Source organism: Neoarius graeffei, chromosome 14 (genome assembly GCF_027579695.1).
Source record: "Neoarius graeffei isolate fNeoGra1 chromosome 14, fNeoGra1.pri, whole genome shotgun sequence".
In the NCBI taxonomy this organism is placed as follows: domain Eukaryota; kingdom Metazoa; phylum Chordata; class Actinopteri; order Siluriformes; family Ariidae; genus Neoarius; species Neoarius graeffei.
The window spans coordinates 51419040-51540935 of record NC_083582.1 but is presented as its reverse complement, the minus strand read 5'-3'; the positions used below and the strand labels follow the sequence as shown (position 1 = coordinate 51540935).

At 41.8% G+C, this 121896-nt stretch overlaps 5 protein-coding genes across 11 annotated transcripts in view; 3 read left to right on the top strand and 2 right to left on the bottom strand.

Moving 5' to 3' along the window:
* Positions 1 to 2008: 2008 nt before the first annotated feature.
* Positions 2009 to 24407, top strand: LOC132898384 (pleckstrin homology domain-containing family S member 1-like). 6 transcript variants are annotated; one of them, XM_060939937.1, is made up of 14 exons: positions 2106 to 2167; positions 3134 to 3180; positions 5439 to 5542; positions 5647 to 5765; positions 6832 to 6966; positions 8115 to 8190; positions 8310 to 8387; positions 10711 to 10821; positions 10926 to 11029; positions 16395 to 16448; positions 21681 to 21773; positions 22295 to 22390; positions 22527 to 22659; positions 22752 to 24407. In XM_060939937.1, exons 2-14 carry the CDS (start codon positions 3156 to 3158, stop codon positions 22809 to 22811), a joined length of 1188 nt encoding a protein of 395 aa, XP_060795920.1. In that variant the 5' UTR covers positions 2106 to 2167; positions 3134 to 3155; the 3' UTR covers positions 22812 to 24407. The 6 variants fall into 6 exon arrangements, with proteins under 6 accessions (XP_060795915.1, XP_060795918.1, XP_060795917.1 ...); XM_060939936.1 differs by lacking the exon at positions 21681 to 21773 and having other exon boundaries at positions 10908 to 11029; positions 22298 to 22390; XM_060939934.1 differs by lacking the exons at positions 21681 to 21773; positions 22295 to 22390; positions 22527 to 22659; positions 22752 to 24407 and adding exons at positions 2793 to 2846; positions 19288 to 20146 and having other exon boundaries at positions 2089 to 2167; positions 10908 to 11029.
* Positions 24408 to 26143: 1736 nt separating this feature from the next.
* On the bottom strand, positions 26144 to 48744 carry dclre1a (DNA cross-link repair 1A (PSO2 homolog, S. cerevisiae)). The gene is made up of 9 exons (XM_060939001.1): positions 48116 to 48744; positions 41695 to 43131; positions 37495 to 37628; positions 37082 to 37200; positions 36783 to 36926; positions 32616 to 32761; positions 32056 to 32210; positions 29758 to 29896; positions 26144 to 26742 (listed from the first exon to the last, which is right to left on the bottom strand). Exons 1-9 carry the CDS (start codon positions 48525 to 48527, stop codon positions 26543 to 26545), a joined length of 2886 nt encoding a protein of 961 aa, XP_060794984.1. The 5' UTR covers positions 48528 to 48744; the 3' UTR covers positions 26144 to 26542.
* Positions 48745 to 48942: 198 nt separating this feature from the next.
* nhlrc2 (NHL repeat containing 2) lies at positions 48943 to 85619 on the top strand. Of its 2 annotated transcripts, none has more exons than XM_060939930.1 (11): positions 48943 to 49112; positions 54846 to 54998; positions 59133 to 59588; positions 59718 to 59839; positions 59939 to 60068; positions 71022 to 71115; positions 71891 to 72122; positions 78418 to 78540; positions 78672 to 78881; positions 78999 to 79212; positions 83997 to 85619. In XM_060939930.1, the coding sequence occupies exons 1-11, from the start codon at positions 48950 to 48952 to the stop codon at positions 84251 to 84253; spliced, it is 2154 nt and encodes a 717-aa protein (XP_060795913.1). In that variant the 5' UTR covers positions 48943 to 48949; the 3' UTR covers positions 84254 to 85619. The 2 variants fall into 2 exon arrangements, with proteins under 2 accessions (XP_060795913.1, XP_060795914.1); XM_060939931.1 differs by having other exon boundaries at positions 49032 to 49118.
* Positions 85620 to 98583: 12964 nt separating this feature from the next.
* adrb1 (adrenoceptor beta 1) lies at positions 98584 to 101456 on the top strand. The gene has a single exon (XM_060939000.1). The coding sequence runs from the start codon at positions 98734 to 98736 to the stop codon at positions 99889 to 99891; it is 1158 nt and encodes a 385-aa protein (XP_060794983.1). The 5' UTR covers positions 98584 to 98733; the 3' UTR covers positions 99892 to 101456.
* Positions 101457 to 114374: 12918 nt separating this feature from the next.
* The window catches only part of ccdc186 (coiled-coil domain-containing protein 186), a 58822-nt gene continuing 51300 nt past the window's right edge, over positions 114375 to 121896 (bottom strand). The window contains exons 15-16 of the mRNA XM_060939929.1: positions 118610 to 118829; positions 114375 to 115011 (exon numbers count right to left, since the gene is read on the bottom strand). Coding sequence (XP_060795912.1) covers positions 114928 to 115011; positions 118610 to 118829 — 304 coding nt within the window. The 3' untranslated portion in view covers positions 114375 to 114927. The remainder of the gene's footprint in view (positions 115012 to 118609; positions 118830 to 121896) is intronic.

Below are 121896 nucleotides of genomic sequence, written 5' to 3'. Positions count from 1 at the left end.
AAAAGAAAAGGCAAAAATACCAAAGCTCAGATCCAAAAACACAGTCACTACTAGGTCCAAAAGAAAAGCAAAGTGCAAAACAAAGAACACGGTACAGAGGAAACTGGAGATAAACATAACAGCACAAAGACTCCGTGACAAGAGGACTGAACTCAGGGTTATAAATACACAAACTAAATTGAACACAGGTGAAAATAATCAGGACTAAACGGGCAATCAACACAAACACAAAACACAGGAACAGTGGCGGCCTCTAGAGGCCAAAACAAACATGACATGAAAAGGAAATAACAGCGGCCTCTAGAGGCCAAAACAGTCCCAGTCCTAACAATACAGCACACCTAATATTTGGGTAAAATGTCTCTTTGCAAGATTCACCTTGACCAAACATTTTTGTTTACCATGAATAAGCTTCTGGAAGAATTCTGGTTGGATATTTCATAACTCTTCATAGTAGAACTGGTAGAGTTCAATTAATTTTTTTTTCTTGGCATGGACTTGACTTATAAGCATGGTCCATATATTTTCAATCGGGTTGAAGTCAGGACTTGTTTTAAGCTAATGTTAGCCTGCTTTATCCTCCACAACCAGCTCTGATGCGTGTTTTGGTTCATTGTCCTGTTGTAACTCCCAAGTCCCAAGTCATGTTCAAGTTTCTGATGGTTTATGCTGAAGAATTCTGAGGTAGTCCTCCTTCTTCATTATTCCATCCACTTTGTGCAATGAACCAGTTCCACTGGCAGCAAAACAGCCCCAGAGCATGATGATCCTACCACCAGCTGGTACAGTGTCCCTCTGTACATGGTCGTCATTGTGGCCAAACAACTCAATCTTTGTCTCATCTGACCATACAGCTATCCTCCAGAAGGCTTTTTCTTTGTCTGTGTGGTCAGCTTCAAACTTTAGTTCAGCTTGAAGGTGTCAATTTTGGAGCAGGGGGTTATTTCTTGAATAGCAGCCTCTTAGTCCATGGTGATCTGAACTGTAGACAGTGATCCATCAGTTTCCAGTTCATGGCAGGGCTGTACCATGGTGGTTTTCAGGTTGTTCCTGACCATCCAAACCAATTTCCTTTCAGCTGAGGGTTACAATTTGGGTTTTCTTGAAGCAAAGTGACTACACCTCACAATAACTTGGATACAATTGTTTGAACTGATCTTGGAATTTGCAGTTGTTTAGAAATGGCTCTAAGAGACATTCGAGTTGTGTATATCTGCGATCCTCTTTCTCAGATCTGCACTGATCTACTTGGACTTTCTCATTTTACTCTGTGTTGGTCAATCCAATGAGTGCTGTAAACAAACCCTTTTTATGAAGGCACAGAGAAGCTACCAGCTGTAGTCAATCATGAGCACTAGCAGGAAGTTAAGAGACCTCGGCCTTGGCAAGAGAAGAGGCATTTTGGAAGTTTCAGCAACTCTGAATTAATAATCTAAGTGAGTGTATGTTAATTTTTGACGCTGTATGTATAATTTTGACCCTATGTTGATTTCAGAAAACCCAAAGAAAATTAAAACTTGTGCACCAAATTCTAGTGTTTTTTTAATTAAAGATGTATGCTGTACAATCATTCTGCCACAGAAAAAGAACAGTTCAAAGAAATTACTGAAAGCCCAAATATTGCCGTGACATTCATATCCAAGATGACATTCATGTTGTTGTATGTAAACTTCTGACCACAACTGTATATATAAAGTAATTTACAATACAATATTTTTTAAAATGCTAAAATTCCCCCAGGAATCCCCAAATTCCAAGGTGTATTTGGGCTGCTTATTGCATGCCTCTCATCTTTAAAGTTTAATTCTCGGAAGAGGAAGTAATCTTTTAGTAATTAACTTCCTCCTGCCATTATTTAAGAGTTTAGAAAAGAGCCCGTTTATACATGCACACATACCCAATCAAATAACAGCCAAGTATAAAAGAAAACTAAATGGAGAAATACATATAGACATATACATATTTGGAGCTGAAAACCAAAATATGTTACACACATCTAGAGGGAATAGAATCATCTGCTTTTTACCTGGATGGACTGCTTACAAAGAACTGAAGTCCCACCCTTTGATGATGTCACTATGAAGTTATGAACAAATGCCTCAAGCATGTTCTCATTGTTCTTGGATGAATGCAGACTGCAGAAGACCAACGGCAATTTTTGATTCAGGTAAAACATGCAATGCTATAAAAGAATTACTGTGTGTAACATTATGATAGATTACTGAGGAAATGCAATCCGGCACTGATTGATTGCCAAGTGTACATGAAAAAAAAACTTTAGATTATTTAAATAGGTTATTTCATTTAATTGGATTACAATTGGATTATGTTCTGTCTTACTTGGTTATTTGGATTTAGTACAAACGTGTATAATCTTGTAATATAATGTTACACTCTGAGGATTCCAGAAAAAAATATATAAGCCGTAAATATAACATGTATGACACTGTATAAGTTTTCAGCTAACACTACCAAAGAGTTGTGATGTTTTGTTTATCCACCTGCTGCATTTCTTTATTCTTTTCATTTTTTATTATTATTATTATTATTATTATTATTATTATTATTATTATATAGTGATGGCTCTTACTCATGCTTAATAAATGATAATCAATTTACAATTACAGGATTATGTATATTTTCAAAAGCCTTCACTGATTAGAAAACTGTATTATAAGCCTTCAAAATCACAAACACTGCAACTAAAAATATGCTGTACATGTACTACTTATATATTATTCTGAATTATGTGAATAGCATTTGAATGTTACCAGATTATTATTTTTCACCAGGTTTTAGAATTGTGTGGTGTTTTCTTCAGAGGAAGTGACTGCACACATAACAAGGCAATGCTAATCATTAAGCTCTGTATTAAGTAATGCAGTTGTTAAATTACCCAGGCCTTGGTCACTATTGTTTCTTGTATTTTCCACTGACATGAGAATATATGAACAGATAATGAAATAATAATTTAATAGATAAATAGGTGATTCATCATTTCTCTGTATAGGTGTCTAATAACTTTGTTTCTCTTTGCTTCTTCTCTGTATTAGTAAATAATAATCAAAAAAAATAATAATCAAGCATTTGAATGTTGTGCATCACCAAATAACAGGAGTGATTTTTGTTTCAGCAAAGATTACTACAGTGCACAAATGTTCAGCAAGCTCAAGAAGTCAGGTATGTCTCTCTCACAGCTACAGTGGTGCTTGAAAGTTTGTGAACCCTTTAGAATTTTCTATATTTCTGCATAAATATGACCTAAGACATCATCAAATTTTCACACAAGTCCTAAAAGTAGATAAAGAGAACCCAGTTAAACAAATGAGACAAAAATATTATACTTGGTCATTTATTTATTGAGGGAAATGATCCAATATTACATATCTGTGAGTGGCAAAAGTATGTGAACCTCTAGGATTAGCAATTAATTTGAAGGTGAAATTAGAGTCAGGTGTTTTCAATCAATGGGATGACAGTCAGGTGTGAGTGGGCACCCTGTTTTATTTCAAGAACAGGGATCTATCAAAGTCTGATCTTCACAACACATGTTTGTGGAAGTGTATCATGGCATGAACAAAGGAGATTTCTGAGGACCTCAGAAAAAGCATTGTTGATGCTCATCAGGCTGGAAAAGGTTACAAAACCATCTTTAAAGAGTTTGGACTCCACCAATCCACAGTCAGACAGATTGTGTACAAATGGAGGAAATTCAAGACCATTGTTACCCTCCCCAGGAGTGGTTGACCAACAAATATCACTCCAAGAGCAAGGCATGTAATAGTCGGTGAGGTCACAAAGGACCCCAGGGTAACTTCTAAGCAACTGAAGGCCTCTCTTACATTGGCTAATGTTAATGTTCATGAGTCCACCATCAGAAGAACACTGAACAACAATGGTGTGCCTGGCAGGGTTGCAAGGAGAAAGAACTGCTCTCCAAAAAGAACATTGCTGCTCGTCTGCAGTTTGCTAAAGATCATGTGGACAAGCCAGAAGGCTATTGGAAAAATGTTCTGTGGACGGATGAGACCAAAATAGAACTTTTTGGTTTAAATGAGAAGCGTTATGTTTGGAGAAAGGAAAACACTGCATTCCAGCATAAAAACCTTATCCCATCTGTGAAACATGGTGGTGGTAGTATCATGGTTTGGGCCTGTTTCGCTGCATCTGGGCCAGGACAGCTTGTCATCATTGATGGAACAATTAATTCTGAATTATACCAGCGAATTCTAAAGGAAAATGTCAGGACATCTGTCCACGAACTGAATCTCAAGAGAAGGTGGGTCATGCAGCAAGACAATGACCCTAAGCGCACAAGGCATTCTGCCAAAGAATGGTTAAAGAAGAATAAAGTTAATGTTTTGGAATGGCCAAGTCAAAGTCCTGACCTTAATCCAATCAAAATGCTGTGGAAGGACCTGAAGCGAGCAGTTCATGTGAGGAAACCTACCACCATCCCAGAGTTGAAGGTGTTCTGTACAGAGGAATGGGCTAAAATTCCTCCAAGCCGGTGTGCAGGACTGATCAACAGTTACCAGAAACGTTTAGGTGCAGTTATTGCTGCACAAGGGGGTCACACCAGATACTGAAAGCAAAGGTTCACATACTTTTGCCACTCACAGATAAGTAATATTGGATCATTTTCCTCAATAAATAAATGACCAAGTATAATATTTTTGTCTCATTTGTTTAACTGGGTTCTCTTTATCTACTTTTAGGACTTGTGTGAAAATCTGATGATGTTTTAGGTAATATTTATGCAGAAGTATAGAAAATTCTAAAGGGTTCACAAACTTTCAAGCACCACTGTAATTGTTAATCTGGCCAAAAAAAAAAATTGAGCATGATTTTATATAAGTCTTAGGCACCCTATTTTTTTTCATACAAACTTTGTTATAACTTTCTACTTTATGACTTCTACATTATCGAGTCAGTACAAAAACATTTTAGAGTCCAAATGTTCGTTTTCCGGCACAAAATTAAATATTACAGAAAAAAAATGTTTGTATCAGAGCAGCATATTTCATAAGAGAGAACTTTTCAGATTAAAAAAGAAAGCATAATGAAGGCTGCTGGGTTTTGCTGCAAAATGAAGAAGCGAGTGTGACAGTCAAAGTGTCCAGAAGAATTGTGGCTGGTTCTGTAAGATGCTCAGTAAAACCTACAGCTCATTTCCTTATAAAACTGCATTAACTGTACCTGAGACTACTTTTTTTTTTAAGCAAAGGGTTGTCTCACACCAAATACTGACTTTGTTTAATTTATTATGGCTTACTGGTGTTTGTAGTAATTTTTTAATGTTGAAACATTTCATTTCAATGTCATTTTTGGTTTACAGCATTTCTTTACATGTGCCTAAGACTTTTGCACAGTACTGTGTGAGTGTGTTTTATATATGTGTGTGTGTGTGTGTATATATATATATATATCCCATCTAGCTAATCCAGCGTCCAGGTTTTATGAAGTCCCTGCAAACACAGAGGTGGTGCGCTGTGGCTACATGTACAAGTCACCCTCTCAGAATCTACTTAGCAGATCCTTGGTATGTTATATATCAGCCTTGATATGAATAGGAATCAATGTTTTAACACAACTTTTCTGTTACAAATTTTCTGTGTGACTTCTTGCTTTTGTGAACTTCTGCAGAAGTCATGGAAACGGCGGTTCTTTGTGCTCAGCAAGATGCCTATAAATCATTATGAGCTGAAATTCTTCAAGGACGAAAGCAGAAGAGAGAAACCTCTAGGACAAATCCAGCTTTATCAGTATGTACAAAATCACATAATCAATAAAACATTATTAACAAAATATAACTGTTAACAGCTGCGTATTTCAGTTGATCTACCTGCTGTATTGGTTACTTCTGAACTGTGGGACTTTCTGTACTGCATGATTATCAGATCTGGTCATGACCTTGGAATTGAGTGATTTTAGACCTTGAGCACTAATGTTTTGACCGTCATTTTTAATGACAGATTGTTCATATTAGTATTTTCATATTTTCACATCTCTTTTTCCTGCATTGTTCTTTAATGGTGGTTTAAGAGGTAAAGATTTGTAACAAGCCTTTTTTGCACATAGGGCCTCCTAATTTTAAAATGAGGTATTTAATATTTAATCAAAAAACCTGAAGAGATAAATTATTATTATTTTGTAATCATCACAGTAACATAATGAATAGAATAAAACAAATTAATTAAAATACATTTTATGCTGTTTGATATTAATGACAACCAGTTACTATTATTAATTTTTACTAATTAGTTGGCAGTAGACGAGAAGTAGAGGGATTACATGGATAGTAGATTAGGGATAAAATTAGTTTATGTTTAAAGTCATTCATATTCTGTAAAGCTGCTTTGAGACAACGTCTACTGTTAAAAGCGCTATAGAAATAAACTTGACAGTAATTCTTTAACAGAGCTTAATATGACTAGTATGCAGACTGATCCACAGTCATTATCTAATATTTCCAATTCATTTTCTAATACATTCGAACAGACCTTAATCTGAATTGTGTGGGTGTGAGTGTGAGAGAGAGAAATAATTAACTAATTATCATCAAATAAGAAAAATAAACTAACGTTTTTTTAAATTACCATGCACATAAACATGCTTACATTCCATAAACCATGCAAACAGTTTTATGTAATTTGGTTAAGGATGAGGCATTTTAAAATTCAGCATATTTAAAAAAAAAAAAAAACTTTATAAACACAATTCAAACTTGCCCCATACAAAGGAGACCCTGGATTAGAGGAGCAGATGAACTGTGGTTGGATGATGATGTCCATTAGCATTACAAAATCTTGGTGTGTTTTTTGCATTCAGGGTTTCACTGTTTTTCCGGCATGCAGACTCACACCCTATCTGGCCATGGATACAAAGGAACTTTCGATGTTCTGCATCCTGTGTTCTGTACATGAGGGTGCAAGAGCGAGAATATTTCCTCATTGGAGAAAACAGGTTAGTCATGATTCATGGCAGTAATCCGTAGACCATCTTATGTTACATTAAGCTTGGGAATGATGTAAAAACAAATGTAAAACTGTTAGGCATAAACATGTTTAGCATTAAAAAAAGAGCATATTGTTTTGGGTAGTCAAAAAATGTAAGAGATGCAACTGCAAGAGCTCAGGTATGAATACTCAAACAATATATAGAGGCTACATGGTGGTGCAAAGATATATAGTTTATCTTTGAGTAGTTAACATATTTCATGAGTGAGTGAAGCAAATGAAATAAATATTTTTCAAACACGAGAAGATAAACTTCATATCTTCATGCCACCGTGTAATGTTCTTTATATTATATGGACACATCCACACAAAAAAATACACAAGTTAATCAATCCATCCATTCATTATCTGTAACCGCTCATCCTGTGCAGGGTCGCGGGCAAGCTGGAGCCTATCCCAGCTGACTATAGGCGCAGGGTTGGCACATGGAGACAAACAATCATTCAGACTTAGTCAATTTAGAGCCACCAGTTAGCCTAACCTGCATGTCTTTGGACTGTGGGGGAAACCGGAGCACCCGGAGGAAACCCACGCGGACATGGGGAGAACATGCAAATTCCACACATAAAGGCCCCCGTCGGCCACTGGGCTTGAACCTGGAACCTCCTTGCTGTGAGGCAACAGTGCTAACCACTACACCACCGTGCCACCCCAAAGTTAATCAAAAGGATTTTAATTTTGAACCAGTTTGCCATTTTGACAACATGCATCTATTCAGTAGGAAAATACTGGGAGTGACGTCATTGGAATGAAATATTGGGAAATATGTCACTCAGATCCACGATGTATTTTGTATGAAAATACAAGTTTTTCAACACAGGAAGGTAAACTTCATATCTTCAAGCTGACATGCAATTTTCTATTTATTATATAGACACATTTAAAAACAAAAAGTACCCAAATTTATCAAAACGATTCATTGATTTCCTCACGAGTGAAGCTTTTGAAAAATATGTAGCTCAGTGTCCCAGATGTAGTTCGTATGAAAAATACAAGTGGCATATTTCCCAGTAAAACACTCATGTCTATATAACAAAAAAACAAACAAACAGTGCCTTCAGTAACAAAGTTCACTTTTTTAAATACTGTCCACAGTTGTGAGATGGACAGCTGGTTTGATGCCATATTTAAGGCTTTGAACACACCTTGCGCCTCACAGCCTGACTCAGAGGTACTGTCCACAGAATCAGGCATGAAGTCTACTTTTCTATGAAGAAAAATAATTTAACTGAAAATATACAGTGTACAGACTTGCTGATTTGAAGTTTTTTTGTTTTTTGTTTTAAATAGGACATCAGAAATAGGTCGATGTCTGAGCCTTTAAATGTGTTGCACCATGATCAAAAAGAACCTGGAGACCAAGAACAGGTGAGACACTGAACACCACTAACAGGCGATTACTAATGCCTGAGAATTTGTTTCCATCGTAGACAAAGAAAAACATTAGATGTCCCATTTGCCTTGATGCTTACTCTTGTGATACCTTAGTGTGTCTGCCATATTGCAAAGGGTCAGGAATAGGTTTTGATTTGTCTGTACTGAAGAAAGTTGAATTGACAAAGTACGAGTGATCTAGACATATAGGTCCTCTGCCGCCTAGAAGATTCTGCCTCACAGATCCGGGAGCGACAGTCACTGACTCAGACACAGCTGTTCAGAGAGGTTTCTCAGTTTACTGAAAGATAAACATGATAAAGTAGATATCCACATTCAAGAATGTGGTGAAGGTGTATGATTGATAGATGTGATCACAGGAAGCCGTGTTGTCAGAGTGTGAGAGGGTAGCTTCACTGGGTGATGGAAAATTACTGATCAGTGTAGGGTTATGAAAAACAGAGAGCGGCTGTCAGAGCAAAGATACAGTTCAAGGATTTAACTCAAACTAGCCAAAACAAGTTGCAAGCATGCTAAACAAATACCTCTATTAGTCAGCTTAAACTGTAACCTACTGCCTGTCTATTAAGAGATGCTGGTCCCAAAAGGTAAAGTTGTTTGTAATCCGTTTTATATTCAATACCATTAAAAAAAAACCTCTTTTTAACAACCATCAAAAATCGTTGCATAGGTAAACGGTGTTTTGTAGGTGAATAACCCAAGCTTTCTGAGTGTGTTTAAATGGATAGTGTGAGTGGCACATCCAATTTCTCATCTCATCTCATTATCTCTAGCCGCTTTATCCTTCTACAGGGTCGCAGGCAAGCTGGAGCCTATCCCAGCTGACTACGGGCGAAAGGCGGGGTACACCCTGGACAAGTCGCCAGGTCATCACGGGGCTGACACATAGACACAGACAACCATTCACACTCACACCTACGGTCAATTTAGAGTCACCAGTTAACCTAACCTGCATGTCTTTGGACTGTGGGGGAAACCGGAGCACCCGGAGGAAACCCACACGGACACGGGGAGAACATGCAAACTCCACACAGAAAGGCCCTCGTCGGCCCCGGGGCTCGAACCCAGGACCTTCTTGCTGTGAGGCGACAGCGCTAACCACTACACCACCGTGCCGCCTACATCCAATTTCTGTCAAATTAATTTTCAAGACACAAATAATCAATTTAACAATTTTATAACAAAGAAAATATGAATACATGTGAATAAAAACATAGTTACGCAACAGTGACATGGAATCTTGAATGTGAAAAGAATGCAAGCTGAAAAGGATATTGGCTCTGATAAGTACACACAACGGCTTTTGTTTACAAAGATGGGTCTTGAAATGGTGCCACTAAGAAAAATAACAGAGCTTTTGCTCTGAACCATATGCAGCTTGTTTGTGAAGGGCATTGTGAGGAGTATAATTTGGGACTGGGTGGATATTTTACATTACATTACAGGCATTTAGCAGACGCTCTTATTCAGACCAACGTAGCACACTCAAGGGCACTTCAGCCATTCCTGCTGGTCCAAGGAATTGAATCAGCAACCTTTTGGTCCCAAAGCTGCTTCTCTAACCATTAGGCCATGGCTTCCCCCCCCAGTTATGAAACATTTCAATTAAAATGTTTTTAGGGTCGACTTGTCTAGGGTGTACCCCGCCTCTCGCCCATAGTCAGCTGGGATAGGCTCCAGCTTGCCTGCGACCCTATAGGACAGGATAAGTGGCTACAGATAATGGATGGATGGATGTTTTTAGGTTTTTTTTCAGCCTCAGAATTTGCTCTTAGTGAAATTTGATGTGCTACCTCACACTATTCTTTTAATGTTATTCACACATCTGAATCTGCGACACTATTTAAAATCGGTCTAAGCCTAATTATAATATTTTCGATTAGATCCCAGGACAGTTCTATTTTAAATCACTTAATAAAGATCAGCTATAACAAGACTGTAAGTAAGAATTACATAAATCCACAAAGTAAGCTTTATGTACAGTTATGAACAAATACCATTACAACATATTTACGATGAATGGATCAAGTAACCTACTATAGACATGACTCCAAGTTGATCATCACTTGAAAGAAAACAATTTGAAAAGTCATCTGTTTCTGTCATTTGTTAATCTGTTCCTGGTATATGGGGGGTTTCTCAATTCAGCTTGGTGATGTATAACTGAAAATAACTGCACAGGAATGTTGGCAACGTGGCTATGGAGTGGGCAGACTTTAGTAGACGGACTTCAGATTATATAATTACTGGGAATTTCATTTGCATTTTCTGATGGGTATATTGCTTTTTTTAACAGAATGAAACTGATCCAAAGCCATCATCCTTTTCAAGACAGTCTGCCCCCACATTCATCAACATGCAGCGCTCCCACTATGATTATCCAAAGAATTACATGATGACATCACAAGTAGGTTCTACTTCACCTACACACACACACACACACACACACACACACACACACACACACACATATAATATTTACATATAACAAAGTCATTAACATCTTCTCAGTCTCTGGAAAGTGAAGACACTGATGACGATGAGGAAGATGAAACGATAAACAAAGACAGTGAAGCTGAAGAAGACAACAGCTACTACATGGACATGGAAAGTGTGTAAGTTCCTCCCTTTCCTTTTCTGAAAAAAAAGCAAAAAGCAAATGTTACATAAGAAATAAAACACAGTGGGGCATACTGTTATAGGAAAGAATCAATGATGGATTGGCATAATGCAAAGTTTATTTCCAATAATAACATCCTCATATGTTTTATTTCTCTTATACCACAGCCAGGGCCGGATTATGGGGGGTCTGGGCCCCGGGGCCAGGAGTTCGCAAAGCCCTCCCCACACACACACACACACACACACACATACAAAGGCTACTGAGGTTGCAAACTAGCAGAGGGCAACATGTGAATGAAGTAAATAAAGTGACATGTGAACATACTGTATGTTTAGAACATTAAGGCATACAATGTTAGTGATTAAAGATATATGTATTGTGTCAAGAAGTTAACAAGGAAACTGATTAGGATGTGTCAATAATTAAGCCATACCTAAGGAATAATTCATTCTAGGCTATATAAGTCCTTTGTAAGGATGTTTGTAATCAGAGGGCTCTCTTCAGGGGCGTCGAAGTAGGGGGGAAAGTGGAACTCAGTCACCAGGGCCCTACGTATCGGGGGGCCCCATAGGGAGTCAGTTTTTTTTTTTGTAGGGGGGTCCATTTGAGCTAGGTCCATAGGGCCCAGAATTTGGTGCTACTCTTAACAGCACGCTTTCCTGTTAGGGCTCTCTCTAGGGCCCCCAGATTGCCAGAAGTCACAACCCTTAGCAGGGGCTTTCATAATCATAGGATCCTCTGAAAGCATTCCCCCTACTTCCTTGAACCCCTAGTTGGCAGATGTTACGGCCTCAGGAGTTTTCACGAGAGGCACTACAGCAGGGCCAGGGGCCCTCTGATTGCCGTCCCCCGCCGCCCACCAACCCACCCCTTCCCTCTGTTTTCTTCAGATATGCCCTATAACAGTGTAAGTAGTCATAAGATCCTAGAGAATAGAGGCCCTCTGATGTCACAATTGGCATCGGCATCGCTATGGGCCCCCCCGGGCCCCTGGACCCCTTGGGCCCCTGGGCGCCAGCCCCACTGGCCCAGTCCGTAATCCGGCCCTGACCACAGCACTTCAATAACTATTACAAATTTTATTTTTGAAAGAGCAACAGGTCATACTGTTTCTCCATTTCTTCTGTGAAACGAGTTAGATGCTGTTATCACTTACATTATAACAACTATAAATATTTATTCCCTCACTGTTAGTAAAATGAAAAATAAATAAATAAGTAGTTTGTCATGTTACAGAGAAGAAGTCATCTGCCCTGAAGATTTTCCTGTCTGAAGTCCTGAAGGGACAGTGTTACCCCAACTGTTTACCCCGAAACAGTGTTGACACTAGAGACGCCTTCAAAAAAAAACGCTAAAAGACCTTCCTTACAGAAAACCTCACCATATCAGCAATTACACAAATTTTTAAGTGAAACTTCTGTCAAGTCCCTGCGCAAGATGTTACTATAGAAATCATAACATGTTGGAATGAGAGTATTAATATAAACCTTGTATATACAAAATTAAGCAACACCTAACCGTTTGAACATTAAACAGTGCTGTGGTATAATAATAATAATAATGATAATAATAATAACCACCTTTATTTATGTAGCACTTTTCAAGCCAGGCGGCACAAACTGCTTTACTTCATGAGAAAAATAAAATAAATTAATTAATTTAAATTACATTAAATTAAAGCAAAGGCATTCCAGAAAAAAATAAATAAAAAGAATGATGTGCAAAATAGAATAAAAAAAAACATTAAAATAAATCATGAATTAAAAAAAACATTTAAGAATCAAAATAACCAATAAAACCTGCTTCACATGAGCTGTATCCTGTTGTGGGCCAATTACTAAAATCTCTGTTTTGTCATTCTTAGGCTGAAGAAAGTTAGAGGACATCCAGTTTCTCAGATCATTAATACAGGCTAAAAGAATTGATATGTTAGCCACATTTCTGGGATCCAGAAACAGGTAGAGCTGTAAATCATCAGCATAACAGTGGAAGTTAATATGCCACATCACTGGATGACACGTCCAAGAGGGAGCGCATATAGAGAAAATAAAATTGGACCTAAAATTGAGCCTTGAGGTACCCCGCATGTAAGGGTGTAGGAGGAAACCTCCTTATCAACAGCAAAAGTTCTGTTAAATAAGTATGAGGAAACTCAGGCCAGTGCCATCCCAGATATTCCCATCCACTGTTTTAATCTACTGATCATTAGGTCATGACTGATGATGTCAAACACAGTAATTAAATCAAGGAGAATTAATAGAGAAGTATTCTAAGCATCTTCATTCATTAAAGCCTCACCTCACTCACAACCTGCTGTATGGGCTGCTACGGGCGGTCTATGGTAAAAAATTTGGCAAAACCGTGCTTGAGACTTGTGTGTGTTCATCACCGTAGAAGGTCACAGACTGCCCGTAGAGACTTTTGGTCCTGCACATGCAAATTCTACGGGCCTTGCGACAAATCAAGAACGCATACACTACGTACGGGACCCGTACTCCTTTTGTACGCCTGAACCAAGTCAGCAGCACAGATAGTAGGGGCTTTTTGTGATGACAGTAAGACTCATGAGTGACGCATGGTCATTGTATGAGTGACGTGCCTCAGAAATACTACACAAGTATTCCACACTTGTTATTTGTACAGCCCACAAGACAGAAGTGCATCTCACTTTCTACCCCTATGTGTGGTGTACATGCAGCGCACGTGACCTGCACGCGACACGAGGGGCAAGACTCTGGGTATATATATTGGGGAGGAACCAAGGAACCAATCGTGTAGCATTGTAGAAGGGAAGAAGACCATCTCATTTGCTGTTTTTACTTGAGTATATGTTAATTTACCATACAAACGTCAAATAATAAAACATGAGTATAAGGGAATAACGCATTTTATTACACTGTAAAAAAAATCCCAACTAAATAGCCCAACAGTTTGAGCACTGAAACACACTTTGATTCCGAGCTGCTGTCCTGCTCCTGCTGAGTGGTGGGACAGGGTGCTGGGATGTCCTTGTCCTCATCATTGAGCATAGCACAATGGCCTGACAGCGATGATGGGGTTGCACTGTCCTCACTTCTGGGTGTTGTTAGCTGAAACATACATGAAAATCAGCATATATAATATTAATTACATAAGCATATAGATACTGAAATGAATGTTTAGAGCATGTGTGAAAATACCTGTGAAAATACCTCTGGCAGGGTGCTGGGCCTTCTGCCGGCTTGAAGGCACAGCATACTTCTCCCTGTCTGTGCAGGGCTCGCCAGTGCTGCTACCGTCATCATCAAATTCTTCCTCCTCCTCCCCCTCTGCTCAGGCTGGGTTAATTCACTTTTGCTTGCTTCTTCTTGGGTCCCATTTTCTAAACTTTAAACTGAAATTTTTTTCCCACAAAATATCCAATGTTCTTCAGCCAAAAGGCAGATGCAGAATGCTGCAGACATGCTGGTTTTATATCCATTCCTGGCTTGCATCACTCGCAAGTTATGAGTGATTGTCACGTGCTAATCACACGCATCACGCATGCTTCACAAGTGCAGCCCGTACTCGTAGTGCAGGAAACTGGTAAAATGCAAGTCACACACTCCACACTCATTGAACACACACTGATCACACGCGTCAGATATACGCTTTCCATGGGCTAATGGCGCAATTTTTCCTACGCCTCGAGGAAGTCAGGTGTGCAACCTGTACTTGACAAGTACTTTGCCCATACTTCTCCCCCAAACTTTCCCCCGGGTTCACCGCGACCCTGTGGCACGGCTGCGAGCTACCAAACCCTGCGACCCGTGCGTGTCCAAAACACTTACGGCAGGTTGTGAGTGAGGCTTAAAATGTCATTTGTAACCCTAAGGAGCATCATTTGTGTACATTTCTGAAACCAGACTGAAATTTCTCAAAAATATTATTGTCCTTGAAAACCTCCAGTACCTGCATTGCAATGACTAACACGTTAGATAGAAATGGGAGTTTGGAAACGGGCCTATAATTATTTGGGTCTGACTGGTCAAGGTTAGGGTTCTTGAGCAAGGGCTGTACCACAACAGTTTTAAAACAGTCAGGAACCACACCAGTAGCCAAGGAACTATTCAGAATAGATAAAGTCGGGGCTGCTAGGTCACTCACTTCTTTGAGCAGCCGAGCAGGTATGACGTCTACAGAATTAGATGTTGATTTAAGTAGATGCAATAGTTCAATGAGCTCATACTCAGAAATAGGTCTAAATGAACTCAGTAAGACCCTTTCTACACATTGTACCTCATTGTAAGACTGAGGATGCACAGTAGAACTTAATTTTGTCCACTTTACCACTAAAAAAAAGTTAAGAAATCTTAACACTCGAAGCCGCTGTTTGTCGAAAAAGATTAACAAGCTCATTAATAGTTTGAAACGAATACCTAGGGTTGTACCTATTGGCATGAATAAGTTGAGAGAGATACACTACCCTGGCAGTTTTAACAGCTGCATTGTAAGATGCATGTTGCTTTCAGGGCTCTTTCAGCCCTCCTATGTTTTCACAAATCCAAGGGGATCTCATATGTTCTGTCCCTGACTTAGTTCGCAAAGGGGCAACAGAGTCTAAAATTGAAACACATCGAATTCATCCACCAGCTGTGAAGCATCAGTTGAATCCACAGCCATCAGGCTAGAGCATATAAGGTTCCTCTTTTTACACACACACACACACACACACACATATATATATATATATATATATATATATATATATATATATATATATATATATATATATATATAAGTAACCTCCTGGGAACCAAGAAAAAAATGTCTCTCAATTTCTCTTTTGTTGTGATTTCCTTACTAGGAATCTCTCAGCAAACCTCCTAGTCACATGATATATCATTGGAAAGCTCAGCATGTACTCTTTACAAGACACCAGGATTCAAGTGAATAGCTTGAAAGAGGGTGTGCACGTAAAGCAAATGTCAACTACAGATGACACAAGTCTATGGGTTGTTTCTCAGGAGGAGATATGTGTGTGTGTTAAAAAGAGGAATCTTTTACACTGTAAAACATTTCAAATTGATGTACATACATTTTATATACATACATGTATGTATGTATGTATGTATGTATGTATGTATGTATATACAGTGTGTGTATATGTATGTATATATATATATATATATATATATATATATATATATATATATATATATATACACACACATACACACACACATACATACACACACACACATACATACACACACACGCATATTATATATATGTATACGTGTGTGTGTGTATAAAAAGTGCTGTATTTTATACAAATCTGAATTGACATTTTTTTGGAATTATCAAAATTTTTCACAAGTTTTCATGACCACACACAGGAGAGAGGTGATAAAGCAGACTCAGCAAGAAGACGTCTTGTTTCCGCAAACAAAGTAAGTACAATGTGGTGCCCTTTTGTATTGAGGTGATTATTTAATTATTTGTTCATTTCAGGATTCATTTGAATGTTAAAGACAATGTTTTGTCATCATTAAATCAGCACTGTAGTCAATCCAATGCATTCTAACTACTGTAATTCTTAACGAGGTCTTACTGGTTCCATGAACACTTCTTTGCTTAGTAACTGATAAACTTATGCTTGTTTATCAGACAACATATTAACTAAAACATTTCTGTTTGTGTTTAAAGAGGGGGTAATTAGCAGAACCTGTCCAACGAGTCAGAGAGCGGTATTCAATGACGGGAACTTGACACTGAACTTGCATCCTCATACCGATGACATGACATTGTTTGCTTAATCAGTGTATCCATTTGTTTGTTTAAGATGTTTCAAAGATTTTACTCAAAAAGGCAAGGCAAAAATCCTTTAACCCATTAGAGGATTGGTCTCTAGGAAAAAAATAATGTAAAAATGAATTTTGTTTATGATCACTGGTTTAGCTCAGTGAAGTCAATGGTTTGGAATGTTTGGATTACATATTATGCAGTACATTGGTGCTTGAAAGTTTGTGAACCCTTTAGAATTTTCTATATTTCTGCATAAATATGACCTAAAACATCATCAGATTTTCACACAAGTCCTAAAAGTAGATAAAGAGAGCCCAGTTAAACAAATGAGACAAAAATATTATACTTGGTCATTTATTTATTGAGGAAAATGATCCAATATTACATATATGTGAGTGGCAAAAGTATGTGAACCTCTAGGATTGGCAGTTAATTTGAAGGTGAAATTAGATTCAGGTGTTTTCAATCAATGGGATGACAATCAGGTGTGAGTGGGCACCCTGTTTTATTTAAAGAACAGGGATCTATCAAAGTCTGATCTTTACAATGCATGTTTGTGGAAGTGTATCATGGCACGAACAAAGGAGATTTCTGAGGACCTCAAAAAAAGCGTTGATGATGCTCATCAGGCTGGAAAAGGCTACAAAACCATCTCTAAAAAGAGTTTGGACTCCACCAATCCACAGTCAGACAGATTGTGCACAAATGGAAGAAATTCAAGACCATTGTTACCCTCCCCAGGAGTGGTCAACCAACAAAGATCACTCCAAGAGCAAGGCGTGTAATAGTCGGCGAGGTCACAAAGGACCCCAGGGTAACTTCTAAGCAACTGAAGGCCTCTCTCGCATTGGCTAATGTTACTGTTCATGAGTCCACCATCAGGAGAACACTGAACAACAATGGTGTGCATGGCAGGGTTGCAAGGAGAAAGCCACTGCTCTCCAAAAAGAACATTGCTGCTCGTCTGCAGTTTGCTAAAGATCACATGGACAAGCCAGAAGGCTATTGGAAAAATGTTCTGTGGACGGATGAGACCAAAATAGAACTTTTTGGTTTAAATGAGAAGCGTTATATTTGGAGAAAGGAACGCACTGCATTCCAGGATCAGAACCTTATCCTAGCTGTGAAACATGGTGGTGGTAGTATCATGGTTTGGGCCTGTTTTGCAGCATCTGGGCCAGGACGGCTTGCCATCGTTGATGGAACAGTGAATTCTGAATTATGCCAGCGAATTCTAAAGGAAAATGTCAGGACATCTGTCCATGAACTGAATCACAAGAAAAGGTGGGTCATGCAGCAAGACAACGACCCTAAGCACACAAGTCATTGTACCAAAGAATGGTTAAAGAAGAATAAAGTTAATGTTTTGGAATGGCCAAGTCAAAGTCCTGACCTTAATCCAATCAAAATGTTGTGGAAGGACCTGAAGCGAGCAGTTCATGTGAGGAAACCCACCAACATCCCAGAGTTGAAGTTGTTCTGTACAGAGAAACGGGCTAAAATTCCTCCAAGCCGGTGTGCAGGACTGATCAACAGTTCCCAGAAATGTTTAGTTGCAGTTATTGCTGCACAAGGGGGTCACACCAGATACTGAAAGCAAAGGTTCACATACTTTTGCCCCTCACAGATATGTAATATTGGATCATTTTCCTCAATAAATAAATGACCAAGTATAATATTTTTGTCTCATTTGTTTAACTAGGTTCTCTTTATCTACTTTTAGGACGTGTGAAAATCTGATGTTGTTTCAGGTCGTATTTATGCAGAAATATAGAAAATTCTAAAGGGTTCACAAACTTTCAAGCACCACTGTATATAAGAATTATTAAACCTTGTACACTGGCAAGGACAATTGGGTCAGATCAGCTCAAACAGCAGGTGTTGTGGGATGTTCCTGGTATGCAGTGGTTAGTACCTACAAAAAGTGGTCCAAGAAAGACAACTGGTGAGCCAGTGACAGGGTCATGGGTGCCCAGGGCTCACTAATGTACATGGGGAGCAAAGGCTAGCCTCAAACAGAAGAGCTACAATAGCACAAATTGCTGAAAAAGTTAATGCTGGCTATGATAGAAAGGTGTCAGAACACACAGCGCATCACAGCTTAATGTGTATGGGGCTGTGTAGCCACAGAGTTCCCATGCTCACCCCTGTCCACCAGCAAAAGTATCTACAATGGGCACGGGAGCATCAGAAATGGACCATGGAGCAATGGAAGAAAGTGGCCTGGTTCTCTGAATTGCATTTTCTTTTACATCATGTGGATGGCCAGGTGTGTGTGTGTGTTGCTTACCTGGGGAAGAGACAGCACCAGGATGCACTATGGGAAAAAGGCAAGCTGGCATGTGATGCTCTCGGCAATGTTCTGCTGGGAAAAACTGGGTCCTAACATTCATGTGGATGTTACTTTGACACGTACCACCTACCTAAACATTGTTGTAGACCAAGTACACTCCAGTATTCCCTAATGACAGTAGCCTCTTTCAGCAGGATAATGCACCCTGCAAAACTTGTTCAGGAATGGTCTGAAGGACATGACAAAGAGTTCAAGGCGTTGACTTGGAGTTCCAAATTCCTCGGCTCTCAACCCCATCGAGCATCTTTGGATTGTGCTGGACAAACAAGTCCGATCCATGGAGGCCCCACCACACAACTTACAGGACTTAATGGATCTGTTACTAACGTCTTGGTGCCAGATACCACAGAACACCTTCAGAGGTCTTGTGGAGTCAACAGGTCAGAACTGTTTTGGCAGCACAAGGGGGACCTACACAATATTAAGCAGCTGGTTTTAATGTTATGGCTGATTGACATATACTTACAAACAGTACTGTAACCACATTGTTGCCATCCATGAAAGAAGCAAGATTCCCTGACCTCCTGAATCCCATTTAACCTCTGAAGATGTTTCATAGTAGTCTGGACTGAAATGCCTGAGATGCATAGCTTCTTGTACAGAACTTTGATCATTTTATCACGTCTGCATGCATTGGCATTCAGGGTATGCAGCACGCGCCTCAGGCTGTAACTTGCGCACAGCACTGCACTCAAGCTCATTATGACTAATTGCCATGCACCTACTATTGATCAGAACACAGTGTTTGCATATAAGGACTCTCAGAACACAGACTTTGCGACATATATGCTCTGTACCCTGTGTCTGACGTTACCAAGCCATGACTGCTGTTTTGTTACTCTGGTTTTCAACTTTGTTTTCCCGACCACACATTGCCTAACCTCTGCTATTCTGTCTGTGCCTCGCATGAACATTGCCTGTTTCTTGACTCTGCTTTTGCCTGACATTTTGGCTGTCTGCCAGAGTGTTTCTAATAAAACTCTTTCAGCACACCTGTCTACCATCCATCACATGACATAATTACCTCCGCCAAGGAGGTTATGTTTTCGGTAGCGTTGGTTTGTTTGTTTGTTTGTCTGTTAGCAACATTTACGGAAAAAGTAATGAACGGATTGCTCTGAAATTTTTTCCAGAGGTGTGACTGGGCACAGGTAACAATCCATTAAATTTTGGCGGTGATCCGGATCACCTTCTGGATCCCAGATTTTTTTTAAAGGATTAATTTTTTCCCCATTAAAATGAATGGGTGCGCGACGCAAAAAACAGATTTTTCCTTCTGTAGGCCAAACCGTAAGGTGTAAAGTCATGAAACTTAGTACACTGATAGAGGAGTGGACCCTGATTGATTTCATCAAGTTTCATGTTGGTACGTCTCACGATCTAGCGCCACCAACTGATCACAGTCTTACATGCGTTCATGCACGTAACGTTTGATCCGTATGTCCGATTTTCATAAGTCTGGTGCCATTGGAATCCTTGGAGCTAGACGATTCCAACGCACCTTATTACGTCATTCTCTGCCTAATTAGATTTTCCGCCATTTTGAATTTTGTCCAAAGTGAAGGTAGAGTGACCCTGGCCGCATGTTTTGTCCGATCATCATGAAACTTAGCACGCAATCTCCAGCCCATGCCTAATGAATGATATTCGTTTCGCTCTCATATGTCAAAGCGTTCGCCCATGGCAGCCAATCAAAATCGATGGCGAAGCCACCAAACAGGAAGTGAGCTCATATCACGGAAATGCTTTGACATATCAAGACCATATTTAGTAGCATGACTTTGGACACCATCCAAACTACCCTCATCAAATATGGTGTCATTTGGCCTCTAGGGGGCGTCACAATTAGCAAAAACATATTTTGGCTCATATCTCAGAAAATCTTTGACGTATCAAGACCATATTTGTTGAGATGACCTTCGGCGCCAGTTCATGTAACCTCATCAAATTTGGTGTCATTTGGCCACTAGGGGGCGCCACAATGAGCAAAAACATGTTTTGGGTCGCATCTCTTTACGGATTTTTTCCAATATTTCACTTCGATGACGTCACTCCCAGTATTTTTCCACTGACTAGACACACATTGTCAAAATGGCGAACCTGTCCAAACTTAAATTTTTTTTTCTGCATTTTGTTACCTTGCCCAGGATGGAGTCCACCAGGGGGCGAGGTATTGTTTTCAGTTGGGTTTCTTTGTTACCGCCGCCAAGGAGGTTATGTTTTCAGTAGCGTTGGTTTGTTTGTTGGTTTGTCTGTTAGCAACATTACGGAAAAAGTAATGAACGGATTGCTCTGAAATTTTTTCCAGAGGTGTGACTGGGCACAAGTAACAATCCGTTAAGTTTTGGCGGTGATCCGGATCACCTTCTGGATCCCAGATTTTTTTAAAGGATTCTTGGTGGAGGTCTGCGCTCTCCAAGTGCTTTTCTAGTTTGGAATTATGTTACTAGTTTTGAGTTCTTTCCTCTTAGCATTCACTTACATCAGTCTAAGGAGTAATGACAGAAAATATTTTGTTCTGTAGTCTGGAAGGAAATAATGTTTCGGAGAACTCATTTCTCTACACTGGCAATGAAGATAGCAGCTCCACTGCTCTGAACTGGCAAATTTCACCAGGGAGATGAGCAAAATGCAGATGACTCCAGATAGTCTCATCTCATCTCATTATCTCTAGCCGCTTTATCCTGTTCTACAGGGTCGCAGGCAAGCTGGAGCCTATCCCAGCTGACTACGGGCAAAAGGCGGGGTACACCCTGGACAAGTTGCCAGGTCATCACAGGGCTGACACATAGACACAGACAACCATTCACACTCGCATTCACACCTATGGTCAATTTAGAGTCACCAGTTAACCTAACCTGCATGTCTTTGGACTGTGGGGGAAACCGGAGCACCCGGAGGAAACCCACACGGACACGGGGAGAACATGCAAACTCCGCACAGAAAGGCCCTCGCCGGCTGCTGGGCTCGAACCCGGACCTTCTTGCTGTGAGGCGACAGCGCTAACCACTACACCACCATGCCGCCACTCCAGATAGTGAAACAAGGAAATATATTTCTGACTTTACAAGAATTATGTAAAATGCCTTCAGATATTCAGAATGAAAAGCTGTCTTAATGATAAATATGTGCATTCCTCAGTGAAACGTTCGTTCCTGTGGAGAAGGAAATTTGTGTTAGTCAAGACGAGCTGAAAAACAGTGTGATCTTCTCAGAGGAAACAGGCAAACTATGGTACACAACTTGCTAAAATCTTCACACAGAGTTTAGATAATACTGATGGATCATTTATTCATCTTGACTATGATGCATAAACTCAAGTTACTCCAAATCCTCAGGTGCTAAAGCTATGTCGTATGTTCTTTGGCAGCGTGTCCAGATGGAGGTATACGCAATCCTCTGCTCCTTTCCATGTGGGTGATCAAATCCTAGCTATTAATGACTTGCTTACTGACAGTCTGGTGGAGTTGCAAAGTTATCTGAAGAGGCTAAGTAAAGATCAGGTATGAGTGCATATCAGATTAGGGAAGTGGGTTAAACCTTTTATATCTCTTGTTACTGGAAGTGTGCTTAACTTCTGTGGTCTCTCTTGCAGGTGAAACTGACTATCCTGAGACAGCCAGGGTCCCAACCCTTAAGTGCATGTTACACATAGTGTGACCTCTGCTCTGATTCTGTGCACCTTCCTGCACTGTTCATTTGAAATACAGACGTGCTGGACATGTGCTCAATCAGGCATCCTAACTGAGCAAGTAGCAGCATAATGCCTGGGAAAGTTGTACAGTGCTGTTCAAGAGACTATATTCAAAACAACCCAAAATAGTTTGTTGATTTATCTTCTGTAATACACCTACTAAATATGGTCTAGGACAACTGCTGGGTTGATATCATTGCTCCGATACAGAAATTACCAGACTCTAGCTATCTGGGACTGCAGTTACTCTTCCTGTACTTGATCGTATTTCCAACTTACAAAATACACAAAATTATCACCTTCATAGATGTACTGGAGAAACAAGATGTAATATTTTGATATGCTGTTTACATTCTAGAAGAATTATACCTGCATTTAAACAAATTAAAACCATATAGCACACAACTGTGTATGATGACTTGTGTTCAGAAATTGTGTGTGTCCACAAGGGGGTGGCACAGGGTTCTATATTAGGTCCCCTCCTATTCATTATGTATATAAATGACGTGAGTCAAAATGTGTCTGATGCAAATATGCATTTATATTCCGATGAGACAATCATTTATTGCTGTGGGTCATCCCCTACTAATGCTGTTGAATCCCTGCAGAAGGCCTTTGATGTGATCCAGCACACATTTCTGCAGCTAAAATTAGTACTTACCGCGGACAAGACTAAACAAATGTTGTTTTCAAAGCCAAGGAAGGGACTGTTAAACATCCCCACAGTATTCATTCTTGAAGGAAATGAAATAGAGGTGGTCCACTCGTATAAATATCTTGGTATCCTGCTTGATGACACTCTGACATTCAAAGCCCACATTGAAAATCTTGTTAAGAAACTTAAACTGAAGCTGGGTTTTTTATTTAGAAATAAATTTTGTTTTTCTTTTGATGTTAAGAAGCAACTTGTCACTACAACCTGTTTATCTATTTTAGACTATGGAGACTTGTTGTACATGAACACTTCAGCTCAATGCCTGAGTAAGATTGACTCTGTGTATTATGCTGCCCTGAGGTTCATCACTAATTGTAGGGCCTTGACCAATCACTGCGAACTATATTCCCAAGTCGGATGGCCGTCACTGTCTACCAGGAGGCTGACTCACTGGTATACCTTTATATACAAGACAATACTTGGACTACTGCCACCCTACATCAGTAACCTAATCACACTGAGGAACCTTGACTCTTATGGCCTGCGCTCCAATGATCATTTGCTGCTCTCTGTCCCATCTGTCCGCACAGAGCAGGGAAAAAGAGCTTTTGTTTTCTCTGCCCCCACCACCTGGAACAAGCTGCAAAAGGACCTAAAAATAAAAGAACTTATTCCATTGAGTGATTTTAACTACAGACTGAGAGCACTTGAGACGGCGTCCCTGATTTGTAACTGTTTTAAATGATTTTTTTTTCTTTTAAATCAGACTCCTGTAAATTGTAATTTTAATTTTGTAACCTGTGTTGCCTCTTGGCCAGGACGCCCTTGTAAAAGAGATTATTAATCTCAATGGGTCTTCTCTCCTGGTAAAATAAAAGTTAAAAAAATAACTGCTGCTTAAACAGCCTCAAATCTTGGTGTTTGCCTCAAATCCATAAGATCTTGGACAAATTATTTTGAGATTCTGGTCCATGTTGAAATAACTGCATCCTGCAATGCTTGCAGATTTTTCAGGGTCACTTTCATGTTAGAAATATCCTGTTCTGCCACATCCCAAAGGCTTTCTATTGACTTCAGATCTGGGGACTGGGAAGTCCACTGAACTCGTGGTCATGTTCATGAAACCAGTTTGAGACAACTTCTGTTTTGGGACATTGTGCATCATCATGCTGGAAGTAGCCTTTAGAAGATGGTAAATTGTGGCCATGAAGAGATGCACATAGTCAGCAACAGGCTTAAATAGGCTGTGGCATTCAAGCAATGACTGATATTAACAGGCCCAAAGTATGACAAGAAAACATTCCCCATACCACAAGCCTGGATTGTTGACACAAGGCAGGTTAGGTCCATGGATTCATGCAGCTGGCATCAAATTCTGACCCCACCATCTGTGTGACTCAGCAGAAACTGAGATTCATCAGTCTAGGCTTCATTTCTGCAAGTGTCCATTTTTGATGAGCCTGTGCCCACTGCAGCTCAGCTTTCTGTTTTTGGCTGACGGAAGTGGAACTCAATGTAGTCTTTTGCTGTTATAGCCCATTCATCTCAGTGTTTGACGTGTTTTGCATTTTGAGATACTTTTCTGGGGCGGCAGGGTGGTGTAGTGGTTAGCGCTGTCGCCTCACAGCAAGAAGGTCCTGGGTTCGAGCCCAGCGGCTGGTGATGGCCTTTCTGTGTGGAGTTTGCATGCTCTAGCCGTGTCTGTGTGGGTTTCCTCCGGGTGCTCCGGTTTCCCCCACAGTCCAAAGACATGCAGGTTAGGCTAATTGGTGGCTCTAAGTTGACTGTAGGTGTGAATGGTTGTTTGTCTCTGTGTCAGCCCTGCGATAATCTGGCGACTTGTCCAGGATGTACCCCATCTCTCGCCCATAGTCAGCTGGGATAGGCTCCAGCTTTCGTGCAACCCTGTAGAACAGGATAAGCGGCTACAGATAACGAATGGATGGATACTTTTCTGCTCACCACAACTGTACAGAGTGGTGATCAGAGTTATAACTTTGTCAACTTGAACCAGTCTGGCCATTCTCCATTGACCTCGCTCATCAACAAGGCATTTGTTTGCATAACTGCTGCTCAGTGGATGTCTTCTGTTTATTGTACCATTCTGAGTAAACTTTAGAGGCTGATTTTTAGTCAAAATCCCAGGATAATTAACAGATATAGAAATACTCAAACCAACCCATCTGGCACTAACAGTCATGCCATGGTCAAAATCACATTCGCTCTCCACCCCCTCAATTCTGATGATTAATGAACATTACCTGAAACTTCTGGCCCACACCAGCATGATTTTACACACTGCAGTCTTGCCACAGAATTGGCTGATTAGATAATTGCATTAATAAGTAGGTGTACAGGCGTTCCTAATAAAGTGTTTGGTGAGTGTATCGCACACCAAGACAGGTGTAAAGACCATTATTTTATAGACACTATAATGGACTGTTTACACTGTAGCATGTGTGCCATTTGAGCACATCAGCACCATCTTTATGTTGATTCTCATTCCTATACTCTGGCTGCATTAATAATTGTTTTCATTTTAATTACAAATATCAAGTTTCTATAAAAGTCTCAAACAGCTGAGCACAAAATTCTTAACATCAAAGCATGGGCATTATTTAAAAGATTTATTTGCACATATTTCTATATTAAAATTTTTTTTTAATTAAAATATTCATAAATATTAGTCAAACAAGCCAACAATGGGGCATTACATCACAGGAAATGTACCGGAACAGATATTGGTCCACTTGTGAATGAACCTCAGATTCAGCACATTCATTCCTAATTACTGTACTTTGGTAACTAAGACAAGGACATTCATTTCTGCATTAGAATGAGGAAATGGCATCACCATAAAACACTGTGTGTGGGGGGTGGGAAGAAATACCACCAGGCCCTATGAATCCGTGGTTCAAAATTTTCCTCTGCATTTCTTTAAATGTGAAGAGATTTTGCTTATAACCAGGCTTGCATTTGGTACCTGAATACACAATTTGACTACTTGGCCAAATTCTGAACTGTGGTGAGGCAGTGATCAGTTACTGTCTTGTACAGGAGTGGTCACTCCTTGGTCCTGTACTTGAACCTCAGCTTGCCACTCACTGAAGCAGTTGCTCATGGCCTTCCTGCTGCTTGAACTTCCCACATTCACTGTGGGTATGATCTTCAGGGGCCGCAGCCATTGCACAAAGCGTTTCAGCTCCAAGTAGCTACTGTGCTCACTGTATGGAATACCTATAATAGACAAACCATGATTACACTGAAATCCCCACAATCCTTTAAAGCTTCAAAGCAAAATTACAAAAACATCTTTGGATGGATGGATAGAGACAGACACTAGGCAATAAATTAGCAGACACTCTTATCCAGAGCGACCTGGGGAGCAGTTGGTGGTTAGGTGCCTTGCTCAAGGGCACTTCAGCAATTCCTGCTGGGCCAGGGAATCAAACCGGCGACCTTTTGGTCGCAAAGTTGCTTCTCTAACCATTAGGTCATGGCTCCCCCCCAATCAATCAATAAATAAATAATAAAACCACTAGAACAATATGGATATGTCCTGAGAAGCAGCTATGAAATAAGAATGTTACTTTTGCTTGTGGTAGCCCAAGACGTGAAAATTAAAACCCCAGATTGAAAAACAGGAGGCAATCATGGCTCTATGACAAAGTGGAGGACTGCCAAGGCATTGTCACTAGTTCTGTAAGGAAACTATCCTGTGTGCTTACTATTTGCTCAACAAGGAAATAAAGTCACCATCCTCTGGCCAACTCAACTGACCCAGATGACCTTGCTGTTCACCACTTAGCTGTAGCATCATGGTTCTATGTAACCTACTATTCTAGTTCCTTAGGTTCTGGAGCATTTTTTTTTTTTTTGGGTGGGTGGGTTCCTTGTATAACTAGTGAAGATGTCATATATAAAAAGTCATAAGGTGTTTAACACTTCCTGGTACATTAGGACAGTGCAGTTCTTGAACAGTGCTTCCAATAAGTGCTGAAACCTTTTTCTGTGGTGAATAACGACCAGTCAAAGCATGGATCTTGCTCCCTCTTGTGGCCGAATGCTGATCATTATTGAGGGTTAGAGCCACAAAACTGCTAGGAATACGCAAGCGCCAATATTTTCTATAGAGCACACAAGTCCCTCAAGCACAGATCCTGCTCTCTGTTGATTAGAATCTCTCAATCTATAATCCTGTACCTCACTGAGGATGAGAAATCACTCAAGGTACTGCTAGTGCCATCTACTAAATTTGAGAAGTCACTCATGCAGTGTTGCTCATCTTACTTGAGGCCAAAGTCCCATGACTATGCTCTACTGAAGAGGAAATCAAAATACTGATGTTTTCTACAGAGAATGAGAATTATGCAGGGTCAAATAATGTTTGACTAAGTACAAGAACCACAACATAGAACACAAGCAGTGAAGTTGGAAAGTGAATTCATTTGTGAAACAAAAAGATGCGAGGTCACAGACACTGCTCTAGTGCCACCCAGGAGCTGACCATTGCACATGTTGGATGGCATTTCTTGGCATGCATTCAAGTATGTGTGTGCAATCACTTCCTTTAAGCAACAGGGTAAATGGTCTTTAAAGAGTGAGACCCTTTTATGGTGCTCCACAAAGCAGACAAACAGCTGGTCAGTGGCTCGCAGTCTCATCTGCAGGAGCAGACAGGTTGATGGGTTTATTAATATAGCACAGTGTCATTATCTATGGCAGGACTCTGGATTGAGTCACAGTGTAACATGTTTCAGTGCTTCTCAATGCAGTCCATGTAATTCAACAACTTGCCTGGCTGGAGAGATCACCAGCAAAAAAACAAAAACAAAGCACAACACCCACCCACCGCTTTAAATGAAAGCCACTTTCCAGCTGTGTCTTCTACTGGTTTTACCAATAATTGCCTCTGATCCCTCATAAACACTCCAGTATTCTGGGATTCGCTCCCAGGGGACAGAACAGCCTGATAAGGCACAAAAGGCCCATCAATAACAAGCAGAACTATGGTCTGTGATACATGTGTACGGTTTCCTGGAAATGTTGCAGCACTAGCCTATACAAGCTTTCATTTTGAGGATATTGATGTGGAGATCAAACCTTGTTTTGCTGAGCACACTGGAGAACTCCATCATTTTCATAAGGAAACAACCCTGGTGGTCCAGAATATAAAGAAATTAGAACCAGAGTCTTTCCGAGTCAAAAAGCATCTGCTGATTCTGGTAACATGGACCATGCAGCGTAGTGGCCAGTGAGAGATTCCCCATTTAACAAGACCAGAAGTAATCCATACAGTCAGATTACATACAGAAAGTTGGAAGAGGACTGTTCGATTTAATCACTCTCTCATAACTGAGACACCACTGTCTCAAGGGACAAAATCTTTACCACAAAGAGCAGCCACACTCATCTCATCTCATTATCTCTAGCCGCTTTATCCTTCTACAGGGTCGCAGGCAAGCTGGGGCCTATCCCAGCTGACTACGGGCGAAAGGCGGGGTACACCCTGGACAAGTCGCCAGGTCATCACAGGGCTAGACACAGACAACCATTCACACTCACACCTACGGTCAATTTAGAGTCACCAGTTAACCTAACCTGCACGTCTTTGGACTGTGGAGGAAACCGGAGCACCCGGAGGAAACCCACGCGGACACGGGGAGAACATGCAAACTCCACACAGAAAGGCCCTCGCCGGCCACGGGGCTCGAACCCGGACCTTCTTGCTGTGAGGCGACAGCGCTAACCACTACACCACCGTGCTGCCCTAGCAGCCACACTATGGCAGGTTAATGTTCTGGATTTAACAGCATGGTGTAAAGGCCTACTTTACTTGACTATTGATTTCAAACATCCAAGACCACAAGTCATAAGAAGCATCTAGTTGGATCTTGTACTGTTGCACAGCTTAAAATCTGTTTGCAGGAAGAATGGGACAAAATAACATCCCAAAACAGTTCATCACTTGATGTCTTCATTCCTTGAACATCTTTTAAGTGTTGCAAGAATGACTGGCAACATAAATATAAAGTGGTAAATGCTTTGCAGTTCCAACTTTTTTGAAATGTGTTGTAAGAATCAAAATTGAAATTAGTTTATTTTGGGAAAAGTTTTACCTCATGAATTATGTGCTATTGTATTGTTTTGAGTGCAATACAAAGATTATTTACAAGTCACTGAAATTAAAACTGAAAACAATTTTTCAAAATACCATCCCAACTCCCCATTTCGGGGTTGTAAACTGCATACCATAAACACTGATGTTGTCTTTGACTTGAGGTTGTATGTTCTCCACACCCGCTTTCTGAGTGAAGGTCCAGCCTGTGGGCTTGAATGCCACCAGCTGATCATACGTCGCAGAAAACTTGTTGAAGTAGGCTTTTAAATTCTGTAAAAGGACATTCAGAAAATGTAAAAACCTACATCCCTACAATTACTGAGAACCCTTACAGTAATTAGAATAAACACCATCAAATGCCTTTTTTTTTTTTTTTAACCACTTGCTTTACTTCTATTTTTAATACCTTTCAGTAAAAATGTGCATAATATTTTAGGTTATTTATGAAGCACTTTTAACTACAATTTTCAAACCTTAATTTACTAATATTAACTGAATGTATGCAATATTTTATAATTAACTGCATTTATGCAACATTCACAATTAGCCTTAAAAAGAACACTACATAACTATGGCAGATTCAAGCAGAAATGTATTTTTCGGTCTTGTTAACAAGCTAGTGTTCTTTACTTTTACCCACTGTACCACACTGAAACAGGTCACAGCACTTTTCCATCAATTATACTCTCATCACCATCACTGCTGAACCCGATCTGGGCTTGAGGCGAACCATGCTTGGTTGACTTGGCCAGAATTGCAGTAGTAAGGTGGCCAGTTCCTTTCTGCGCACTTACACATACACACATTCCCACTTATGGGCAATTTAAAGTAGCCAGTTAACCTGACCTGCATGTCTTTGAACTATGGGGGAAACCAGAGCACCTGGAGGAAACCCACATATGCCCCTTTTCCACCAAAGCAGTTCCAGAGCTGGTTCGGGGCCAGTGCTTAGTTTGGAACCGGGTTTTCTGTTTCCACTGACAAAGAACTGGCTCTGGGGCCAGAAAAACTGGTTCCAGGCTAGCACCAACTCTCTGCTGGGCCAGAGGAAAGAGCCGCTTACGTCAGCGGGGGGGCGGAGTTGTTAAGACCAACAACAATAAGACCACGAAAGGTCGCCATTTTTAAGCGACGAGAAGCAGCAGCTGTACAAACGCGAAGTCATCCATTATTATTGTTGTTGTTGCTGCTGCTTCTTCCGTGTTGTTTTTGCTTCGAAATTCGCGCCAAGGTTTATGCAAACGTAGCGACATAACTGACGTATACAGCGACGTAATGACGTGGCTCCCCTTAGCACCGCGAGCTATGGAAAAGCAAACTGGTTCTCAGCTGGCTCGCAAGTTGAACGAGTTGTGAACCAGCACCAGCCCCAAACCAGCCCTGGAACTGATTTGGTGGAAAGATAGAAACAGACATGGGGAGAACATGCAAACTCCACACAGAAAGGCCCCGTTCAGCCACTGGGCTCAAACCCAGAACCTTCTTGCTGTGAGGTGACAGTGCCAACCACTACACCACCGTGTCGCCCCAATTATACTCTAATCATTAACAAATTATGTATGCCCAAACAAAATGGCATATAAAAGTATTAGTTGTCACTATTAACTCCACAGGAAAAAAAAGCAACTATGAACGCAACATATTTTGTCTCTTGCCTATCAGATACATGACAGAATTACAACCCCCCCCCCCCATTTAAAAAAAAACAAACAAACAGTTGAGTCAACACTTGCATCAGCATTTATGTGAAAACTGACTCTCAGCAGGATACTGAGAACATTTTATAATCTGGTACAGCATGTAAGTGATATAAAAGGTCAAAAAGTGTCTGTGCTTGTACTTTTTAATTATGATCTGCTCAAGGCATCACGGTGGTGTAGTGGTTAGCGCTGTCGCCTCACAGCAAGAAGGTCCTGGGTTCGAGGCCAGCGGCCAATGAGGGCCTTTCTGTGTGGAGTTTGCATGTTCTCCCCGTGTCTGTGTGGGTTTCCTCCAGGTGCTCCAGCTTACCCCACAGTTCAAAGACATGCAGGTTAGGCTAATTGGTGGCTCTAAATTGACCATAGATGTGCATGTGAATGGTTGTCTGTCTCTCTGTGTCAACCCTGCGATGATCTGGCAACTTGTCCAGGACAAGCGGTTACAGATAATGGATGGCTGGATCTGCTCAATCTTATCATCCATCCATCATCTGTAGCCGCTTATCCTGTTCTACAGGGTCGCAGGCAAGCTGGAGCCTATCCCAGCTGACTATGGGCGAGAGGCGGGGTACACCCTGGACAAGTCGCCAGATCATCGCAGGGCTTCAATCTTAACACGTTAGCGTATTTTAAAGATTAAAAAAAAAGAAACAAATTTGTTTATTCTCTGCATTACAGCATGCATACAAAATTGTTTGGCTATTAAAATCCAGACAGACTGGAGCTCACCTTGAAAGTGAGCTGCATCATGGGAAGAACATGGACCTGAGCTCCCTTTACGTCTGTGGTAATACACTGGTAAATGTGCTCCGACTCTAGACAGCACATGGTCCTGTAACGATCTTTGGACATATAGACCTTAGAACCCAGCACCTGAGAAATGGCTGCAGGGAGAAGAAACAAACAGAAATGCAAAGTTTTACTCAAATCTTACACAAGTTCAGTTTCAAAAGGAAGTTAAGGTAAGCCAAGACTGGTCACATGAGGACACTAAAGGACAGCACTCCCAGTAAGAGTTCAAAATAAGCAAGAATAGGCTTGTAGACAGTATTTAAAAAAAAAAAAGAAAAGAAGCTCAACAAGATGAACTTAATCTCAAGCCAAGGACACATAGGGAGAGACTGAATTATCTTTGACATTTCCCTTTAATCCTCCTGTCATACAGCCACGTCAGTTAATCATCGCAGATGCTGTGCTCACTAAAAGAGGATTCTTTTCTTTCCTGACAACTGCTGAGAGCGCATGAATGCAGTGACTCGGTTCTAGAACAGCAAAAAGACGTCACTCACCCAAGAACACCTTCTCCTTTCCCACAGAGTAGGTGCCACACACAATCAGCGTGCGAGGGTTGAGTGTGACCAGCTCGAAGGCTGTGTTAGCAGCAAAGGTGATCACTTCCTGCTGTGTGGGAAATGCATATTCTGGACTGCAGTACCTATGGCAAATAAAAATGATTAACACTCATTTCAGAGAAGCGATGAGCTTTAGTCTCAAAGTGGATGACCAGTATCTCATCTCATCTCATTATCTCTAGCCGCTTTATCCTTCTACAGGGTCGCAGGCAAGCTGGAGCCTATCCCAGCTGACTACGGGCGAAAGGCGGGGTACACCCTGGACAAGTCGCCAGGTCATCACGGGGCTGACACATAGACACAGACAACCATTCACACTCACATTCACACCCACGGTCAATTTAGAGTCACCAGTTAACCTAACCTGCATGTCTTTGGACTGTGGGGGAAACCGGAGCACCCGGAGGAAACCCACGCGGACACGGGGAGAACATGCAAACTCCGCACAGAAAGGCCCTCGCCGGCCACGGGGCTCGAACCCGGACCTTCTTGCTGTGAGGCGACAGTGCTAACCACTACACCACTGTGCCGCCCGGATGACCAGTATGTGCTAGTTTAATTATCTCAACAGTATCTGATCAATATCAGGTTCAAGTGTGACTGATAAGATCTGAGCATTTGTCATCCCATCAATAATGGGATTAGTGCATTCCTATTAATGAAAGCTTATGACATTCACAAACACAGCAGTGACCTTGAGCTCATAACATCACCGAATAGACTATACTGCCCAGTAAAAAAGCTCACCCAGTTAAACTATGTAGATCCGTGGTTCCCAAACTTTCTCTGCTGGGCCCCCCTTTGGCAGATAAGAAAATTTTTGCGCCCCCCGACAAAAAGAGAAAAAAAAAAAAAGATAAACAGGACACACATACACATATTTTGTTTTCAGACTCCACTGCAGTTTATTAATACAAACCTCAACCTTTTTTGAACAAATAAAAGTAAACTGCCATAAACTACAGGTAATTATTTTAAGTATAACTGTTTTCAGGGCGGCACGGTGGTGTAGTGGGTAGCGCTGTCGCCTCACAGCAAGAAGGTCCTGGGTTCAAGCCCCGTGGCCGGTGAGGGCCTTTCTGTGCGGAGTTTGCATGTTGTCCGCGTGGGTTTCCTCCGGGTGCTCCGGTTTCCCCCACAGTCCAAAGACATGCAGGTTAGGTTAACTGGTGACTCTAAATTGGCCGTAAGTGTGAATGGTTGTCTGTGTCTATAAGCCTCTGCATGCTCTTGCAACAAGGCTTTTGCAGATAGCTTTTCGCAGACAGTTGTAATTTATCGTTGAGCGGGTAGTAATAGGCGTGCGCGATGTTATTCACTGCCACAACGCAAGGGGGCACGAAGTCGTGAAATCGCTAGGAGTAGTTGGTGGGTGTGGTTAGTGGAGTGTTTATCCTCCGGTTACTTATAATGACTAGAACTGGAGTCGTATAGATGTACGTACTTCCTCACTTCCTCGATCAACCGCTCTTCGTGCTGCTCCATCTTCGCTCGTGTTTTTAAAAATGGCGGTCGTGAAAACAAACCAAACCGGGAAAGTAGGGAAGCGGAAGTGCGTGTACAGCGGATGTAGAGTGGACCAATCAGAGCTCTCTTGTCTGCGAGGCTTCTGCGGTGGTCACAATTTTTGGGAGGTGCGCGCAGAGCGTCTGCGAAGGTGGGGGGGCTACGCAGACACTGTCTGCGACGCTATCTGCGAGGACTTGGTTGTCAGCATAAATTGGCCTTATGTGTCAGCCCTGTGATGACCTGGCGACTTGTCCAGGGTGTACCCCGCCTTTCGCCCGTAGTCAGCTGGGATAGGCTCCAGCTCGCCTGTGACCCTGTAGAACAGGATAAAGCGGCTACAGATAATGAGATGAGATAACTGTTTTCAAGCACCTTAACTGTGTAACAGGTTTCTTTTTTTAATATTCAACATTATCAATGCAGTTTTCAAACATTGCCTCTCTGCAAAAATGGGTTTTAAAACATGACCAAGTCCCTGAGAAGAAAAAAACAAAAACCTAAAGATTTGTTGTGCAAAAATAACACCTTTAATCCTCGCATCTTTTCAGTGACTAGTGTGGGCCTGCTTCATGCTGCAGATCTTCTCAAATCTGGGTTGCAGTTTTGAGATTGCCACTCTGAGTTCATTTTCAATGTCCAGCTTTGATCTGTATTTTGTCTTGATTGAGGCCACAGCAGAAAAACCTCTCTCACATAGGTAGGATGTGGCAAAAGGAAGCAGTATGGCCAGGGCTCTCTTACCTCGCAGTGGGTAATCTTTCTCCACTCCAATCCAAAATGCAGCCAGCGTCTTTGACTGAAACTGCAGCCTCATTGTTGAATCAGAGGTGACATCAATGAACCGTTCCTCCTCTGATGTGCTGAAGTCGGCAGGTGGTGTTGCACTGAAGGGGTCACGGATCCAGTCATATTCTTTGGGATCCTGCATCAGGAAATATTTCTGGAAATGGTTCTGAAGGGCAGAGATGTGTGCTTTCATGCACGGGATCACTGTGTTCTGCAGTTTGTTGTCTTCAACGAATGATTTCAGGTTCTCAAATGAGTCCACATTTCCAACCTTCACTCGCTGCAGCCACATCTCAGGTTTTCTGGTGAATGATGTGATTTTATCTGCCAGATGTGGGAGGTGTGTATTTGTGCCCTGCAACTGCAAATTCACTTCACTGAGTTTCAGAAGCATGTCACTGAGGTATGCAAGTTTCATGAGGAACTTGTTACAGTAAAATTTATGGGCAAGATCATTGCCCTCTTCCTTCAAAAAGATGCGGATTTCATCTCGCAGTTCAAAGACCCTGGACAGCACCTTCCCATGTGACAGCCATCGGGACTCGCTGTGAAACAGAACAGCTGTGTGGTCGGAGCCCATTTCCTCGCACAGTGCCGAAAAAATCCAGGCTTTGACAGGTCGTGTTTTGATGTAGTTGACGGTGGCAATGATGTCAGTCATTACATCATTCAGCTCAGGACTCAGCCGTTTAGATGCCAGTGCTTCGCGGTGTATCATGCAGTGCGTCCACTGCACATCGGGGGAGACGCGCTTGATGAGCGCTTGAAGCCCTGCCCATTTCCCAGCCATAGCCTGCGCCCCGTCAGTGCAGATCCCCACACAGTCCTCCCATTTCAGGTTGGCCTCTTTCAAGTAAGAGTCAATGATTTTAAACAGTTCTTTTGCTGTGGCTCTGCCAGTAACTTTTTTGCAGAAAAGCAATTCCTCCCTCATGTCATCTCCATCTATGAATCTGACGTAAGTAATTAATAAACAAACAGTCTTTGTTACGGTCAGTGGCTTCATCCATCCGAAGAGAAAAGCGGCTGTCACACACTGTCATTAAGCTGCTCCTCTATGTCCTTTGACATGTCATAAATGCGCCTGCCGATGGTGTTGTTGGACAGAGGAATAGCCCTTAGTTTGCTGGCTGCAGTGTCATCAAGCATAGTTGATACCATGTCCATAGCACAGGGAAGTACTAATTCCTCTGCTATTGTATGCGGCTTTTTACACTGTGCCACTCAGTAGGCAACTTTATATGGGGCGAGTTGAGCATTTGCCGGCATGAATGCAGCTTTAGTAAATAGGGACTGTTGAGCACGGCAGTTTACGAGTTTTTGTCTGAAAAACTCAACTGGCTTGTCTTTGTGCTCTGGATGTTTTGTCTCCAAGTGGCGTCTTAGCTTGTTCGGCTTCAAGCTGTCACAAGCTAGCACTTTAAGACAGACAACACACTGCGGTCTAAATTACCCACCGTTGCACAGGTGAAGCCAAAGACAAGATATGTGTCGTCATATTTTCTTGTCTTGGCCTTGGAATGAACTTGCTTTGGAAGCACATTTGGCGATGCTTCATCCTCTGATTTGCGTTTACGTGCGAGCCCCGTGCCCCCAGCCAAAAACTTCATCTTATGCTAGCAGTGTAATTTATTGATTCATTCATTCCATCCGTGCCCCGCGCCCCCCCTGCAATGGCTCTGCGCCCCCCCACTTTGGGAACCACTGATGTAGATCAACAGGGTCTAAGACCTCAAATCGTCTTTGCTGGTTCCTCACACAGAGCACCGAACAGATGTTTTGTGGGCTAAATTTGGCCAAAGTACTCACGTGGTGTCCAGATAAACTGTCTGAATCCTGACACCCTGCAACTCTGGGTAGCGTTCCATGGATGGATGTGCCCGGAAATCACCTGTGTGGAGCACAGTCTGGCCATCTGGCAGCAGCAACAGCAGCATGGCTGAACCTGGACAACTGTACAGGGGGGAAAAAAAAAAATACAATAATAATAATTTATTATTAGCATCTCTGACAATTCTTACACAGGTACCGTACAGTCACGGACCCGTGCTCAGGTAGTACAAATCATTCCAAAGGAATCGAAGGAAAACAAAAGCAATAAAACTCACTGATTGGCATCTAGTAGGATAACCTTTACGCCACTGACTACACATTCCTCATTCATTGGAAGAACATGGATGTACTGCTCATCCACATGTAGTTTACTCTTCACCAGGTTGCCCGTTATCTACCAAGACAAATCTATCAATCCACCCATGTATGATACTTCAGAGACAAAAACAAATCACTAAGAAACTCATTACTACTTATGGAATAATGATGAGACCCACAATTACTAAGCCAAGACAAGAGCTCCATCGACTTCCAATTAATCGTTCGCATTTCTCCTGTACTCAAAGGAAAGGATCTCAGCAAAAAGAGCATGAATCGCTCTAAGAATATTGCTTAAGTCTTTGAAAATGAGCAGATGCATTCTTTATTGTCAATCTGCATGTATTTACACTTTGACAAATATGCTTACTTTATTGCAATAGATAGGAAAAGTTGAGGTTTTCTTCAATCCGTCGTAGTGATCAGAGTGGAAATGTGTGAGGAAGTAGGCTGTGATGCCTTTGATATTCCCATACCGAAACGCATCCACGGCAAAGCTTGTTCCTGAGCAAAGACAAACAAATTCAAGTCATGAACAGAATGACAACAGACTCCATAAAGCATGTACTTCATTACTGCAACATGTACATCTCATCTCATTATCTCTAGCCGCTTTATCCTTCTACAGGGTCGCAGGCAAGCTGGAGCCTATCCCAGCTGACTACGGGCGAAAGGCGGGGTACACCCTGGACAAGTCACCAGGTCATCACAGGGCTGACACATAGACACAGACAACCATTCACACTCACATTCACACCTACGGTCAATTTAGAGTCACCAGTTAACCTAACCTGCATGTCTTTGGACTGTGGGGGAAACCGGAGCACCCGGAGGAAACCCACGCGGACACGGGGAGAACATGCAAACTCCACACAGAAAGGCCCTCGCCGGCCACGGGGCTCGAACCTGGACCTTCTTGCTGTGAGGCGACAGCACTAACCACTACACCACCGTGCCGCCCGCAACACGTACATATTTGCTAAAATGCCTAGATTACACATCACATGTCAATTAAGAAAATAAACATGGCCCCACTAACATGTTCATCTTCCCTTTATGCTGAGTAAACGCCAGTTAACACACTCTGCATCGAGTCAGTGCCCTTCAGGTTATAAAGTAGTGACAAAAGATGGAGGGTGAGAGTCATTCAAACCGCCACTGAACCGCTGTTGGGCCCTTGAGCAAACATACAGCATTCACATCAAGAGAGTGTTTCTATTATTCCAACATCAAAAGCAGTCAGTTACTGCCAGATCACTTAACACATAAAACTGGAAAACTGGTTAAACATGAAACTGTATTTCCACAAGATCCTGCTTATCTCATTCTCATCTCATTATCTCTAGCCGCTTTATCGTGTTCTACAGGGTCGCAGGCAAGCTGGAGCCTATCCCAGCTGACTACGGGCGAAAGGCGGGGTACACCCTGGACAAGTCGCCAGGTCAGCACAGGGCTGACACATAGACACAGACAACCATTCACACCTACGGTCAATTTAGAGTCACCAGTTAACCTAACCTGCAAATCTTTGGACTGTGGGGGAAACCGGAGCACCCGGAGGAAACCCACACGGACACGGGGAGAACATGCAAACTTCGCACAGAAAGGCCCTCGCCGGCCACGGGCTCGAACCCGGACCTTCTTGCTGTGAGGCGACAGCGCTAACCACTACACCACCGTGCCGCCCGATCCTGCTTATATCCTCCTTAATAAAACTGAAATGTGGGGGGATGAAGGTTATCAGATGGAACTCAATACAATATAAACAAACTAAAATTTGTGGATTCATTTCTTTAAAGGGGACGTATGAAAAACTTGACTTTTTCAGTGCTTGTGCACATATATTTGAGTATCTGGAGCACCCACCAGCCTGCAAACTCTGAAATAAGACAACCCAGTCAGTATCTTCTGGGCTGCCCAAGTCAGAAAACATGTGCTTCTGTCACAAGGCAAAATTCATTAGAATTATGCTTTGCCACTCCCATACCTTTGGGAATGAATATTCATGAGAAAAGTGCTACCTGATTGGCCAGCAGAAGAAGGGGGTTGGGTGAGCAGTGGCTTAAGGAAGGGACACTCACATCAGCTGTTTTGCACAGGGCTGTTTAGTCAGGGTGAGAAGGGGCTGTGGTACTTTATGCTTGTGGTATTTTGACCAAAGCACGTCACACGTTTTACGACCTCAGGGAATTGTGTCAACTTATGGAAAAGGGGTATATTGGGTCACCTTTAAGGATATAAAGTAGTAACAGCATATTTATGTTGGCAGTTGCCTTACTTCTGGGTAAAACTGAGGCTTTCAGAAGGGTCTCAAAATCATTTCTCCCCACCTGAAGGCTGGAATTGCTTTGTTTCCTCCCACCCGTATAATGGGAGTGTAGCATTTTAGGGGGTGAGCAAAATGACCAAAATGTTGACTTCCCTACTCATGTACGTGGTCATACCCTTGATCTAGTAAGTACCTCTGGGCTTGAGGTCTCTGTTTCTGGGTCTCTGTCTTGCATCTCCGATCACTAACTCATTCAAATCTATTTTTCCTTACTAGGCACCATATATAGACAAGATAAAACTAAAATCACCAATCAAAATCTCAAATCTGTTGCTCATAATACCTTCTCTTCTGCCCTCTCTGCCTCCTCTCTCTCTCCTCAGTGCTTGGTTTACCTTCCCCCTTTGAGATTCTCACTGTGTACCAGTACAATGCTTCCATTTCTTCAGACTTAAGTATGCTTGCTCCTAAGAAGGTTCGGGTTTTGCCGCCTTCTTGTTCCTCCCCCTGGTTGGATAATGAAAGCAGCAAGTCGGCATCTGGAGAGGCTTTACAAAAGAACTGGTCTTGTCCACTCACAAGCTTACTCTGATCACATTCAGAAATACAAAACTGTCTTAAATGCCGCTCGTGCATCTTATCTGTCCTCTGTTATTAGTAATCCCACCAGTAGGCCTAGATCACTTTTTTCTATTATTAACAAGATTATTCAGCCATCTGTTACTGGTCTGAGTGGTTCTGCAGAACTAATGCGATTCTTTCCTACAGTTTTTCCATGATAAAATCAACTCTATTTACGACCGTTTCTCTAACAATGTCACGTCCTTTTTCAAAATATCTGTAGAGTGCTCTCTACACTTGCTAGCTTCTTTTACTCTCACTACTCCTCTATCCGTTGCTGACCTAATTAAAAACCCAAACTCATCTTACTGTCACAGTTAGACCTTGCTCCCACCACCTCTTGTTAAAAAAAAAGCTGACATCCATTATTGCTGAGCCCATCTCTCATCCGATTAACAGATCCCTGATCTCTCATATGGTCCTGCTTGATTTAAAAACTGTGGCAGTCACTGCAGCACTAAAGAAACCTAGTCTCGATCCATTCGATTTCAATAACTACAGACTGATCTCGAATCTACCATACATTGCAAAACTTCTTGAAAGAGATGTTGCCACCCAGCTACAGTCACATCTTACCACTAACGATCTTTATGAACTATTTCAGTCTGGTTTTCGTTCATCTCACAGTTCCGAGTCTATGCTCCTTAGGGTAGTTAATGATCTTGTCCTGTCTGCTGATGATATGCGGCACGGTGATGTAGTGGTTAGCACTGTCGCCTCACAGCAAGAAGCTCCTGGGTTCGAGCCCCGTGGCCGACGAGGGCCTTTCCGTGCGGAGTTTGCATGTTCTCCCCATGTCCGCGTGGGTTTCCTCCGGGTGCTCCGGTTTCCCCCACAGTCCAAAGACATGCAGGTTAGGTTAACTGGTGACTCTAAATTGACCGTAGGTGTGAATGTGAGTGTGAATGGTTGTCTGTGTCTATGTGTCAGCCCTGTGATGACCTGGCGACTTGTCCAGGGTGTACCCCGCCTTTCGCCCGTAGTCAGCTGGGATAGGCTCCAGCTTGCCTGTGACCCTGCAGAACAGGATAAACGGCTACAGATAATGAGATGAGATGAACAACATGCATTATGTTTGCTAACAAACTACACGCAAAAGAGTAGTGCAGCATTTAAAAAGTGTTAAAAGGTGATACATCTAAAATTCATACTGCAAAAGAGGAAAAAGAGTGTTAAAAAAAATCCAAATTTAAAGATTTCAAAAACAGTACAAAACTATCATTTCAAACTATTTGCTTTCCATAAGAGCTTAACTGTTAGTTTAAAAAAATAAAAAAAAAAGGGAAATATCATACCCACAAAATCATAATATCTCAGAAAATTATACTGTGACAATTTCACAATATATCATCATCATATTACCTAGCCCTACTTTGAATGCTTGACTACACTGCTGGATTGCATCTGGTTTCAAAGTTTCTCTGGATAAATGCACCAGACAGACAAATGAATAAATGGAAATATAAATTTGACATCCTCATTGTACATGCATTAAAAATATAAACTATTAGGAAACAAGTTACATACAGATCCACCACAACATTTTTACACAGTTCTGAGGGTAAAAAGCAGCATTAAAAATAAGTTTTTCCACAAAGTACAAAACATACGAACAAATATTTCAGAGACATGAAAAGAATACAACGTATGCAAGTAAAAAAACAAAACAATACAACTAACCAGGGATTTTCTTGTAGAACGGGCATCGTTTGAGCTCTTCTGCTCCTCCATCTGCCGCTCTTGTTCTGTTCCACCTCCTCCTCCCCCATGCCCTCTCGTCTCGGTTGCCTTCTGTTTGCGTAGGCTGAACAGCTCCTTCTTTTGCTTCTTCCCTTGTCCTGGTCACTTCAGATACTGCTGTATTCTTCCTCCGTCTACTCTGTCGCTCTGCAGTTCCTGAGCTCTTCCCTGAAGAACAGCTCACCTGGAATTTCTGTTCAACAGCTGTGCTAGCTTCCTCTCTCTTTTCTTTCAGAGTCTTCAATCCAAAAAAGACTCCAATATCAGTTTGCTTTAATCCAGACGTTCCTGCCTTGGTCTGGGGTTTTTTGGGTGTTATGGAAAGAGTTTGTTTCCTCATGGCCAAAACTGTTTGCGTGGAAGACATTTCCTGATTCAAAGAATCAGACTCGATATCAACACAAGTAGAATTAAGACCGTTGACCTGCGCAGCATTCGATATGCAGTCACGAAGACGTTCCAAGACCAGACTTTGAGGAGACTGTAGCCGAGAATTATCGTCCCTATCTTTCATTACATGCATGTCTTTTTCTTTTGAGTGCCTAAAAAGGGAACTGGACTGATGAGGTCCATCAGTTGAGCCTGCACAGCTGGAAGCTGTCAAATGTTCATGTGACTCTAATGATTCTAACTGGTCACAGGTGTACGGAGACTCCTTAATGACTGGATCTCCTTGGCTTGTGGCTGTTTTGATTTCATACTCATCTAAGACATCAGCAAACAGATCATCATCACTCGGTTCACTATTATTGAACAATATCAGTGAAGCAGAACTGTCATTTTTCTCATTCTCATCATCTAGTGCTGTACTGTGAAACAGTTTTTTCTTGATCTGCTTCTCTTCCATTTCAGCAGGGAGCTCAGAAAGAGGAGAGTATGAGATATAATCCTCATCACTTAAAGTACATCGTTCCTCTTTTACTTCTCTGGTTTGAACATCATGGCTTACGTTTCCAGATTTCACTGGGGTTGACATGCTAATTTTAGCTTCCTGAGATGAGGCGTGACATCTAGGTCCTATAGTAGAAGGAGACCAGCCTTTCTTTTTCTTAATATCTTCAGGCCCTGGTGAGCGCAAGAGCTGCAACGCATTAGGACGGACAGGAGTATGAGATTCTCTGGATCCATGAGCAGGAAAGGCACTCTGGCTGGATGCAGTGGACAGATTGACAGCACTGTCCACAAAGCTATCTTTACTAGAGATAATGGTAGCATTATTAAATATCTGCTGCTCCAAATGGAATCTAGGCGTGTGGCCCAGTACTGAAGATGCAGACTCCGTGGCATTTAGTGCTCGACTGTGAGCTAAAAGAGAATGGCTGTACCTCTTGTAGTGGTTTGGAATGGAGGAGGAGCACTGTAGGCCATCTAGACATTCTGTGATTTTTTTTTTAAAAAAGACAAAACGTGAAAATACAATTAAGACCAACCATACAGGATACATTAAAGGGGTGGTTTTCATTTTCTGGAGGTGAAAGAACATTGAGTTGAGGACATGTCTGTGAAGATTCTCACTCATCCAGGTCATAGTAAACTGTGGGTGGTAGAAATGGGCAACTGGACTTGCTTGAAGATTCTTGAAAACGTTTCACCTCTCGTCCAAAAGGCTTCCTCAGTTCTGTCTGTCAGACAGAACTGAGGAAGCCTTTTGGACGAGAGGTGAAACGTTTTCAAGAATCTTCAAGCAAGTCCAGTTGCCCATTTCTACCACCCACAATTGAGTTGAGGACAACTTTACTTCATCCAGAGAAGCATCCAAACCATATGAACCAACAGAAATATACTGTAAATTGAAAGAAACAGGAAGTCAAAGTTGTGTAATGGTCTTGACACCTGAAAGCTATATCCATCGCTCTTGTAGATGTTACTGGAACCTGTGCTACACATCTTCTATACCATCCATTTGGTCCTTCCGACCGGACCACTCGTGCCGCACTGACTCCATCAGGCCTCGTAATATAAATCTGTGTCCTTAATATGTGTGGTCGGTTCTCACTTTAACCAGGTCTACAACCCTTTTGCCAATTCACACTCATTTGCCTTATTAAATTGCCGTTCGCTTACCAGCAAAGCCAACCTGCTTAGAGACGCTACTAAAGACACAAATCTGGACATGCCACTGCTTACGGAAACCTGGCAAACTCTGAATGACTACATACAACTTAATCTGCTCACTACCTCCAGCTCTAGTTGTTGTTTTTTTACCCAACCCCATGCCACGGGCAGAGGGTGTGGCCTGGCTGTTATATCCAGGACTACCCTGAAAAGTGTAACCATTAACCTCCACAGTGTTCTGTCTTTTGAATATCTTGGATGGAAAATTACTGGCCCCAAACCTCTCGTTGTTCTTCTCATCTCCCATCCATCCAAACCCCTCCCGAGCTATTTTTCTGATCTGACTGAGTTGCTCACATTAATTAGTAGCACTACACTAACTCTTCTATATGGTCACTGGGTGATTTCAATATCCATATCGATACCGACTCTGCTATTACAAGGGAATTTAAAGCTATTTTGGAATGCTTTAACATTAGGCAGCATGTTGACTTCCCTACTCATGTACGTGGTCATACCCTTGATCTAGTAAGTACCTCTGGGCTTGATGTCTCTGTTTCTGGGTCTCTGTCTTGCATCTCCGATCACTAACTCATTCAAATCTATTTTTCCTTACTAGGCACCATATATAGACAAGATAAAACTAAAATCACCAATCAAAAGCTCAAATCTGTTGCTCATAATACCTTCTCTTCTGCCCTCTCTGCCTCCTCTCTCTCTCCTCAGTGCTTGGTTTACCTTCCCCCTTTGAGATTCTCACTGTGTACCAGTACAATGCTTCCGTTTCTTCAGACTTAAGTATGCTTGCTCCTAAGAAGGTTCGGGTTTTGCCTTCATCTTGTTCCTCCCCCTGGTTGGATAATGAAAGCAGCAGGTCGGCATCTGGAGAGGCTTTACAAAAGAACTGGTCTTGTCCACTCACAAGCTTACTCTGATCACATTCAGAAATACAAAACTGCCTTAAATGCTGCTCGTGCATCTTATCTGTCCTCTGTTATTAGTAATACCACCAGTAGGCCTAGATCACTTTTTTCTATTATTAACAAGATTATTCAGCCATCTGTTACTGGTCTGAGTGGTTCTGCAGAACTAATGCGATTCTTTCCTACAGTTTTTCCATGATAAAATCAACTCTATTTACGACCGTTTCTCTAACAATGTCACGTCCTATTCAAAATATCTGTAGAGTGCTCTCTACACTTGCTAGCTTCTTTTACTCTCACTACTCCTCTATACGTTGCTGACCTAATTAAAAACCCAAACTCATCTTACTGTCACAGTTAGACCTTGCTCCCACCACCTCTTGTTAAAAAAAAAAAGCTGACATCCATTATTGCTGAGCCCATCTCTCATCCGATTAACAGATCCCTGATCTCTCATATGGTCCTGCTTGATTTAAAAACTGTGGCAGTCACTGCAGCACTAAAGAAACCTAGTCTCGATCCATTCGATTTCAATAACTACAGACTGATCTCAAATCTACCATACATTGCAAAACTTCTTGAAAGAGATGTTGCCACCCAGCTACAGTCACATCTTACCACTAACGATCTTTATGAACTATTTCAGTCTGGTTTTTGTTCATCTCACAGTTCCGAGTCTATGCTCCTTAGGGTAGTTAATGATCTTGTCCCCTCTGTTGATGATATATTTATATACATATGCGGCACGGTGGTGTAGTTGTTAGCACTGTCGCCTCACAGCAAGAAGCTCCTGGGTTCGAGCCCAGTGGCTGACGAGGGCCTTTCCGTGTGGAGTTTGCATGTTCTCCTCGTGGGTTTCCTCCGGGTGCTCCGGTTTCCCCCACAGTCCAAAGGCATGCAGGTTAGGCTAACTGGTGGCTCTAAATTGACCGTAGGTGTGAATGGTTGTCTGTGTCTATGTGTCAGCCCTGCAATGACCTGTTGACTTGTCCAGGGTGTACCCCGCCTTTCGCCCGTAGTCAGCCAGGATAGGCCCCAGCTTGCTTGCATATATGTATACACACACACTGTACTATACACTCTTCTGGACCTTAGTGATACTTTTTTTGGGGGGTCTTTTTTCACCTTTTATTGGATAGGATAGTGTAGAGACAGGAAATGAGCAGGAGAGAGAGAGACGGGGAGGGATTGGGAAATGACCTCGGGTCGGAATTGAACCCGGGTCCCCGGATTTATGGTATGGCGCCTTATCCACCTGAGCCACGACGCCTCCCTTAGTGGTACTTTTAACACTGTTTGTCATGAACTGCTTCTCTCCCATCTCTCCACTACTGGTGTTTCTGGTTCTGCCTTCTCCTAGTTAAAATCCTATCTCACAGATAGACAGCAGTTTGATTCCCAGAAAGGGACAGTAAAAAGTGGGAAAAAAAGCAAATTAAATTAGACAGAAAGACAGGTAGGGCGGCACGGTGGTGTAGTGGTTAGCACTGTCGCCTCACAGCAAGAAGGTCCGGGTTCGAGCCCCGTGGCCGGCGAGGGCCTTTCTGTGCGAAGTTTGCATGTTCTCCCCGTGTCCGCGTGGGTTTCCTCCGGGTGCTCCGGTTTCCCCCACAGTCCAAAGACATGCAGGTTAGGTTAACTGGTGACTCTAAATTGACCGTAGGTGTGAATGGTTGTCTGTGTCTATGTGTCAGCCCTATGATGACCTGGCGACTTGTCCAGGGTGTATCCCGCCTTTCGCCCGTAGTCAGCTGGGATAGGCTCCAGCTTGCCTGCGACCCTGTAGAACAGGATAAAGCGGCTAATGAGATGAGATGAGAAAGACAGGTATATAAGTGTAATTCTGGGTACATAGGTATAAGAAGTAGTGTTGTGACGTTCGCGAACGAACCGATTCTTTTGATCGGCTCCTAGGCATGAACGATGAGAACCGAGTCTCGAGCTGGGGGAGCCGTTCTTTCTGTCGTTCTTTTTCTGTACTGTGTTTCAGATGAAAAAGCTCCTTTACTCCTCCTCCCTTCACTGAGTTTTATTTATTCACTGCCTTTTATTTATTCAAGTTTTATCTGTTTGCCTAATAGTTCAAATTGTTTTATATATAGTTTATAATGTTGTTGTGTGATATTAATGATAATATTGTGGGAAAACTACTTTACACGGACGTTCATTTAATTTATTCTATCGTCATTTTGTTTGTTCTATTTTTGTGTATTTTATTTATTTATCTGTTTGTCTAGTTGTATCTATTTTTCTAATAATATATTTTTTGCATTAATAGTTTGTTTTTTCCTATTCTTGTTATAACTTTATTTATCTGACTGTTTAGTTGTATCTATTTTTGTTACAATTTCAATATTTTTAATATAGAAAGTTTGTTTTTTTCTATTAAAATGTTCTTGTGTGATAACTAGTTATTGTGTTATATTTATTGTAGTTGTATCTATTTTGTATCTCAGACTTAAATATTTTTGTAAAACAAGTGTTTTTCTATAAAATATTCTTGCGTTCTTGATAACTATGTTCTTGAGTGGTTTTGTTTTTTTTTACAGAAAAGCCGTTCTGCATGGACATTCATTGAAGCCCTCATTGTTTTTTAATGGTTATTTATGAGCGTTTAGGGGTTACAATAATGTAAGTCTAGGTTGCTTTATATAAAAGGTCTCATCTCATCATCTCTAGCCGCTTTATCCTTCTACAGGGTTGCAGGCAAGCTGGAGCCTATCCCAGCTGACTACGGGCGAAAGGCGGGGTACACCCTGGACAAGTCGCCAGGTCATCACAGGGCTGACACATAGACACAGACAACCATTCACACTCACATTCACACCTACGGTCAATTTAGAGTCACCAGTTAACCTAACCTGCATGTCTTTGGACTGTGGGGGAAACCGGAGCACCCGGAGGAAACCCACACGGACAGAACATGCAAACTCCACACAGAAAGGCCCTCGCCGGCCCCGGGGCTCGAACCCAGGACCTTCTTGCTGTGAGGCGACAGCGCTAACCACTACACCACCGTGCCGCCCTATATAAAAGGTATGTCCAGAAATATTGATGTCACTGTCTAAGCAGAGGGATCTGGCTTCTTTAGACGCTGTCTTCTTAAAACTGAATAAATATTTTAAAAAAGAGCCAAATGAGCCAGTCTTTTGAACGGCTCTTTTCAAAGAACGGATCACAAAGATGCGGATCCCATCAAAGAGCCATAAATCCCGTCTCTAATAAGAAGATAAAAAGATATAAAGGGGGGTGGGGTGAGTAAGACACAAAGGTGAATAGAGAGTGGTCGTCGACGTGTTTCATGGTTTATATTATAAGGGTTTTACAGTCAGCTTATGGACAACTAAAACCTTAAAAAGTTATCTCTTGGTGTAAAGACATACCTTGGCTTGTTTCTCCAGGGTTCTCCAGGCATTCAGCAACATGCCATTGTGTTGTCTGGACTACCAAAATGGAAAATGGCATTTGACAGACAGGGCAGTAACCCCTGGACTGAGGGTGCTGCTCTGATGATGACCCATCATGCACTTCAGCTGACTGTGAACCGGATGGTAGGGAGGATCTGGTTAGTGGTCCATCTGCCTTGGTCACTTGAACAGATTCACTCTCTGGACATGGATCAATCTCTGTCTTGGGCTCAGCCCTGCTCAGTCTACTCCCTCTGCACGTCCTGTCTGACTTTTTCTTTGCCAGCCTCCGTCGCTTTGGTCCATCTTCACTAGATCTGTCTGGTCTTTTAGTCTTCTTCAGAGGTTTGTATTCCCAAATGTCACTTTCAGAGTCGCTGTGTGACATCAGTATTACAGTTTACTCAAATTACTAAACAGTTACACACACGACTGAAGCGACATGTACTGCAGAGCCAAAAGACAGCTCTCATCCTCACTCAAAGCTCGACGTGTCTTATGTACAGTTTATAACACACAGAATAATGGCTTCAAAAGTGCCCTCGTTCATTACACACTTACCGCCAGTGCAGAAAGAAAACGAACACTACGTTCGCGATCCGCATTTTCGAGCAAAGTTTATTTTACTCTCTATATAATTAATTGTAAGTTTTAATACGTAAATCATATGAAATATTACTATTCCATTCACTAACAAATCATCGTGAGATGTACTAAGACAAAGAGTTAATAATTATAATGCATGTCGAATGTGCTGATACGGATATAGTAGTATGTTGTTTGCCTACTTCCGCTACTCTTGTTGGAAACATGGCGGCGCGCAGCAGCCTGACGGCTCTGTTTCCTATTCAGAGTCAGTTGGACAACGCCTTGGAAGACGCAAACGCACAAGAAGAGAAGGAAGATCTGGTATATCAGTATATACGAAAGTTGGACGAAAATGAAGATTTGAAGGTTCCTGATTTTGAACAAGGTTAGGGTGTGTACCATGAGTAATCAGTTTAGCTCATCAGTAAGTGAACTTTGTTTGAGGTGGAGCTTTTCGTTGGAGATGTGATGCAGTGTTGAGATCTCTCTCTCTCATTCGGGGGGAAGAATATAACTTTTATTAACAGTGTAATAGAACAAACACAATTACACATTTATTATTGGATTTGATGCCAGTTAAAGTGCAGCAGTTTTCCAAAAAGGAAGGAAAAAAAGTAGAACCTATTCTACACAGATGTGGGCTGATAAGCCCCTGGCAGAAGAGTCCAACATACACTATTTTCTTTTACTGGGTACAGTTATCAAGCAAGAGTAATCCGCAATAATGTTTGACATGCTGGTGATCAATTCCATGCATTTTCAATGTCTTCTTCTTCTTTTGGCTGCTCTCGATTAGGGGTCGCCACAGCGGATCTTTCGTCTCCATTGCTCCCTGTCTTCCGCATCCTTCTCTACCACACCTGCCACTTTCATGTCCTCTCTCACCACATCCATGCATCTCCTCTTTGGCCTTCGTCGTTTTCGTTTGCCTGGCAGCTCCATCCTCAACATTCTCCTTCCAACATGCTCTGCATCTCTTCTCAGGATGTGCCCATACCATCTCAGTCTCATCTCTCTTAGCTTCATTCCCAAGCTCTCCACATGTGCTGTCCCTCTGATGTGCTCGTTCCTTATCCTGTCCAACCCTGTCACTCCCATCCTCAACTCCGCCACCTCCAACTTTGCCTCCTGTGTCTTCGTTAAGGGTCCGGTCTCCAATCCATACATCACAGCTGGTCTCACTACTGTCTTGTACATCTTACCTTTCACTTTTGCTGGGACTTTCCGATCACAAATGACTCCCGAAATCCTTCTCCAACTGCTCCATCCTGCCTGCACTCTCTCTCACCTTACTATCGCAGACCCCATTTTCCTGCACAGTTGACCCCAGGTACTTGAATTCACCAACTTTCTTTACGTCTACTCCTTGCATCTTCCTAATGCAACCCTCTCCAATTTATCCGGGCTTGGGACCAGCACCAAGAGTACGCTTATGCACCCCCAGTGGCTGGATTCCATGGATTTTCAGTGTAATGGGGCCTAATGCTCCCACTTTCGCCTATATATAATACCAGCACCACTGACATCAAATCCTAAATGAAAAGTTATAATAGTTTACTTACTTACTTAGGTTCTCCTGTGCCTATTGGGACATTGGGTAGCAAGTTTCCGCAACTTAGATTTGTCAGCTGCAGCTTCATCAGCCTTCTCCCAGGGAATGTTCATTCTCTTTAGGTACTCCTGGAAAGTTCTCCTCCATGTGATCTTTGGCCTTCCCCTCCTTCTCTGGCGGTGTCCATGTTATGGCTGTTTTTGCATGGCGGTGGTCTGGCAGGCATAAGATGTGGCCCGTGAGCTGTAGTCTTCTTTCGGTGACAATTTCACTCAAAGGTTGTGATCTGGCCCTCTGTAATATTTCCTCATTTGTAACATGGTCCTGCCATCTCACTTTTAGGATCTTGGCTATGGTAGTTTAGGCTACATTACAGGTGCTGGTCATATAATTAGAATATCATGAAAAAGTTGATTTATTTCAGTAATTCCATTCAAAAAGTGAAACTTGTATATTATATTCATTCATTACACACAGACTGATATATATTTCAAATGTTTATTTCTTTTAATGTTGATTATAACTGACAACTAATGAAAATCCCAAATTCAGTATCTCAGAAAATCAGAATATTATTTAAGACCAATACAAAAAAAAGGATTTTTAGAAATGTTGGCCAACTGAAAAGTATGAACATGAAAAGTATGAGCATGTACAGCACTCAATACTTAGTTGGGGCTCCTTTTGCCTGAATTACTGCAGCAATGCGGCGTGTCATGGAGTCGATCAGTCTGTGGCACTGCTCAGGTGTTATGAGAGCCCAGGTTGCTCTGATATGCCTCTTTTCCACCAAAGCAGTTCCAGGGCTGGTTCACAACTGGTTCAACTTGCGAGCCAGCTGAGAACCAGTTTGCTTTTCCATAGCTCGCGGTGCTAAGTGAAGACACGTCATTACGTCGCTGTATACGTCAGTTACGTCGCTACGTTTGCATAAACCTTGGCACGAATATCGAAGCAAAAACAACACGGAAGAAGCAGCAGCAACAATAATAATAATGGATGACTTCGCGTTTGTACAGCTGCTGCATCTCGTCGCTTAAAAATGGCGATCTTTCGCGGTCTTGTTATTGTTGTTGGTCTTAACAACTCCGCCCCCCCCCGCTGACGTAAGCGGTTCTTTCCTCTGGCCCAGCAGAGAGCTGGTGCTAGCCTGGAACCATTTTTTTCTGGCCCCAGAGCCAGTTCTTTGTCAGTGGAAACAGAAAACCCGGTTCCAAACTAAGCACTGGCCCTGGACCAGCCCTGGAACTGCTTTGGTGGAAAAGGGGCAATAGTGGCCTTCAGCTCTTCTGCATTGTTGGGTCTGGCGTATCGCATCTTCCTCTTCACAATACCCCATAGATTTTCTGTGGGGTTAAGGTCAGGTGAGTTTGCTGGCCAATTAAGAACAGGGATACCATGGTCCTTAAATCAGGTACTGGTAGCTTTGGCACTGTGTGCAGGTGCCAAGTCCTGTTGGGAAATGAAATCTGCATCTCCATAAAGTTGGTCAGCAGCAGGAAGCATGAAGTGCTCTAAAACTTCCTGGTAGATGGCTGCGTTGACCTTGGACCTCAGAAAACACAGTGGACCAACACCAGCAGATGACATGGCACCCCAAACCATCACTGACTGTGGAAACTTTACACTGGACCTCAAGCAACGTGGATTCTGTGCCTCTCCTCTCTTCCTCCAGACTCTGGGACCTTGATTTCCAAAGGAAATGCAAAATTTACTTTCATCAGAGAACATAACTTTGGACCACTCAGCAGCAGTCCAGTCCTTTTTGTCTTTAGCCCAGGCGAGACGCTTCTGACGCTGTCTCTTGTTCAAGAGTGGCTTGACACAAGGAATGCGACAGCTGAAACCCATGTCTTGCATACGTCTGTGCGTGGTGGTTCTTGAAGCACTGACTCCAGCTGCAGTCCACTCTTTGTGAATCTCCCCCACGTTTTTGAATGGGCTTTGTTTCACAATCCTCTCCAGGGTGCAGTTATCCCTATTGCTTGTACACTTTTTTTCTACCACATCTTTTCCTTCCCTTCGCCTCTCTATTAATGTGCTTGGACACAGAGCTCTGTGAACAGCCAGCCTCTTTAGCAATGACCTTTTGTGTCTTGCCCTCCTTGTGCAAGGTGTCAATGGTCGTCTTTTGGACAACTGTCAAGTCAGCAGTCTTCCCCATGATTGTGTCGCCTACAGAACTAGACTATTACCCCTTTTCCACCAAATCAGTTCCAGGGCTGGTTCAAATCAGTTCAGGGCTGGTTCACAACTCGTTCAACTTGCGAGCCAGCTGAGAACCAGTTTGCTTTTCCATAGCTCACGGTGCTAAGGGAAACCACGTCATTACGTCGCTGTATACGTCAGTTACGTCGTTATGTTTGCATAAACCTTGGCGTGAATATGGAAGCAAAAACAACATGGAAGAAGCAGCAGCAACAACAACAATAATAATAATAATGGATGACTTCGCGTTTGTACAGCTGCTGCTTCTCGTCGCTTAAAAATGGCGATCTTTCACGGTCTTATTATTGTTGGTCTTAACAACTCCGCCCCCCGCCCCGCCGACATAAGCGGTTCTTTCCTCTAGCCCAGCAGAGAGCTGGTGCTAGCCTGGAACCGGTTTTTCTGGCCCCAGAGCCAGTTCTTTGTCAGTGGAAACAGAAAACCCGGTTCCAAACTAAGCACTGGCCCCGAACCAGCCCTGGAACTGCTTTGGTGGAAAAGGGGCATGAGAGACCATTTAAAGGCCTTTGCAGGTGTTTTGAGTTCATTAGCTGATTAGAGTGCGGCACCAGGTGTCTTCAATATTGAACCTTTTCACAGTATTCAAATTTTCTGAGATACTGAATTTGGGGTTTTCATTAGTTCAGTTATAATCATCAAAATTAAAAGAAATAAACACTTGAAATATATCAGTCTGTGTGTAATGAATGAATATAATATACAAGTTTCACTTTTTGAATGGAATTACTGAAATAAATCAACTTTTTCATGATATTCTAATTATATGACCAGCACCTGTATTATTACCTCTCATGTGACTGACCTGTTTCCAGAATTACTATTCATTACAAGCAGAAAAGTGTGGGCATCATGGGAATTCTGAATATTTTAGGGTACACTATCACCACTATTCTATAGCAGTGCACTGTGGGATTTCAAAGTACTAGATATTTCTAGGGCAGTACGGTGGTGTAGCGGTTAGCACTGTCGCCTCACAGCAAGAAGGTTCTGGGTTCGAGCCCAGTGGCCGACGGGAGCCTTTCCGTTTGGAGTTTGCATGTTCTCCCCGTGTCTGTGTGGGTTTCCTCCGGGTGCTCCAGTTTCCCCTACAGTCCAAAGGCATGCAGGTTAGGCTAATTGGTGGCTCTAAATTGACCGTAGGTGTGAGTGTGAATGGTTGTTTGTCTCTATGTGCCAGCCCTGCGATGATCTGGCGATTTGACCAGGTGTACCCCGCCTCTCACCCATTGTCAGCTGGGATAGGCTCCAGCTTGCCTGCGACCCTGCACAGTTTAAAAAAAAAAAAAAATGCGGTTAGGTTAACATGGGGCGGCCTTGGGGTGAAGTGCCCTTGAGCAAGGTACCTAAGTCCCAACTACTCCCTGGGTGCTGTAGCATGGCTGCCCATTGCTCTAGGTGCGTGTGTGTTCACTGCTTCAGATGGGTTAAATGCAGAGAGGAATTTCACTGTGCTTAAAGCTATATGGCCTTTTGATTTCATAAAATCAGTGAAATTTAGTTCCCTCTGAAATTTGGTCATTGTGATATATGTTTATTTCTGCAATATCTCAAAAAAACCTAGGCCATTCTGTAGCTGGGAAGTTATTTAATTTGAGGGCATTCCCTAGCAAATAATGTGCATGAAATCGCTTGCTTCGCACAGTCAAGCGGACAGAGGAAGTCTGGTGTGCGCATGCGCAGGTTTACCTGCTTCTTCTCTTTCTTCTTTTGGGTTTTATGGCAGCTGGCATCCAGTGTTGCATTTCTTACCTTGACTGTGCACTTGCATCATTCTGTCACTAAATGAACAGCTGATCACACCGAGGTGCTTGCTGACCACCGATATTTATTAGTTTGGTCCTGTGTTTCCTTTCCTTTGCAACATAACGTCATTTCTTCTCGCTTTCTGCTACCGTAGTCGGTCTTTCACGTTTCATTCGCGTCCCTCATTTTCCTCTCCTGTTTCAAATTTGTATCCCCCAATGCCTTGCGTGAACAGGGAAAGCCTACCATGTGATGCGTGATGTAGTATCTTGAATTGAGTCACGGTGAAGCAAGAAATAATAGCGGAGAATTTAAGGCCACGTGGCCCTAAATTCATTAATTGTTCTATTTTAAAAACCCTAATAAAATTGGAAGTCCTGTGATTTCGAATTCAGTAGCTTTTGGTCCAATAAACAAAAATAAGGGTGTCAGGGAAAATTCTTTTTATGACCTACACTTGAAAAATCTGAAGGGCAGTATACCTTTAAGTGTATGTGTGATAAAGTTGTTGTTCTTCAAGCTCTATATAGAAAATATCTGCTTATTTCACAACACACAGTAATCAACAACAAAAGATTCTCTGATGTACTGCAGGGCTGGAGTGGCTTAACACTGAGGGACCTCTGTCTCTGCAAAAGGAATTATCAGGCAAAGTGGTGGTGCTGGATTTCTTCACCTACTGCTGCATCAACTGCATGCACATACTGCCTGATCTGCACCAACTGGAGCAGCTTTACACTGTTAAAGGTACACATACATACCTTCAATGTGGATGAAGGTTCACTCTTTGTAATACAGAAGCATATCAAAAGGAAGTATTAAAATATAATGTAAAATTCGCACTCCTATGCAAACTGGAATGAACATTTCCCAACCTACATGTATATCATGCAGCTTGTTTGGAGATTCTGCACCAATATATTCCCATGTGTTTTATTTTTAATAAGGTATTTCAAATTTAAAGAATTAAAGTTTTAAAGGAAACAGTATCTCCATTTTTGCCATAAACTCTATGTAATGGTGAAGAGTAGAGGCACTGTTTCCCTCTTTACATCATTACCCATGAACTCGTGGGAGGTAGTATCCATTACGTCCATGGCTATTATAAGGCCCACTCAGATAAGTAATACAGCATGTGATTAATGGCATCATGAGTCTGGGTGGTGTCTCCTGATCTCTGTTGAGGAAGCTGAAGATTTTAGACAGTGATAGCCAGATTTGCTCACGCCTCGAAAATGAAAAGCGTCTGTAATAACCTTCCTTTGAGAAGAATGTAAATCACAAAGCTATGTGTAATATTGCATGACTGTTTTATATACTATTACTTCCACTTACCGGTATGTGTTGTGGAATAACTATGCTATTACTTCCACTTATTTTTGTATTACCGTTACAAAACAAGGCCACTGACCTTTTTAAACATTTTTGCATTAATTATGATGCAAGGTAAGAGAAGAAATCAGAGTCGGTTTTTATCCCCCACTGTCCGAAAGGCCCGAAGGGGGATTATGTCTTGGCGATGTCCGTCCATCCGTCCCGGGAAGGGTGCTCACCTTCTGAAATCAACTCCTGTCACAATTTTTGGAGGAATTTCACGAAACTTGGCAGGATTCTTTGTTATACGGTATGTCAGTACTACACATACTGTAATTTTGTTAAATTCGGTCACATTTTACCAGAGTTACAGCCCTCGATTTAACAAAATTATAATCTGACAATTTCATGAGTGTGCGTTTTCCTTCTGGAATCAACTCCTCTTGCAATTTTTGGAGGAATTTCACCAAACTTGACGAGGCATCGTTATATGTCGGTAGTACGCCTTTTGTAATTTCGTTCAATTCAGTCACATTTTACCAGAGTTGTGGCCCTTGGTTAACAACCTTGTACTTTCACAATTTCATGAAGGTGTGCTCGCCTTCTGACATCAGGTCCTCTCACAATTTTTGGACGAATTTCTCAAAGCTTGGCAAAAGGCCTTGTTATATAACGGTAATACGTGTATTGCGATTTAATTTCATTTGTGAAAATTTTACCAGAGTTTTGACCCGTGATTAAATAATTTGTACTTTGACAATTTCATGAGGGTGTAAGTTCTTCTGAAATCACCTCCTCTCACAATTTGTGGAGGAATTTCACAAAACTTGGCAGAAGGCTTTGTTATACGCATATTGAAATTTCATTTAATTTGGGCAAATTTTACCAGAGTTATGCCCTTGACTATTAACAAACTTGTACTTTGGCAATTTCATCAAGGTGTGCTTGCTTTCTGAAATCAACTTCCCTCACAATTTTTATCCCCCACTTGCCAAAAGGCCCAAAGGGGGATTATGTCGTGGCGATGTCCGTCCGTCTGTCCTGGGAAGGGTACTCACCTTCTGAAATCAACTCCTCTCACAATTTTTGGAGGAATTTCGTGAACCTTGACAGGATTCTTTGTTATATGTCGGTAATACACATATTGCAATTTTGTTCAGTTGCATTTTACCAGAGTTATGGCCAGCGGGGGATATTGTGCTTTCATAGCATTCTTGTTTTGTTTTTTTTCTATTGACCCCAGTTTTCTTGGACTTGCTTAGAACTGTTCCTCTTCAGTCCATTTACACTGCATGCTGGACATGAGGAGCCATTAAATATTAGAGAGAGAGCAGTCATCATGGCTAGATACACTGTTCTGTTGGCCCATGGCTTATTATAGCAGCTCTGCGAATGGTGTTATCTTCTCTAGCTGTCAGTGGTCTATCATTACCCTCTTTGTAAGGAGGAAGTGGGCCAAGCCACACAACCTTTACCCTCCTTCCTGCCATATCTCAAACTTTACAGTGCATCGCTGGCACAGCTTTTGGTACATTCCGTTACTGGTGATGGGAATATACTCATGCCCCTGCTGCCCCTCCCTAAACTTTTTCTTTTAAACATCTTGGGTTTTTTTTTTAATTTAGAAAGACGTTTAAATATCGCTATCATGTTCGTCAATGAATCCCATACCATTGCTTTGCTATACTGATGATTATAATGATATTTGCCCTGTGATTAGAAAGAACTAAACTAGATTTCCCTCGAATCGTGGTTTGCACTTCTCAACTGCTGACATTATAAGTACAATAATGTGCTGATGGCATCCAAAGCTGGAACATTGAAACTGCCAGCTGTGCATTTTACTGTATGTATTAGTGGCTATATTTCACACCCTGAGAACAGGGAATGAAAGAATATCACTTCCAGTGATGGGAAGGAGAAATTCTCCTGACATTTCACTTGGAGCGAGAGGGAACAGCTGAGAGAAATAAAATAATGTAAAGTAACACGTTGGTTGTAATGGGATGCCTAAAGGCTTTATAGAAACTCAGTCAAACGTAGATTCCCACTCATGGGTTTTGCTCTCACATTTGATTTCACCCCTCGAGAATTATTCTCAACTTCACTGTTCATTGACTTGTACCTCTTTGTTGGCTAACATGCATGTTCACTTAACATTTATCAAAGAGTATAGCTTCTCTTTTTTTCTGGAAAGTTATTAATCTCATCTCATTATCTCTAGCTGCTTTATCCTGTTCTACAGGGTCGCAGGCAAGCTGGAGCCTATCCCAGCTGACTACGGGCGAAAGGCGGGGTACACCCTGGACAAGTTGCCAGGTCATCACAGGGCCGACACATAGACACAGACAACCATTCACACTCACATTCACACCTACGGTCGATTTAGAGTCACCAGTTAACCTAACCTGCATGTCTTTGGACTGTGGGGGAAACCAGAGCATCTGGAGGAAACCCACGCGGACACGGGGAGAACATGCAAACTCCGCACAGAAAGGCCCTCGCCAGCCACGGGGCTCGAACCCGGACCTTCTTGCTGTGAGGCGACAGCGCTAACCACTACACCACCGTGCCGCCCAAAGTTATTAATATTAAGCAAAATATTATTTATAAAGTGTCTCATATGTGAGTGACAGCTCAATGATCAGACTAGGATAAAACAAATTATTTAAGATTCCCTCTTTATATCCAGCAAGAAAGAACTTCCTGGCCATTTGTCAGTTCTGAAACATGCACAGGTTTGGAATAAAAATAACCCTTAAATGGATAAAGACAAAAGCCATTTTAAAAGGCTGTCAACCAAGGAAGCAATTTGACAGCACAGACAAACCGGATGTATTCGTCCAAAGATTGAATAAGACATCCATCAAGACATCACACATCCATGCATTGTTTGATGAGAGTCCTCTATACAGGCTTGAGTTTTTCTTTTTATCTAAAAAGAACAAAAGCAATTTGTTGAGGGAGGAAAAAAAGTCAAAGTAATGCTGAAATGTTTCACGTATTCCTGAGTTAAAATTTATTTTCCCCGCTTACTCACTAAAAGACCTTTTCAAATATTTTGGAGTCCCGTATTTATACCTGGCTGCTTCAATATTTCATATATTAACCTCTCGGACCTACAGGCTTTCATGGGGAAATCTCATTTCTTTTGCCTTCACCTACTTTAGTCAGAGAAGTGCACTTTGGTGCAGGGATCTGAAAAGGTAATTGACAAACTCGCATCTTGTGGGCTTTTATATAAATTGTAGCTTTGGGCTGTTTGATAGTGTTGTGAAGGATAGCAGTAGCCACAGTATCTGCATATATCAGCAAAAAAGAGAGAGGAAGGAGTTTAAAACCTTTCTAACAGTTGTACCGGAGGACAGTCTGCGGTTAAAAAGAGGATGGTTTAATTGCCTGCAGTGTCCTGTTCTCATTCCAGGACCCCTGAAGAAACTGTTGGCCCCGGGTCAACAACAGGGTCATAACGTGCTTTGAAATTTTCAACATCCAGATTATCAGAAAGTTATAATTATTCTTTTTCACTTGCCTCTCCCTTTTCTCCTCCTCCTTCTTCTCTCTTAGATGGCCTGGTTGTGGTAGGTGTTCACTCTGCTAAGTTTCCCAACGAGAAGGTTTTGCAGAACATTTGCAGTGCCGTGTTAAGGTACGGCATCACACACCCAGTGGTGAACGACAGCGATGCTCGGCTGTGGCATGAGTTGGAAGTGTCCTGCTGGCCTACCCTGGTGATTCTGGGGCCCAGGGGAAACCTGTTGTTCTCTCTGGTGGGTGAAGGACACCGAGACCGCCTCTTCCTGTTCACCGCTGGTGCTCTCAAGTACTATGGACAGAAGGGTTTGCTCAAAGACCATGCTGTGGAAAGGAAGCTCTTCAAGGACTCCTTACCATCTTCCATCCTGTCGTTCCCAGGAAAAGTGGCAGTGGATCCCAAAAGCAAGAACGTGGCCATTGCAGATACAGGACACCACAGGGTTCTAGTGGTATCCAGTACTGGACAAGTCCTATACTGTGTAGGGGGTAAGAAGTGATGAACTGTTGAGCTTCACTGATTCAACACTAACTTTTATGTAACTGATGTTTGAGACCAGGCAGGCTGCGATACACAAACATGCTTAATCTCCTTTCTCCTCTTCTTTATTATGGCAGGGCCTGAAAGCGGAAAGCAGGATGGGGATCTGTCTGAGGCACAGTTCAATTCTCCTCAAGGAATATTAATGAAAGGAGACACTGTGTATGTGGCTGACACTGAGAATCACCTCATCAGGAAGGTAAATGGATAATAAGCTCTGCATTGCAGCTGCAGGCTTTGACCTACTTCTCTGACTTCAGCACATGCTGTGTTGTATGTCTCCTTCCTCTTTCATCAGATTGACCTCTCAGAAAGAAGAGTTACAACTTTAGCCGGCATCGGCGTGCAAGGCACAGATAAAGTGGGAGGAGCAATGGGACTCCAGCAGCCAATCAGCTCCCCCTGGGACATAGTCCTTGGCACAGCAGGTGAGGATTTTACCCAACATTCTGTTTGGAGATGTTTATTAAGGTTCTGAATAAGAGATCAGAAGGATGACGGTTCAAACCCCAAGACTGTCAGAACTACTTGTGAATCAAATTTAATGTAAATAGAATAATGTATAGCATTCTAGTCAGTTTCTCCTTCTGACACGCATCAAGGTTTATTAAATCTGATCTGCTATTAAAATTGCGTGTAGTGACAGATTTATCAGATTTTTCTCCTTGGTAATCCCTTAAACAATGCCTCCACTTTGATAAGATGTGACAGAAACAAAACACTACACGCACTCAGATAACGGTGATGATAATCTTATCATTTTAACTATCTTGACTACTTATGGAGCATTGCACTAAGCATTTCACTGCATGTCACATTATGAATGATTTGTGTATGTGACCAATAAAATTTTAATTTAATAGATGGTGCACTAAGGGTGCCACCACACTCAGGGGCGTAGCATCAAATTCTGGGCCCTATGCACAAGCAGTGGCCATCCCCCCCAAAAAAGCTCAGCAGTTAACAATGCTGTGAGTATTTAACAACGGGCGTACTACCAGTCCAGTCAGTTATGTAGCCACACATTAATCTAACAACTCTTAAATGAATAAAAAACCCTAATCACACAATACTTCACTGAATCTTTGTTTTATTTGCAGAACGATTAAAAGTTGTAACAGTAAATGCCACCAAAGGTCACCAAACATAATAGGCCTGTATGAAAATTGAGCACCTTTGCATTGGGTTGAAGAGAACAGATTTTTATCAAGTAGCTTATTTATTACATAAAAGAAAAAAAATGCCATTTCCAGATTTCTACATTAACAAAATACTTCCTTTAGAATGAAAGGTAAACAAAACTTCACTCTCTTGTCATCATTTTTCATTTTAAAAAGGGCAAAAAGAAAACAGGCTTCCACAAAGTGCTAAACACTGGAATTTATACGCCAGTTAGTGCTCTGTGACAGTCTCTGAAACCGTGTGCCATGCGTTTCACAAGTTAGCTTTGCTACTAATTTGACAGCCTACCCTTATGACCCTATGACATTGAGACTAAATTAGGCTATTAGCCTAATTATGTTATGGCCCAATAATAAATATTAATTTAATTTTCGATTAGTATACTATTGCAATGCAAACAAAAAAGGCATCATGTTCTTTCTAATTTTGTGTTGTGCAGTTTTTAGCACTGACAATCGCGGTGGTATCGAAGCATTTATAACCACGGGTGTTCATTTAATGTAGGCTATTTGCTTTCACATTTGGGCTCACCTTCAGAGGCGATTCTAGAGTCTGTTGTGGCCCCAAGCAAAAATTTCCAGGGGGCCCTTCTGACCAGTGTTCATCACCAATATGCTATAAAATAATCTGACACCAACGAAAAATGTATGAAACCAAAGATTTTTTTAAATTCCAAATGTGAAAATACAATGGTAAAGAACAATAAAAACAAAATAAATAAGCCCTCGGGCCCTGACTCTCGGGGGGCCAGGGGGCCCCAAGCAGTTGCCTGTTCACAAACTGCGTGTCTGCTCACCTTTCTTGGGAAAGAAGTTTGTGAGCAGTTGCTTTCCCTCATTTATTTTCTTGTCTCTTTCCTGCCTCTCTTTTCGTTTCTGAAAACTGGATTTTGTTTTCTTATGCATCATCTTCCATAGCACAGACAGCCTACAATGCGCAGTGCTGCTTCAGCAGAATGAACGCTACATTAAATGTGCCTAGTTAAAAAGCCCGGTGAAAGCGGACTAAACCATTTCATGCAAAGGGTGGGGGGGCCTGTCCCCAGACACTATATGTAGGCTAGGACACACAATTCAATCCATTAATCAAACGATTTATTTACCCAAAACATTATATTTACATTAGTTAGCAACATGTATTGTGATCTTTAAATGGTATTGATATTTAAAGGAAAATAAAATTACAGACTCCTCAAGGGCCCTCCCACCACTTGGGGCCCTGGTAACTCAGTCCCCCTTTTCCCCCCACTATGATGCCCCTGACCACACTACAGATAGGATAAGATGGGGGGACACCACGGCTTAACGGTTAGAGAAGCAGCTTTGGGACCAAAAGCTTGCCGGTTTAATTCCCTGGACCAACAGGAATGTCTGAAGTGCCCTTGAGCAAGACACCCCAGCTGCTCTGGGTATGTTGTACGTCACTCTGGATAAGAGCGTCTGCTAAATGCCTATAATGTAATAAGACCAGCCATGACTGTACTATGATCTGGGATGTGAATCATCTAAGACCGGCCTGATCATCAGGATGGGCAGATCAGTTTAGAATCAGTCTGACTGTCCTGTAGTCTAGGCCAGGCTTTACACTTTATCCCATTGTCTGTATTAGGGCTTACTCCGAATCGAATTGGATATGCCATATTTTCCAATCTGATCCACTGACCTATATTATGATTGGAATACTTCGTGTTTTGCCTGACACAACACAGATCTGATATTAGTATGAATGAGTTTTTAAAAATATTTTAAATACAATGGGCTTGATTCATCATTGCACTCTTTTTATTAGCAATATGGATAATGTGTATTGTTTTAAATACTGATTTCGGCATTCGTGTAACCTGCTGCACATAATCATCCAAATTTTCCATGTCGTTAGTCATGTGGTGGTTTTAAGCATATAGCTCAAAATGACTCCTCATCAAAGCCTTTAGAGTAGACGGTTAAAGCAGGGGGCCGCAGTCTTATCCAGGAAGGTCTGGTGTGGCTGAAGCTTTTCATTACAGCCAAATTGGATGCACACTTGATAGTTGATTGGAAACTAAGAAGAACTGATTAAACAAGTCAATTTAGGTGTGGCTCCTGCTTGGTTGGAATCCATCCATCCATTATCCATAGCCAATTATCCTGTACAGGGTCGCAAGCAAGTTGGAGCCTATCCCAGCTGACTATGGGTGAGAGGTGGGGTACACCCTGGACAAGTCACCAGGTCATTGCAGGGCTGAAACAGAGACAAACAACCATTCACGCTCTCATTCACACCTACGGTCAATTTAGAGCCACCAGTTAGTCTAACCTGCATGTCTTTGGACTGTGGGGGAAACCAGAGCACCTGGAGGAAACCCACGCGGACACAGGGAGAACATGCAAACTCCACACAGAAAGGCCCTCGTTGGCCGCTGGGCTTGAACCCAGAACCTTCTTGCTGTGAGGCGACAGTGCTAACCATGCCACCTTGGTTGGAATCAATAACTGTTTAAAAAAAAAAAAACATGGACGGCATGGCTCCATGCCCTTTCATTGTATAGAAATGAAGCCAAAATTCCTCCACCATGTTGTCAAATTTGGAGCCAGAGCCTGCGCAATAGATTTTCTGCTGCTGTCTGGAGTTGAAATCACGGACACCTAGTCATTTGGTAGATCCACCCCCTTCTCCTAATACCAAAGTCCAGTGCGTTGCCAAGGTTGTCAATCACTTCATTGCGGAGTGCGTCCACACCTTATGATATCGTAGAATTATGTTTTAATTTCTGAGGGAAAAAAAAAAAAAAAAAAAGATGAAGTCCAGATAGCAGCATAAGGAAAGCTAACTATTCCATTTAGACACTGACACTGTAGATGGAAGGACCCACAGATTTACTTTATTCTGTTACAAAGCTTTTGCATAGTTAACGAGAGAGATGGCAAATAAAACCTGCTCGCTTCAGTCTCCCGTGATCAAGTGTGTTGATGCCTTATGAGGTGAGGGGTCACATAGTCGGTGGTCATGTAATTTTTTTTCCCCCCTTCCTTTCTCCTGTGTACACTACCGATGGCTGTCAGCTGAGACATCTGAAGCTGAGACACCTCACTTGAAGTAAAAGTTAGTTGTTGTTGTTTTTTTATTATTATAGTGTTTTATTTTCTAAACTGTTGACTCTGAGAGAGCCCTGCACAAAAATTCCAATGTGTCTGAACTGTTGGTTTATGCACAAATGGCAAATAAAAAGACCTTGACCTTGATGTGTAGTCTTGACTGGAGTTAGAGCACATCATAGCCTATCCAAAAGTGGGTTAGGTTTGGAGAGTAAATGGCCATGTTTGATCTGGCGAGATACTGAGCCACCATCATGATACCATTAATACAGATTTAATCATACTTTATGGTATAAAGAAACGGGACAAACGCATTAATCAAGTCATGATTAAGTTCATATGAGGGCGTCATGAGGTGTTTTGAGGTAACCGGATAAAGAGGTCATTGAAACGCACAGCCTGGTTTTTGCTTCCGCTGCTTTAATATATCTTCTCCTTTGTGTAGCCTTTCCTTGCATAGGAATTACAGTCGCTTAATCTTTTGCTCTCAGTATTACTCATGAAATTTAATGTCTCATATAAAGCCTGAGTTTATTATTCTGCCAGAAGCAATTTTATTCTATTTTATGATCTTTTTATTCATCTTATTCACCACAACATTGTCTCTTTATCAGTTCCCATCTGACTCCTAATCACGGTTCCCTTTTGAAGTTCTCTCTGTAGCCCTCCTTGTTGATGCCATATTTGTCTTTCATGCTGTTTAATGTGGAGTGTAGCTGGACAAAGTGGACCTTTTTGTTCTTATAGAATGGACTCTTGTTGTTTGGAGCAACCCACGAGTAAACAGTCAGGTCTGCTGGTTGCTAGCAGCAGATATTAAGATGAATGGTTTGTCTGGGCTGAGCTCCGAATGTGATAAGATCAAAAACGCACTTGGGTGACCTGGAACTTCAAACAGAACCTGCCGCACTTGAAGGACTGTAGCAGCTTTCTTGAACAAACTGCTCGATTTATGTGGCTCTTCTAACTGCCCCATGCAACATTTTTATAGAATTCTGTCAGCAACTGATGCCCTGAAATGCAAAGTTTTTACTGCTATTAATTGTGCGCTTGCATTTTATTTATTTTTTCCTTTAGCACTTAGAAAACCAGCTGACAAGCAGAATCCATCATACATGAGATCAGATGGCGTTCCATCTCAAGGCATTGTTGTGGAACGAGATAAATTATCAATGCATCTGAAACTGCGCCTCGTGCTTTTGAAATAGTCAGAAATCTGTGGGCATTTGTGTTTGTCATGCTGTTTGCCAGATAATGAATACACAACAGATCAGAAGCCTTTGCCATTTTCTGTGATTGCGCTGTGTTTGAGTTTGTGGGACTGGTTGGAGCACATTCTTGGCCCCTGCGCTGCTCGACCACTCATTCCTTCTCAGTCAGACGCTTCTTCGCTTCAGTCTGACAAGACAAGAAGCCTTTATTTATCACACGTACACTCAAACACAGATTTAAAGGAGATATGCAGAACCTTTTATTTTTAAATACATTTCTGAGTGGATAGTATCTCCATCCTTGACTCTTGTATGCTGCATAAATGGGAATTTAAAAAAAATATTTTTGAGAGTTAAAACTGACTGCAAAGTTGGCATTCAAGCTGCCCCGCTGAGCCAGCCAGCCCTGAGTGAGCGATGTCACAGTGGTAACTGGTTTTAAGGCCCAGGCCTTTGACAGCTATAGACCAAAGCCAGACTCGGCAGGCGAGAGTGGTTGCAGTGCAGGGCTCGACATTAACAGTAGCCCGATTGCCCGGGGCAAACATTCAATAGATTCGGGCAACCAGACTCTCACAAATGCTTGCCTGATCGGGCAACTACCCAAATATGTCAACTTGCGTGAAAAACGATGTTTATTCATTCATATTATGATGAAATTCCATCACAATTTGCGATTGTTTGACTCGGAAAGACCGCGTCCATGTTATCATTACGGGATGTTCGACAACTAGCGGAATTCACATTTGCACATCGCGGGCTCGCAATGCAGTTTCCCATTGCTAATAATTATCGCGTAGTGCATATTCAGTGTTCTATTCAGACCCTCCAGGATTTCGCGATGTTGCGATTTGCACCTTCAACGCAAATTCAACCAATCCCCGCGAATTCAGGGCGGTGTTGCAATTATATCCAATCACCGCAACTTTCCCGCAAATTTGACCAATCGTTGGCGTCGTCTTGAGGTGACGTCGACAAACTACCTTCCGCCTTACTTCCGTGTATACGTTCAAGAGAAGCAGCATGTGCGCAGTGTTGCCAGATTGGGCGGTTTTAAGTGCATTTAGGCGGGTTTTGAACATATTTTGGGCTGGAAAACGTCAGCAGTATCTGGCAACACTGCATGTGCGAGTCAGTGTTTATGTAGGCTTAAATTCTGTTACTGAAAGTGTGTTATGTTTACAGTGAAGGACTGTGTGCACTTTATTTTTTTTACTTAATACAATAAATTAATGGATGCCAACATTTTTGCCAAAATGGTATTTTATTTTCCATTGTTTAGGCAGCTTCAGCATCATACTGTGAGATTCTGTTCAAATTGTTTTTTTTTTTCTTCTATGAAGCCTGAGCCATTTATTTTATTAGTTTATAATTATTGTTTAATTTAGTCTTCAGGAGAGACTGCCTGCACACAGTACTAGTATTAATAGTTTTTTTTTTTTCTTACATGAAAGCTGAGGCATTTATATTATATTTTAAGGTAACTTCATGTTGTGCTGTGAGGTTCTATGCACTTTAACTTTTGAACCAACAGGTGCATTTGGATAAGTAAAGCCTATTTTTCTGCATTTTTGTAGTCTTGCTAATCTTTTATATTGGTAAAGTTGTTTATAGGACCATTTCTCAGTGTCTGTTTTTTTTAATCAATAGTTTTTCAGTAATAACTTTAATATTTAACATATCACTCAATTTTAATCACAAAAAGAGAAAATCGCAACAGTTTCTCGCAACTTTCACCTCCTCCCACAATGTAATCGCAACAAAAACCTAAAAAAACACCGCAGCTTTCATCGCAATTTTTTGGAAAATCCCCTGCAACATCAGACATTTTAGCCCACAACAATCACAAAAAAGGCCCGCGAAATCCTGGGGGGACTGATTATTGGTATGTCCTTCACTACATGACTAATTACCGCATTACTCGCACGGGGCACTAGTGTCCGTGCTTGTTGATACAGACAGCGTCTGAGAAGGTTGAATAATAAATAAAAAAAAAAAAATGTAATATTTGGGCAACCATGTCTCAAAGTTAACATAGAGCCCTGCAGTGGCTTCTTCGTTTGGATTTCTTGGAGATTCTTCAGATAGTAATACATCTGACTGTGATAGTCCTGAAATTGGAGTGTGTGTACATGCTACTGCTACAGTATACACGTAGAACCATATCAGCTCAAACCATCGGAAAGTGAATCCGATAGCAACACGTCGACCACGGAGGCCCCCCATCTTACGAAATGAACCCAGAGAACAAAGCCATCTAGAGAATTGGGTGGAATTGAACTGACAGTCTCATGTGACTCTCATTAAAACAGGATAGGCGTTATAACTTGCGCAACATACACGTACATCCATGCATTTTCACTGATAAAACGTAAAAGTCTAATTGTCTCAGTTCATCTGATTATTTAATCACATTCTGAAGCAAATTAAATAATCTTATACCGGTAACTTAAATACACAATACAAGTTACATGTATTAATCTAAATGCAGGTAAACAACGAGTGGCGGTGTTGTGATGTAACCAAATGAGAGTCACAGCTTACCCATCTGTGTTCTTGCTTCTTGAAGGCCGATCGTCTGGCCGATTGTTTTGAAACAATCTGACTTTCAGTTCTTCGTTCATTCGCTTCTTCCACGTAAGGCCAAAATATTGCTGCTGAGGCAAGTATATCCAGCGGAGAAATCAGACGGCTGGTCCGCTCATTCTCCATTTTCTCCATACTGAGTACTCCGCCATTACTGCTCGGCTCACACTCCGGGAGAACTGGTGCAGATGAGCTTGCTTTCCTTTTCTTGTAGTTCTCTTTTCCTTTAATTGTTGGTACTGCACCCTCTTTCAATACGGGCTTATAACCAACGCTTCTCAACAGATCAAAGGTTTCGTACGAGTCATCAGTAAAATGTTCAGAGGAGAGACCACTTCATAGGCGCCCAATGTGTCTGTGAATTTCTCGCAAAACACGTCCAAATCTTTGCAGTTTGAACATTCTTGGGCCATGAATGCAGCATAAATCCACCTTCTGTTGTGTTGCTGCACCCGCCAGCAACGCATCTACGTGGCATGGCGATAAATTGCTCAAAATGGAGGATCGGAGTTGTAGTTAGCTGTTTTAGTATAGCAAAAATGACTGAGACCGATAGCCTTCCTGCGGTGATGTCACAGATGTCAAGGTCATTCACTCAGACCGCTACCTATATGAATAATTTTAATCGTGAAAATTATATTAGATTTATTGTTAATGCTTAAAACTATTCCTATGCCATTCCTGAGGTCGCAAGGCATTTATAAATGAAAAGTGATGCCATGATTCTGCGTATCTCCTTTAAGCACAGTGAAATTCCTCCTCTGCATTTAACCCATCTTAAGCAATGAGCACACACAAATACCCAGAGCGGTGGGCTGTAGCTATGCTACAGTGCCCAGGGAGCAGTTGGGGGTTAAGTGCCTTGCTCAAGGGTACGTCAGCCCAAGGCTGCCCCATGTTAACCTAACCGCATGTCTTTGGACTGTGGGGGGAAACCGGAACACTTAACCCATGCAGACACAGGGACAACATGCAAACTCCACACAGAAAAGGCCCTGGCTGGGCTCGAACCCAGAACTTTCTTGCTGTGAGGCGACAGTGCTAACCATTACACCACTGTGCTACTTCACACGTGTGTCCTGCACTGGTTCTGTCCCTTTACATAATGAATTTTGAAGATGGTTCGGTGAAAAAATTGCATAATTTTCCAAATGTAGTCAAACGTGTGTGTGTGTGTGTGTGTGTGTGTGTGTGTGTGTGTTAAGTTTGCTTCCTTTCACCACTAGTCTGGCATAATTGCACATTTGCTGCATGGTGTTTAAAATATTTGGTATACTGTTTGGACAGAAGTGCTGTATAAAACCAATCTGAAACCATCCTGAAACCAGAATCGCTTTCCTTCTCAGCTCAGAGTATGATCCAAAAGTTGATTGTAAAGTTATTTAGTTATGCTGTTTGGATGATGCTAAACTGGCAGCTGAAAGCTTTAGTCTTGTATTCCAGTGCAAAGCCAAGAACCAAACATGTCTTGCGTGATTGGCTGCATTTAGAGTAAGTAGAAAATTGTCATTCCATTTAATTTCTCATGTAACTATTGCTTTAAATCTTTTTTAAACTATTGCACGTAAATCTTAAAAGCTTTCTTAGATGGCCCGTGAGACTGAATTTAAATTATGTTTATACAATATATATTTTCATAATGTATGTCTATATAAAACCTCGTTCTGTAATGCTTAAATGTTATTGTTGTCATTTTATTTAATACCTACTGCTAAGATTGAAGTTGATGGGTTTTTTTTCTTCTAAGGTCCGGCTTCATCATTTTGTCCACCTTGTAGAGATCTTGCATCCTTACCTTTTTATCTTTTTCTAATTAGTTTAAAAGCTGCATGTAGAAAGATTTAATCTCAGGCCATCGATTCCTCTCTCAATCTTTCTTTGCCATTAATGCATGTACTGGGCTTTGGGCCAGTTGAAATTGTCTCAGATAAACAGCACCATTAGCTGGCTATTGTTAGATGTGAGTGCAATGGTTCTCATTGTCCATTCCTCTCATAAAAACGCACATGCGCACACGGTGTGGTCATGAACACGGACACTGTTGAATCGGGTTCAGCTAAGGACCGAGTGCTTTAGGCTACATCCACACGACAATGGCAACGAGATTTACAAAAAAAAAAAATATCGTGTCCACATGGGCAACGGATCAGTAAAATATCAGGTACATATCGCAACGCTTGCTGAAAGCGATGCAATACACATGCCACACCTCTAGGGGCGCTGTAAGACGGTCCCATCGGAGACACCACAACAATAGAAGAAGTAAGGACGCATGCGCATAAACTATTATGCGCGAGACTTCATGTTAGCCACAAAGTCAGAAAAATCTGTTTGTAAAATTACGTTATAATGACCAAATACAATGAAAAGTATTTTTCCAGTCTCACCTGTGAAAGGTAATCCCATGTGATCTCGTTTGGACGGCAAACCTGTTGGTACAGTTAAACGCAGCTAATCTTTATTCTCCGCTTTGACCTATCCAATATGGCGGCGAGGATGACGTACGATTCTACGTGGAAGGCGGCGTCTTTAATGGTCCGGAATAAATTGAATGCTACACGTTGATGGATTAATTTGTTCTTCTACGCCCTTTTTGAGGAATGTATTGTAGGACTTAAACCAACATCTGAAGAGGTGAGATCGCTCCTTTTTTTCCCTATTTTTGCTGGCGGGATTGACTCTCACTCTCTCTCACTTTGCACCATTACACAATAAATATTCACAGTGAAAATATTTTGTAAGCGCGTTTCATGAACCAAGTTATAGGATTTGTTGACAACTCGCATCGAGTTCGTTACACTTCCACCCGGCGTTAAGCACATGTGGTTGTGACAGTCATCGTAAACAAATCCGTTCTACTCATCCAGACGACTTCGCAACGGCGCCGTTGCCAGATCTTTCCACTCTGGAACCCGTTCTCAAAAGATTTCGTTTTGGGGCACCCAAAACGCCGGTGCCGTGTGGACACCAGGCCGAAACGATAAACAATTTTATCAGATTCACCTGAATCTGTTGCCGTGTGGACAGGGCCTTAGTTGAATGACTGACTGTAGAGACCGAATGCTGTTCATGTTGGGGGCAAACATGCACACACACACTCAATGCTTTGATGTACACAATCTCTAATAGTATTGTCAGTGTTTGACTGGGAGAGCCTAATGCCTAATTTAAGAATTGTAAAGGATCTGCTTTAAAAGGAGTGATTTGTTTGAAATTCTCTAAAGAAGACAGATCAGTCAACACTCTAGATAAAAATAAGAGACGGTGGTTAATAGCCCTATTATGAGAAGTATCAGCGTGTGTGTGTGTGTGTGTGTGTGTATCACAGGTGGTACAAAGGATAACGTGTTGTGGATCGCAATGGCAGGGACACATCAAATCTGGGCTCTGTTCCTAGAGGATGGGAAGCTGCCCAAAGGAAGGTAAGCTGTTCCCTGTCGGTCAACTAGGGACATGGCCACATACACATGCGGTACCAGTATGATGTCATTCTCCACAGTACAGCGTGCTGTGCTATAAGCTGTGATTATTTTTACTTGATAATGTTCTTCAAATATGGTGGTAAACATGCACATTTGTAGATGATGATGATATTATTTTTGTCTTTCATTTTGAAATTCTAATGTGTGATTAGCATATTTCACATCCATTGGTAAAAGGCAAAAGTTTGCATTCCCTGTGATTTAATGATGATGGGGGGGGGGGAATGTACCTCTATTATACAAATTCCGAAATGTTAAAAATGTGGGTGTATCCTGTAACAAGAACACAATCAAGAAGAGTATTTAAAAAAAAAAAAAAAAAAAGATATTTCTGAGCTCAAAGGATTCAAACGCAGTTGAAAGGATCCAAAAGTGGTTTAAAGTAGTTGTACAGGCAAAGGTTGGGCTTACGAGTCAATCGTACATATTTATATCTTTTCAGAAAGCGAGATATAAGAATGTGTCATATATGGTAACCGAGATCACGTCATTCTTTAATAGCTGTATAACACGCAGGCATTAACGTCAGAGAAACTGAACATGGACAATTAGTTGCTCTAAATTTCATATCCATTATTTTATCCTATGGCTGTGCAAACTTTCACGCTTGACACATCTTTGAATGTTTCCAAAATATGACAAGTTAATTTTTTGTGCATGCACCGTCATAAAACGCTGATACTAATCTCTTATTTTCCTCACGATGTGATTGCAGTGAATATAAAAAGGGCGAGTGTGTGCGCTTTGCAGGCAGTGGGAATGAGGAGAACAGGAATAACGCGTACCCTCATAAAGCTGGCCTGGCTCAGCCGTCAGGTCTGACCTGTGCTCCTGAAGAGCCATGGAACTGCCTGTTCATCGCCGACAGCGAGAGCAGCACCATCCGCAGTCTTTCTCTGAGCGACGGAGCTGTCAAACATGTAGTCGGAGGGGAGAGGGACCCCCTGGTGAGATTTATTTTCAGCTTTCAAAGCATCTCTGTATGATTCACTAAAACGTGCTTGGTATAGTTTGTGTGTCTTGATAAAATTCACAATGGAACAATATCAAGAGCCTGCAGTGCTGCCGCTGCAAAGGTAAAGATCATGTCTGTGATCATTTAAAGACATGTTCCACTGCAGTGTAGCTTACACTCTAGGATTGAACATAATTATAAAAAGGGATTGAAGTTTTGCTGGGGGCTGCTGAGCAGGGTGGTCAGATGAGAGTAGTGTGATCCTTTCTAGATTCTAATCAACATTGGGTTTGGTGTGTTTTTTGTTTTTTTGTGCTCTGTCCTGTAGCACTTTGTGTTTGGCACTCAAAGGGGGGAAAAAAGGCCCACTTGTTCCCACTAATACAGAGGCAGGTTTTTTTTTTTTTAAAGACCGCGATATCCACAAGATAAAGATTTACATTTTTGTGGCTTCTTGGGTTAATCAAAGTATTGTAACATGCTGTGTTAAATTTTGACAGGCGGGAATGCAAATTTTCCGGAGTGCTCTGTACCACAAAGACATGTTTGTTTAATAAATGAGATCAAGAGCAATCATGATCATGTGCTAAGCAGAGACAACCTAGTGGAGAAAGAACTTTATTTCAATTCCATTCCAACATGAAGACGTTTTCAGCTCTGTGTAATTTCCATCTCACAGTTTGTGTGTTCCTGAGAATTATGCTGCGTTCATGTGCTATGGGAAGATGATATTTTCCAGTTGGGAAGTGGTATTTACCAGTGTGTTGTGTTCACATGCTTTTGTTGTTGTTGACAAATTAAAGATGGTGGACCAGATTCAGAATCAGGCCTGTTATTTGGCTAAAACAATTATAGATTGCCTTGTTCATCAGCTGCAGCAGGAATATGAGTTATCAAAAGTCAAAAGGTAAATAATGCTGAATATTTCCTGATCATGACAAGTAGACATTTTCTTAACACATTGAATGCCACGCAGTTTTTGGAAATTTGGCTGTAGCCACAATGAGAGTAGCCAGTATCTAGATCATTGTTGGCGTTCTTTGGACAGCCACAGAATATTTTGTATTAGGATATAATATACATATTATAATAATATAATATACATAACATGACTCGTTTAAAAGGTGAGAGTCAGCTTTCCGTAGGTGAAAACCACTTCTTTCTTGGTTCATAAGCTAGTCTTGTACCGCTCGCCACCATGTTGAAAAGGTTAAAGTTCATCTCATCTCGGCAACTCGTATATCAAAATTTTCTACGAGTTGCCCAGTGGAAAATACCACAAGAGGGGGCGTTCATGTGTGCTTTCCATGTCGGCGTTTGGTATTTACCATAATTCCCATAGCACATGAACGCACCATTAGAATGGATGTGATTGCTCTGTTTGCTAGTTAGATTTGAGTGTAACCTTCCCTGCCTTGTTAGAGGACTTGATTGGCAAATTAGGTGGTGTTTACATTAGACCGTATCAGCGGATCATCAGATCAACGTTTTTAAAACTATTCGCGTGCACACAGCAACGCCAATACACGATTCGCGTGCACACAGCAACGCCAATACACGGATACGCTCGGCTCCGCAGGCATCCTGTGCTCCAAATCACTCTGCCCTGAACAGCGAGTGCCCTCTGGAGGGTGCGCACTCCGGCCCTGCGCAGCTCACAGAGCGCGCGAGTGAAGCGCACGAGCAGTGATTCGGGACAAATAGCAGGAAGTGAAAGTCCGCGCCGTTTTTCAGCAGTCGCGTCACATGACCAACGTGGCATGACCAGCGCCAGCGAATCAGGAAGGTGGATGTCACAGTGACGTTGTCCAATGACGACGTCAGCTAGAGCTCAGCACAGCGTATCCTCGTTCCTCAATGTTTACACAGCACCGGATCAGATACGTAATGGATTGAATACGTGGGCCCTGGCGGATTCAAGTTGTTCTGCCTGTGGAGTCGTTTCCCGGCGTTTTAACGTGAACGGACAGTGCATCCGCGACGAAAACAAGACGGATACGGTCTAATGTAAACACCACCTTAGACACAACTACTAACTGTGAGGTGACAGAACAAGCTTGTTTCTAATTTAGCTTTTGCAAACCCACGCTGCAACATGAACTTAACGGCCCATGTTTGTCATGAGTGCTTGAAATGATGTATGACTAAATCTGCATGCGACTCAAACTGTCTCAATGGAAAAAAAAAAATTGGGCAGTGATTCAAGCACAAATAATGAAATTCAGCTGCATGGAAACATGCTCCTGTTCACTAGTCCCTTATTTGCATGTCATATCCATACAGCTCACACCAGTGTACCCTTATATGCATCTTATTTACATGAAACATATCCTAATTTATGCAGTTGTTGCAAGAGTGAGCCAATAAAAGGAAAGCATTCAGTAGGCCAACCAGATCTAAGGAAAGAAAGAGTCCTCCAAAACAGAGGGGGGAATTTTAATTTCAGTGAAGTTGTTAGAGGTAATTTAGTTCAAGGTTGCTGCAAATAAAAACACGATTATGGAAGAAACTCCTTTTTTTTTTAAATGAAGCCATTCATGGTTATAATCAGGTAAACCAGCTCTATTTATATCTAGGGATTTTATTATATATTATAGATAGAAAAGATTTATATGAAGTCAAGTTTCCATCCAAAACAAGTAAACGTTTTTATTTCATATATAATGAAACATGGGCGGCACGGTGGTGTAGTGGTTAGCGCTGTCACCTCACAGCAAGAAGGTCCGGGTTCGAGCCCCGTGGCCGGCGAGGGCCTTTCTGTGCGGAGTTTGCATGTTCTCCCTGTGTCTGCGTGGGTTTCCTCCGGGTGCTCCGGTTTCCCCCACAGTCCAAAGACATGCAGGTTAGGTTAACTGGTGATTCTAAATTGAGCGTAGGTGTGAATGTGAGTGTGAATGGTTGTCTGTGTCTATGTGTCAGCCCTGTGATGACCTGGCGACTTGTCCAGGGTGTACCCCGCCTTTCGCCCGTAGTCAGCTGGGATAGGCTCCAGCTAGCCTGGGCCCGCCCATCCTAAGTGTGATGCAACAAGGGGGGCTGTTGCGAACTTAGTCTGGCAAGGCAAGCTATCTCCAGCTCTTCCAAGCTCCCGAAAAATCGGGAGCCAATCAACTTTGAGCATCTCCAACGGCCCTGGGTAGAGGCGTGTTCAAGGCAGTGACGTAGTAGAACTGCGACCGGAAGCCATAGATTGTTTACAGAATCTATGCTGGAAGCGCTTCATTCACTAGAAACATTACGAACATGGAGCAGCGGCAAGCCTTTGACACAGCGGTAGATGCAGTATTGAAAGCATTCAACGGGAAGTTCTCATTGAAAACAGAGCAAAGAGCAGCCCTGGAGGTATTTATCTTCTTCCTGTTACTCAAGCAGTTTCCGTCGTGTCACATACGTCAGAGGAAAGAGTGATGTGATTGGTTTAAGCTTCGTCACAGCCTTTTCTGGCTTCGACCAGTAGCAAACAGGCATTTCAGGGAGGCGGGTCAACCACGCGCTTTGGGAAACGGTTGGGCTTAATATCTTTTCCAGACCAATGCTCGCAGAGCTTTGAAGTTGCGTTAGCCAGACTAGGCTCTAGCTTACCTGTGACCCTGTAGAAGGATAAAGCGGCTAGAGATGATGAGATGAGATGAGATAATGAAACATTTGAAAGAAATTTATACAAGAAAAAAAAAAAGAGTACCAAAATGTACAAAATTTTAAATATGAAATAATAACTTCCAAAAATACCTCCGTGTGTGACTGTTTCCTCCGCATTCAGGTCACTGCTTTGTCGCGCCTCTTTTATGCAAATAGTCCCATTACTCAACTGAAAGACGAATGAGCTGATAAAGATTGAGATATAAATGCAGAAGTAGTTTTGGCCTGACAAACTAATGCCGCTTTTCCACTACAAACGCGGCTGAGCCGTGCCGTGCCGAGTCGAGCTGAGTCGAGCTGAGCGGGGCTGTTGGAGTTGCATTTCGACTACAACCGCGCTGAACCGTGCTGGCTGGAAGTGGGTGGACACATTGGGTGGAGTTAGCGAAAGTGGGTGGACGTCACGTGATGTCGTTAAGCAGCGCAAACAGTGACATCAGTGACAGTGGCGGAACAAGTCAGAGCCGGGCCGGGGGCGGGGCAAATGACCGGGCCCTTTATTAAAGCTTATCATAACATCATTTTAGGCTACAAAAACGAAGTCCTTCAAACGAACATGTAACTCAGAAACAAAAAACATTAGGATACTGTACATGGCTCATAATAAAACATCAATAGCCTATACTGCGCACATTATTTGAAGGGCATACGAATGAGCGCTCAGAGGTTGCAACGGTGACAGGAAGAGTCAGAAATAAAAGGAGGGCGGTGCAAACCTCACTGAATGCACTGTGTTTACCAATTTCAACACTACAGGGTGCAACTATGTTATTTTGTACATTAAGTCCTTCAAACGAACATGTAACTCAAACAAAAAAACATTAGGCGACATACTGTACATGGCTCATAATAAAACATCAATAGCCTACTGCGCGCATTATTTGAAGGGCATACGACGAGCCTTGCGCTCCGCGAACTCGTCCACGATGCTCTGTATGTCACTGTACTAGGCTACAAAAACGAAGTCCTTCAAACGAACATGTAACTCAGAAACAAAAAACATTAGGATACTGTACATGGCTCATAATAAAACATCAATAGCCTATACTGCGCACATTATTTGAAGGGCATACGAATGAGCGCTCAGAGGTTGCAACGGTGACAGGAAGAGCCATGTACAGTATCCTAGTGGTCTTTTAAGCGGTAGTCTCACGACCCGAATAGTAAACAATAAACATGGAGGACATGGAGTCGTTAGTGTTGCTGGTCTTGGTGCTGTGGCTTGTTGTCACCGACAACGCGGACAGATACTGGCAAGAGCGTATAGATGAGGCGAGGCGCATAAGGCTTCAGAAATTCTCGTAATTCGTAATTATTCTCCTTCCGGGTTTGCGGTGTTTACAGATCCCAGCGTGCTCGCGGGGCGTGTGTGGGCATGTGAGGACACTCCTCCTCACCAATCAGTGCACAGGGGAGTGTCTGCTCACGCCCCCAACCTCACTCGGCACGGCTTGGCTCGCTTCAGCCCCACTCCAAAACCGTGCGAGTTTTAGGGGCTAAGCAGGGCTGAAGCGAGCTGAGTCGTGCTGGTTTTTGGTAGTCGAAACGCGAGCCGTGTCGGGCTGAAGCGAGCTGAAGTGAGCTGAAAAAGGGTAGTGGAAAAGGGCCATAACAGGCCAAGTGTATTGAAAACTACACAGTGTAAATTTTTTAAAATTTGGCCCTTTTTGGTAGAAAAATGTTTATTGCAGAAGAACATTTCTTAACGTGGGCTGTGTCCCAAACTGCACAATGCACACTAAATATCATGCCTAAATAATAATAATAACGCAAATACTGTAGTGACTATCATACTATTTAGAAGTTAAGGATGCAACCCAAGTATGTGTAACTTGCCGCAAATAAACGCCTTAATTATTCAAGTCATCGTCGTCACTGCTGAACCTGAACCGGGCTTGAGGCGAACCGTGTTTGATTGACTTGGGCAGAATTGCAGCAGTAGGGCGGCCAGTTCCTTTCTGCACACTCTCATTCACATCTATGGGCAATTTAGAGTAGCCAGTTAACCTGACTGCATGTGTTTGGACTGTGGGGGAAACCGGAGACACGGGGAGAACATGCAAACTCCACACAGAAAGGCCCCTGTTGGCCACTGGGCTCGAACCCATAACCTTCTTGCTGTGAGACGACAGTGCTAACCACTGCACCAACAAGAAAAAAGAAAAAAAACAAGAAAAAAAGCTAAAACTCCTCCATCAGTCCTGAATCTTTTGCTTCTTGAAAGCGAGAGAGAGAGACACATTGCTATGGGACACTTTCTCTCTCACTCACTCTTGATTAGCTGTGGCTCCTCCCAGTCACTGTGTAGCCGGGTTTCTTTTGTGTCTGAAGTTAGTTATGCTAACGTTTGATATATCTGAACTGGAGTAGGATGGATGTGTATAATTTTGATCCAGCACCCCTGACACAGCACTGATTGTGAATTGCTATGACAGGATTGTCAGAGTGACTCACAGCAGCTCAGGAACATTATTATAATTTTTTTTCTCTCTCTCCTGACGCAATTGTGGGTTGTTGTTTTTTTTTTCCACATTTAATGAAAGAAAAAAAATCCTGTGCACTGTAGCTTTATAGATCTAGTAAGCTGAAGGACAGCAGCACAGCCCACCAGTCTCAACTGTGTTTGCATTTTCTCTTTGTTTTAACAGAATCTCTTTGCGTTTGGAGATGTGGATGGAAAGGGGGTGGATGCTAAGCTCCAGCACCCTTTAGGAGTGGCCTGGGATGCCAGTAACAGCCTGCTCTATGTGGCAGACTCCTACAACCACAAGGTGTTTTGTTTGTTTTTATCAAAAGGATATCTTTTTCATTTCTGTAACTTTTTAGTGGAATAAGTGCTCACTGGATTTGTTCAGCTTGCAGTGACTAGACATGCATATTAAAGCATGACTTTCCATTCCAGATCAAAGTTGTGAACCCTAAAACTAAGCAGTGCAGGGTGCTGGCAGGCACTGGGGAAGCAAATGACACATTTGGCCCGAGCTTCGCAGAGGCTAGTTTCAATGAGCCTGGGGGTCTGTGTGTGGCCGAGGGGGGCACACTGCTCTACATAGCAGACACCAACAACCATCGCATCAAAGTGCTGGACTTAAAGACCGAAACGGTGTCCATGGTCAGTGTGTGTTTGTCTGTAATCTCAAATCACTGATGGTTATGCCACTTAATGTCCTCCTATAAACACAGAATCCCTAACCCTATTCTTCTTTCTACCTCCATTTTATTCCTTCAGTTCCCCATTTCAGTGGTAGAAGTTGATTCGTCCTTTGCAACCACTGCTGCCGTTGTAAAGGCTCCCAAGCTCCCGAAGTCAGCTCCAGTGCTCAGCATGACTACACTGCCTGTGTCAGCAGGGCAGGTTATTGATATCCACCTCAGCCTGACTCTACCTGGTGGAACCAAACTGACCAAGGATGCCCCCAGCTTCTGGAGTCTCTCTGCTGAAGGTACTGAATTGATGACTAAGTTAGCAGATATCAAAATCGTATACACTTACGAGCCACTTTAATAGGACACCATTACACCTGCTCATTCCTGTAGTTCTCCAATCAGCCGTCAGTATGGCAGCAGTGCAGTGCATTGTCACATCATACAGATACAGATCAAGAGCTTCAGTTAAAAGTAGACGGCCTTTCGATTTCATAAAATTGGTGAAATTTGGTTTCTTCTGAAATTTGGTCATTGTGATGCATGTTTATTTCTGTAATTCATCTCATCTCATCATCTCTAGCCGCTTTATCCTGTTCTACAGGGTCGCAGGCAAGCTGGAGCCTATCCCAGCTGACTACGGGTGAAAGGCGGGGTACACCCTGGACAAGTCGCCAGGTCATCACAGGGCTGACACATAGACACAGACAACCATTCACACTCACATTCACACCTACGGTCAATTTAGAGTCACCAGTTAACCTAACCTGCATGTCTTTGGACTGTGGGGGAAACCGGAGCACCTGGAGGAAACCCACGCGGACACGGAGAACACGCAAACTCCGTACAGAAAGTCCCTCGCCGGCCACGGGGCTCGAACCCAGGACCTTCTTGCTGTGAGGCGACAGCGCTAACCACTACACCTCCGTGCCGCCCTATTTCTGTAATTATCTAAAAAAAAAAAAAACCAGGCCATTCTGTGGCTGCGAAGTTATTTAATTTGAGGGGATTCCCTAGCAAATAATGTGCATGAAATCACTCACTTTGCGCAGTCAGGCAGACAGAGGAAGTCCAGTGTGTGCATGCTCAGGTTTACCACCTTCTTCTGTTGGGTTTTCCATCATGCGGCATCCAGTGTTGCATTACTGCCATCTACAGGTTTACCTTTGACTGACTGTGCACTGACAGTTACATCATTTTGTCGCTAAAACGAACAGCTGATCACACCAAGGTGCTCACTGAACACCGATATTTATTAGTTTGGTCCTGCGTTTCCTTTCCTTCGTAACATAACATCTTCTCACTTTCTGTTACTGTAGTCGGTCTGTCACGTTTCATTCGCACACTCACATCTGCCATTGTTCTTTCCTGTTTCAAATTTGTATCCCACAATGCCTTGCGTGAACGGGGAAAGCCCACCACGTGATTCATGATGTAGTATCTTGAATTGGGTCATGGTGAAGCAGGAAAAACTAGTGGAGAATTTAGGGCCACATGACCCTAAATTAATTAATCAGTCGTTCTATTAAAGGAGAATTGAAGTCATTTTTAAACTTGCTTTATTTCTTAATTAACGTGTTATTCAATTACGTTTTCGATTTTAGTAACCTTATATCGTGACTCGTATTGGCAACTAATTGCAGTTAAATATTATACTTATCGGCCTATTCGGGTTTTAGCCATGTTGAATTTAGTTTGTTTGGTCCACGGCAGGTGTCCCTTATCTGCGTGATCTTCACGAGACTTGTGCGAGACTTCGAAACGTGAAGTGTTAGCCAGGTGTCAGATATGTAATATTGGATCATTTTCCTCAATAAATAAATGACCAAGTATAATATTTTTGTCTCATTTGTTTAACTGGGTTCTCTTTATCTACTTTTAGGACTTGTGTGAAAATCTGATGATGTTTTAGGTCATATTTATGCAGAAATATAGAAAATTCTAAAGGGTTCACTAACTTTCAAGCACCACTGTACATGCAGTTGTGTTAAACAACTTCAAACATAGCACCTTTGGTGTCACAGCATGCAGCTTTTAGGTGAGCAAAAGTATAGGATCAGATAGTCAATTAAAGTAAATAAGACTTAATGTTTGGTTGCATATCTGCCGCTTGTAATAACTGCACCAGTTGTTTGTTTTGAGGGGTTTCTCTCTTCAGGAGGTGAAATGCTGTTCAACTGGGTTACGGTCTGGTGATTGACTGGCCAGTCTAAAACTTTCTATTTTATCTCCCTGATGTGTTCCATTTTATCCCTCCTTTGTTGTGTTGGCTGTGTGTTTTAGGTCGTTGTTTTGCTGTATGATGAAGCACCTCCCAGTTTAGATTGGATGCATTTCTCTGTAAATTGGCAGGCAGAATGTTTCTGTAGACTTCTGAATTCATTCTGCTGCTACCATCATGAGTTACATCATTAATAAAGATTAGGGAGCCCGTCTCAGAAGCAGCCATACAAGCCCACGCCATGGCACTACCTCGACTGTGCTTGACTGATTTAGCTTGTATGTTTTGGATCATGATCAGATCCTTTCTTTCTCCACACTTTGGCCTTTCCACCACTTTGGTAGAGATTAATCTTGGTTCCAGAACTTTTGTGGCGCTTCTCTGTATTTCTTTTGTGAATTCCTGTCTGGCCTCCTGATTCTTACTGCTGATGAGTGGTTTACATCTTGTGGTATGACCTCTACTTCTGCTCTCAGTCTTTTTTTTTTTTTTCCTCTTTTCAAACTGTGGGTTGTGATACCTTCACTCCTGCCCTGTGGAAGTTGTTGTCACTGACTGTTGTTTTGGGCTTTTCTTCACAGCTCTCACAATGTTTGTCATCAACTGCTTCTTGTTGTTTCCTTAGCCGACCTGTTCGATGTCTGGTTGTTAGTACACCAGTGGTTGTTGTATTTGCTATGCCCAGTGCTTGTGCAATGGTGTTGATGGGGTCCCCCCCAGCTTCAGAATAGCTTGCTTTTCTCTCGTAGACAGTTCTTGGGTCGTCTTATTGGTTTATTCCTTTTTTTTTCTTTTTCTTTTAAATTCTTTTTGTCTTCACAAGTGAAACACAGTTCTCAAACCAGTAGTAGACATCCAGCGCTATCGATTATTTAACCCTTTCACCACTGCCTAATTTTTCCATAAGTGGTTTCTCTACTACAATGAGACCGGAATAGTGGTCTGCAATAGTGAAAGGGTTGAACAATCAATCAAACAGCGCACACCTACACAACAAGAAACATGGGCCAGTCACGTGTTCCAATACTTTTGATCACTGGAAGAATGGAGGAGGGTGGTGGTTCAAACAAAAAGGTTCCATGTTCTAAGTTGTTTAACACATCTAGAGCTAAATATCAGGAAATAAAACTGAAATTATGATCTGTTGTCTCATTCATCTTTGCTATATAGCAGAAGCAAAATAATTGGCCTTACTGGTCCAGTACGAGCAAGGACGGGACTGGTATACGTTTGATTTTTAGGCAATTTTTAATCCGGTTTTTAATTTTTTTCTATATGTGAATGAATCCACTGACAACATCTCTCTCTTTCACTCACACACACATACTGCATAATCCAGGCTCATTTGCATGAAGCAAAGGTGTGCATTAAACCAAAGCTGATGTTAGCTTGCTTCTGCTCACCATACAGAGAGATACAGATGCTTCTCCTGAACGGACATATGAGGGAATGTGAATTGAGACGAAATGCTTGACTTTACTGTCTCACAATGGGACATTTTTCTTGTCCTTTACAGTCATCTGCTTTAATCAGTATTAACTCAAGAAGAGCAGGCCTCGCTGATTAAAACCCTGTGTCCTCCACCAGCTTAGAAGCTGACTGTCATGCTAAAAGCATTTGTGGTGGGGTTTTTTTTCCCCTCTTTAAAAATCATCACTGGTATTATTGATGAGGAAGGTTGTAAAGTATTTTATTTTGCAGTAAAATAAACAATTTCCTCAGCTGTAAATTTATATTTGGTACATTTGTTATTGCAGCCTTGGTCTTTAAATTGCACTTTAAGTGTGAACTGTAAAAAAGATCCCTGTAGACATCCTGTTCATAGGATTTTTTTTTTTCTTTGTAGTAAATGTATCCTTGAGATACTGGATGGTGTTGGATTGAGGCATTGGTATAAGAGACTGTTTGTTGGAGTGCTTTGTTCACACATTTCCACCAGGCTGCAGGGACCAGCCGGCCACACTGGGACCTCGTCCAAGGAAAAATTCACAATTCCCCTGCGATTCAGAACACACAAGCACATAGTCGCTAGATCTCCCACTCCCTCTTCATATTCTCTCTCTCTCTCTCTCTCTCTCTCTCTCTCTCTCACACACACATTGTCACAATGACAAAGAATGAATCAGTGCAACCATCAAAGCAATATAGAGCTAAGCCTAGCTGTTTTTAATTGAAGTCCTTCGGTTTCATTCACTATACAAATGTGTTTAATTAGAGTACGTGTAATTTTACTTGTTTACAATGATTGCCTTACTCAGGTGGCCGTAGTTGGAATGGCAAAGGGCCCCTGAGGACTGACATTAGTGAGGGTGTGTAATGAGTTTTGTGCCTGCAGGTCTCTGTGTTTTTTATGTGATGTAATTAAACAGGTCTACTTGGTGTTAGAAATACGAAGTGCAGCTTTCCTATACTTTTCATTGTGCATGTCTAAAAGCATGGCGCAAAAATCAGTAGTGTGTGTGTGTTTCATTTGGCTTGCATATCTTTGGATGCTTTCCTTATTCAGTTTGACGCTTGTCTTACTAGCATGCCAATAGTTCAAGGATGTTTTTTATGTACACACACACACACACACACAGAGAGAGATGGGGTGGAGGAATATAGGCATAGAACTAACCTCTCTTTGGTCAAATCACAACAGTTTATAAAATAAATATAAATGTGAGAACAGATGAATTCCTGAAGTGATAGCATGGCTATGTGCATGCTGAGAGACTTCACCAGCTGAGAGAAATATTCTACTGCGTGCACACACGCCCTACACTCCGAGTAGGCTGTCTTTTAAAAGAATCGTCAGGCAGTAATTTTAGGATAATTGCTGTTGATTTGCAGCTGAGTTCAGTGTGTTCCTGTCCTCTCCAGGTAATGACTGGTTACTGCAAGGACACGCTGTGACAGGAAGCATTGCTGATCTCTCCCAGCCTCTCTCCATCACCTGTGCGATCCCTCTTCAGCCACAGACTCCTGATCTCACACTGACCCTCAATGCCTGGGTCTACTGTTGCCTGTCAGAGGAAGGAGCCTGCATGATGAAGGCTGTTTCATTCATACAGCCTTTGCACATTGACTCCACTCAGAAAGAAGGCACTGTAGCTGTGACGTTAGCACACGTTTTCTGAATCTCTCTCTCTCTCATGAACATTGGCACCACTTGTAGTGAACAAATACTGTTACACATGCAAATGCTTACATAAAAGCTTACATGTTTACACCCAGCTTACATGAATACTGTAATAAATTAACAATGCTGGTGCTTGTCCCCCTGAAACATATGACTACAGTAACAGTTACAAAGGTTATATAATTAGTAGCTCCAGAACAAAGTGCCTTCTCTCTCTCTCTCTCTCTCTCTCTCTCAGAAGCGCATATTCTCTAACTGCTTTGGTCCTCAAGGCCGTAGGCAGTCAAATCTGTTGTTCTCCACATATCTGATGTGGCTTATCTTTTCAGCAGGAAAAACAATTTCTACCAGCATTTATTTTTCAGAAAATGATTGCATGTCTAAAACAGACAAATCTGAAAAGATCACCAAGCTGTTTGGAGCATGCCCCTGTGTTCCCAGTAGTACAGTTTTTGCAAGTTTATTTTATATAAACGTCACCTATTTAACCCAATGTACTGATGATATAAAAATGCCAGTACATGCTGATCCTTTTTTTTTTTTTTTTAAATCAGAGTCCACTTAAATGTAGTTTTGAACTCAACATTATTAGTCATCTTCATTTGTAATTAGAACCATTTAAACAGTCATAAACTGGAAATTAAGCTGCCTTTTAGTGTTTTTTTTTCTTTTTCTTTTTTAAACCCAGTACAAGGCATAAGTGCATTTGTGACTAGATAGAACTCGACACCAACAGCATCGATGGGGATGCCTCTGCTTGGTAGACTACACGCCTTAAGTTGTGATTTGGGGGTGGACATTTGACCTCCCAGTAATCTTGACCTGTGACCTTTTAACCTCAAAATCTAATCAGTTCATGTTTGTCCCAAAGCGCACAAATGGTGAAAGTTTGGTGAAATTCCTTTCATTAGCCTTTGAGATATCATGTTCACAAGGTTTCGGGACGGACAACCCGAAAACATAATGCCTCCTGCACCTTAAGGTGGCGGAGGCATCAAAAAAAAAGGCACCACAGTATAAAATGTGTGAAATATAAGGTATAAACGTGTATTTAAATTTGCGTAAACTAAGTAAGTTAATAAAATAAACGGCATTAAGTTTCACATGAATGTTGATAGTTCACGATTTAATCCATGCATCATGTTTTTTTGAGTGTGTGTATATGGCTTTTAATCCAGATTCAAGTTTGGTTTCCTCATGGCAATAGAAAAACAAGTCAGTGTGACTAACTGGACCTTTGCATCACTTGAATTTAGTTTGTTTTCTCATTCTCCTTCAAAGGCAGCTGTTTTTCCACACGGCATCTAAATTCTGCACTTTAACTCACTGAAAGAAGTAATATAATAAACGTTATTTTACCAGTTTGTAAGTTTTCAGTATTTCTGCATCTATTCTGCCTGCATCTGTTGTGTCTTCTCTTTTTATGCATGCTGCTCAAAACAAAATTGCCTAGCATCTTAAGCATAAATCTCTAAGACATTATGTCCTACAATAATTTAGTACAAATGCACCTTGTATGACATTAGGAAGAGGACACGCTGACTTATAACTTGAGTGTAGCAGAGATTATGGAGCACATTCATTAATTATTGAAAGCCTATAATTCCGACCACTTACGTGTCTTTACAAAGCTGAAAATAGCCATGTGATTTTCATTTTTTAAAGGCAGAGTATACACGATTAAATTTTTAAACATAATGTAATATTTCTTGATGTATTATTATGGGTTTCAAATTACAGCTATAGGCTTAGACATCTGTAAAAATGTTTAGTGTGTCAGTTTTCCCCCCTACGTTTTCCGTGTTAATTTCCAGGTTATTAAAATATAACCGTAGTTATATTCTCAAGGGTTTCTGTGGATCAGAATGCATAACGCAAGGGTTTCTGTGGATTTTCGTAGCTTCCTAAAAGTTCTACCTGCAAGTCTTTCTGAAAGGAGACCTCGGTGTCAGTTTTCTACATCAAGGCTTTAAGGGTTGCCCAAGAGGAACAAGTCAAAGAACCCTTAAGGGTTCTGGATTTAAACTTTACCTTTTTTTTGTTCATGTTTACAGATGTAGCATTTAAAAATCACAGTGATCAAATCAGATCAACAGTGCAGCAGAGATTTAAAGTTCCTTAAGTATTCTCAACACAAAATGATTTTCTTTTAAGTTTTATTGATGTAATTAAGATCTGTTAAGTCCATATTATTTCTAGTTTACCAAGGAAGAACATAAGTTTGCTAAGAACTTCGCTAACCCCACCACGTATCATGTTATCAAACGCAATATAGACTCATTGTGCACCTGGTTAGGAACACCTACTCATTAATGCAATTATCTCATCATCCAATCACATAGCAGCAATGCAAAAACTCATGCAGGTAAGGGCTAGCAGCTTTGGACAATGCTGACCTCAACTGTCAGAATGGAGAAATGTGATCATGGTGATTTTGACCATGACATGATTGTTCGTGGCAGACAGGCAGGTTTGAGTATTTTTATAACTGCTGATCTCTTGGGATTTTCACACAACAGTTTCTAGAGTTTACTTGGAATGGTGCAATAAAGAACAAATATTCAGTAAGCAACAGTTCTGCTGACAGAAACACCTTATTGCTGAGAGAGGAGGTCAATGGGTAAACTGGTTCAAGCTGACAGAAAGGCTACAGTAACTCCGATAACCACTCTGTACAAGTGTGGTGAGCAGAAAAGTATCCCAGAAGCCACAGCACATCAAAACTTGAGGTGGATGGGCTACAGCTGCAGAAGACCACATCGAGTTCCATTTCTGTCAGCCATGAACAGAAAGCTGAGCTGCAGTGGACACAGGCTCACTAAAACTGGACAGTTGAAGACTGCAAAAACATAGCCTGGTCTGAAGAACCTTCATTTCTGCTGAGGCGCACAGATGGTGGGGTCAGAATTTGGTGCCAACAGCATGAACCTCTGGACCCAACTTGCCTTGTGTCAATAGTCCAGGATGGCGGGGGTGGTGTGGGGAATGTTGTCTTGGCACAATTTGGGCCTGTCAGTACCAATCCATCATCGCCTTAATGCCATAGACTACTGAGTATTGTTGTTGACCATGTGTATATCTTTATGGCCACAATTTGCTATCTTCTAATGGCTAATTCCAGCATGATAATGCACCAAGTCACAAAGCACAAGTCGTCTTAAACTGGTTTCATGAATATGACAATGTGTTCTTCAGTGGCTTTCACAGTCACCAGATCTGAATCTAATAGAACACACTTGTGATGTGGTAGAAAAGGAGATTTGCAGCATGAAAGTGCACCTGAAAAATCTGCAGGAGCTGCATAATGCAATCATGTCAGCATGGACCAGAATCTCAATGGAATGTTTCCAACATCTTGTGGACTCCATGCCATGAAGAATTGAGGCTGTTCTGAGAGCAAAGGGAGGCCCTACCCAGTATTGGTATAGTGTTCCTAATAAAGTGTTCCATGTATTAATCTGTTACTGTGGCTCAAAGGCATCATATGATTAAAACACCCACTGAAACAACATGCAGAGCATAAGGAATAAATGCATCACGTTTTTAGGATTATTTTACAGGCAATCTGTGAGGAGTTGGATTTAAAAAAAAGATCTTTAAAACAAAGTACATAAATATATCCTTTCATGCTGAGCTTTGTTGATTTGTGTTTATATCAGCCATAAAGCGATTTAAACCACTGACAGGTCAAGTGAATTATAATTACATTAAATTAATGGCATTTAGCAGACACTGTTATCCAAAGCGACGTACAACATACCCAGAGCAGCCTCGGGAGCAGTTAAGGGTTAGGTGCCTTGCTCAAGCACACTTCAGCCAGTCCTGCTGGTTCAGGGAATTGAACCAATGACCTTTTGGTCCAAAAGCTGCTTCTCAAACCATTAGGCCATGGCTTTCCCATTACAGTCTCGAATTACATTGTTGTTATAATGGCACCTGTCAAGGGGTGGGATATATTAGGCAGCAAGAGAACATCAGTTCTTGAAGTTGATGTGTTGGAAGCAGGAAAAATGGGTAAGTGTAAGGATCTGAGTGACTTTGACAAGGGCCAAATTGTGATGGCTAGATGACTGGGTCTGAGCATCTCCAAAATGGCACATCTTGTGGGGTGTTCCTGGTATGCAGTGGTTAGCACCTACCAAAAGTGGTTTAAGGAAGGACAACTAGTGAACTGATGACAGGGTTATGGGTGTCAAAGTCTCACTGATTCACATGGAGCACAAAGGCTAGCCCATATGGTCCAATCCCACAGAAGAGCTACTGTAGCACAAATTGCTGAAAAAGTTAATGCTTTCTGTTTCAGCCAGCATTAACTTATACATGGGGGTGTTTCATCACTTGAGTCCACTCTGTTGACTCTGACAGCATCCCCATGTGTCTTCCAGGACATGCATGGTTTAGTCATGCATTATTGCTGTGTCTCTTGTAGCTTCTTGCAGTCTTCTTCACATCTTCACGCTGCCCTGCAGGCTGGAGCTTAAATCTGTAAATGTGCGGCAAAACCCAGCCGGCTGTCCACTAATCACTTAGCAACTGCAATTCTGAGATGTACTGTCATGGCAAGAGGGGAAACTTGGTTGTAGTGTGTGTGTGTGTGTGTGAAGTGATTTCCAGTGTACAACACATACTGTACATTAACTGAATTGAATTGTGATGATAATGATTAAGACTTCTTTCATTAGGGAGCATGGTGGATAAGGCGCCATACCATAAATCCAGGGACCCGGGGTTCGATTCCGACCCGAGGTCATTTCCTGATCCCTCCCTGTCTCTCTCTCCCGCTCATTTCCTGTCTCTACACTGTCCTATCCAATAAAGGTGAAAAAAGCCCAAAAAATATCTTTAAAAAAAAAAAAAGACTTCTTTCATTAATTGAGATACATGATGTGTGAATTAAGAGTACTAAGCCTTTGAGCACTTCTGAGTACATTTGTCGTGTGTGTGAGAAACCTAAAAACCTAGTCTAAAATTGAACATATGGAATGTATCTCACCAATGCTATGTTCATAATAGGGTCAAGTGGCATTTTAGGAAAATTCAGGAATTGTAAACTATCACTGCATGTAAAAATTTACATAGTTCTGCTCAGAATTATTATTTTTTAGTCAATAGGGTGTATATTCAGCTATAGATAGATCACAACTCTCTTGGTGTCACGGAAAGTATTGCTGAATCTCTCCTTCAAATATTATATATTCAACCTCAGTCCTGGATGTCTAAAAGCATTATTTATTCAATTATTCACAGTGATAAGAATGGATGGTAGCCAGGAATGAGAGAAAATGGATAAATAATGAAATGAGAGGGAGCGGTCTATTGGAGAGAAGTGAAGGGGAAAATCAAAATCATGCTTTTTATTCTGCAAACGTTTGGTTGTTTATGTTTGTGAAAGTTAATTGCGTAAACCTTAAAGGAACAGTCCATCGTACTTCCATAATGAAATATGCTCTTATCTGAATTGAGACAAGCTGCTCCGTACCTCTCCGAGCTTTGCGCGACCTCCCAGTCAGTCAGACGCAGTCAGACGCACTGTCACTCCTGTTAGCAATGTAGCTAAGCTCAGTATGGCCAATGGTATTTTTTGGGGCTGTAGTTAGATGCGACCAAACTCTTCCACGTTTTTCCTGTTTACATAGGTTTATATGACCAGTGACATGAAACAAGTTCAGTTACACAAATTGAAACGTAGCGATTTTCTATGCTATGGAAAGTCCGCACTATGACAGGCGTACTAACACCTTCTGCGCGCTTCGACAGCGCATTGATATCTGAGCTCCGTATCAATGCGCTGCCGAAGCGCGCAGAAGGTGTTAGTACGCCTGTCATTATAGTGCGGACTTTCCATAGTATAGAAAATCGCTACGTTTCAATTTGTGTAACTGAACTTGTTTCATGTCACTGGTCATATAAACCTATGTAAACAGGAAAAACGTGGAAGAGTTTGGTCGCATCTAACTACAGCCCCAAAAAATACCATTGGCCATACTGAGCTTAGCTACATTGCTAACAGGAGTGACAGCACATCTGACTGCGTCTGACTGACTGGGAGGTCGCGCAAAGCTCGGAGAGGTACGGAGCAGCTCGTCTCAATTCAGATAAGACCATATTTCATTATGGAAGTACGGTGGACTGTTCCTTTAAGGTTATGAGATCCAGGTGGAAATTTCAGAGGATATATATATATATTTAAGAAGAAGAAGCCTTTATATGTCACATGCACACTCAAGCACAGTGAAATTCGTCCTTTGCATTTAACCCATCTGAAGCAGTGAACACACGCATGCACACACACAAGTGAGCAATGAGTGCACACACACACCCAGAGCAGTGGGTAGCTGTACTACAGCACCCAGGGAGCAGTTGGGGGTTAGGTGCTTTGCTCAAGGGCACTTCAGCCCAAGGCCGCCCCACGTAAACCTAACCGCATGTTTTTGCACATATGGTAAAACACTTGTGTCTCTGTTTTGTGTGTGTGTGTGTGTGTGTGTGTGTGTATATATATATATATATATATATATATATATGTACCATATTCATCACTCATTCTCCATTGGGTAGAGTGACATAATACACATAGGATAAGCGATATGATAATATTGTATGCTATCAAACCAAATGAATGAATCCCGCTAGAAGGCAATAGAATGCATGTTTTTATTCCATTGAAAAAGTGTCCTGTATGTATAATAATTCCCGATATTTCACACCGATGACATCACTCCCAGTGTTTTCACGCTGACTTGATGCACATTGTCAAAATGGTGACCAGTTCAAAATTAAAATTCTTTTGATTAACTTGCGTATTTTTTGTGGATGTGTTCATATAATATGAAGAGCATTACACGGTGGCACAAAGATATGAAGTTTATCTTCTCGTGTTGAAAATATTTTCACTCATTCACTTTGCTCACTTGTAAATATATTCACCACTTGAAGATAATCTTCATGCAACTATGTAATATCCTGTATACACGTGTATATATATATATATATATATATATATATATATATATATATATATATATATATACACACTATATATATACAGTTAGGTCCATATATATTTGGACACTGACACAAATTTTGTTTTTTTACCTGTTTACTGAAACATATTCAGGTTATAGTTATATAATGGACATGGACATAAAGTCCAGACTTTCAGCTTTCATTTGAGGGTATCCACATTAAAATTGGATGAAGGGTTTAGGAGTTTCAGCTCCTTAACATGTGCCACCCTGTTTTTAAAGGGACCAAAAGTAATTGGACAATTGACTCAAAGGCTATTTCATGGGCAGGTGTGGGAAATTCCTTCGTTATGTCATTCCCAATTAAGCAGATAAAAGGCCTGGAGTTGATTTGAGGTGTGGTGCTTGCATTTGGAAGATTTTGCTGTGAAGAAAACATGCAGTCAAAGGAGCTCTCCATGCAGGTGAAACAAGCCATCCTTAAGCTGCGAAAACAGAAAAAAACCATCCAAGAAATTGCTACAATATTAGGAGTGGCAAAATCTACAGTTTGGTACATCCTGAGAAAGAAAGAAAGCACTGGCGAACTCATCAATGCAAAAAGACCTGGACGCCCACAGAAGACAACAGTGGTGGATGATCGCAGAATAATTTCCATGGTGAAGAGAAACCCCTTCACAACAGCCAACCAAGTGAACAACACTCTCCAGGAGGTAGGCGTATCAATATCCAAATCTACCATAAAGAGAAGACTGAATGAAAGTAAATACAGAGGGTTCACTGCACGGTGCAAGCCACTCATAAGCCTCAAGAATAAAAAGGCTAGATTGGACTTTGCTAAAAAACATCTAAAAAAAGCCAGCACAGTTCTGGAAGAACATTCTTTGGACAGATGAAACCAAGATCAACCTCTACCAGAATGATGGAAAGAAAAAGTATGGTGAAGGCGTGGTACAGCTCATGATCCAAAGCATACCACATCATCTGTAAAACACGGCGGAGGCAGTGTGATGCCTTGGGCATGCATGGCTGCCAGTGGCATTGGGTCACTAGTGTTTATTGATGATGTGACACAGGACAGAAGCAGCCGGATGAATTCTGAGGTATTCAGAGACAGATGTGTGCTCAAATCCAGCCAAACTGATTGGTCGGCGTTTCATAATACAGATGGACAATGACCCAAAACATAAAGCCAAAGCAACCCAGGAGTTTATTAAAGCAAAGAAGTGGAATATTCTTGAATGGCCAAGCCAGTCACCTGATCTCAACCCAATTGAGCATGCATTTCACTTGTTAAAGACTAAACTTCAGACAGAAAGGCCCACAAACAAACAGCAACTGAAAACCGCTGCAGTAAAGGCCTGGCAGAGCATTAAAAAGGAGGAAACACAGCGTCTGGTGATGTCCATGAGTTCAAGACTTCAGGCAGTCATTGCCAACAAAGGGTTTTCAACCAAGTATTAGAAATGAACATTTTATTTACAATTATTTAATTTGTCCAATTACTTTTGAGCCCCTGAAATGAAGGGATTGTGTTTAAAAAATGCTTTAGTTCCTCACATTTTTATGCAATCATTTTGTTCAACCCACTGAATTCAAGCTGAAAGTCTGAACTTCAACTGCATCTGAATTGTTTTGTTCACAATTCATTGTGGTAATGTAACTGTGTGTGTGTATATATATATATATATATATATATATATATATATATATATATATATATACAGGTAGTCGTCGACTTATGACTGCGTTTGGTTACGACTGACCGGTTGTAAACCGATCTGGTCGTAAGTCAGCCTATGTTAAATGAACGTAAGTATATTGTGATGTGTAATGATATTGTAATCATCTTAAAGTCTTATTTTATCAACATTTTCTTATTTCATTACCTTGGCTCATTATTTGGTTTAAGTCAAACACTGCATGCTACACTGCGTACAGTACAATTCGTTTAATATGTGCAAAACAAAAAATACGAAATACAGGTGTGAAAAATAGAAAACATTTTAGTTTGAAACATACCAAAATACAAATGTAAAACATAGCAAAATACAAAATTTAGTGACCGGTGGGTTCACTGGTGCTTGGCTGTGGGACGTCTACGTCATCATCAGTTGTTGCAGCGCTCGGGCTGGCGGGAGGATTTGCTCGTTTCATAAACCAGGAGCTGGGGCGGAAACTGTATGATGGAGTGCGCGAGGGAGCGCGAGAGAGATTGCAAATGTGCCTGGAGCTGGGGCGGAAACTGTATGACGGAGTGCATGAGGGAGCGCGAGAGAGACTGCAAATGTGCCTGGAGCTGGGGCGGAAACTGTATGACGGAGTGCGCGAGGGAGCGCGAGAGAGACTGCAAATGTGCCTGGAGCTGGGGCGGAAACTGTATGACGGAGTGCGTGAGGGAGTGCGAGAGAGACTGCGCATGTGCCTGGAGCTGGGCGGAAACTGTTGTACGCGGCGAGAGGTGCTGCCAGGAGCTGGGGCGGAAACTGTCGTACGCTTAGCTAGCTGGGAAACACTTGCCAGTCATAACCAGACGGTCGTAAAGTCGATCGGTCGTAAGTCGCATAGGTCGTAAGTTGACGACTACCTGTGTGTGTATATATATATATATATATATATATATATATATATATATATATATTCTAGCCGCTTTATCCTTCTACAGGGTCGCAGGCAAGCTGGAGCCTATCCCAGCTGACTACGGGCGAAAGGCGGGGTACACCCTGAACAAGTCGCCAGGTCATCACAGGGCTGACACATAGACAACCATTCACACTCACATTCACACCTACGGTCAATTTAGAGTCACCAGTTAACCTAACCTGCATGTCTTTGGACTGTGGGGGAAAACGGAGCACCCGGAGGAAACCCACGCGGACACGGGGAGAACATGCAAACTCCACACAGAAATGTGTGTATATATATATATGTCTATATATATATATATATATATATATATATATATATATATATATATATATATATGTGTATATATATATATATAAAACGTGCCTGTGTTGGTTTCCTCAGGGTGCTCTGGTTTCCCCCACAGTTCAAAGACATGCTGCTAGGTTAACATGGGGCAGCCTTGGCCTGAAGTGCCCTTGAGCAAGGTACCTAACCCCTAACTGCTCCCCGGGTGCTCTAGTGTGGATGCCCACTGCTCTCTGGGTGTGTGTGCGTGTGTTCACTGCTTCAGATGGGTTAAATGCAGAGGATGAATTTCACTGTGCTTGAGTGTGCATGTGACAAATAAAGGCTTCTTCTTCTTCTGTTAGCCCTGTGATAGCTTGCCAACCTGCTGACGCTGTACCCAGCATCTTACCCGAAGTGAGCTGGGATTGGCCCCAACTTATAAGTGGATAGATAATGGATGTGTGTGTGTGTGTGTGTGTGTGTGTGTGTGTGTGTGTGCGCGCGCGCACACGCAAGTGCATGTGCAAGTGCTTGGTGCCATGCACTGGACTGGCACCCTATCCAGTGTGCACTCCACTTCGCTCCCAGTGTTCCCAGGATAGGCTCCAGATCCACCATAACCAGACCAAGATAAACCAGTTACTGAAGATGAATGAATGAATTATGGCTGCAGGAATAAATGTAACTTTATGACTTTGAGCCAGAGTTGTGAGCAGCTTTGCACTTGAATAAAAATGAAGAGCCACATGTAGGATTCATGATAATCAGTAACAAGACAGGGAGTAGAAACCCATTACAGAAAATGGCAGTGGAACGATATTAGATACGAGGGAGAAGTTTTAGTTATAGTCTTTCTCCCGGTTATTGCATAAATCTGCTTGCCTCATTTTTATGTGCAGTCTCTGACTGGAAGCTGTTAAGATGATATAGTTCTATTTGGCCTTTGCCATATCCTCCATGCCAGTGCCAGTCCTGAGTCACCCACCAGGCACAGCACAGTGCATCAACCCTGCCTCAACAATATTCTGATTTATTCTCCTTTACTCATAGAGGTAAAGCACTCAGTTCAGTTCCTGGCCAACATAATCTTAAGAATGACAAAGAGCTTCGGTTTCAGTGTACACGTTTCAAACCTAAATGTATCTGAGTTTTTCTCAGTGATTCATCTCTTACTCCTAAAAAACACTGGGAGTTTTACAAGTTACAGTTCATTAGTCAGACTCTAAAGCACTTACATAGCTACATACACATCCTGCAGTCCAGTATTAATCCATACAAGACTGATAAAGAAACAATAAAGCCATTTTATTCACAGGCATCCCAGGATTTTATCACATGAATCAATGATGTAATGCAAACACAATCAGTGAGCCTTTGCCAAAGCAAGCCTCAGACATCAATATTACTTCATTATATTGTGTAAGCTATCAAATTTTGAATAACCAGCCACCATTTTTTCTTTAAAAATATGTTTTCCAGGACTAACTGCTCAGACACATTGTATAATGTGGTAAGATGAGAATTGCTGGCACAGCGTTTATGGTTTATATGGGAGTTTGGGTTATATGTGGGTCCCTGACTAACACTACTGGGGCCCAGTGTTGGAATGCAGATGTGAGTGAGACATTATCCATGGCTGCACTGCCAGCCCAATCTGCTTGCGCCCCTGCCATAAGGAGTTGCAATTACGATCTTATCTACAGTAACAGCTTCCCGCTGCTGGAAAAACATCTCCCGTTGGGCTGTTTAGGTTCCATAAGGAAAGTAAGCGGCCTGCTGCAAGCTCTTTTTATAGCTGGGGTAGTGGTGATTTATCTTGGGAAAGTACTAGGGCATGGTGGAAATTATAGTTAATTGAATCAGGCATTGTGAAGTTTGCAGAGCTGTACCCTATCTGTACAAAAGCACAGTAATTGCTTCGTTCTGTCTCGCCCTGCTAATGTGTTTCCCTCCATGTTCCTATGCCAAGTTCAGGTTTGCTTCAGTGTTCAGGAACCATTGATTAGTGCATCAATTTGATTAGATTTTAATATACCCTCGTTATGATCACAAGTTACCAGTAATTCCATGATAAGCACAGAATATTTCAGTACAACTAGTGGTACAATGCCAGCTCCTGATAAAAGCAGATAAAGGAAGCATGCCTAAAATCGTTTTCAACTTCCCACAGATGAGCTTTATCAGACTTGTGATGTTGGGTTAAGCTTTGTCTTTTGTCCTGTACGTCCTGAAGGAGGAATGTTTTTTTTTTTTTAAGTGTCCTGTTTAATAATATAAAGTACAGGGAATGTACTTTTGTGATCTTTGTGCTAAAGGTATACAATTGATTTAAACAGATTTAGTGCTGTGTGTTTCTTATTTTACAATTTCCCATCAAATCATGTTTATAATTGCAATGCTCATAAACACTTTTACTTCAACATTCTCTTGTAACATTTGACATGTTTGGGTTTTTTTATGTTTTGGTTTCAATTTTATTTGTAGTGGTCACAGTAAAATGTCCACACTTGTATGCAGTACAGTTATATATAATACAGTACAATACAGCATCTATCAACATGTTGTATGGGCCTTAGATTCTATTTTCAACTCGACACACTACTTCAAGGATTCCTCCAGGCTTTTGATAATTGGGTGTTTTTAGTTTCCTTAAAGAGCTTTGTCTAATCGGGAAACAATCAGTTGTAGGATGCCCTCTATGGGAACTTTAAGAATCCTCCCAGAGGAGTATCTGAAGAATCTTTAAGAGTTATAGATTTAACTTTTAAATGTAAAGTGTATAGAATAAGTAGCTGTGAGATCTAGTGTTCAATTACTGAAAATTTTTTTTCTATGCTTGTGTAATTAGAGTGATTATTATTATTATTATTATTTTAATTTCCTTCATTCCCATCTCATTTCATCTCATTATCTCTAGCTGCTTTATCCTGTTCTACAGGGTTGCAGGCAAAGCTGGAGCCTATCCCAGCTGACTACGGGTGAAAGGCGGGGTACACCCTGGACAAGTCGCCAGGTCATCACAGGGCTGACACATAGACACAGACAACCATTCACACTCACATTCACACCTACGGTCAATTTAGAGTCACCAGTTAACCTAACCTGCATGTCTTTGGACTGTGGGGGAAACCAGAGCACCCGGAGGAAACCCACGCGGACACGGGGAGAACATGCAAAACCCAACCCACCGAAAGGCCCTCGCCGGCCACAGGGCTCGAACCCGGACCTTCTTGCTGTGAGGCGACAGCGCTAACCACTACACCACCATGCCACCCGCTTCCTTCATTCCATCTCAGGAAATAGCAGCCAGGAGCTCAGCATCTGTGGAGATAAAATGTTACTGAAGATTAATTCTATTATTATTATTATTAGTAGTAGTAGTAATAATAATAATAACAATAATAATAACAATAATAATAATAGGAAGAAGAAAAAATACACTCTAAAAAATAAAGGTGCTTCAGTGGTTCTTCAAATCTCTGGATGGTTCCATGGAGAGTCAAAACTCTGTGATGAACCATTACATTATGCGAAAGGTTCTACACATTGGAAATGGTTCTTCAGAACCTGGCATTCTCTTACCATTTGCTGGTCAATGCACATAGGCTATGTTTACACAAATCTGTCTTCACTGCTCAAACAAATGGTTTAAATGGTTCTTTAAAGAACTGTTACATGAACGGTTCTTTGAAGCCCTGAAAAAGGTTCTTCTATGGCATCGCCCTGAAGAACCGGTACTGGCCCCATTATTTTTTAGAGTGTAGAAGAAGAAGAAATAGAAGAAGGAGAAGAAGAAGAAAAGAAGGAGAAGAAATAGAAGAAGAAAAGAAGGAGAAGAAATAGAAGAAGAAGAAATAGAAGAGGAAGAATTTCTTCTTCCTCTTCTTCTATTTCTTCTATTAGAAGAAGAAATAGTAGAAGAAGCAGAAGAAGGAGAAGAAATAGAAGAAGAAGAAGAAGAAGAAGAAGAAGAGGAAGAAGAGGAAGAAGAAATAGTAGAAGAAGAAGCAGAAGAAAAGGAGAAGAAATAGAAGAAGAGGAATCTCATCATTATCATCATCAGTTTCCGAGAATATTTTCTCTTTTTTTTTGTTTGCTCTGATGTTTGTTTGCTCTGATGTTTGTTTGCTCTGATATTGCCTCTCACAGGTTACAGAACAGGACGCCCGGACACAAACCCTGTTTCTCCCACGCTGTGATCCCGCTGTAAGCGCAGTGAAGTGGCGTTCACACTGTGCCGATGTTGCGGTTTGGTTCTGCGCGGTGCGGCTCTGTGTGTTTAAGCGGTGCGTAAAGCGCGCGCGCTCCTGCCTGCGCCTTCAGTGCAGCGCTGTTTGAGGAGCTCGAGCGCTCGGAACGGGACAGGATCCGCAATTTGCGCGGCACGTGCGATTGGTTGATAACAGCAGTGACGTCACTGCGCTGTTTCTCTTAGCGCGCGCCCCAGTTGCTGGGACCGGGACTGGCGGCAGGAGCGCGATGGAGCGCGGCGCGTTTGGAGCCGCGGTGTGGCGGCGCGCCACCGAGGAGCCCAAGTTTGGATAACTCACACTCGGGGGAAAAAAAAACAAGTTTCCTGACAGAGCCCAGACACACCATGGGGGACGGGTTACCGTCCATGAACTATACCAACGACACCAAACAGGGGCGAGTGGATCCTAACGGTCCGGACAGCGGTTTCTCGGAGCAGTGGGTCGCAGCTGTGGGGATGGTCATGGCTCTGATTGTGATCATCACTGTAGTGGGGAATATATTGGTCATTGTGGCTATAGCGCGGAACCAGAGGTTGCAGACGCTCACTAACGTGTTTATTGTATCCCTGGCGTGCGCCGATCTGATCATGGGCTTGCTGGTGGTGCCGTTTGGCGCGACGCTGGAGCTCCGGGGCGCGTGGCTTTACGGCTCCTACTTCTGCGAGGTGTGGATCTCGGTGGACGTCCTCTGCGTCACGGCCAGCATCGAGACCCTCTGCGTGATCGCCATAGACAGGTACATTGCAATCACGTGGCCGTTTCGTTACCAAAGCCTTTTGACCAAGTCGAGAGCCAAAGGGGTCGTGTGTGCCGTGTGGGCTGTGTCGGCTCTCGTGTCGTTTCCGCCGATTCTGCTCCACTGGTCGCGCGACAGGGACGAGACGGAGTGCTACGACGACCCGGAGTGCTGCGACTTCATCACTAACCGGGCTTACGCCGTCGCCTCTTCGGTCATCTCCTTCTACATTCCTCTGGTGGTGATGGTGTTCGTTTACGCCCGCGTGTACCGGGAAGCCAAGAAACAGCTTCGGAAAATAGACAAGTGCGAAGGGAGGTTTTATAACAACCACGGCGTCTCGGCGTGCAAGCTGAACCGAAAGCGGCCGTCCGGGATTGTAGCCATGAAGGAGCAGAAGGCGCTCAAGACGCTCGGGATCATCATGGGGACTTTCACTCTCTGCTGGCTGCCCTTCTTCCTGGTCAACGTTGTGCGCGGATTTTGCGCCGAGGCTGTGGACAAGCAGCTCTTCGTCTTTTTCAACTGGCTCGGTTACGCCAACTCGGCGTTCAACCCACTCATCTACTGCCGCAGCCCGGACTTCAGGAGAGCTTTCCGCAGGCTGCTCATGCCGTGCTGGCCGAGGCGCGCTGATCACGGGCTCACCGTCAGCTCATGCGCAGTGGAGAGCCGCGCGCTCGCACCGTGGACCGACTTCAACGGCACCCGGGACAGTAACTGCAGCCTGGAGCGCAGAGTGTCCCACACCGAGTCTCAGCTCTGACCCGGATTTATCCCTCCACACAATATATATATATATAAAGTGAAAGGTAAGATGAATAAGACAGTAGTGAGACCAGCTGTGATGTACGGATTGGAGACAGGACCCTTAGAGACAGGAGGGAAAGGTGGAGGTGGCGGAGTTGAGGATGTTAAGGTTTGCGGTTGGACAGGATAAGGAACGAGCACATCAGAGGGACAGCACATGTGGAGAGCTTGGGAATGAAGCTAAGAGAGATGAGACTGAGATGGTATGGGCACATCCTGAGAAGAGATGCAGAGCATGTGGGAAGGAGAATGTTGAGGATGGAGCTGCCAGGCACACGAAAACGAGGAAGGCCAAAGAGGAGATGCATGGATGTGGTGAGAGAGGACATGAAAGTGGCAGGTGTGGTAGAGAAGGATGCAGAAGACAGGGAGCAATGGAGATGAAAGATCCGGTGTGGCGACCCCTAATCGGGAGCAGCCAAAAGAAGAATATATATATATATATATATATATATATATATATATATATATATATATATATATATATATATATATATATATATATGCTATTTGTCAAAACCAGTGGGCCTCTTCGAACAACTCTACCTGCAGTGAGAACTGAAAGAACACAGAAACACTCATTTTGTTTCCAGCATCTATACAGTACACCTCTACAGTGCTAAATGTTATGACACATTTCCATAATCCACAGTTATCAAGAGCTTTAGTCTGTATAGAAGTGCAAATGGGTACAAATAGTTGATTCCTAACTTATGGATCATTATTAGACAATAAACAAAAACATACAAAATGTGCCATACAGTTAGGCTACTTACAGCAACTATACTTGCAGCAATACCAAAATAAAATGCAAAACATTCCCCAAATCCTGACATCTAGTTTATATGAGTCCAACTGGACACAAACACAACCAGTTAGTTCATCCATTGGTGTGTCATTATTAAACAGGAAATGATGAGCCAAGGGATGTTTTTACCATTTCCCCTACATACATGACTGTGAAAGAAGAATTAATTTTGCATTTGTTTGTGAGCATTGACACTGCATGAACTTTTTTTTTCTCCATTTTTAGAACCATTTTTCATTGATCCAATCCATCATATGCCATATTGTACATAGGAATGTGTAACGTTTGGCTTTACAGCATAACACAGAAATGTGCAAATTGTACGAAATGAAATTGTTTATATTAAACAGTCATATCAAACTGTACAGTATTTATTCAGTACCATGTACAGCTGGTGGAGAGTTTTCAGCATATGAAAGGAGCTGTGATTTAGTGCTTCGTGTTTGCACCTTATATACCGTCCAATGTGAGCTGCTTCTTTTCTTGTTGAATATGATATTTAATATTTCAATATGACAGTCTACCTAATACTAAAATGGAGGCTCAGTGATTTATTTATGTGGTCACTATTATGCAGGGTCCTGTTTCATTCAGTATATTTTCCTGCCCAGGTCCATATATTTAGATTTGTTGTTATTGTACAAGCGCCTCATGTAATGTAGAAGGTGGTCCACGTTTATGATTGTGCAATAAATTATCCAGTTGTACATGAATCCACTATCATTTGTTTGCTGTTGTACGGTAGTGAACTAAATACAGGCAATCTCACTAAATCATTTGAATTACCTTTATGGATATTTTATTTCTGACCTCCCAGACTGAAAATCAGAAAACAAAATCAGATAACATCTAATCATCTGCATTTGATTAAACATTAATGTAGACTCCCACTAAAATGCCACTAAATGTCCCATATAACAAAGTGCATCAATTACTGCATATCTCATACACTCACTGCATCTCAAATGAAGTAGCTATTTACAAGCTTACACACACACACACACACACACACACACACACACACACACACTAGTGCATCTAAAAAAATTAGAACATTGTGAAAAAAATCCTTTTTTTTCGTAATTTAATTCAAAAAGGTAAACCTTTCATATATGTACAGTGAAATATTTCAAGGCTTTTTTTGTTTTAATTTTGATGATGATGGCTGACAGCTCAAGAAAATCAGAAATCCAGTATCTCAAATTATTAGAATATTTCCAAAAATCAGTCAAAAAAGGATTTACAAACAGAAATGTCCAACTTCTGAAAAGTTCATTAATACACTTTTATACCCCAGTACTTGGTTGGGGCTCCTTTACCATGAATTACTGCATCAATGGGGCGTGGCATGGAGGCAATGAGCCTGTGGCACTGCTGAGGTGCTATTGAAACCCAGGTTGCTTTGATAGTGGCCTTCAGCTTGTAAAAATATCACAAAATATTTCCTGAGTGAAATATTTTTCAACACAAGAAGATAAACGTCACATTTCGTGCGACCGTGTAATGTTCTTTATATTATATAAACACATCCATGAAAAATACACAAGTTAATCAAAGGAATTTTAATTTTGAACCGGTTTGCCATTTTGACAGGCAAGGCTTGAATGTTGTTCTTTCAATGTTGTTCTTTCAATGTTGTGGAGCTTGCCTGAGTCTTGCTTGTGAACGACCGAGTTTTCCCAATTACCTGTTTACCTGTATAATGTTCCAAACAGGTGTTTTTTTGAGCATTACACAACTTTCCCAGTCTTTTGTTGTCCTCGTCCCAAATTTTTTGGAACATGCTGCAGACATCAAATTCAGAATGAGTATATATTTACAAAAAACAATAAAGTTTATCTATGTGAACATTAAATATCTTGTATCTGTATTGTATTCAATTGAATATTGATCAAAAAGGATTTTCAAATCGGGTGGCATGGTGGTGTAGTGGTTAGCGCTGTTGCCTCACAGCAAGAAGGTTCTGGGTTCGAGCCCAGTGGCTGATGGGAGCCTTTCTGTGCGGAGTTTGCATGTTCTCCCTGTGTCTGTGTGGGTTTCCTCCAGGTGCTCTGGTTTCCCCCACAGTCCAGAGACATGCAGGTTAGGCTAACTGGTGGCTCTAAATTGACGGTGTGTGTGTATGAATGGTTGTTTGTGTCTATGTGTTGGCCCTGTGATGATTTGGCGGCTTGTCCAGGGTGTACCCCGCCTCTCACCCATAGTCAGCTGGGATAGGCTCCAGCTTGCCCATGAACCTGCAGAAGATAAGTGACTACGGATAATGGATGGATGGATTTGCAAATCATTGCATTCTGGTTTTATATAGCCGACGAGGTGCATAGTGCCGAGTTGGCTATATGCCATGTACAGTATGATGAGATTGAGTGGAGTAACTGTTTTATTCTATCCACATTCACTGGATTTTGAGAAGCAGAGCATTTTTATTTTTTCCAAATTCGATATATAAAAACTTTATACAAAATGTCAACAAAATCAGTTTCATTTAGAATGTAAACAAACCAGCAAAATGACAGTAGCAATTTGTGAAAAATGCTATAATAATAATTCTTGAAAAATTATAAAGATATGTCCTTACCATCAAATAGTTATGTTCTATATTCTGTTGCTTTTTTTGTATTTTTGGGTTTTCTACTTCTTCTTCTTCTTTAGGGTTTTCTGGTGGTTGGCAAACCAACTTAAAGGTGCATTACCGCCACTGACTGGGCTGGACTGTGGAACAGGCGATATTGAGGGGGGGAACCCTATTCTTTTAGCTATTTCTGTTTCTTTTAAATACTTGATAAAAATTTTGGGGTTTTTTTTTCAAGTAGAGTTTTTTATTTTGTCCTCGGTTGGTTCAGCAACATGCTCCACCATTTTGTTTCTCTCTACTCACAGTACGTGAGCTGATAGCCTAGTAGTAGAGTAGCCAATCAGAGTGCGTGATTGCTCATATCCAGTGAATATGGATAGAATATATACAGTGTCTTTCAAAAGTATTCATCCCCCTTGGTGTTTGTCCTGTTTTGTCACATTACAAGCTGGAATTAAAATGGATTTATGGGGCGTTAGCACCATTTGATTTACACAACATGCCTACCACTTTAAAGGTGCTAATTGTTTTTTTGTTTGTTTGTTTGTTTTTATCGTGACACAAACAATCATTAAGATGAAAAAACAGAAATCAGGAGTGTCCATAGGTATTCACCCACCCAAAGTCAATACTTTGTAGAACCACCTTTTGCTGCAATTACAGCTGCAAGTCTCTTGGGGTATGTCTCTATTAGCTTAGCACATCTAGCCACTGGGATTTTTGCCCGTTCCTCAAGGCAAAACTGCTCCAACTCCTTCAAGTTAGATGGGTTGCGTTGGTGTACAGCAATCTTCAAGTTAAGCCACAGATTCTCAATTGGACTGAGGATTGGACTGAGGTCTGGGCTTTGATTAGGCCATTCCAAGACATTTAAATGTTTCCCTTTAAACCACTCCAGTGTAGCTTTAGCAGTATGTTTAGGGTCATTGTCCTGCTAGACTATGAACCTTTGTCTCAGTCTCAAACCTCTGGCTGACTCAAACAGGTTTTCCTCCAGAATTGCTCTGTATTTAGTGCCATCCATCTTTCCTTTAGTCCTGACCAGCTTTCCTGTCCCTGGAGATGAAAAACATCCCCACAGCATGATGCTGCCACCACCATGCTTCACTGTAGGAATGGTGTTCTCGGGGTGTTGGGTTTGCGCCACACATGACATTTCCCATGATGGCCAAAAAGATCAATTTTAGTCTCATCTGACCAGAGAATCTTCTTCCATGTGTTTGGGGAGTCTGCCATATGCTGTTGGACAAACTCCAAACGTGTTTTCTTAAGCAATGGCTTTTTTTCTGGCCACTCTTCCATAAAGCCCTGCTCTGTGGAGTGTATGGTTTAAAGTGGTCCTATGGACAGATACTCCCATCTCCGCTGTGGATCTTTGCAGCTCCTTCAGTATTATCTTTGGTGTCTTTGTTGCATCTCTGATTAATACCACCCTTGCCCGGTATGTGAGTTTTGGTGGGCGGCCTTCTCTTGTCAGGTTTGTAGTGGTGCCATGTTCTTTCCATTTTGCTATAATGGATTTAATGGTGCTCTGTGGGATATTCAAAGTTTGGGATATTTTTTATCATCCAACTCTGATCTATACTTCTTCACAACTTTGTCTCTGACCTGTTTGGAGGCTCCTTGGTTTTCATGTTGCTTGCTTAGTAGTGTTGCAGAGTCAGGGTCCTTCCAGAACAGGTTGAGTTATACAGACATCATGTGACAGATCATGTGACACTTTGATTGCACACAGGTGGATCTTAATCAACTAATTATGTGATTTATGAAGTTAATTAGTTGGACCAGCTCTAATTTAAGGGTTTCATATGAAAGGTGGTGAATACCTATGCACACTCCAGATTTCTGTTTTTTCATCTTAATTATTCTTTATGTCACAATAAAACAACAATTTGCATCTTTAAAGTGGTAGGCATGTTGTGTAAATCAAATGGTGCTCACCCTCCAAAAATCCATTTTAATTCCAGCTTGTAATATGACAAAACAGGACAAACACCAAGGGGGATGAATACTTCTGTAAGACACTATATATATATATATATATATATATATATATATATATATATATATATATATATATATATACACGCATTGTATGTATATATCTAATAAAGAAAAAGACCAGGTGATTTCCCCCCCTCATTTTCAACTGCCCATTTTGGGTGAGCCTGTGCCCATGATAGCCTCAGGAGTGGAACCCAATGTGGTCTTCTTCTGTTGTAGCCCATCCACCTCATAGTTTTAAGTTTTGTGCATGCTGAGATGCTTTTCTGCTCATTATCGTTGTAAACAGTGATTATTTGAGTTACTATATCCTTCCTGGCAGCTCAAACCTATCTGGTCATTTTTCCCTGCCCTCTCTTATCAACAAGGCATTTCTACCCACAGAACCGTCGCATAATCAATGTTTTTTGATTTTCGCACCTCATCTTATCTCATTATCTCTAGCCGCTTTATCCTGTTCTACAGGGTCGCAGGCAAGCTGGAGCCTATCCCAGCAGACTACGGGCGAAAGGCGGGGTACACCCTGGACAAGTCGCCAGGTCATCACAGGGCTGACACATAGACACAGACAACCATTCACACTCACATTCACACCTACGGTCAATTTAGAGTCACCAGTTAACCTAACCTGCATGTCTTTGGACTGTGGGGGAAACCGGAACACCCAGAGGAAACCCACGCGGACACGGGAAGAACATGCAAACTCCGCACAGAAAGGCCCTCGCCGGCCACGGGGCTCGAACCCGGACCTTCTTGCTGTGAGGCGACAGCGCTAACCACTGCACCACCGTACCGCCCTCCACCATGAGACTATTTCATGCACTACACTCTTAGAAAATAAAGTACATTATTGTACCTTTAGTGGTACTATGGCTTGTCACTGGGGCAGTACCCTCTAAGGTACTTATTTGTACCCTTTATATACTGCTTGGGGACATATATGTACCTTTTTGGCCTTATAAAGGTGCACATAGTTATCTTGAGGTCCAATAATGAGCCCTAGGGGGTACATTAGTGTAGATTGTACCTTGGGAGACAGAAATTGACTCCTATTGTACCTCTGTTTGTGACAGTGTACAAAAAAATACTAGGTGTGATCAGCTGTAAAGACCTGCTGTTTTGAAGCAGCTTTCAAAGGAAACTTTTATTATTTATTTATTTGAGCCAACAGCTGTGTATTATTAATCATAATGGAATTGGATGCTTTAAAAGTGCATTAGTATTTTCAGTACTCCCCTGAGCCCCACTGCACATTTAAAACTGATCTAGAAAGGCTGAGTGGAATATGGCCCTGATTTAGCACAGCCAACATCAGCAGCGTGCCTCTGGCATCATCCCATCTTGTTATTGGTAATCATTTGTTTGGCAAGAACCTTTATCTGGGCTTGTGGTGGTGAAGCCTAACACTAAACAGTGCAAACACGTGTGTGTGGTATTCTTGAAACATCTGCAAGAAGAAATGTCACTCTGTACCAGTGACTATAGTGTGCAGTGCAAAGGCTGCTATGATAACCTCCACTTTTCTGGGAAGGCTTTCCACTAGATTTTACAGCATGACCATTGGAATTTCTGCTCATTCAGCCACAACAGCTTTAGTGAGGTCAGGCACCCACTATGTTTACATGCACAAAGAATTCTAGTTTTTGCCCTTATTCCAAAAAAAAAAAAGAGAGCTTCATGCAAGAACAGATTTGTCCTCAAGTGGCTTGTATGAATGATTGGTGAATGTGGCAAGTTCTCGTCAATATTATTGTATTTTGAAATTTCTCTTAGGCACGAAAACAATTTAAGAGTGGTCCAGACCTGTTTTCGGAGTCATGTGCAATTAGTCTGCTGTTATCCAAATCAAAAGTTTCTCCCTAATGAATAATATATTTTATTACTTTGAAGAAATTTTGAGTTTGGAAATCTTATACTTCATCATTATGTTGACATTATCCCGTTAAACTCTACAATTCAAAATATATGTCTAATTTATTCATATAGCCTATAACAATCACATCATTAATTTAAACTGGCTATCAGTGTATAACATGTCACTATAAATATGAACATGCCAAACTGCAAAACAACTTAAATTATGCAGTGATTTAAGGATAACCGGATCTCTGAAAGCAGGACTTAAATTTCCAAACTTTTTTTTTAAGTTGTTCTTTTTAGTCTTTAATGCCATTTTCATGAATAATCTCGCTTCTTGGTCTTTTGGCTCAGATCAAGCATAACCTCATATGGTATTGGTGGGGTGTTAATTATGCTAATTTACAATTCTCATGAATGTATGCTGAATTACGGTACGCACAGATGGCATTCATCATGTTTACACAGGATCATTTACACAATTATCAGAAGTTAGGAGTATTCACTGAATCTGCCTCACATTCGTACAACCCCGATTCCAAAAAAGTTGGGACAAAGTACAAATTGTAAATAAAAACGGAATGCAATAATTTACAAATCTCAAAAACTGATATTGTATTCACAATAGAACATAGACAACATATCAAATGTCGAAAGTGGGACATTTTGAAATTTCATGCCAAATATTGGCTCATTTGAAATTTCATGACAGCAACACATCTCAAAAAAGTTGGGACAGGGGCAATAAGAGGCTGGAAAAGTTAAAGGTACAAAAAAGGAACAGCTGGAGGACCAAATTGCAACTCATTAGGTCAATTGGCAATAGGTCATTAACATGACTGGGTATAAAAAGAGCATCTTGGAGTGGCAGCGGCTCTCAGAAGTAAAGATGGGAAGAGGATCACCAATCCCCCTAATTCTGCGCCGACAAATAGTGGAGCAATATCAGAAAGGAGTTCGACAGTGTAAAATTGCAAAGAGTTTGAACATATCATCATCTACAGTGCATAATATCATCAAAAGATTCAGAGAATCTGGAAGAATCTCTGTGCGTAAGGGTCAAGGCCGGAAAACCATACTGGGTGCCCGTGATCTTCGGGCCCTTAGACGGCACTGCATCACATACAGGCACGCTTCTGTATTGGAAATCACAAAATGGGCTCAGGAATATTTCCAGAGAACATTATCTGTGAACACAATTCACCGTGCCATCCGCCGTTGCCAGCTAAAACTCTATAGTTCAAAGAAGAAGCCGTATCTAAACATGATCCAGAAGCGCAGACGTCTTCTCTGGGCCAAGGCTCATTTAAAATGGACTGTGGCAAAGTGGAAAGCTGTTCTGTGGTCAGACGAATAAAAATTTGAAGTTCTTTATGGACATCAGGGACGCCGTGTCATTCAGACTAAAGAGGAGAAGGACGACCCAAGTTGTTATCAGCGCTCAGTTCAGAAGCCTGCATCTCTGATGGTATGGGGTTGCATTAGTGCGTGTGGCATGGGCAGCTTACACATCTGGAAAGACACCATCAATGCTGAAAGGTATATCCAGGTTCTAGAGCAACATATGCTCCCATCCAGACGACGTCTCTTTCAGGGAAGACCTTGCATTTTCCAACATGACAATGCCAAACCACATACTGCATCAATTACAGCATCATGGCTGTGTAGAAGAAGGGTCCGGGTACTGAACTGGCCAGCCTGCAGTCCAGATCTTTCACCCATAGAAAACATTTGGCGCATCATAAAACGGAAGATACGTCAAAAAAGACCTAAGACAGTTGAGCAACTAGAATCCTACATTAGACAAGAATGGGTTAACATTCCTATCCCTAAACTTGAGTAACTTGTCTCCTCAGTCCCCAGACGTTTACAGACTGTTGTAAAGAGAAAAGGGGATGTCTCACAGTGGTAAACATGGCCTTGTCCCAATTTTTTTGAGATGTGTTGTTGTCATGAAATTTAAAATCACCTAATTTTTCTCTTTAAATGATACATTTTCTCAGTTTAAACATTTGATATGTCATCTATGTTCTATTCTGAATAAAATATGGAATTTTGAAACTTCCACATCATTGCATTCCGTTTTTATTTACAATTTGTACTTTGTCCCAACTTTTTTGGAATCGGGGTTGTACAACCATGTGAAAAAAGTTAGAGAAATTTAAGATAAGAATACAGAAACGTACTTGCATGAGGCCCATTATTCCTACTATGCTGTTTGCATAGCTAATGGAAAAGAATATTCCACTAATTTTTCTGCTTATGTGTATTTACCTTGTAAACTGTTGTTGGTTTGCGTACAATGCACAGAGCTGACCGTAAACTGGGAAGAGACAGTGTGTCGCAAACTGCCGTAAAACACCAATTGAGCTTGGTACGACAGACATAATGAAAAGCAAAACAAAACATAAAAGAAAGGAAGTCAAAACACACAAAATTAATAATTGAGCTGTTTGAGGTAACTGGACTATACAAAACAGTATACTGAGAGTTGAACTACAACATTTAGCATTTTGTACATATGGAAATTGTTGCAGTATGTACATAACAGTACAAAAATGATTGTGCAATGACAATAAATGGTCATACACTCAAAAAAGAAGGAAAAAAAACAACATTCTGAAAGAATGCTTCTAAAACCTGAATAATATTCCATGTCAGTCGGAAAATGGTAAATTCAGAATACGGCCAAATTTGGACTATCCAATGGATGATGCTGTTTACATGATCTGTATAAAAATTCAGAATATTGTTATGTTTGGAATAATAGTGGCACATTAGTGTGATGTCAAGTGACGAGGCCTGGGGTACAATTGGTGTTCCTGTTCTTCCCAAAAATGTTCAGTGGAGCCGAGGTCAAGGCTCTGTGTAGGACACTTGAGTTCTTTCACTCCAAATTCAACAAACCATGTCATCATGGCCCTCACTTTGTGCACAGGGGCATTGTCATGCTGGAACAGGTTTAGACCTCTTTGTTCCAGTGAAGGGAAATTGTAATGTTACCGAATACAAAGACATCTTATACAATTTTTGCTTGCAACAGTTTGGGGAAGAACCATGCATGGATGTGATGGTGAGGTGTTCACAAACTTTTGGCCACATAGTGTGTAGATTAAGATACAAAATTGGACTATTTCTAGTCATTTATTTCCTCGTTCCAAGCTTGCTCTGTTGGCAGATAACCTTGCTTGCTTCAATCTTTAAATTAGAAAAAAAAAGAAAAAAAGATCAAGACTTACATTACAGGCATTTAGCAGACACTTTTAATCCAGAGCGATGTACAACCTACCCAGAGCAGCCTGGGGGGCAGTTGGGGATTAGGTGCCTTGCTCAAGGGCACTTCAGCCATTCCTGCTAGTCCAGGGAATCAAACTGGTGACCTTTTGGTCCCAAAGTTGCTTCTCTAACCATTAGGCCATGGCTTAATAACTATATCATAATATTATAAATAGTTGAACTGTATTTCAGATATTTTCACTTAACATTTTTTGCAGTACTTAAAATAGACTTCTATTACAAGACTCTTGCCATCTTGCCTGAGTCAACACTAAGATCTACACACGTTTATTTCATCTGCTTGCTTCAGTGAACACACAGAAGATATGACACTTCTGGGGTTTTTTTCCCCCCCAACTCCTGCTGACCAGAAGCCTACACGCGCTATGTATGTATGTGATGAGTGATGAGGTGATGATGAGAGGGCATGCAGAATGTGTTCCTATAACATTCATTAGGCAGCATGACCACAGCACATAAAGACCATACACATATTATTGAACGCTTAAAAGTTGTCATTAGGTTACAGAATGATCGCAGTGGTGTATTGATTAAGTATTAAATTGCTTATATAAGCTTTGTTTGCTATCTGTCTTTGTTTTTTAAACAGCAATTCTTCTGAAACCTTTTGATATGCCCAGGCGTAATAGCAATGCACAGTGACAGTACCAGTGCTATTACTAAGATAATCCTGATGGAGAAAGACATTAAATGTGGCTTATGAATTCTCTGAAGGTCTTCCAGCTTTATGAGTTTCACAGGGCCTTATCAAGAGGAACTAAAAATAGCTTGGTAGCTGGGTTTATGCAGTGTCCCACTGGCACCATCAGCAGGGACAGGATCTCTTAACCTGGCATATTTCACTATGTCTACCAGCCACGAAAATATCACAGAACTGAGCTGAATTTCAAATATTCTTCCCTCACTGGTGCACTGATACAATCGACAAATAAGAAGAAAGAGAGGCTGTCGGATCAATGACTTATCAGTAAAAGCTAACATTTGTTTTGCCTTGACTGAAGGGGAAAAAAAGAAAAAGAAATTCTGCTTACCACTGATACAGTTCGCCTTCATTTAATGAGCTTTTGGAAAGTAGATGTGAAACTTTACTTGCCGTTATCTTGGCAGAGCATCTTGGGCATTTTTTTTTTAAATGTGTTTCCACACAATATTGTTCCAAATATATTTCTGTTTATGCAAGTGATTTTTCAAATGACACGTGTGATTGTATCTGTTTTACATGGATTCTGTCATGTATATATATATATATATATATATATATATAAACTATTTTAGTACTGTCTGTTATCACACAGGAAACACACCACTGAAATCAGTTTAAAAAACAGAGACCACCAAATGTTCAGTGTCCTGTTGAAGTTTTGTTGAGAACATTAGCACCTGGCAGAATGACAGAGAATTCCAGCTGTATCAGAAGAACATGGAACACACTGTATGGTCACTGAGAGAGAGAACCAAGGTGGAGTGCTGCACCCTACCGCTGGGATTCGACCACAGGTCTCACTTATCTGAGAACATTGGCTGTGGTTTTTCGTGATACAGTGCAGCTGACTGACAATACAAGTGTTGCAACAAAAAAGCAGTATAAAGTTTGTGATTTTTCTACATCACCGAATGCTTTGCGTTTTAATAAATATTGATAGCTGCTCCTAATCATTTTGTGCTCGTCATATTTATTTATCTTTTCAATCATTATGCTGTCGTGCTGCTGTAACATTTTAATTTCCCAATGAAAGATTTTTTTTTTTGTTAAACACTGGATATGACCTTTCCATAATTTTGATCAGAGCATACCACACCATCTTTTCCATCAACCGCTTTAGTGATCTGCTGACAAGATTCAGCAGTGACTGTGGAAGCAAGAGTCTCAGGAAGAGACTCCATCCCTGCATCCTATGTAGCTCAGCTATATTTAAACTCTCTTGGTATAAAACACACTGACCTGCATAATGAATACTTGCTGATGCTTGCCCTGATGCTGCAATTTGCATTAGCCAAGGGAGGCACGGTGGTGTAGCGGTTAGCACTGTTGCCTCACAGCAAGAAGGTTCAGGGTTCGAGCCCAGCAGCCAGCGAGGGCTTTTCTATGTGGAGTTTGCATGTTCTCTGCGTGGGTTTCCTCCAGTTTCCCCAAAGACATGCAGGTTAGGTTAACTGGTGACTCTAAATTGACCGTAGGTGTGAATGTGAGTGTGAATGGTTGTCTGTGTCTATGTGTCAGCCCTGTGATGACCTGGCGACTTGTCCAGGGTGTACCCCGCCTTTCGCCCGTAGTCAGCTGGGATAGGCTCCAGCTTGCCTGCGACCCTGTAGAACAGGATAAAGCGGCTACAGATAATGGATGGATGAATTAGTATCCAACACTTTTTGTGCAGTGACACAACAAATGTATAAGAACTGTTTCAGGGAGTCGCTTTTCTTTTCTTTTTTTTTTATTTCCTTGTAAGCACCATATTTACAGAAAGGAATCCAGATTTATATCTTTAAAAACAAAGTTACCATTTACATCTCATCATATGTACAAGTTTGTATAATCACAGTCTGACTATGTTAACTGAACGTTGCACAGATGAGCGAGATTCAATGGTATTTTTCCACTTCATTGGTTTTGATCACCACTCACACACACACACACACACTTCAAAAGATAATTCTTGTCAATTCATACTTAAGATAATTGAACAGGGAAATTTAATAAATTATTAAACAGACCCTTAAACAATTGACAGTGTTTATCTTGGAGTTCAAGCTCCAAAGCAAATTCCTCTGTTCACATTGCACAGTATTTTCCTTTGTTTGCAGGGAATGTTTCTGGTGTGTCTAGGGTGATGGAGTGTGGAAAGGAAAGGTGACGATCTCAGCACTGGCCTCAAGGTGTGTTGTGGTACAGGATTATTAATCCCTCTTTGCAGCTCAGGGGCAAACGTTTACAATTCATGTGTCTAGGCTTGATACCTGGAAAAGGCTGGCAGGTGAAGGCATGGTCCCTGTAACATATTGCCACGTCTGAAATAATCCTTTGCCGTTTACCTTCTTAAGGATAAAGACAAAAGGAGTCCACGAGCAGCAGCTAACGATGCATTTCTTTCCAATTCTTAACTATACAGAACAGATCTCTAGGCCAGCAACTCCCCAGGCAGTCCGAATACAGCTTGTACAAAGCATACAGTCTGGCTTCATCCCACCAAAGGAATTTACTGTCACAAATTCATTCTTTTTAGGGCCTTAAATGGGACAGTTGCTGTGGGGATCACAGCTCAGGCCTGTTTTGGGGAAAAACAACCCCCCAACCCTCCTTCCTCTCACCACAAAGCGAAGGAAAGACCAGAATTGCACTTATTTCCACAATTTACTAATATTAATCTCGCTTTTCCACTGATCCCTTCAAACTACCTCTTTAATTAAGCCTCCCAACAGCTTTACACACAGAAACACAAACAGTGAGAGGGAGGAGAAAAGTGAAAATATAAATCCTGACTGTTTTTCTAATATAACAAATGGCAGACAGACATTCAATTTATTTCAGTAGGCAGGATAAAAACATAACATTGATTTACTAAGAACTTAATTTAGACCAGGAAAAAAAGCTCACTTATTAAAAAGACCAATGCTAATTATATCCAATTATCTCCAATGAAGTTAAGATTAATCTGCTTTATACTTTGCCAAGACACCGAATATTGGGGGTGAAAAAAAGTGCATGCAATGTAATATCTGGCCTATTTTTTTTTTTTTTTTAAGTGCTTCAGCCGGCCTGCAGAGAGAAAATGGCATCTGGCAGAAAGAAAACCTTGCGGCAAAAAAAATGTCCCCTTTCTCAAGCCACCACGTGGGAGTATACATTAGTGTCTCCACTTTACACATTCAGTAATTGGCACGGAAGTATAAGAGGCCAGAAAAAGAAGCAGTGGCCTTTATTCAGCAAGATAATGATGTGGAGCAAGTCTAAAGATGTCTTCTGTTTTCAAAATTCACCATTACCTGCTGAAGTCTCATTTTCTCAAATCATTAAGGTCAAGCTCTTTAGAGGAAAATGGAAGTTCCTTCATTGCATACATGTACTCAATCATTAAGTCAGTCATTATCCAAAGCTTTATACATTTAACAAATCACTGTTTTGAAGTGTGCAATTCTTTCTGAACTCTGGAGAGCAGGAACAGCGTTACATTCGATGGAGCACCTCACGCCGGACAGGGGAGTGATGATGGAAGGACAGTGACGCCAAGCAGACGGAGAGGACTCAAGTCCTCCATGAGGTCACTTTCTTTGTGGTATGCCTTTCTCCTTTCCCAGCTTGGCACACAGAATATGGGAACATATCTATATGTGTCTTTTTCTTTTCTTTTTTTCCCCTGCCAGCCTCCTGGGAAATCCCTGGTGCTTCAGAGCACCTGAATGCTTGTAAACTTCCACATTTTTGATGTCCTGCAGTGACTCTGCTGAGAGCACTGTCATTTTCTCCTGACACTGGGTTCACCTGGTCGCTGTTGCTGAATCAGTCTCTCGATCTCTGAACCCAAGGTCTGGAGATTCTCCTGCAGAGGAAAACATCACATTGTTGTGAGGTGTTTCTGTGCGACATGCAGCAAGGTTGCAGAAATAGAAACGAAGAGAGATTTGAAAGAGAGACTGAACCTGTAATCTCTCAAAATCAAGATTTTCTAAATTGAACTGCACCGTGTGTGTCCAGCATGGCAGCAATAATACCATAACAGAATGTCACAGAGAGAGCGTGTTGTATAGAGGATGTGCAGTCACGTGACCCGTCCGTGTTTACTCCGCCATATTGGACGGCTTCAGGATTGTTTACCTTGCGCGAGCGTAATGGATCCAGGGAGTAATCCCCAAGAAAATTCGGAAAATACCCCATCTACATTGCGCGATAACTTGTCTAAGTTTGTTCAGCATCTTGAAGGTGACATGAGGCAGCGTTACGTGGAAAAGTGTTCCAGGTTGGGGATAGCAGATCCGTACAACTTGCCGCAATCCTTGTTCAGGGAAATTCGGAGCTGCGGTGCCGGCGATTTGCCCGATCTGGCCTACCACGACATTTACAATTTTCTCATTAATCATGAATCGTGTTACACTGGCAAAGCCCTCAGAGCTTACAAGAGCCTGGAAGCTTATAAATATTTTGTTGTGGGATGGGTATCCCAACTATACCTCTGGAAGGTTCCGAAGAAGAATGTCTACTTGATAACCTCACGGGTAAGCAGCATTAAGACGTTTATCATAAAGAGAATATGCAGGACGTTTTATCGTAAGAATGTTCGAAATCTAAACTCAGTTCGAGATAATGACAGGGTTGTAAATATGTATGTTTTTGTCTGAAAAAAAATATCACAAATCACCGCTATCTTTGGGGCGGCACGGTGGTGTAGTGGTTAGCGCTGTCGCCTCACAGCAAGAAGGTCCGGGTTCGAGCCCCGTGGCCGGCGAGGGCCTTTCTGTGTGGAGTTTGCATGTTCTCCCCGTGTCCACGTGGGTTTCCTCCGGGTGCTCCGGTTTCCCCCACAGTCCAAAGACATGCAGGTTAGGTTAACTGGTGACTCTAAATTGACCGTAGGTGTGAATGTGAGTGTGAATGGTTGTCTGTGTCTCTGTGTCAGCCCTGTGATGACCTGGCGACTTGTCCAGGGTGTACCCCGCCTTTCGCCCGTAGTCAGCTGGGATAGGCTCCAGCTTGCCTGCGACCCTGTAGAACAGGATAAAGCGGCTACAGATAATGAGATGAAATGAGACCGCTATCTTTTCAGTACTTTACACAATCTGATAGGAAGAACTTTATAAACAAGTTATGCATTTGTATACATATTTTATTAAGAACATTAATATTACATGTCCATGTGAAAACTAGTTATATTTTTTTGATCACAACTTGGTGACAGGTGGTGCAGCGGACACCCATTTTGCGCGTCTCTCCTCGTCTGCGGGGAATCTATAAAATGACAGGCCCTCCTTTTGGCCCTGTCTATTGGTACAACCAAATGCTGAACAAGATATAACCATTCTCGAAAGATCTACTCCCACACACTTGATAATTAGAACGGGTTCGTCTAAGTTCTATGCGCGGCCATGCCGTCCAAGATGGCAGATAAACAAATATCACGTGACGTCACGTGCACACACTCTATAGGCAGGGCATACACACACGTACATTACCCTATAATGATCAGCAGGAATAAGAAAAAACATTTATTGCAAGTATTACTTACAATTACAAGTACTGTTTGTGCTCGAGTGAGCACTATGTATATGTTCCGACAGAGTCACCAAGGCTGATTATTTTCATACGGTGCGAGCAGCTCACAACCTTGGGCTGGAGATGACTGGAGAACATCGAGTGCATCGCATTGCAGGCATTTAGCAGACGCTCTTATCCAAAGCAATGTACAACATGCCTAGAGCAGCCTGGGAGCAGTTGGGGGTTAGGTGCCTTGCTCAAGGGCACTTCAACCATTCCAAACCTACTCCTCTAACCATTAGGCCACGGCTTCCCCATGTAATAATCAGGGCTGTGAAATAGAAATGACAAAATCCGAGGAAACAATTTTAGCAGGGGGTCTGGGGGGAGCAGCCCCCCAGGAGCCGGGGGCCTGGAGCCCGCAGGGCCCCAGAAGCTGAGCAGATTGTGTATATTGATAGATTTGAAGCATCTCCTGAAATCAAATATTTTCTCAACCATGCCATTTAATTTGAACTGATTATTATTATTATTAATTGAATATATAAATGTGAACAAGATGGTCTACCTGGTAATCTATAGTTCGACAGCTTCAATTTCACCAATTCCACATGTTTTTTTCCTTTAACAAGGTCAACCAAACGTGTTCTTCCACCAGAACCGTACTTAACATCCTGATGGCACAAGATGCAGTAAGCTTTCCCCGGTTCTTTTATCTTCCGTATGTGCTCATTCACTACCGACTTTAAACTCCAGCCATCGCCAATTCCATGGATTTTTGATGACGTTTTCCTTGTCAAATGTTTTTGACATCGTCGGTCTCACCATCCTCCCTCTGAACGATGTCCCTCCGTGACATGGACATACCGTGAAATTCTCCTTTTCAAAACCGTTGATATCGAAAGCGTGTTTAAAGAGCACAAGATTCGTGCCGTGGTTTGTAAGCACGGTGCAAATGCCGTAAACCGGTCTGTCATTGTCGCAAAAGAAACCTTACCCCCCCCCCATTTTTATTGCAAAATTAGATGAGTTACTAGGGGCGGCACGGTGGTGTAGTGGTTAGCGCTGTCGCCTCACAGCAATAAGGTCCTGGGTTCGAGCCCCGGGGCCGGCGAGGGCCCTTCTGTGTGGAGTTTGCATGTCCTCCCCGTGTCCGCGTGGGTTTCCTCCGGGTGCTCCGGTTTCCCCCACAGTCCAAAGACATGCAGGTTAGGTTAACTGGTGACTCTAAATTGACCGTAGGTGTGAATGTGAGTGTGAATGGTTGTCTGTGTCTATGTGTCAGCCCTGTGATGACCTGGCGACTTGTCCAGGGTGTACCCCGCCCTTCGTCCGTAGTCAGCTGGGATAGGCTCCAGCTTGCCTGCAACCCTGTAGAAGGATAAAGCGGCTAGAGATAAATGAGATGAGATGAGTTACTAAAATGATATTTTTGGCGGCCAAATTCGCGGAATTCCGCGGATTTTTCACAGCCCTGAATAATCTTTCTGATGTTTCCGATTACAACTGAACACGTACTCTGAGTAAACATCCCTTTAATCCACCTTGATCTTACCACCGATACGTTTCCATGACCACGAGCCTTTAGTCTGCATAGGGCTGTGTCCATGACATGGAGTTTTTCCTCTACCCTGCTGCTTCATGTCTAATGTGCATACTCCCAGCAGTCCGTCCAGTGTGGGAATGTAGTCAGTATGCATCATTAGTCAATCACTGCTTAATGTGCTTTGTTTATGATAGCTATCGCCTTCCCAGCCACAGAAAACTGTGATTACATCAGAAAATACCGAGAGGCAGCTGAATGATATCAGTTCTCCAAGTGAATAACATATAGGCAAATTACCACTTACTGAGACATGATACCACGCAACACATCATGGAGTTGGGAGGAACAAGCAGACAAAAAACAAGTGTTTAGAGTCCATGCTGATTAAGGCACACCATGTTACCTTCAGTGTGATGTTCTTGAGCAGCGTATCCTCCAGTACTGCCTGGAGCTTCCTGTTGATCTCCAGCGAGAGGTCAAGGGTGAGTCCACTGTCAGCAGGGTGTGATGTGTATAGAGAGGCCATGATGCCCCCTCTCTTACTCAAGTGGGCTTTGTTAAAATCTGACGCCTCTGACGAGAGTGCCCCAGACTCCTCCCTCAGCACATAGCTCTGGATAATTCTGCAGGACACATAGCAAATACCGTCACAACAGCAGAGCATACACACACTTCACAGACAGTGATACATTATTATAAAGGCTCTAATGGCTGTTGTGCTACTAACACCTCTAAGGGAAGAGGCCAAGCTAAAGACATTAAATGAACCAGGACACAGCAGAAGTAGTCGTCACAGAGCATTAATCACCAAATCAATGTACCTCATCTCTTTCTCTTCAGGACATAAAGCTGCAATAAACTGCAAGTAATCCAAAACTTGGCAAGCTCAGACAAACCCACCATCATGATTAAACTCATATAGCCAGAGTGGCTTCCTAAAGGCACTGTGATAGCAGGAAGCCTTGTTTTCCATTACACAAAGGCATAAGCTAATATATGATGAAAAATACATGCAAAGACAAATTAAATTCCTACTGAGGCTGTTCGTATTTGTTAGACAAACCAGCCAGGTGAGAACTCCAGAAAGAACCATTGCATCTTCTGAGTGCATTTTAATAAAAAGATCAAATCTTCAGATTGAATTGTACCCCTAAAAAAAAAAAAAAAAAGTGGCTCAATTTGAAACTGAATAGAGAGTAGCATTGTGCTGATGGAAATTCGAAATCATTATTGTTACTGCCATTATTGCCGACCTTTTAATATGTAGAAAACGAACATGAAAATAAGCATCTCTCCCATTTCACCTCATTCTGAACCTTTTTTAACCACGGTGACGCATGGCCCAAATAACACCCAATTCAGTTTTAACGCTTTATTCAGACCATGTTTCGAGACAAGGACATTGGAGGGCATACATGGAGAGGGTGAACTCCCCAAATGATGGGGCATTGACAGTTTGTAATTAAAAAAAAAAAAAAAAAGGGTAATCAGATACATCAGGAAATGTCCCAACTATCTAAAACAGAGAGGGAAGGCTAACATTTCATATTCTAGAGCACAAGCTAAAAATGGGGGAAGCACTGATAGAGTAGGTGGTGCAAAAATACAAAATTCCATCAAGCCATCACTCACTACTACAAAAACAGATCGGCTTACCTTAAATTTATCTAGGGTCCATTTGGACCCAATTTCCATTATGGCAGTATTTAACAAAACAAAATGAAAAGAAATTAAATTTTGTATAGAACACATCATGACTCATATGCAAACAAAAACAGCAGTTCAGTTAGTTTTAGTATAATTGGCTTATTGCCCACGTCATTATTATTTGACATCTTAAAGGAACAGTCCACCGTACTTCCATAATGAAATATGCTCTTATCTGAATTGAGACAAGCTGCTCCGTACCTCTCCGAGCTTTGCGCGACCTCCCAGTCAGTCAGACGCAGTCAGACGCGCCGTCACTCCTGTTAGCAATGTAGCTAGGCTCAGTATGGCCAATGGTATTTTTTGGGGCTGTAGTTAGATGCGACCAAACTCTTCCGCGTTTTTCCTGTTTCCATAGGTTTATATGACCAGTGACATGAAACAAGTTCAGTTACACAAATTGAAACGTAGCGATTTTCTATGCTATGGAAAGTCCGCACTATAATGACAGGCGTACTAACACCTTCTGCGCGCTTCGGCAGCGCATTGATATCTGAGCTCCATATCAACGCGCTGCCGAAGCGCGCAGAAGGTGTTAGTACGTCTGTCATTATAGTGCGGACTTTCCATAGCATAGAAAATCGCTATGTTTCAATTTGTGTAACTGAACTTGTAGCTACATTGCTAACAGGAGTGACAGCGCGTCTGACTGCGTCTGACTGACTGGGAGGTTGCGCAAAGCTCGGAGAGGTACGGAGCAGCTCGTCTCAATTCAGATAAGAGCATATTTCATTATGGAAGTACGGTGGACTGTTCCTTTAACACTGCTTTCTGATGGTAGTTCAGAACCATTGGCGATATGTCCTGAAATTATTTCACTCTGTTACTATATAAAGCCAGGGCAGGATGGCAGTGGCCTGATTCTCCGCTGTAGCAACAAGAGCAGCAGGAGAAAGAAAGGACAGAAGCAATCTACTTAGAACTGCATATGCATTTCAGAAACTAAACCAGAAATATGCAAATGACAAAATTCCGATTTTAAACATTTAAAAAATTGAGATACACTTGAACCGTAACCATATACGGTACATATCAATGAACAATTATAATCATGCTCTTTGTACGATACTAATCATTTTATTACGTACAATATAAAAAGCACCTATAAGGAGAATGTATTTTCACTTGTATATAGTTCATGCCGATTTTTAGCCATTCTTCGAGTCGAACATATTTACAGTTCGAATTTTAAAAAAAAAAGCATCTGCAAAATCAAATATGCCATGGAACATTCGAGAGACTAATATCTGGCCCTTTATAATATCATCTTTAGTTTCTCTCTTTGGAGAAATGTGGCACTATCTTCAGAGTTACATTTACAGACAGGCACTGTGAAATAGTTCCATATTTCTTTGTCCACATTTGAAACTTGATTCTGCATTCTTGCCAGGTATATAAATAAGGTATGAGGGATAATTAGGAATCTCTGTTATACATCATTTCCCCATAACGGACAGCTATTTATACACACACCAATACATATGAGGCAATTCTGTGTTTGGGTAACACTGACTTCTCTAGATGTCATCTTATTAACTCAAAGTAAGCAAGAGGAAAACAATGCGCAAGATATTATTTATATATATATATATATATATATATATATATATATATATATATATATATTTTTTTTTTTTTCCCCCATATTTATTCCCCACAGCTAGACAAAAGGCTGTTTCAGTGTCTCTGTCATCTTATAGGTGACAGGCATCAGGAATTAGGACAGACAAAAGGCTAAAAAGAGCAATGCAGCTTTATCCATGTCAACATGTGAAATCAAAGCTGTGAATGACTGACTTCTACAGAACGGTCTAGCAGTCAGGCTAGCGGTCAAACAATGAATGCCTGATTTTTCAGAGCATCAATTGAATCGTTTTAGAATTGACCAAAAAAAAATCCCAGACATTGCTGTTTATGGGACACGTCATATAAAATGCCATTACACTGATAAATGGCAGGGTGTTAGGAGCTCCCTTGATAACA

Excerpts from the sequence above, each read along its gene's own strand:
- adrb1 (XM_060939000.1), top strand. The coding sequence starts at position 98,734 with ATGGGGGACGGGTTACCGTCCATGAACTATACCAACGACACCAAACAG.
- LOC132898384 (XM_060939937.1), top strand. The coding sequence starts at position 3,156 with ATGTTCAGCAAGCTCAAGAAGTCAG. Across the intron at positions 5,766-6,831 it reads GGACAAATCCAGCTTTATCA|GGTTTCACTGTTTTTCCGGC; the intron begins GTATGTACAAAA and ends TTTTGCATTCAG. Across the intron at positions 11,030-16,394 it reads TACATGGACATGGAAAGTGT|GAGAGAGGTGATAAAGCAGA; the intron begins GTAAGTTCCTCC and ends GACCACACACAG.
- nhlrc2 (XM_060939930.1), top strand. The coding sequence starts at position 48,950 with ATGGCGGCGCGCAGCAGCCTGACGGCTCTGTTTCCTATTCAGAGTCAG. Across the intron at positions 49,113-54,845 it reads GGTTCCTGATTTTGAACAAG|GGCTGGAGTGGCTTAACACT; the intron begins GTTAGGGTGTGT and ends GATGTACTGCAG. Across the intron at positions 72,123-78,417 it reads GAGGGGAGAGGGACCCCCTG|AATCTCTTTGCGTTTGGAGA; the intron begins GTGAGATTTATT and ends TTGTTTTAACAG.
- dclre1a (XM_060939001.1), bottom strand. The coding sequence starts at position 48,527 with ATGTCACACAGCGACTCTGAAAGTGACATTTGGGAATACAAACCTCTG. Across the intron at positions 36,927-37,081 it reads ATCCTACTAGATGCCAATCA|TTGTCCAGGTTCAGCCATGC; the intron begins GTGAGTTTTATT and ends CCCCCTGTACAG. Across the intron at positions 32,762-36,782 it reads ACAGTTTATCTGGACACCAC|GTACTGCAGTCCAGAATATG; the intron begins GTGAGTACTTTG and ends TATTTGCCATAG.